Source organism: Triturus cristatus, chromosome 2_1 (genome assembly GCF_964204655.1).
Source record: "Triturus cristatus chromosome 2_1, aTriCri1.1, whole genome shotgun sequence".
Classification (NCBI taxonomy): domain Eukaryota; kingdom Metazoa; phylum Chordata; class Amphibia; order Caudata; family Salamandridae; genus Triturus; species Triturus cristatus.
Window position 1 is genome coordinate 1,165,549,970 of NC_140581.1, and position 144,179 is coordinate 1,165,694,148.

The following is a 144,179-nucleotide window of genomic DNA, read 5'->3' on the forward strand; positions in this document are numbered from 1 at the left end:
AGTAGCCAGAGTGGCACCAATCTCAGTGGAGGGGAAATCTGCCCCAGAACTGGTTTTGTAGAGGGAGCTCCTCATTTCCCTGGACACACCATAGGGGTGTACCCAGAGCTCTGGCCAAGGGAAGAAATATTCTGCCATGTTGGGATCTGACAAAGCAGGGCATATAGGGCCTGATGTAGAAGTGATGTTGAAGTGAATAAGGTTGTCCCGGATAACTTTTTTCCTATTGGTTAGGGAGTCATCCCCACCCACAAACTGGTGCCAGACATTAAAGTGGCCCACTGCATGCCTTCTTCAGGACAATTCCGGACCTGCGGAAAACAGAGGGACAGTACCTGCTGAACCAAAGGACCTGAACTCAGAAGAGCCTGTTGATTTACTTGTAGAGAGAAACCATAAGGGCTGGACATGCTCCCACCTGAACTCAGGACAAAAGATTAGACTTCAAGGGCTAGTTGTCTGGCCTCCTGTTAAATTACAGGAACACAAAAGCTGCAACAAGCCTGCAACAAATAAGCTCCCAGCTGACCAGTTCCAAATAGTTTTGCCCTGGACCCTGTTGGTGGCTTCTGGGAGATTGAGTTCTAACTCACCAAGTGGTGCCCGAAAGGTCCTGTACCCTTGGCTGATGTTAGAGAGTGCTCTCTCCCCATCAAGATCGCAAAAGTGGACACTTAGAAACGCTTACTGAACTTTTTCACGAAAGCACCAGAGGCTACAACGAGACAGCTGAGGAACCGCAACTGCAGCGTCAAACCGCAACTGCAGCGTCACATCTGTCAGACTCAACTTGCTGGATTGCCTTGCAGAAACCAGCTTGAATTCCAATAAAAGTATTAAAGTCCCAACGTGGAGGATTTCACTGGACCAATGCTGAGCAGCAAGACACCGTTGTTGAGTCCCCTGTCGGGTTCAGCGGGCAACCTGCACAAACAACAATATAAATATCTTAGAAACAAGTCTAGGACAGAATGAACACTTTTCATTGGGAATAAACCTGGTCCCTGTATCTGACCCGTGCTCCATCGTAGTTGGCCTTAACTTTTGATTTTGAACTAGTCTAGCGCGATCAGATACCAGCGGTTGGCGCTTTGCGCTTTTTCCTCTAAAAAAACTCTAAAACTCCTAAAGATCCCTGATCTGATTTCTGTCATTTTGCTGTCTATTTGCTCAGTAAAATGTACACGATTTTAAAAACTGGAGTGGGATTTCTATTGTGTTGTGTTTTCGACTTATTAACTGTTTTGGTACTTATAAATGCTTTACACTTGTTCCTTTGAGTTAAGCCTGGCTGCTCTGTACAACAAGTTGCCTTGACTGAGTTGGGGTTTAAAATAAAGTAACCTACATGGACCGGATAAAGAATAGTGACATTATTACTTACTGAGGTCATACAACCACCACAAGTAATAATCCACTTTTTCATACTTGGCACCCTCAACTCCTAAAATACCGGTGCCTGCTGTTGTGTCTGTGAGAGAAGAACAACTGGAGCCAAATTGATGTCTTAAAGTTTACTTCATGAATTTTACATAGGCCAACAAGATGTATAAAATGCAGCCACATTTTCCAACACAAACTCTATGGAAAAACAAAATTCCATGGTCCTCCAAAAATACTTCATCACAACTTTTGACATTCTACCATGACACGTGAAGATTCTAAATTCCACTTACCTCTGAAGTAAATCAGCCATCCACATCTATTATACATCATGCACTATTACTTGGTGAGGTCTAATACCCACCCCAGACAATATTCCACTTTCTCTCCCTTGGCACTCACAACTCCTATAATGCTGAATGCTGATGCCTACATTATGGTGGCAACATTTGTGGTTATGAATGGTATAATAGTGCTCAGTCTACCTTATTGCTGACCCCGGCTTTGTTGTGGTAATTCCTGGCATGACAATTTTGAAAACATTAAGGTTTTAGCTGACTCAGTACAGAGGGAAACCACCGCAAGTGCACATATGTAGCGTGCAGGCGAAGTGTACATGCTAAAGAAAACCATCTCTCTAAAACTTAGGACAGATACGTTTTTTCCAACGCCAAGTTTTCGGGAGAGAGTTGGACAAGGCGAAAGATTAGTAGTGTTTGTCAGTATTGATAGTTTTAGAAACACATGCGCCTCTGCGCTCGTCTGCACTAATCGTTGCGTCATTAAAGTCAATATATTGAAGTATAGGAGCACAGGAGAAAAAAAAATAAAAGAAATTCCATATACTTGTTTAAGATAAACCCGTGGAAAATAATGCAAGCTATTTCTTATCGACGTCTGCAGTGCAGTATTGACAAATGACCACCAGATGGTGGTCTTTACATATGAATTTCTTCGTTTCTAGTGTCGCTATAGCAACTGTAAACACGGGCGTCTGTTGTAATGTGAGTGCTTGCTTCTTTCAAGCTAATTTAGATCATAAACCCTTTTTACCGACGTCCATAACCCACCAAACACTTTTTCTAAAGTGACCAAACAATGACGAACACAATCCAGAATGTGGCTGTAGCCAATCACAGTAGAAGCGCTTACTGAACAGCGTTGTTTCCCCCGAACATTCCATTTACTTTTTCCTTGACTTAATATAACATTGTAAATAGTTTAATCTCGAGTGGAAAGAAATTACCTGTGATTATGGACTTAAAATTAGAAATTGTATTCCTAAAATTTTAAAACTTCCTCTTTGGATTAATATTTCTGTTAATTTTTGTATTTCTTTTTTTTGGCCGATTTCTCTTGCCCGTGTTCTACTGAGAGCACCTGATCTGGATGGTTGTGAAAACAAATACTAGGAGCCTCCGGTTGCTACCTCGCGGGACAACACCCTGCAGCCACCATCACCCTGAAACACATGCCACTCTCGAAGGCTGAAAGCGGAACATTCACCAAAGAAAACTCAACAAGTGGAGTTTGGGAAGATGCCCGTCGTTCTGCCACACATTAGAGAGGCTATCTTCCCTTCGTTTGACCCCAGCTACATCCCCGGGTAAGAGCACTTTTGTAAAATAACTAAAAACGCTCGGTGCCACTGAGGTCAAGTCCTCTATTAATATATAACACGCGTGCGACTCTCTGGAGACCCATATTACTTGTTAGGGCACCGCAGACATGTCCGCCCAAAAGACTGACAGCAGGGTAAGAGCCCCTGTTGCCCTCTGCACGTCCAATTCATAGAGTTAGCTTCCTTAGCGAGCCTGGAAAATGTGTGTCGTAGAAAATGTTTTAGTACAAAGAGACAAACGCGGCCACTGACAGGTGAGGGGGGATTTCGAGAGACGACCACGAGGGAAAATGAATTATTTAATTTTCCCTCGTGGTTGTCTCTCGAAATCCCCCCTCACCTGGCCTCACCGCTTCTTACCTGCAGAGGCCGCGGCTGGAAGTTTACCTGACTTGTTTTATGTGCAGTTATTTATTTTCATTTTTTAATGAACTTGAATACGTGATATTGAGGAAAAAAATACAAACCTGAGTCGCTCTTTACCGTGTAACATAGGAGCATAGGTGTGTAGAGTCCATTTGCTCATTGCCAACGTCTGGGAGGGTCCCTAAGTGGCCATCTTGCCATCGTATTAACAGGACAGGTTACTATTTTTGCTTACTTCTTTCTTTGGCAGACGTGGCAGTAAACTAAAGAATGTTGAAAAACTTGAAAACAACAACGTGACAGGTTTTTTATAATGTGAATTTTATGGCACAGAGTATTTAGCATACTATAGTATGCTAAATACTCTGTGCATCTTGCTTTCCGGGGACTTAGGAACATTTTGACTGTGTACTTCCTACTTGTGGAAGGTGCTTGGGTGGAGGATGGTGGAGCCTGAAGTCTAGTAGAGCTTTCAATGGGGCATATCAACAACAACCGGCGATAATTATCGCTAAGCGCACTTAGCGCTAGGATAATTATCGCTGGCTAGCGCCGATTTTTATCGCTGAGATAGCGTGCTATTAGCAACGCTTATCTCATCGGCGATAAAAATCCTAGCGCTAACTGGCTAACGTGAGATTATCGCTGGAAACCTAGCGATAATCTCACGTTAGCTAGTTGATAGGGACTCACAAATTTAGCCATGATATCCACCTTCCATAGGATATCATGGCTAAGTCAGTCCTGAAGCAGGTGTTAGGAAAGTAGCGATAACAGGTGTTATCGCTACTTTTCCTGATGCTATGCTTCATAGCGTGGGGCTTGATGATAGGAGAAATGTCGCTTAGCCACATTTCTCCTATCATGTCAGGTCAGGAACGCCCACTTTGCATCTCATTAGAGATGCAAAGCTTGGCGTTAGAAATCCCCACGCTAAAGCAAGGTTTCACGCGTTAGCGTGACCTTGCAAATATAGCGATAAAATTATCGCCGCTTTTCGGCCGAAAACGGCCGCTAAAGCGGCGATAATTTTTTATCACCTTGTTGTAAATATGCCCCTAAGTTTCTCACTGTCTCTCACTATGGATTACGTTAACCTGATAGAGAGAAATGTAGTTTAGACTCTCAACTCATTGAAGTCTCAGTTTTTATTTCAGTTCTCTGTTCTACATTTAAACTTTGGAATACGTGTGGGAGCCAAACCCCAATAACCACCTGAACCCTAATATTTGACCACCCAATATTTACCAAAATAATTTCTCTCTACTGTCTCCAGTTGATCTAGTGGTTAGAGACTACACTCCTCATCAGGAAAAACACAATTTAGCAGAGTTAAACTGAATAAAATATTAGAAACATAATGGACTGATCTCTAGATCACAAATAGTGTAAAAAGTGTATTTTTTACAGAAGCACAGATAAATGCAAAATCAAAAACTCTAGTTAGGCAGAATCTTAAGCATACATGTTAAGTGTCAAACTCAGAAAGTGTACTGAAGCAAAAGGGGTTCAGGGCAAGTCACCAGCAAAGAAAATAGTAAAAGAATCCCATGAAGAACAGAATCCTAAATGTTTCATAGGACAAATGAAACAAGTTATTAATAGATTCTGAAAATTCAGCATGGTATAATCCTGGTTAGGGTCACATTTGGCAAATCAGAAATAACGATGTTATAATTAAAAACTATGCAATTATTTAGCACTAACCCATTTCTTAAGGTGATAGAAATCCTCCGCTTGCAAGTGCACTCCTAAAATGTGTAATACAAATAAAACATTTTTTAACTAAAGGCTCATCGAATTAGCACGACTACCCTAACACTCCAGCGGAAGTCCTTGAAAATGACACTTTAGGTAAACGATGGACGCATCATTCACAATACACCTTTTCTAACAAATGTTATATATCGCTATTACATTTAAGTCGTTAATTTGATGCTCTGGCAAACAAGGGGAAAGACGGCTTTGCAGAGGTACACTGACTAGGTGGGGGGGGGGGGGGTGATGAGCAGAAGTTGAATAGGAAACTAGAAATTGCATCCATTTTAAAATAATGGCATATTACATGAAAATGTGGAATAATTATTCATAGCTTTATTTATACTTCTAAATGACCTAGGCAATACGTTTCAGATGCAACATCATTAGTTCATTGGGTACAACTCTATGCATTTTTCAAAAATAATTTTCACAGAATATTTGCACATTTGGCATATTACAAAAATGCTACAGCAGTTCCCCCCTATGATTATTTCAATTGTAACTAAAAGCACTTTTACGATTTTTAGTAATTAAGTATTAATCTTTGAAGTGTTCAGCTTTTTAGTTATCCGAGCATACTCCTCCATTCGTCTCATCTGTTGGAACGTTCGATCCAGATAATTACCCACCTCAAAATAGTCCTCTTCTCCTCCTTTGTCGAGATTTTATATTGCCTTGTTTCTTTTCTTTTTTATTATGATATCTTTCACTGTAAACTTCATTAGTTTTAATAAGAACAAGAAAGTAATGGCACAAATCAACATTATTATTATTGGTGTTAGAACAGCTTGTAGAACCCCATCACCAATACTACTTAGCTACTCACCTATTCTCCAAAAAACACTCTGGGGCCAATTATGAGTTTGGCGGTGTGAGAGCTGGACCTCCACGCTGCTGCCCCGCTGCCACACTGCCAAACCCGTGTGCACACCGCCTGATAGATTATGACTTTTACAGTCAATGGAGGGCGGTTCTTTGGTGGCTCCACAGCGGTGCCTATGAAATATGAAATAGGCACTGCAATGAGAACATCAAAGGCAGTACCTGCATGACATGGACTGATGCAGTCCATGCCGTGCAGGTACTGGGGTACATGCACGGGGGGGCACAACATTGGCCCCCCCTGCATACACCCCTCTGATCCCTGGCGGTTGTGGCGGTGCAATGTCAGTCTGACTTCCCAAGTTATAATAAGGTGATCAGACTGCCGGTGCGGCAGTGTCGGCACGGCCACCGCGGCTACAGCGGTTCATAGGCGTGCCATAATCAGAATTGGGCCCTCGGTATCTTCTTTATCCAGGACCCTCGTTTCCCAGGCAACTAACTCTATGATCTAATTCATGTGTCAGATTAGTTATGTTAGTAATGTATGAGTCAACCACCCCACTATAATCAGGGACACAGGTAGAACACTTCTTTGCCCCAATTACCTTATATACTGCACCCTCTTTCACCAAAATAATATCAAAGGCAAGATGGTTCTGCCTTGCCATTTCTCTAATTGCCAACATTGCTACAGTCACCAGATTAAAACACCCTGATGTATCCATGGCAAGTCTGTAGGAAGCTGGCTCTGTATATACTATACCAAAATGAAGTATCGTGTGCACAGAGTCCAGTGAAACCCCAAAGGTAGGCAGAGGTAAAAGTAGATAGCACCTTATTTTCTATATGTGGTAGTGTGGGTGAGCAGTAAGGCTTTATCAGAGGGTAGTGTTTAGCATTTGTTGCACACAGTCAGGCAAGAAATAATGTCACACATTCAAAGACCAATTTGTTTGTATAAAATATTATTTAGATATGTTTGTTTTCTAAAACCAAGCAAGCCAGGCCCAGGTAAGTGTGAATGGTACTTTTCAAGGCAGGTTGAACAATACAAGGAAGCTGAATGAAAATTACTTTGTTGCAGGTTGGTAAATTCTATTGAATACATTGGAAATTACTGTTAGATTACTTTTGGTTATTTCTAAGATTACTTTATGGATTACCCTTTCTATTCAGTGTGATATGCCTAGATATCTCACTGGGACATTTCCTGGAGAGGATGTAAGTAAAGCAGTTTTTAGATATTTGCAGTGTTTTAAGTTCTCATACAAAACCAACTCCACACAACAATTTTCACAAGAAAGCAGTCAATGCAGTCCTATGGGACGAAATAAGGCTATTAGTTTCAAGGTAAGTACTTGGGTTTGGGAGTTGGTTTTCTGGGGCTAGAACCAGGGTTCCCCCAGGGTCAAGGAGGCACTCTCAAAGCACCCTGCAGAGTGATGAGGCCCAATATTATCCAATGGGGGATAGGGGGGCCTTTGGTTGGTGGCTGCTCATGAGCAGACCACAAGGTTGCGGGAGCAAAGCTCCTGGCGTTAGGCTCAGGGTAAAGGGGGATCCGAGTTAGCACTCAAAGTGCACCCACAGCGGCGCAGCGGTGGCTGGGTGCAGGGTGCAGGGTGCTGTTATGGCATCAGGTGCCCTGTTTTTTTCAATGGGGATTCTCCGGTTGCAACAAAGACTGCAGGCTCGGGGGACGAAGATCTTCTGGAGGTGACCACCGGTTGGAGAGGTAAGTTGGGATGCCTGGGTATGCTGGGACCTTGTCGGATGGGTTAGATATAACTGAAGGGTATGCAGTTCCTAAGTGTAAGTGAGAGGCTTCAGGTCAGTGAAAAAGGGCCCTCACAGACCCGAGGGATGTCATGCTTCATCATATGGGCTTGCTCCGCGTCGAGACTGCACTGCAATACCCGTCGGGCACCCACGAAGGGGCTCTTTGGAGGAGATCTTTTTGTTGAAGCCGTTTGGTGCGTGTGGGTGTGTGGAATAAGTAGTGTAGTGAGTGCAGTGTGGTATTAAAAAAGGTTTAGGTAGACCCTATTGCTTAAATGTTATTCCTAGGGCTCACTAACCTTTCTAAAAAGAAAGACGCCCTAGCCGGGTACAATGATCCTAAAGGGCGTGCGTGGTGTGTAAGGTCGACATGTTTCTTGCCTAAGGTAGCCCCTAACGGGTCTAGTGGCAATTCATCAGGATCAGTGGTTAAAAAGAAATTATCATGAGTCTTACACTACTGCAATGCTGGTGCTCAGAGTACAAGGAATTCAATAGTTACCAGCCTTGTGAGTGAATACCAGGTCCGATTTACCTGATATTGAAAGACCCCCAAATAGTGCAGGTCAGTGCTGATGGGAGTGTTTAAGAACAGCGAGTCGTTACTCACGACAAAAGGCAGTGTGGCAACTAACTGTCATCCTACCACAGGAATCAGAACCGGGGTAGGATGACGGCTATCTCACTTACACTTAGGAACTACATACCCTTCAGTTATATCTAGTCCTCGGTTGCGAGTACGTGTGCAGGACCTGTTTAAAAGCTCCCAGTTCCTCTCATTTGGATAACACGTTCGGATGGGCCATCCAAGGCCGTGGGATGTTGGGTGCAGGGGTGTCTTTAGGCGTCAGGTATTCTTACCAGCTCCGGTCGGGGGGGGATCCTCTAGAATAGGGGCTGCAGGCGTCGATTGGAGATTCAAGGCATGTCAGAGATCACCAGATCTCAGGTCAGGCTCGCCGGTGAGACCTCCTCATGGTGTTGGGACATTCGAATTTAGGCCGTGGGTGTTGGGTGCAGAGTGGTGCAGACTTGCGTATTTGACCGGAGCCAGAGTCTGTTGGTGAGCAAATCTGGTGCTCACTAGAGACAAAGTCTTGGGTTTGGAAGGGCGGGCAGGTCTTTCGGGTTCTTGAGGGCTGCTGGCAGCAGGACCCAACGGGATTTCGCTGGAGCAGGTTCGAGGTGCGGACAGGCGGGTAGGGTTGGGGCCAAGTCAGTGGGCGTCCTCCTCTTCTTAGTTCAGCATGGCTTCTTCGGTCCTTCTTTTTCTCTTCCTCTGGTCGGTTCTTGTCTGAGGAGACAATGTTCAGGGTTGCCCCTAAATATTAGATTGAGGGGCGTTACAGGCAAGAAAAGGTCGGGACCAATGGGTCCCTTCACGGGGTGGGTACACCCCCTATTATGCCATCCTCCAGTGGGAGGGGGGCATACGCCTCTCTCTGGTTGGCTGGGTCCCCCCACCTGCAAGATGGCAGGGACTGAGAGTTGTGCTTCACCTCACTTCCCCCAACTGAGGGGTGGGGCGGCAAAAGTGGGCACACCTCCCTTCCTCACTTGGTTCTCCCACTGATTCTCCCACCCTAAGTGGGGGTCAGAACCAGTGGGGACCAGTTGCTGGAAGCAGCAAATGGCTGGGGTAGCTCACAAAGGCGGCAACCCTTTGAAGCTTCCCCTTCGTGGACCCTGCCCCTCATGGGGGAGGAGGCTTGGCTCGTCCCAGGATGTGCACTGTTTCAGGACCCCGAGAGTGGCAGGTTCTGGACCCAGGTGTCCAGAAACATGTCTGGTGGTGGCAGCTGGTGGCGAGCAGCCACTCAGCCAGGACACTAGATATATGTTGTTTTTCAGGGGGCACCTCTAAGATGCGCTCTGAGAGCATTTTTCATTAAATCCCACACTGGCATCAGTGTGGGTTTAATGTGCTGAGATGTTTGATACCAAACTTCCCAATTTTCAGTTCAGCCATTATAGTGCTGTGGAGTTTGTAATGAAAAACTCCCAGCTTCATATACTCTTAATGGCAGTACTGCACTTTCAATGTCTAAGAATTGGTTTGGACACTGTAGGGGTACAGGGCTCACGCACCTGTACGCTCACCACTGGTATAGTGCACCCAGCTAGAGAGATGGCTGACCTATTCCAGGGCAGTAGGTTGTAGGCATGGCACACAGGGATGTGTGCCATGTTGACTCTTCACTTTGTTCTGCATCAAAACACGCAGCCTGCAATGACAGTGTGTGTGTGTGTGTGTGTGTGTGTGTGTGTGTGTGTAAAGGTACAGGGCCTCTAAGGGTGGCACAACAAGTTTTGCAGCCCTTAGATGCCTTCCCTGGCCACAGTGCCCTGGGTACCTATGGTACCATTTACAAGGGACTGATATGTGGCCAAAGAGCGCAATTGGGTTTTGTCTTAATGCAGTTTTTAGGGAAAGAACATAGGCCCTGGGTACCTGTTTGGCAGGAACCCAGGACACACTCAGTCAAAGTTCATCAGCAGTTTGGCAAAAAGCGGGGCCAACCATGCAAAAAGAGGGCACTTTCTTACAAAGTCTATCCACAATTCTAGACAAACATCTAATCTTTACATGATTCACAGCTATTCCATTAAGAGGAATATTAGTCTTCAATATGACCACTTGCCCAAGCCATCTCTTCATTCACCTCAAACTATGTTCCTTGTCATACTCCTCCACACAATACATTCTAGGAATAAGTAGGCTAAATAACATGAACCCACCCAATTCTTTGGCAAATTAAAATAAGCAGTCTTCCCACACACATAATACATTCCCATTGTTACAGGTTCTCTCCAAGTTAGAAACTCCTCACTAACTTCATAGATTTGATCACATTTGCTTTCACCAACAAATTCTGACTTACCTCCTTCCATATGACTACATCTTATCACACACATTTCACCTCTCCTTTCTCAATCTGGAAACTTGAAAACCTAACTTTTCCATTGTCGCATTAAAATCAGTCGGGTGTGGAGAACGGAACTCCTCATGATTAAAGATAACAATAGTCACATTGCAGTAAAGTGAGTAAGCAAGCTCCAGTTGCTCATATGTTGCTCCTTCACCAGCTGACTTAGGAAGAAAAGTGCACACAAAACCGTCACTAACCATCAAATTCTCAACATTTTTGCTGATCATTCTTGAATACACATTATCTTTAAAACAACTTACTAAATGCTTGTCATGTACTGGTATTTCTTGTCCAATTTCCTTATGGTTATTTCTAATTGCAGTATCACTAACTATATGTTCTGAAACATTTCCCATTGGAGTCAGGAATCACACAAACAGGCCAATTAATATTAAAGTGAGTAATGTCATTCCTAAAAGTGCTGTCACCCATCGTCAGACCAAACCAAAAGCAAAAAACAAAATTCTTGTAGCTCAAATCAAGTTCTTCTTTATCTTATTCTGTTATAGCATTGGCAGGAAAAAGTAACAGCAAAAATATCTAGTTCATTTTCTCCCCCCAAAAAGTTATTTTTCTTTTTTTTTTTAGTTTCTAGTTAATGAGAAAAATGTCAAATCAAAATCAGTTCCACTAAATTGGCTCGGAAGATTTTCACTGGATGTAATCTCTTTTAGTATTGTCAAGCTTTAAACAGCATTTCTCCGTCTTTTCTTGATTTTTGTCAAAATCCAATATTTCAAGGTCTCTAATTTACCCTCAAGATGCTTTTCCCTCTGTAGCAGACTCCAGATCTTGGTCATTCTCATAGTAATCAAGTCACCTGTTTAATGGGAAGTAATCATCTTCATCTGTGCCATCCTTTGATATTGTACCTGCATATACCCACTGTAGAGAAGCATACTACCAATTAGGAACTCCCCTTCTGGCTGACCTTTTACCAGGTGATGTTTCACTCTCATTAGTCTCAGGCTGACTGTTTTTCGATTTTTGTTCTAGCGCTTACAAGTTCTCTTCCTGAGAATTTCTTTAGCTCTTACTTCTTCAATGACAGTCTTCAGTTCTTCATTTCTCTCAGAACTTCAGCTCTCACTTGATCTTGTATATTGTTCAGACTTTCTTTTTAGCTCCTCTTTCCACAGCAAGTTTTCTTCTTCCAAAGGGTTTTTTTTGTAACTCTGATTTTCAACTTGTCAAGCTCATCATTTTGATTGATCAGAGTCTATTTCTTCTTGCTGTCACCCATGCTTTACTCTTTTACATTGCAACAGCCCTTTACTCTAAACATTTGGTAACTGGGATTCTTTTGTTTCAAACTCTTCATCTGAACCCTTACTCACCTGGAACTGTCACTTTAGATCCATAAAATAAGTTTACATTATTTGAACTCTGCGTAACATCTCCATTTCCAATTTTTTCATCTTAATTTTCCTGAATTATGGTCTCTTCCTGCAAAGCACAATGCCTTTCCATTTGGCCAGTATACTTGTTTCCTAATGTAACCAAATCCTTGCCAGCCTTATGGGCTTGACACTTTAAAACTGCCACTTCTTTTGGTTTCTGAATTGCATCCAACAAATCCAATATGTGCACGCTATTCTTTTTTGGAGCACCTGAAGATGTCATTAACCTTCTTTATGACCAGAGTTGACCATAGTCATGCACAACACTAAAATCAATCTGGCTATCTGTATAGATTGTCACATTCACATTTTCTGACATGCAACAAGTTCTTGTTAGAGCAATTAATTCTGCTACTTTTGCTGATTATATTTGGTGAGGAGGATGCCTCGAATGTGTCTGAAAAAGAACACACTGCATATGCAGCTCTCGATCCACCACATGGATCCCCTAAGCAGGAACCATCAACAAATAGTGTCAAATCTGAATCTTCCAATGGGTCTTCTTTAATATTCAATTGTTGGTTTTGTGCATAACTTGGTCCTCTCAATGCAATCGTGCTCCAATTCATCAACAATATTTCCCTGCCTTCCTATTTGTCTGAAATCGGAAGCAGATTTGCTGGGTTCAAAACATTACACCTTCAAATTGAAATGTTCTCTGCTCCAAGTTGTACCTTTTTATTTTGTGCCAACCTGTTGTTTGTAATTAATTGAAATGTTCTCTGCTCCAAGTATTACCTGCTCATTTTGTGCCAACTTGCTGTTTGTAATGCACTGAGGTTTTTGTATTTGTTAAAATGATTTAAACAGTGTGGAACATAGACAATTACTGTATGGCCACCACAATTCTATCACTTTGCTCTATTGCCAAACAAACTGCTGTAACTGATTTTAGACATCCTGAAAGACTTACAACAACTGGATCCAACACTCCTGAAAGATAAGCAACTGGATGCATAAGCCCTCCGTGTTTCTGAGCAAGTATTCAAAATACACATCCATTGTGTCATGATAAAACAAATAGAAAATCATATTGTAGTCCAGCATTCCAAGTGCAGGCACATGACAAAAACTCTCTTTCAGTTTCTCAAATGATTCAAAGCACTTGTCAACAAATGGTACTGTATCTTGGATATCAGTACGTGTCAGCCTTACTAAAAGCTTTGCAATCTGGGAGAAATTTCGAATCCACTGGCGACAATAACAAACAATTCCCAGAAACATCCGAACCTCCATCTGGGTGGTCGGTGGATTCAACTTTAAAACTGCAGAAACGTGTTCTTTTGAGACGTTTCACACACTCTGTTCAATATGGTGTCTAGGATAGATAACTTCCTTCTCACAATGCTGCATTTTTGTTAGGGAGATTTTATGCCCATTTCCCACCAAACGATTCAACAATGTAATGCTATCAAGTTTGCAATCTTCTTTCCTTTTGGATACTAACAAAAGTTCATCTATATACTGGACTACAACTGAATTATATGGCAATGTCAAACTTTCTAAATCCTTCTTAAGAATTTGGGGAAAAAAATCTAAGGGCTCTATGTATACCTTTGTGGGATTCTACACCACACACAAACTTTATTCAAAAATTGAAATGCAAAGAAGAATTATGAATCCTCAAGCAATGGTAATGTAAAGAACGCTTGTCACAAGTCAATGACTATGTACCAATCTGCCTCTGCTGGAATTCGGAACAGTATTACTTCTCAATTCAGTTCCACAGGACAGGAAGGAACCCCAATTTAAATAATATTTTGGAGGTCTTGATCTAGTCTTCATTTACCACTTAGTTTCTTAATTCCCATTACTGGATAATTGCATGGACTTCCAAGAACCTCTTGAAGGATTCCCTCTCAATCATTTTCTCGATCACTGGTTTCATTCCCTCCTCAGCCTAATAACATAATCTGTACTGTCTAGTTCTGGGGAATATTACATCTGGCTTTACCATTATTTTCACTGGTTCTGCTGTTTTAATTATTCCAATTTTCTTTCCTGGAAAATTTGATACCTCGTCTCTGACAGTGTGTCTTAAATCAGGAGGGAGTTCTTCTTTTGTTAAAACTGGGTAAGTCTCAACTCTAGAGTCCTCTGCACTAAGTATAAAAAGTGAATCCTCATCTTATGTTTCTATTGCATCACCATCCGGTGTGCAATAAATATCACAGTGCATCTTGCAAATAAGATCCCTTCAAGGCAAGTTCTCTGGACTTGACTCACATAGAATAAACTGATGTTTATTCTGTATTTGTCCTATTTTAACTGGTGCATCTGCTGAAACTTGTATGACAATTTGGTTAATATTGATCCATACAACCTGGACTTTTCTTCCTGAGAGAGGCATGTTCAGAACATTCACAGCATGAACTGTAGAATGGGTAGGTCCTGCATCAATCAAAAATAAAACAGGATGGCCAATGACTTTTCCTTCAATATGTGGGCCACTTTCATCTACGTTCAGGACTGCCACAAGTAAGCAATCCTCCTCCTTCTAAGGCAACATCATTGCGAACTGGCCCTCTCCATTTCATCAGTGATTACCATGGCATTCTGTTGACAACCTGAATTATATGTCATTTTGTTACTCATGTTTTGCAGCAATACCAGAGCTGAAGGTACTGGCATTCAAAACAATTTTTGACTCTGTATGTTCTGTCCCATATTCTGAATATTAGGCATTACATTATTTCTCTGCACCGTCTGTTGTATATTGTCCTGAATTCTGTCTATATTTACTTTTACCCTGCTTGATCCACCCACATAAATGACAAGCTGCTGTCCTTTTCAACATTTCAGCATTCCCACCCATACCATTTGCTTTGTCACCTTGTGCCATTTGATTCAATCCATTCATCTCATTTCTCACAAAATGTGTATATATATTTTTTTTTAAACTGTCTTTACTTTTAGACAGCAGCCACAACTTCAGCAGGTGAGTCTTATACACATCAGATTTAACATTATTACAATCACTTGTTAAGGGTACAGAGATCACATTATGAAAATTCTCCTTCAAGTACTTCTCCCTCCTCCCTCTCTCTAGGCTAGGTATGGCCCACCCTAGTTGTACATTGTTAGGAAATGAAGTAGTCCACCAACCCTTATGAATTCCACATGTCGGGGTGCACATCATCCATCTCAACCCCCACCATCTCCAGGTTATAATATCGTAGCCATGAGACCAACATTTCTTGAACTTTTTGGTACATCCTCTGGCTGTGTATGTTGTTTTCTCGGCCCCCATGTACAAATCCATATTGGCACGCCATTCCGCCATAGTGGGTAGGTCTTCTCCCCAGCGCTTGGCTATGTCTCTTTTTGCAACGAGTCCCAGGTTACACAAAAAAAGTTTATATCTGGGTACATTGACATCTGTGGGGATACCCAGGATAATATATTTGAGGTCCATAGAGATCTGTATTTCTAGTATGTCATTCAATTCCTTTACTATTCGTGACCAATATCTTTGTACCTGCTGGCATTCCCATAGGGTGTGTATGTATGTGCCTCGATCAGTTTTACAACGCAGGCAGTTAGGCATTTCTGCCCTCCCCCGCCCTGTCATAGTACACCCTGTGTAGGACTTTAAATTGTATTAATCGTAAGCGGAGCTTAATCGCGACCTCCCTTGGGTGCCTCAATGCACCCTTCCAATCAATGTCCTCTAACGGACCCGTAGTTTCCTCCCATTTACCATGAGGGATAACAGTCAGTCGGGGATGTTATTCAGTAGGGTTTTGTATGTCCAGGAGACTGCCTTTGAGGGTATCTCCTTCTGGGGTAGTCTTCCTTCTAGTGGTGCGTAGTCAGGGATATCTGTTAAATCAGGGTTTTGTGCCCTGCAAGCATGTTGTAATTGTAAATATTTGTAGTGTTGCGTGCGCGATAGTTGATATCCAGCTTGGAGATCTGCAAAGGTGATTAAGTCCCCTCCTTTGATTATATACCCTAGTGTTGTGATCCCGATTGTTTCCCAGCCCCTGAAACCCTGTAAATTCCCCTTATTTTTGTCTATTTATAGCATCTTGTGCCTCGGTTAGGGTGATTCCTACCTCTAGGGCTTCCCGATCTTCTCGCTGCAAGGTGAGGGTATCAATACTACTAAGGTCTCTGTTATCTGCAGTTCCTCTGCTAGTGGCCTAACCTCATATAGTTCCATATAGAAACGTATGAAGGCTTCCGCTATGGTGTGTGCCGTTTTTTTTAAAGCGAAATGTAATACTTTTAATTGGAGATTACCGGCACTTCTCAGAAACAAGCAGGTACTCTGGCACAGAGTACCTGCACTTCTATTTTCCCATTTTTCTTTTTTATTTTTTTATTTGTTTTTATTAATTTTACAGAGAAGTGAGCCAGTCATCGTAAAGCAGCATATAAAGACATATAACACATAGCATAATATGACATGGTAACAACCAGTATAGGATAATATACTTTAACAATGTCAGACATCCATAATCGTCCTCGAATGGCAACATACAATGAGCCGGTATCATTATAAAGTCACTAATAGTATATCAAAGCAGGTCATTCTCAGTATTTCCGTGTACACCAAAAAAGTGGCGAAACGGATGGCAAGTTGTTAAATCTATCTGGATGTAATATAGGTAAAAATATCTTAACAAAAAAAAATCACCCCACCTCCCCCCCCCTCCCCGCGTGCCCGGCCCACATTACCCAACAATGGCATTGGCATGTCATCCATATCCACATGTTTGTGCAATTTGGTTTCAAAGTCCGTCAAGATTGAATTATACAGTCCTGTTAACATACCCAGCATAGCGCACAGGCAACATGAGGAGCCCAAGTGTCCCATATCCGCAGACCAGCCCCCCCTGTGACATCCCCAACATATCCTAATAGGACAAAATATCTATTGCAGCGTATTCTTCCAGCATTGCATGCCAGCTCAGCGTAATCGATGTTTTCCTTAAACCTCTATATTCCTCCCTTTGTAATTCAGCCCCCTCTGCCCTGCCCCATTTCAACATTTTGGTGTGCCATTCCTGTAAGGACGGGGCTCTAGTGGCCTTCCATCGTGTGGTTATGGCTCTTTTGGCTAGGAGGAGCGTAAGGTTAGCAAAACGTGAGACAGGGTTGCCTTTCTTTTCAAAGGGTCCCAGGCCCAGTATGCAGTATTCCAAAGTGTCATTCCGGCGCACCGGGAACACTGCCGTCAGTGTTTTGCACACCGTTGCCCAGTAGTGTCCTAGTCTAGGGCAAGCCCATACCATGTGTACCAATCCCGCATTGGGTGCGTGACAGCGTGGGCAGTCAGCATTTGCCCCTGTAAACATAACACTCTGCCTGTGTAACAGCATCAATTGAATTTGGGATTACGGGAGACCTTCATGGGGAACTCCAATATAGTGTCCCACTCTTTGACCGTAAATGCACGGCCCACGTCCCTTTCCCACTTGTCGTGCAGCGGCTGTAATGAGATCGCCCTCTCGACTCGAATCCCGTGAGCTAGCCATTTTGTCAGTCTGGCTCCGTTACCCATCAGGTACTGCATGGTAAGCAGTGTGTTCGTAGGTGGTTCAGCATCTTCAGGCGACCATGTGGTGCGTATATATCTGGCAATATGTGTGTGTAATAGGAACAGTGTATCCGGGGCACCACGGACACGTACAAACGTTTCAAGAGACATTAGCATACCCCCCCGGAAAGAAGTCTCCAAGTGTAGTGATGCCCGACTCCGTCCACGTCCGCAGGGCACAGTTAGAGGTAATTCCAGAGCGTGCGGGAATACCCAGCAGCGGAATAGTGGGGGCGTACGGTGCTTTCCGACCAGTATATCTCACTGCACTCTGCCAATAAGTAACGGCTAATTTCAATAAGTGGGGTACCGACGTCGACCGGGGGCGTTGGGTAGTAAAAGCCTATGGATGACCCCCTTTTCCTATCTCGTGATGACATATCCAGCTCATGCAGATTGCATCCAGCAAGCCAGTATGCCAGCCACTGCAACTGGCTGGCATAACAATATGCACACAGATCCGGCACCCCCATCCCTCCGTGTTTCACGTGAAGTTGCAACTTTGGCAGGCTAATACGTCTACGCCCTGTGCCCCATATTAGATCTGTAACCAGAGAGTTCAACACTTTAAAGGTCCTCGTGGGAACAAGTAGCGGTAGGTTGGTGAAGAAGTAAAGGAGCCGCGGCAATATTACCATTTTTGTGATGGCCACTCTGCCTGCCACCGACAGGGGCAGTGAGACCCAGAGCTGAATTTGGGATTTGAGAGCGGTAATCGCACGCCCCAGGTTGCCATCTAGAAGGTCCAAGTTATTGCGGTAAATTTGTATACCGAGATATTTAAAGGTGTCTGGTGCTATGTGGAAGACCCAGGGACCGAACCAAAGGAATCCGCTCCTCTCATCGCCGTCTAAGAAATACGCGTACAACTTAGCTGCAATGATTGCCAGGCCAGAGAGACCCTGGAACGACTCGAATATGGAGGGCATGGGATGAGGGTCAGCACCCATATCCTTGATTTAAAGAATGAGATCATCCGCATACGCAGAGACAGTGTGGAACGTACGACCACGAGTTATACCCTAACAGCCTGCGAAAGCGCGGAGTCTGTGTAGGAGTGGCTCCAATGCCAGGATGAACAACAACGGTGACAAGGGGCAGCCCTGTCTTGTCCCCCGAGCCACCATATATTGTCCTGCGACGTGCCGACCCGTGTGTGCTCGCACCGTGGGGTTCGTATACAGTAAGCGCACCCATGCTATGCATTCCTCAGGTATGCCAAAGCGTGTGAGGGCATAGAACATATAGTGCCATCGTAGGGAGTCAAATGCCTGTCTCAGGTCAAGGGATATGCAGTCTTCTGTAGTTTCCGTACCGTGTGTGCCCAACATAACTTGGTGTAGCCGCCTAATGTTGAGTGCTGTGCTCCTACCAGGTACAAACCCACACTGATCGGGATGTATCAGCGCAGGAATAAACTGGTTAAGGCGCGTGGCCAATATCTTACTCAGGATTTTATAGCCCGTGTTGAGGAGTGATAATAGTCTATAACTTGAAATATTCAAAGCATCCCTCCCGGGCTTTAATAGCGAAACCACTAACGCCTGCAATGTAGTAGCAGGGAGCCCGGCTCCCTCCAGTGATTCGTGATAAAGACATTGCAAATGAGGAGTTAGCAAGTCGGCATATATTGCGTAGAATTAGGCCGGGATGCCATAATTCCCTGGGGTCTTATTACGTGGTAATGTCTTAATCGGCTGCCGTATTTCCGCCCTTGTTATTGGTCGTAGTAATTCATCGCACTGAGGTTGTGTAAGTTGGGGGATGCATAAACCATCAAAGAACGATTCAAAGTCAGTGTTAGCAGGACCGGGCAATGGGCCGTAAAGATGTTCATAATAATCTTTAAACGCGGTATTAATGTTTAATTGCGTGTTTACCACCACATCCATGTTGTTCCGGATTTCCAATATAGGTGTGGGCAAGGGGGCGTTCCGGACCAACCGTGCCAGCACTGGCCCTGACCTGTCAGCTTGTGTGTGTTGTTTTTGTGTGTATAACCTGTAATCCACAGTGCGTAGCTCTTCAAGTAGCTCAACGTATTGAATGTTAGCCTCTCGCAATTGTGTCAATTGGTCGTTTGTCCCTGCAGCTTCCCCCTCCAGCGCGGCCAACCTGCCCTCTGTCTCTGTAAGTCGCTCTATAAGGACGAGTCGCACTCCTGTCTTAGTGTTAATTGCCACCCCCCTGATGACCGTTTTGAAGGCATCCCATTCTACTTGACGGAAGTTAAGCAGACCCCGTATTCTCCGAGAAATAATTAACTATCGCTTCTGAGAGAGTAGTGCGGAAGACCTGATCTTCCAGCATCTCAGGTTGTAGTTTCCAAGTCGGTATCGGAGTTGGAACCTTACCCCACAGCATAGTTAATTCCACAGGGTTATGATCTGACAGAGTTTTCCCCATATGGAGCACTGAGGTAATGGACCCCAGTAGGGCGCCGGTACATAAGAATCTATCTATCCGAGTGTGTAGTCCGTGTGGTGGCGAATAAAAGGAGTATTCTCTATGCCCTGTGCGTCTTGCTCGCCATGCATCATGTGGTTCTCAGCCTTCTGTCCAGCCCCTAAGCGCCTCCGCTTGTTTTTTGCTTTCAGTAGCATGTAGCGGGGGATGAGACCTGTCTAAGTCAATATCTAACACAGCGTTGAAATCGCCCCCTATCACCCAGGTATATGCAGCCCAGTCCGTCAAGGCTGCACCCAGTGTAGCCAGAAATGTATCCTGATCAATGTCCGGTGCATATATACAGTCCATGACCACATGTGTACCATTCAATAAGCCATGAAGTAGAACATATCTACTGTTATGTTATGTTATGTTATGTTATGTTATATAATTTTTATAAAGCGCACAGATGCCGCAGCCAAGAGGCGTCCCGGCGGTAAAGAGATGGTGACAAACACAACATACATTGAGAAGACCAGATCAGCAGAGAGTTAGACTGTGGAGAATAGGAAGGTTTTCAATGCCTTCCTAAACAGGAGCAGATCGGGAATAGAACGGAGTGAGGTAGGCAGAGTGTTCCAGAGAGAGGCCGCCAACACTGCAAAAGAGCGTCCGCCTATTCTTGTTCTTTTGTAGCGTGGGACAATGGCAAGATTTTGCCCTGATGACCGGAGAGCTCTGAAAGGGATATAGTAAGAGATAGTCTGGGCAAGGATAGGAGGAGAGGCCAATTTAAGGATTTTAAAAGTCAGGCAGAGAGCCTTAAACTTGATCCTTTGCCCTACTGGCAGCCAGTGGAGATCTTGGATAGTGCGTCGCGCTGAGCAAAATTTAGGGAGGCCAACCAACATCCTGGCTGCCGCATTTTGGACACGCTGGAGGCGAGCTAGCTCTGCCTGGTTCACTCCCAGCAGGAGTGAGCTGGCATAGTCCAGTCTGGTGAGGACCATGGCCTGGACTATTATTTGTCTGTTAGCCGCATCGAAAAATTTAAAAATCGGCCGAAGGCACTGCAAAGGGCCGAAACAGACACCAGCCACTCTCTTAGTGTGGGGAGTAAAGGAGAGCTTGTCATCAAGCCACACCCCGAGATTTCTACTGTTGACGTGTATTTTTTGCTCTAAGAGCTTGAAAGGGACAGTGCTCCGCATCCATACCGCCGCTTCCCTGGAGAAAGATGAGTATGTTGTAGCGAACAGTTGCCCCTTCCATTTTCTCTGCAATTTGGCTGCTTCACCAGCATTAAGATGAGTTTCTTGTAAGTAAACTATAGCGACCTTCCTTCTAGTAAGTTGTGCCAGAACCCGGTGCCTTTTCATGAATGGAACCTAACCCCCTCACGTTCCATGTGCAATAGGTGTATGTATTATGTGATGCCATCGCGGTGTCAGAAGTGTAATTGCAGTGTATCCTGTGGAAACCAAAATCCTGTATATAAAAAGTGTTGAAAAGCCGAGCACGCCACTACACAGAAACTCCCCAATACTAGGTTCCCCCATAAAACAACAAGGAACCAAACAGAAAAAAAAGTCCAACATGGACTGCAAACAAGTAATGTGTCATCACAGTCGCCTGGGGGGTGAAGGCCTGAACTGCGGCAGTTCGTAAAAACAAAACGTGCATTCAAGTATATCTTGGTTACAGCGACATACCTCCCTGTAAAGCATATGTAGCCCGAACCCACTAAGCAGACATTAGTAGCAATATACACAGTACACATCCTTCGTATACATTACCACTCCCGGGCATCCCGGATCATATCATCAGATGTCTCTGGCAGCCTGGGCAGTAATCAAAGAAAATAGCGTTATGCTAGTGTCCGATTCAGAGCGCCCCGTGTCGGCATCAGATGAGTGTTCCAGTGACGCTGCAGCCTGGGCATCATGCGCCGCCAGAGCCGCCGCTGTGAGGAGTGCATCTTTCTGGCTAGTCATGATCTGTTCCGAGGTGGGGCCAGAGTCCATAGTAATCATGGAAGTGCCATGTCCCGATCGGGGCAGTCCAGTTGTTCGTATCGGGGAGGCTCGGCGCAGTTGTTCCGAAGGCAGGGAAGTCTGAGAAGTCTCCGGTGTAAAAGTTATTTCAAGCCAGTCCGCCACTTCCTCAGGGTTCTCAAAAAAGTACGACTTCTGACCATAGACAACCTTCAGTCTAGCCGGGAAAAGTAGTGCGTATTTCAAGTTGCGGTGGCACAGGCTCTTCTTCACCCCCACGAATGTAACTCTAGGTTTCTGGACTGCCAGGGTAAAGTCCGGGTAAAGTGAAATTGTCCTGTTCTCGAAGCGCACAGGAGCATTCTCCCTGGCAGGCCGCAAGACAGTGTTGCAGTCCTTGTAGTGTAGAATGCGTGCTATTAGCGGGCGAGGCGGTGCGCCCGGTCGTGGAGGCCTGGAAGGCACCCGGTGTGCTCTCTCCACACTGTACATAGACGTTAGTCCCTCTGTAGCCACATGGTCTCTCAGCCAGTCCTCCACAAACTGTGTTGGGTTGGATCCTTCACTGCGTTCCAGTATGCCAAGTATGCGAACGTTATTGCGGCGGGACCTCCCTTCCGCGTCATCCACCCTGTCCTGCAGTCCTTTCAATTATCGCTGGAATTGTTCGAGTTGAGTGGAGTGTATAGTTTGCTGTGGTATAAGGTCGTCCAGTGCCAGTTTATTCGATTTGACCTTATCGGCCAGCTTTTTATGGTCCGCCCGTAGTAGGTTGAGACTGGTGGACATCGTGTCTATGTGTGTCTCCAGCGCTGTACGTGAGTCACGGATTTCTTTCAGGATCAAGTCCAGCTTAGCATCATGGGGGTCTATACCAGTAGGAGGTATCACGTCATTGTCAGAAGCGTTAGAGGGATCACTGCCAAATGTAAGCTGCGGTGTGCCATCGGCGGTGGCGTCCGCTTGCTTGTTTCTTGTGCGACCCATAGCGTCTCGGCGGTCCCCCCGTCCGTCTCTATTTCAGGATAATCCCTTGGGGAGGTCTTGAGGGCACCTCTCCGCACAGTCCACACACCCAGTGAAGCACAGGTCTCCGGCGTACACCAAACACTCCTAGTGGCGCAAAGTCCTTAGGCCGCAATTATTCAGCCTCTCCTGGTCCGTAGTTGCACACTCCCTGTGGGCCCTGTCAGGGGTGCGAGGCTTCATATCCTCAGTATTTATCCAGACGGTCCCAGTGGTGAAATGTCTACCGCACCACCAATGCAGCCGTGTGCCCCTCCCCACCTCCAGGGCAGGCCGTGGGCGAAGAGCGTACCTTCGCTCAGTTTGTACGTTCACTGAACAGGGAAGGCAGGGGTGCAGGCGCTCGTAGGCCAACTATTCAGCAGCGCTACATCTAGGGGCCGATTCCGATCCTGTATGTTTTTTTTCCCGTACGACTCGTATCGGTAAATTTTTCCATACAAATCGTACAAGTCCCGTCAAACCCGTGAAGTACGATTCGTACGGGAAAAATACAACTTTTCCCGATCCGATTTGTATGGATCAGCCCGATCCGTACCGATTGGGAACAGTTGTACGAGACGGACCCGGACACTTTTCCGTACAAATTGTAAAAATGCAGTCCGACCGTACTAGTACGATCCGGACCGGCTTTCCGATTTACGATTTGTATGGAAAACGTCCTGTACACAGGGATTGCCATTACCCGCTACGAAGCGAACTTTGTACGACTCGTATCCCGGGAAAAGTTGTTCCCGGGGTGCGAGTCGTACAGGGGTACGAGTCGTACAGGCATACACCCCTGTGCGTTGTGTATGTGTGAGAAGTTGGCCTGGCATATGCTGTTCCTAGTTATAGGAACACCTTGCACCAGTCCAATTCGACTCTTATTGATGATAGGTTTAAGACAACCTTTAAAGAAAGCTATCCTAGTGGTAGCTGTGGAGAGCAGCCCTCAGGCTAAGTCTTGAAGGAGTGTTAAGCTTATTGTTTTACCATAATAACCTCTTGAATAACCAAATGAAAGAGTAGTCCACACAGGTATATATATAAAATATATGTATTTATTCTAGGCAGAATCCCACAGACACTTTATGTGACTAGTGGCAAAGTTACACTTCAAACAAGCATTTATAAACACAATAAATAGCACAGAAATCAATGGGCCCCAGGGGGGGGACCAAACCATATACTAAAATAGTGGTATAAGAACCACGACAATTCTACAGGCAATGCCTAGGGCATTCAGGATCGCTTGCTCCTTCAGAATCCACCCACAGTTATGAGGAAGGGGACGCACGGGAGACGCGTGCAGTGCAAAGAGCTGCTATCGGGATCGCAATGTTAGCCTATGGAGAATGTCGCGGTTGAATATTTAAAGATTAAAGACACTTCTAGCAGTAGTACAAAGTTAAGGCTTGAGACTTAAGGCTTTGGAGAGCCCACCACCACGGGAGTACCGAAGTACCACTGTTACCTGCCCCAGGAAAGCCGGGTGCATAGGTCGATTCTGGTGTCGGGTCGCGGGCTGATTTTCAATGGAAAAGTAGTCCAAACTGCTGCTAGCTGAAAGCGTCGATGAAGTCGTGAAGATCTAAGATGTAGAAAATGTAGAGAAGAACCTGAAAGCAGAGGGGACAGAGTCTGGGTCACGGCACAGTGACCAGGGGGCTCAAAGCAAGGAGCCCTTCGATGTCGGGTGCTTCAGGTGAGGAAGATGCAGCTTGGCTCTGCAGTCACGGGCTCCGGGAGGCTTCAAGGAAGGCCAGCTTCTGAAGGGCAACTGTCCCACGTCGGATGAGGGGCGCTGCGGTGTTAGTGTCCCGATTGGATCCACTAAGCCTTGGCAACCGCAACCCACGCAAGATGAACAAAGCAGCTGCTGGTGCAGACCCACGAGGTCTGAGGGGGCTCTCCTTTGGAGGGAGCGCAGAGCAGGCCTGGAGCAACCAGGGGAACTCTTGGATGTGAAGATTGTCCTCCGCCAGGGCCCACAAGTCGAGAGACAAGGGACCGCGGAAGGCAGCAAAATGGAGTGCGTAAAAGGGCTCCCACGGGCCACCGGAGCGGGCTAGGGAGCTGAGATTTAGCACGGATGGTGCTTGAAGGTTGGCTCAGAAATGGGCCAAAGCACAACTTCCCCACTGGTCGGGGTCATGTGCTATGCAAGAGGTGGCCGGTGTCTCGGGGTATGCAGGGATCTCGGCACCCACGTGGTCCACGGTGCTCAGACTTGCTGGGCACGCTCACAGGACTCTGGGATGCTCTAGAGACCCACCTCAAGGTTGCTGGAAGACGTCGAAGTTCGTGAGAGCAGCAAAGTTCCAACCGGGTATCTTGCAGTCTTTCAGGTGCCTGCCAAGCAGGGGGATAACTCCTTTATCCCAAGGGAGATTTCTTCAGTCAGCTGGGCAGCAGCTCGTCGAAGGTCAGTTCTGTAAAGTTCTGGATTAATCTGAGGCTCTGGGGCCACGTTATTCACATATATCCCCAAGATTAGGGGATGGTCCCAACCAGAGCCTACCAATCAGAGTAGAGGCGGGAAAGGGTGGCTACACCCACTCCCCTTTGTGTGTTTCCCGCCTGGGCGAGGGGCAGGATGCCCCTGAACCGGTTCCAGGCGGTGTATGCAGAATTGGGGCTCTGCAGCTGCCTACGTGCAACTCTGAAAGGACATTTGGTGCACCCACCCTGTTCCAATCCACATATCCTGTCTGGGGAGGTGCTGGCACCTCCCTGCCACAGGAGCCCTATTTTCCAGATGGCGAGGCTGGGGTTTTCCCCAGCAACAGCCAGCCAGAGTCGTGTAGGTGGCGGACAGTAGCCATTTTGTGGTACATGTGCACTTTTAAATTGGTGTCTAAATTCTATCGCTTTTCCCATATCGCCCTTCTAGCAAGGGGGAATCGTATCCTCATGCCCATGGCTGGACTGGGGGTATGATTCCTTCATGTTTGACACCAAACACGATATGGTTCTGTGTAGCCATTCTCAAGTTATTGCGATGACGCGATTCACTTATAATGCGGTTAAGAGTATATGGTATGGCTACACTACAAACAACCCAGTAACGATTTTACGAAGGTTGCAGAGAGGCCCTACTCACGTAGGGGTCCCCCCTCACACATACCTCAGCACCCAGCCCTGTAGGATTACCAGGGCCTGCCATAGGGGTGACCTATGAGAGTATATGTGTTGTAATGGTGTGGGATATAGGGTACCTACATCCCTGTAAGGGGTGCTAGCACCACCTTACCCAGACTACAGTAGTGGTCTGGTGGTGTCAGTTTGTGTGGCTGTCCCAGGGTGGCACAATAAGTGCTGCAGCCCTGGTAGGCCTACTGAGGGGCCCATGCCCTGGGTACCTAGGGTACCATCTACAAGGGACTGGCAGGGCACCCTCAGCATCCAATTGGTTGGTACCTAGGGTACTCACAACGTTTAACAGAGGAAGCAGATAGGCTGGGGTCCTGGATAGCAGGGCCACAGCCTGGCTAAAGTCACAAAAACAGTCAAAACATCAGCAAAAAGTTGGGGGCAACTATGCAGTCGATGCCACTCTCCTACATAACCCCCCCCCCCAAACGCAGGGACATTAAACTAACCTTGACCAGTTGAGTCTTCATGTTCTAAGTGGAAATATCTGGAGAGGCCATCTGCATTGGCATGGTTGCTCCCAGGTCTATGTTCCACTGTATAGTCCATCCCCTGTAGGGAAATGGACCACCTGAGTAGTTTGGGGTTTTCACCCTTCATCTGTTTTAGCCATAGGAGGGGCTTATGGTCTGTCTGAACAATGAAGTGAGTGCCAAACAAGTATGGCCTCAGCTTCTTCAGGGCCCAGACCACAGCAAAGGCCTCCCTCTCTATGGCTGACCAACGTTTCTCTCTGGGGGTCAACCTTCTGCTAATAAAAGCTACTGGTTGATCCTGGCCCTCCTTAGTCAGTTGTGATAACACAGCACCTACCCCCACCTCTGAAGCATCAGTTTGAACTATGAATTCTTTGGAGTAGTTTGGGCTTTGGAGCACTGGAGCAGAGCACATTGCCTGTTTAAGGTCATCAAAAGCTTTCTGACAGCTGACAGTCCACTGAACCTTTTTGGGCATCCTCTTGGAGGTGAGATCATTCAAGGGGGTCACTATGGATCCATATCCCTTTACAAATCTCCTATAATAACCAGTCAGGCCCAAGAAAGCTCGAACCTGAGTCTGGGTGGTTGGAGCAACCCAGTCCATGATGGTCTGGATTTTGCTCTGTAATGGCTGAACCTGGCCTCCACCTACAAGGTGTCCCAGGTATACAACCTGACTCTGCCCTATCTGGCACTTAGTAGCCTTGATAGTGAGCCCAGCCTTCTGCAGGGCTTCTAAAACTTTCCTCAGGTGGATCAGGTGATCTTCCCAGGTGGAGCTAAAGACAGCAATATCATCTAGATATGCTGCACTAAAGTCTTCCAGGCCTGAGAGGACTTGGTTCACCAACCTTTGAAAAGTGGCAGGTGCATTTTTCAAACCAAAGGGCATCACAATAAATTGATAATGCCCACTAGGGGTAGAAAATGCTGTTTTGGCTTTTGCAGACTCAGCTAACCTTATCTGCCAGTAGCCAGCTGTCAGATCAAATGTGCTCAGATATTTGGCTGAGGCCAACCTATCTATGAGCTCATCTGCTCTGGGAATTGGATGAGCATCAGTCTTAGTGACTGCATTGAGTCCCCTGTAGTCTACACAGAACCTCATCTCTCTCTTACCACCCTGGGTGTGAGGTTTTGGTACCAGGACTACTGGGCTAGCCCAAGGGCTATCTGAGGGCTCAATCACTCCCAACTCCAACATCTTTTGGACTTCAGTCCTTATGCAGTCCCTGACATGATCAGGTTGCCTGTAGATTTTATTCTTCACAGGCAGACTGTCCCCAGTGTCCACTTCGTGAGTGCACCAGGTGGTCTGACTAGGAGTCAGAGAAAACATATGTCTGTAAGCTTGTAGAACCTGTCTACAGTCTGCTTGCTGCTGGTCAGTGAGGCTGCCTGCCAAGGCTACTCCATCAACTGACCCATCGTCAGGGTTCTGAGAGAGCAGGTCTGGGAGAGGGTAATTCTCCTCCTCCTGTCCCTCATCTGTTGCCATGAGAAAGCCCATGTCAGCCCTGTCCACATATGCTTTCAACCTATTCACATGAAGTACCCTGTGGGGACTTCTGGGAGTGCCAAGGTCTACCAGGAAGGTAACCTCTCCCTTTTTCTCCAAAATGGTATGGGGTCCACTCCACTTATCTTGGAGAGCTGCTGGGGCCACTGGCTCCAACACCCATACCTTCTGTCCTGGCTGGTACACCACCAGGACAGCCTTTTGGTCATGCCAGGCTTTCTGTAATTCCTGACTTGCCTCCAGGTTTTTAGTTGCCTTCTTCATATACTCAGCCATCCGGGAGCGGAGACCAAGTACTTAGTCCACTATATCCTGTTTAGGGGGTTTGAGAGGTTGCTCCCATCCCTCCTTCACTAGACAAAGTGGCCCTCTAACAGGATGGCCAAACAAAAGTTCAAAGGGGCTGTAACCAACCCCCTTTTGTGGCACCTCTCTGAATGCAAAGAGAAGGCAGGGCAGAAGAACATCCCATTTTCGCCTAAGCTTTTCTGGGAGTCCTTTGATCATACCCTTTAAGGCCTTGTTGAACCTTTCAACAAGACCATTGCATTGTGGGTGGTAAGGGGTGGTGAACTTATAGTTAACCCCACACTCCTTCCACATTGCCTTCAGGTAACTACTCATAAAGTTTGTACCTCTGTCAGACAATACCTCCTTAGGAAACCCCACCCTGGAGAAGACTCTAAGGAGGGCCCTTGCCACCACAGGTGCTGTGATGGTCCTAAGGGGAATAGCTTCTGGGTATCTAGTGGCATGATCCACTACCACTAGAATGAACCTGTGCCCAGATGCTGTTGGTGGGTCCAGGGGACCAACAATGTCAATCCCCACCCGCTCAAAGGGCACCCCCACCACAGGCAATGGTATCAGGGGGGCCTTTGTGGATTTACCTGCCTTGCCACTTGCCTGACAGGTAATGCAAGAGCTGCAAAAGCTCTTACAGTCTTCACTCATCTGGGGCTAATGAAAGTGAGGGACAATTCTGTCCCAAGTCTTGTTTTGGCCCAGGTGTCCTGCTAAGGGAATATCATGAGCCAGTGGGAGCAGGAAGCCCCTAAACTTCTGAGGTATGACCAACCTCCTGGTTGCACCAGGCTTGGGGTCTCGACCCTCAGAGTAAAGGAGCCCTTCATCCCAATAAATCTTATGGGTCCCACTGGCATTCCCTGCAGCCTCAGCAGCAGCTTGCTGTCTGAGGGGTTCAAGAGTGGGGCAGCTCTGCTGCTCCAGGCTCAAGTCTGCCCTAGAAGGTCCCCCTGCCCCCAAGAACTCAACCTGATCAGGTTCCAGTTCCTTCTTCAGGAGTAGATCCTCTTCTGCTAAAAGAGTCTCTACAGACTGATCCGGGGGGGAAGGCTCTGCCTTACCCCCGCTACTCCTCCTCTTGGAAGGTCCTTGGTCCATTTTTCCAGGATCCAAGGCCTGTTCAGTTCCTCTCAGCTTTGCTTTTGACCTTGTCAGGGCAAATACTTCTGCTGGTATACCCAACATTGCTGCATGGGTACTTAGCTCCACCTCAGCCCATGCTGAGGTCTCCAAATCATTCCCTAGTAAACATTCAACAGGTAGGTCTGCACTCACCACAACTTTCTTGAGGCCAGTTACCCCTCCCCAGGAGAAGTTCACAACAGCTAGAGCATGGTCTGTACTAACGTTGCTAGCGTTGGTCACTTGGTATATCTCTCCAAGTATGATCTGGCTAGGGTCTACAAGGTCCTTAGTCACCATAGTGACACTAGCCCCTGTATCCCTGTAAGCTAGTGACTCCCTTCCATTTATGGTTGGCTGTTGTCTGTATTTGCCCAGACCACTGGGGCTCACAAACAGGGACAAGTCCCCATCACAAACTAGAACAGCCTGAGTAGGAGTTCTGACTAGGCCAGAGTCCTCTCCAGATCCCAGGGTCAACCCTACTATGCCCTTGTTCTGGGCACCAACACCTATAACTGTACTAGGGGGAACAGGAGCCTTAGGGGCAGGTGTGGGGCTTTTGGAGTCTTTGGCCTTATTATAATCTGAAGTCCAATGGGTTTTCTGTTTACAGTTTTTACACCATGGCTTCCTTGGTTGTTTGGGTTTGTTGTTTTGGGTATTCTCTGATGCTGCTTTTGGGGGCCTGTTGAAGACTGCTGGTCTTTTCCCTTTTCCCCACCCTTGTCAGAGTTCTTGGCATCTTCCTTTTTAGTTGCACCTCCCAAGGGCTGGACCTTCTGCTTAATCCTGGTTCTGACCCATTTGTCTGCCTTCTTTCCCAATTCTTGGGGAGAGGTCAGATCAAAGTCAACCAGGTGCTGATGTAAGAGCTGATTCTGACAATTATTAAGGATCTGCTCCCTCATTATGAGATTGTATAATCCTGTATAATCATTTACTTTACTGCCAGTTAACCAACCTTCCACTGCCTTGGTTGCACAATCCACAAAGTCTACCCAATCTTGATTCTGTGCTTTCTGGGTGTCTCTGAACTTAAGTCTGTATTGATCAGTGGTTAAGCCAAATCCATCTATTAAAGCAGCTTTCAAGATATAGTAATCATCTGCATCCTCTTCTCTTACAGAGAGGAGCTTATCTCTACCTTTATCTGAAAAGGAGAGCCACAGGATTGCTGCCCACTGCTCTACTGGGACCCTCTGTACTCTACAGGCCCTCTCAAGAGCAGATATCCATTTGTGGATGTCATCCCCATTCTGATAGGGGGGCACAATCTTGTGGAGGTTCCTATTGTCAGGGACTTTCTCTCTAACTCTAGGGGTTTCCTTACTGCCACCAGGGGTCTCTAGACCCCACTTCATTGAAGCTTTCTGAAGCTCCAGGGCTTCCCTGTCCAATGCTAACTGTTCTCTTTTAAGCTGAAGCTTAGCCTGCTCAAATTTGATCAGTCTGCATTTCCTCTCATGAGAGGATTCTATTCTCTGAGAAGAGGCAGAGGACCCTTTGGATCTCCCAGAATGGTTGGATCCCACTGAGGGGGACCTGTTCCTTCTTAGATCCACCACTCTCCCTTTAGGGATGGAGGGAGTGCCTCTTGGGCCATCACCTCCATGTTGTGAGTGGTTTGTTTCTTCCAGGTCAGGACTTTCATCCTCTTCCTGGTCCTCATCAGAGTCCCCCACTGGAGGGTCCTCTTCTGATGGACGCCCACCCAACCTGTCTACCCCACCAGACCCTATGGTCTCCATAAAGTCTGCTATGAGCAGGATTTCCCTGAGGCGTTGGGTGTTGGCACCTTTGTTTGTCTTAAGTTTCCTAAGGGTGCACATCTCCCTGAGCTCAGCAAAGGAGAGATGATCATACTTGTCGACTGGGACCCTTTGGGGTCCTTCCAGAGCCTTATGGGCACCTGAACCTAAAGACATTTTCTAGTGTAGTGATAGTGGTGTATCTACCTACACTAAGTGTGGCCTACTGAACCCTCTCTTGAGTTGTAGTCAAGGTGTGCTAAACCCTCTACACACAACTCTAAGTTCAGTAGAACTTATTGTATTCTAGCTTGAATTTATATGTACCTTTGGTACCAAGTGGCTTTCACTTTAGAAATTCAATTTGTCATCTGGTAAAACAATGGCAAGCTTGAATCCCACCGCTGCACACCAATGTGAGAAGTTGGCCTGGCATATGCTGTTCCTAGTTATAGGAACACCTTGCACCAGTCCAATTCGACTCTTATTGATGATAGGTTTAAGAGAACCTTTAAAGAAAGCTATCCTAGTGGTAGCTGTGAAGAGAGCAGCCTTCAGGCTAAGTCTTGAAGGAGTGTTAAGCTTATTGTTTTACCATAATAACCTCTTGAATAACCAAATGAAAGAGTAGTCCACACAGGTATATATATAAAATATATGTATTTATTCTAGGCAGAATCCCACAGACACTTTATGTGACTAGTGGCAAAGTTACACTTCAAACAAGCATTTATAAACACAATAAATAGCACAGAAATCAATGGGCCCCAGGGGGGACCAAACCATATACCAAAATAGTGGTATAAGAACCACGACAATTCTACAGGCAATGCCTAGGGCATTCAGGATCGCTTGCTCCTTCAGAATCCACCCACAGTTATGAGGAAGGGGACCCACGGGAGACGCGTGCAGTGCAAAGAGCTGCTATCGGGATCGCAATGTTTGCCTATGGAGAATGTCGCGGTTGAATATTTAAAGATTAAAGACACTTCTAGCAGTAGTACAAAGTTAAGGCTTGAGACTTAAGGCTTTGGAGAGCCCACCACCACGGGAGTACCGAAGTACCACTGTTACCTGCCCCAGGGAAGCCGGGTGCATAGGTCGATTCTGGTGTCGGGTCGCAGGCTGATTTTCAATGGAAAAGTAGTCCAAACTGCTGCTAGCTGAAAGCGTCGATGAAGTCGTGAAGATCTAAGATGTAGAAAATGTAGAGAAGAACCTGAAAGCAGAGGGGACAGAGTCTGGGTCACGGCACAGTGACCAGGGGGCTCAAAGCAAGGAGCCCTTCGATGTCGGGTGCTTCAGGTGAGGAAGATGCAGCTTGGCTCTGCAGTCACGGGCTCCGGGAGGCTTTAAGGAAGGCCAGCTTCTGGAGGGCAACTGTCCTACGTCGGATGAGGGTCGCTGCGGTGTTAGTGTCCCGATTGGATCCACTAAGCCTTGGCAACCGCAACCCACGCAAGATGAACAAAGCAGCTGCTGGTGCAGACCCACGAGGTCTGAGGGGGCTCTCCTTTGGAGGGAGCACAGAGCAGGCCTGGAGCAACCAGGGGAACTCTTGGATGTGAAGATTGTCCTCCGCCAGGGCCCACAAGTCGAGAGACAAGGGACCGCGGAAGGCAGCAAAATGGAGTGCGTAAAAGGGCTCCCACGGGCCACCGGAGCGGGCTAGGGAGTTGAGATTTGGCACGGATGCTGCTTGAAGGTTGGCTCAGAAATAGACCAAAGCCCAACTTCCCCACTGGTCGGGGTCGTGTGCTATGCAAGAGGTGGCCAGTGTCTCGGGGTATGCAGGGATCTCGGCACCCACGTGGTCCACGGTGCTCAGACTTGCTGGGCACGCTCACAGGACTCTGGGATGCTCTAGAGACCCACCTCAAGGTTGCTGGAAGACGTCGAAGTTCGTGAGAGCAGCGAAGTTCCAACCGGGTATCTTGCAGTCTTTCAGGTGCCTGCCAAGCAGGGGGATAACTCCTTTATCCCAAGGGAGATTTCTTCAGTCAGCTGGGCAGCAGCTCGTCGAAGGTCAGTTCTGTAAAGTTCTGGATTAATCTGAGGCTCTGGGGCCACGTTATTCACATATATCCCCAAGATTAGGGGATGGTCCCAACCAGAGCCTACCAATCAGAGCAGAGGCGGGAAAGGGTGGCTACACCCACTCCCCTTTGTGTGTTTCCCGCCTGGGCGAGGGGCAGGATGCCCCTGAACCGGTTCCAGGCGGTGTATGCAGAATTGGGGCTCTGCAGCTGCCTACGTGCAACTCTGAAAGGACATTTGGTGCACCCACCCTGTTCCAATCCACATATCCTGTCTGGGGAGGTGCTGGCACCTCCCTGCCACAGGAGCCCTATTGTCCAGATGGCGAGGCTGGGGTTTTCCCCAGCAACAGCCAGCCAGAGTCGTGTAGGTGGCGGACAGTAGCTATTTTGTGGTACATGTGCACTTTTAAATTGGTGTCTAAATTCTATCGCTTTTCCCATATCGCCCTTCTAGCAAGGGGGAATCGTATCCTCATGCCCATGGCTGGACTGGGGGTATGATTCCTTCATGTTTGACACCAAACACGATATGGTTCTGTGTAGCCATTCTCAAGTTATTGCGATGACGCGATTCACTTATAATGCGGTTAAGAGTATATGGTATGGCTACACTACAAACAACCCAGTAACGATTTTACGAAGGTTGCAGAGAGGCCCTACTCACGTAGGGGTCCCCTCTCACACATACCTCAGCACCCAGCCCTGTAGGATTACCAGGGCCTGCCATAGGGGTGACCTATGAGAGTATATGTGTTGTAATGGTGTGGGATATAGGGTACCTACATCCCTGTAAGGGGTGCTAGCACCACCTTACCCAGACTACAGTAATGGTCTGGTGGTGTCAGTTTGTGTGGCTGTCCCAGGGTGGCACAATAAGTGCTGCAGCCCTGGTAGGCCTACTGAGGGGCCCATGCCCTGGGTACCTAGGGTACCATCTAAAAGGGACTGGCAGGGCACCCTCAGCATCCAATTGGTTGGTACCTAGGGTACTCACAACGTTTAACAGAGGAAGCAGATAGGCTGGGGTCCTGGATAGCAGGGCCACAGCCTGGCTAAAGTCACAAAAACAGTCAAAACATCAGCCAAAAGTTGGGGGCAACTATGCAGTCGATGCCACTCTCCTACAGTATGTACCCCCAGTGCGCATGTACTGTGCGTACCGCCAGTACGCATGTACTGTGCGTTCTCCCAACATCGCGTATCCCAACATCGCGTACCCCAACATCGCGTATGTACGGTGCGTACATACGTGATGTTGGGGTATGCCATGTTGGGGGTATGCACATTACATACGTGATGTTGGGGGTATGGACAGTACATACACGATGTTGGGGTACGCGATGTTGGGGGTACACACAGTACATACGCGATGTTGGGGTACGTGATGTTGGGGTACGCAATGTTGGGGTACGTGATGTTGGGGTACGCGATGTTGGGGGTACGCACAGTACATACGCGATGTTGGGGTATGCGATGTTGGGGGTACGCACAGTACATACGCGATGGGGGTACACACAGTACATACGCGATGTTGGGGTATGCGATGTTGGGGTACGCGATGTTGGGGGTATGCACAGTACATGCGCACTGGGGGTACGCACAGTACATGCACACTGGGGGTACGCACCGTACATACACAACGCACGGGGGTGTATGCCTGTACGACTCGTACCCCTGGGGACTCTGCTTTTATGGCTGTTTTTGGCTCCCGTAAGAAAAGAGCCGTACGGAGTGCCGTACGGACGAATCGTACTTGCTGGGCCGGTAACCGCTGCTTAAATACGTACAGATGTCAAGTGCAAGCTGTTCCGGATCAGAATCGTTGGTTTATTATAGCCGTATGGTCTTTTGTACGATTTGTATGGAAAGAGGCTTTCTGTACGGATCGTACTTCCTAGGTTGTAAGAAAAGTTTACCGGGTACGAGTCGTACGGGAAAAACGCTCCATACAATGATTTGTACAGCCTTTTTCCAGGATTGGAATCGGGCCCCTAGTGTCATGCGGATGCAGGATACACCTCCAAAGCGAGATGATGTGTGCAGTTACGTGCCGTTCTTCTGACTCCTGGATCTGGGATACCCCAGTCGCCTCCCTTTCCCTCCTGCTCAGCCAAGCCAGGAGTCTCCCTGTTCTATCCCCTGACTTATAGAGTCTATGATGTGTAGCCTGAAGTTGGGTCTGTACCTCCTGTTCTGTTAGGGCGCGAAGTTCCTTGCGTGTGACTGCTAACTGTCGTAATAGGGTGACTTCAGTATCTGGGGTAATGCTGCGCTTAAGTTTCATCTACGTTCAGGACTGCCACAAGTAAGCAATCCTCCTCCTTCTAAGGCAACATCATTGCGAACTGGCCCTCTCCATTTCATCAGTGATTACCATGGCATTCTGTTGACAACCTGAATTATATGTCATTTTGTTACTCATGTTTTGCGGCAATACCAGAGCTGAAGGTACTGGCATTCAAAACAATTTCTGACTCTGTATGTTCTGTCCCATATTCTGAATATTTGGCATTACATTATGTCTCTGCACCGTCTATTGTATATTGTGCTGAATTCTGTCTATATTTCCTTTTACCCTGCTTGATCCACCCACATAAATGACAAGCTGCTGTCCTTTTCAACATTTCAGCATTCCCACCCATACCATTTGCTTTGTCACCTTGTGCCATTTGATTCAATCCATTCATCCCATTTCTCACAAAATGTGTATATATATATTTTTTTAAACAGTTTTTTACTTTTAGACAGCAGCCACAACTTCAGCAGGTGAGTCTTATACACATCAGATTTAACATTATTACAATCTCTTGTTAAGGGTACAGAGATCACATTATGGAAATCCTCCTTCAATTACTTCTCCCTCCTCCCTCTCTCTAGGCTAGGTATGGCCCACCCTAGTTGTACATTGTTAGGAAATGAAGTAGTCCACCAACCCTTATGAATTCCACATGTCGGGGTGCACATCATCCATCTCAACCCCCACCATCTCCAGGTTATAATATCGTAGCCATGATGCCAACATTTCTTGAACTTTTTGGTACACCCTCCGGCAGTGTATGTGGTTTCCTCGGCCCCCATGTACAAATCCATATTGGCACGCCATTCCGCCATAGTGGTTAGGTCTTCTCCCCAGCGCTTGGCTATGTCTCTTTTTGCAACGAGTCCCAGGTTACACAAAAGAAGTTTATATCTGGGTACATTGACATCTGTGGGGATACCCAGGATAATATATTTGAGGTCCATAGAGATCTGTATTTCTAGTATGTCATTCAATTCCTTTACTATTCGTGACCAATATCTTTGTACCTGCTGGCATTCCCATAGGGTGTGTATGTATGTGCCTCGATCAGTTTTACAACGCAGGCAGTTAGGCATTTCTGCCCTCCCCTGCCCTGTCATAGTACACCCTGTGTAGGACTTTAAATTGTATTAATCGTAAGCTTGGGTGCTTTAATGCACCCTTCCAATCAATGTCCTCTAACGGACCCGTAGTTTCCTCCCATTTACCCTGAGGGATAACAGTCAGTCGGGGATGTTATTCAGTAGGGTTTTGTATGTCCAGGAGACTGCCTTTGAGGGTATCTCCTCCTGGAGTAGTCTTCCTTCTAGTGGTGCGTAGTCAGGGATATCTGTAAAATCAGGGTTTTGTGCCCTGCAAGCATGTTGTAATTGTAAATATTTGTAGTGTTGCGTGCGCGATAGTTGATATCCAGCTTGGAGATCTGCAAAGGTGATTAAGTCCCCTCCTTTGATTATATACCCTAGTGTTGTGATCCCGATTGTTTCCCAGCCCCTGAAACCCTGTAAATTCCCCTTATTTTTGTCTATTTATAGCATCTTGTACCTCGGTTAGGGTGATTCCTACCTCTAGGGCTTCCCGATCTTCTCGCTGCAAGGTGAGGGTATCAATATTACTAAGGTGTCTGTTATCTGCAGTTCCTCTGCTAGTGGCCTAACCTCATATAGTTCCATATAGAAACGTATGAAGGCTCCCGCTATGGTGTGTGCAGTTTTTTTTTTTTTTTTTAAAAGCGAAATTTAATACTTTTAATTGGAGATTACCGGCTCTTCTCAGAAACAAGCAGGTACTCTGGCATAGAGTACCTGCACTTCTATTTTCCCATTTTTCTTTTTTTATTTGTTTTTATTAATTTTACAGAGAAGTGAGCCAGTCATCGTAAAGCAGTATATAAAGACATATAACACATAGCATAATATGACATGGTAACAACCAGTATAGGATAATATACTTTAACAATGTCAGACATCCATAATCGTCCTCGAATGGCAACATACAATGAGCCGGTATCATTATAAAGTCACTAACAGTATATCAAAGCAGGTCATTCTCAGTATTTCCGTGTACACCAAAAAAGTGGCGAAACGGATGGCAAGTTGTTTAATCTATCTGGATGTAATATAGGTAAAAACATCTTAACAAAAAATAATCACCCCAACCCCCCACCCTCCCCCCCCCTCCCCGCGTGCCCGGCCCACATTACCCAACAATGGCATTGGCATGTCATCCATATCCACAAGTTTGTGCAATTTGGTTTCAAAGTCCGTCAAGATTGAATTATACAGTCCTGTTAACATACCCAGCATAGCGCACAGGCAACATGAGGAGCCCAAGTGTCCCATATCCGCAGACCAGACCCCCCTGTGACATCCCCAACATATCCTAATAGGACAAAATATCTATTGCAGCGTATTCTTCCAGCATTGCATGCCAGCTCAGCGAAATCGATGTTTTCCTTAAACCTCTATATTCCTCCCTTTGTAATTCAGCCCCCTCTGCCCTGCCCCATTTCAACATTTTGGTGTGCCATTCCTGTAAGGACGGGGCTCTAGTGGCCTTCCATCGTGTGGTTATGGCTCTTTTGGCTAGGAGGAGCGTAAAGTTAGCAAAACGTGAGACAGGGTTGCTTTTCTTTTCACAGGGTCCCAGGCCCAGTATGCAGTATTCCAAAGTGTCATTCCGGCGCACCGGGGGCACTGCCGTCAGTGTTTTGCACACCGTCGCCCAGTAGTGTCCTAGTCTAGGGCAAGCAAATACCATGTGTACCAATCCCGCATTGGGTGCGTGACAGCGTGGGCAGTCAGCATTTGCCCCTGTAAACATAACACTCTGCCTGTGTAACAGCATCAATTGAATTTGGGATTACTGGAGACGTTCATGGGGAACTCCAATATAGTGTCCCACTCTTTGACCGTAAATGCACGGCCCACGTCCCTTTCCCACTTGTCGTGCAGCGGCTGTAATGAGATCGCCCTCTCGACTCGAATCCTGTGAGCTAGCCATTTTGTCAGTCTGGCCCCGTTACCCATCAGGTACTGCATGGTAAGCAGTGTGTTCGTAGGTGGTTCAGCATCTTCAGGCGACCATGTGGTGCGTATATATCTGGCAATATGTGCGTGTAATAGGAACAGTGTATCCGGGGCACCATGGACACGTACAAACGTTTCAAGAGACTTTAGCATACCCCCCCGGAAAGAAGTCTCCAAGTGTAGTGATGCCCGCCTCCGTCCACGTCCGCAGGGCACAGTTAGAGGTAATTCCCGAGCGTGTGGGAATACCCAGCAGCGGAATAGTGGGGGCATACGGTGCTTTCCGACCAGTATATCTCACCGCACTCTGCCAATAAGTAACAGCTAATTTCAATAAGTGGGGTACCGACGTCGACCGGGGGCGTTGGGTAGTAAAAGCCTATGAATGACCCCCTTATTCCTATCTCGTGATGACATATCCAGCTCATGCAGATTGCATCCAGCAAGCCAGTATGCCAGCCACTGCAACTGGCTGGCATAACAATATGCACACAGATCCGGCACCCCCATCCCTCCGTGTTTCGTGTGAAGTTGCAACTTTGGCAGGCTAATACGTCTACGCCCTGTGCCCCATATTAGATCTGTCACCAGAGAGTTCAACACTTTAAAGGTCCTCGTGGGAACAAGTAGCGGTAGGTTGGTGAAGAAGTAAAGGAGCCGCGGCAATATTACCATTTTTTTGATGGCCACTCTGCCTGCCACCGACAGGGGCAGTGAGACCCAGAGCTGAATTTGGGATTTGAGAGCGGTAATCGCACGCCCCAGGTTGCCATCTAGAAGGTCCAAGTTATTGCGGTAAATTTGTATACCAAGATATTTAAAGGTGTCTGGTGCTATGTGGAAGGCCCAGGGACCGAACCGAAGGAATCCGCTCCTCTCATCGCCGTCAAAGAAATACGCGTACGACTTAGCTGCATTGATTGCCAGGCCAGAGAGACCCTGGAACGACTCGAACATGGAGGGCATGGGATGAGGGTCAGCACCCATATCCTTGATGTAAAGAATGAGATCATCCGCATACGCAGAGACAGTGTGGAACGTACGACCACGAGTTATACCCCAACAGCCTGCGAAAGCGCGGAGTCTGTGTAGGAGTGGCTCCAACGCCAGGATGAACAACAACGGTGACAAGGGGCAGCCCTGTCTTGTCCCCCGAGCCACCATATATTGTCCTGCGACGTGCCGACCCGTGTGTGCTCGCACCGTGGGGTTTGTATACAGTAAGCGCACCCATGCTATGTATTCCTCAGGTATGCCAAAGCGTGTGAGGGCATAGAACATATAGTCCCATCGTAGGGAGTCAAATTCCTGTCTCAGGTCAAGGGATATGCAGTCTTCTGTAGTTCCCGTACCGTGTGTGCCCAACATAACTTGGTGTAGCCGCCTAATGTTGAGTGCTGTGCTCCTACCAGGTACAAACCCACACTGATCGGGATGTATCAGCGCAGGAATAAACTGGTTAAGGCGCGTGGCCAATATCTTACTCAGGATTTTATAGCCCGTGTTGAGGAGTGATAATAGTCTATAACTTGAAATATTCAAAGCATCCCTCCCGGGCTTTAATAGCAAAACCACTAACGCCTGCAATGTAGTAGCAGGGAGCCCGCCTCCCTCCAGTGATTCGTGATAAAGACATTGCAAATGAGGAGTTAGCAAGTCGGCATATATTGCGTAGAATTCGGCCGGGATGCCATCATTCCCTGGGGTGTTATTACGTGGTAATGTCTTAATCGCCTGCCGTATTTCCGCCCTTGTTATTGGTCGTAGTAAGTCATTGCGCTGAGGTTGTGTAAGTTGGGGGATGCATAAACCATCAAAGAACGATTCAAAGTCAGTGTTAGCAGGACCGGGCAAGGGGCCGTAAAGATGTTCATAATAATCTTTAAACGCGGTATTAATGTTTAATTGCTTGTTTACCACCACATCCATGTTGTTCTGGATTTCCAATATAGGTGTGGGCAAGGGGGCGTTCCGGACCAACCGTGCCAGCACTGGCCCTGACCTGTCAGCTTGTGTGTGTTGTGTAATCCACAGTGCGTAGCTCTTCAAGTAGCTCCACGTATTGAATTTTAACCTCTCGCAATTGTGTCAATTGGTCGTTTGTCCCTGCAGCTTCCCCCTCCAGCGCGGCCAACCTGCCTCTGTAAGTCGCTCTATAAGGACGAGTCGCACTCCTGTCTTAGTGCTAATTGCCACCCCCCTGATGACCGTTTTGAAGGCATCCCATTCTACTTGACGGAAGTTAAGCAGACCCCGTATTCTCCGAGAAATAATTTACTATCACTTCTGAGAGAGTAGTGCGGAAGACCTGATCTTCCAGCATCTCAGGTTGTAGTTTCCAAGTCGGTATCGGAGTTGGAACCTTACCCCACAGCATAGTTAATTCCACAGGGTTATGATCTGACAGAGTTTTCCCCATATGGAGCACTGAGGTAATGGACCCCAGTAGGGCGCCGGTACATAAGAATCTATCTATCTGAGTGTGTAGTCCGTGTGGTGGCGAATAAAAGGAGTATTCTCTATGCCCTGTGTGTCTTGCTCGCCATGCGTCATGTGGTTCCCAGCCTTCTGTCCAGCCCCTAAGCGCCTCCGCTTGTTTTTTGCTTTCAGTGGCATGTAGCGGGGGATGAGACCTGTCTAAGTCAATATCTAACACAGCGTTGAAATCGCCCCCTATCACCCAGGTATATGCAGCCCAGTCCGTCAAGGCTGCACCCAGTGTAGCCAGAAATGTATCCTGATCAATGTCCGGTGCATATATACAGTCCATGACCACATGTGTCCCATTCAATAAGCCATGAAGTAGCACATATCTACTGTTGACGTGTATTTTTTGCTCTAAGAGCTTGAAAGGGACAGTGCTCCGCATCCATACCGCCGCTCCCCTGGAGAAAGCGGAGTATGTTGTAGCGAACAGTTACCCCTTCCATTTTCTCTGCAATTTGGCTGCTTCACCAGCATTAAGATGAGTTTCTTGTAAGTAAACTATAGCGACCTTCCTTCTAGTAAGTTGTGCCAGAACCCGGTGCCTTTTCATGAATGGAACCTAACCCCCTCACGTTCCATGTGCAATAGGTGTATGTATTATGTGATGCCATTGCGGTGTAAGAAGTGTAATTGCAGTGTATCCTGTGGAAACCAAAATCCTGTATATAAAAACTGTTGAAAAGCCGAGCACGCCACTACACAGAAACTCCCCAATACTAGGTTCCCCCATAAAACAACAAGGAACCATACAGAAAAAAAAAGTCCAACATGGACTGCAAACAAGTAATGTGTCATCACAGTCGCCTGGGGGGTGAAGGCCTGAACTGCGGCAGTTCGTAAAAACAAAACGTGCATTCAAGTATATCTTGGTTACAGCGACATACCTCCCTGTAAAGCATATGTAGCCCGAACCCACTAAGCAGACATTAGTAGCAATATACACAGTACACATCCTTCGTATACATTACCACTCCCGGGCAACCCGGATCATATCATCAGATGTCTCTGGCAGCCTGGGCAGTAATCAAAGGAAATACCGTTATGCTAGTGTCCGATTCAGAGCGCCCCGTTTCGGCATCAGATGAGTGTTCCAGTGACGCTGCAGCCTGGGCATCATGGGCCGCCAGAGCCGCCGCTGTGAGGAGTGCATCTTTCTGGCTAGTCATGATCTGTTCCGAGGTGGGGCCAGAGTCCATAGTAATCATGGAAGTGCCATGTCCCGATCGGGGCAGTCCAGTTGTTCGTATCGGGGAGGCTCGGCGCAGTTGTTCCGAAGGCAGGGAAGTCTGAGAAGTCTCCGGTGTAAAAGTTATTTCAAGCCAGTCCGCCACTTCCTCAGAGTTCTCAGAAAAGTACGACTTCTGACCATAGACAACCTTCAGTCTAGCCGGGAAAAGTAGTGCGTATTTCAAGTTGCGGTCGCACAGGCTCTTCTTCACCCCCAAGAATGTAACTCTAGGTTTCTGGACTGCTGGGGTAAAGTCCGGGTAAAGTGAAATTGTCCTGTTCTCGAAGCGCACAGGAGCGTTCTTTCTGGCAGCCCGCAAGACAGTGTTGCGGTCCTTGTAGTGTAGAATGCGTGCTATTAGCGGGCGAGGCGGTGCGCCCGGTCGTGGAGGCCTGGAAGGCACCCGGTGTGCTCTCTCCACACTGTACATAGACGTTAGTCCCTCTGTAGCCACATGGTCTCTCAGCCAGTCCTCCACAAACTGTGTTGGGTTGGATCCTTCATTGCGTTCCAGTATGCCAAGTATGCGAACGTTATTGCGGCGGGACCTCCCTTCCGCGTCATCCACCCTGTCCTGCAGTCCTTTCAATTGTCGCTGGAATTGTTCGAGTTGAGTGGAGTGTATAGTTTGCTGTGGTATAAGGTCGTCCAGTGCCAGTTTATTCGATTTGACCTTATCGGCCAGCTTTTTATGGTCCGCCCGTAGTAGGTTGAGACTGGTGGACATCGTGTCTATGCGTGTCTCCAGCGCTGTACATGAGTCACGGATTTCTTTCAGGATCAAGTCCAGCTTAGCATCATGGGGGTCTATACCAGTAGGAGGTATCACGTCATTGTTAGAAGCGTTAGAGGGATCACTGCCAAATGTAAGCTGCGGTGTGCCATCGGCGGTGGCGTCCGCTTGCTTGTTTCTTGTGCGACCCATAGCGTCTCGGTGGTCCCCCGTCTGTCTCTATTTCAGGATAATCCCTTGGGGAGGTCTTGAGGGCACCTCTCCGCACAGTCCACACACCCAGTGAAGCACAGGTCTCCGGCGTACACCAAACACTCCTAGTGGCGCAAGGTCCTTAGGCCGCAATTATTCAGCCTCTCCTGGTCCGTGGTTGCACACTCCCTGTGGGCCCTGTCAGGGGTGCGAGGCTTCATATCCTCAGTATTTATCCGGACGGTCCCAGTGGTGAAATGTCTACCGCACCACCAATGCAGCCGTGTGCCCCTCCCCACCTCCAGGGCAGGCCGTGGGCAAAGAGCGTACCTTCGCTCAGTTTGTACGTTCACTGAACAGGGCAGGCAGGGGTGCAGGCGCTCGTAGGCCAACTATTCAGCAGTGCTACATCTAGGGGCCAATTCCGATCCTGTATTTTTTTTCCCGTACGACTTGTATCGGTAAATTTTTCCATACAAATCGTACAAGTCCCGTCCGACCCGTGAAGTACGATTCGTACGGGAAACATACAACTTTTCCCGATCCGATTTGTATGGATCGGCCCGATCCGTACAAATTGGATCGGGAAAAGTTGTACGAGACGGACCCGGACACTTTTCCGTACAAATTGTAAAAATGCAGTCCGACCGTACTAGTACGATCCGGACCGGCTTTCCGATTTACGATTTGTATGGAAAACGTCCCGTACACGGGGATTGCCATTACCCGCTACGAAGCGAACTTTGTACGACTCGTATCCCGGGTAAAGTTGTTCCCGGGGTGCGAGTCGTACAGGGGTACGAGTCGTACAGGTATACACCCCCGTGCGTTGTGTATGTATGGTGCGTACCCCCAGTGCGCATGTACTGTGCGTACCCCCAGTACGCATGTACTGTGCGTACTCCCAACATCGCGTACCCCAACATCACGTACCCCAACATCGCGTATGTACGGTGCGTACATACGTGATGTTGGGGTACGCGATGTTGGGGGCACGCACATTACATACGCGATGTTGGGGGTACGCACAGTACATACACAATGTTGGGGTACGCGATGTTGGGGGTACACACAGTACATACGCGATATTGGGGTATGCGATGTTGGGGTACGCGATGTTGGCGTACGTGATGTTGGGGTACGCGATGTTGGGGGTACGCACAGTACATACGCGATGTTGGGGTATGCGATGTTGGGGGTACACACAGTACATAAGCGATGTTGTGGTACGTGATGTTGGGGTACGCAATGTTGGGGGTACGCACAGTACATACACGATGTTGGGGGTACGCACAGTACATATGCAATGTTGGGGGTACACACAGTACATACGCGATGTTGGGGCATGCGATGTTGGGGTACGTGATGTTGGGGGTACACACAGTACATATGCGATGTTGGGGGTACGCACAGTACATACGCGATGTTGGGGTATGCGATGTTGTGGTACGCGATGTTGGGGGTATGCACAGTACATGCGCACTGAGGGTACGCACAGTACATGCACACTGGGGGTACGCACCGTACATACACAACGCACGGGGGTGTATGCCTGTACGACTCGTATCCCTGGGGACTCTGCTTTTACGGCTGTTTTTGGCTCGCGTAAGAAGAGAGCCGTACGGAGTGCCGTAGGGACGAATCGTACTTGCTGGGCCGGAAACTGCTGCTTAAATACGTACAGACGTCACGTGCAAGCTGTTCCGGATCAGAATCGTTGGTTTATTTTAGTCGTATGGTCTTTTGTACGATTTGTATGGAAAGAGGCTTTCTGTTCGGATCGTACTTCCTAGGTTGTAAGAGAAGTTTACCGGGTACGAGTCGTACAGGAAAAACGCTCCATACAATGATTTGTACAGCCTTTTTCCAGGATTGGAATCGGGCCCCTAGTGTCATGCGGATGCAGGATACACCTCCAAAGCGAGATGGTGTGTCCAGTTAAGTGCCGTTCTTCTGACTCCTGGATCTGGGATACCCAAGTCGCCTCCCTTTCACTCCTGCCCAGCCAAGCCAGGAGTCTCCCTGTTCTATCCCCCGACTTATAGAGTCTATGATGTGTAGCCTGAAGTTGGGTCTGTACCTCCTGTTCTGTTAGGGCGCGAAGTTCCTTGCGTGTGACTGCTAACTGTCGTAATAGGGTGACTTCAGTATCTGGGGTAATGCTGCGCTTAAGTTTCAGGAGTTTATCTTCTAGGGTTTCTATTTGGCTAGCTTCTTCCCAACGTTTTCATGCTATGACATTCTTATCCTACCTCGAATCACTGTCTTATAGGTCTCCCATAGGGTAATATCCGACGCCACTGAGCCCTCATTTACCTGAAAGTATAGCTCAGTCTCTGTTTTTATCACTCCTGATACTGTTTTGTCGCGGAGCTCCCAGGCATTCATTCTCCAGTCTGATCATTGTTGGCTACCTCTACCTCTTACTGCTAGCCACAGTGGTGAGAGGTACGAAATGCCCCTTGCAAGGTGTTGCAGCTTATCCACTGTTCGTATTTCCCCCACAGGGGCAAAGAAATAATCGAGTCTGGAGAAGACCCTATGTGCCCCAGAGAAATAGGAGTAAGTGCAGTCTAATGGGTGTTGTTGCCACCAAAGGTTGGTCAGCCCTAGGGACTTCACAAAGTCTGCTAGTCTGCTAGTCGGGTGGGGATGCGAGTTCCTGCGGCTATGCTTGTGCAGTCAAGGCTTGGGTCGGTCACATCATTAAAGTCTCCTCCAATAATGTGCGTGGAGGGGCCTGATTCTAATAATATTCTAGCGATTGCCTCTAATGTTTGGGGTTGCAATCGTGTTGGGGCATAGACACTGATCAATGTGAGCTCTCGTCATCCCTGGGTCCCCTGGACAGCAACAAAGGTCCCATTGGGATCTGTCCAGGTTTTAGTTATATGGAATGGGGTGGATTTCTTGATTAGTATGGAGACAACTCGCGCCCACTGGGAAAAAAACGTGTGGGCAAGGACTGTGTATGTTCCTCTCCCAATAAAGGCACAATGTGTACCTAACAGGTCGGTCTGCTGTAAAAAGACAATGTCAGGCTTCAGTCTCTTAATATATCTTGTGACTAGTCTCCTCTTATCCTTACTACCTAACCCATTGACATTCCATGTCAATGCTGTGTATATAGTGTCAGTCAGTGTGTGCATTTCTCCTATTTGTCCGTGTGCACTTGGGTAGGCCCGTCTGCTGGCCTCTCTCCCTCTGCCCCTGACTATAAACATCATCTCTCCTGCTTCTGGCTGCATAAAAACTGTACTTAACAACTAAACTATAAGGCTTGTGGACTCTTAACCTACCCCCACCCCACTCCTACGCCTATCCCCTGTACTGTCAACATGACAACCTGCTGCAAGTACAGCATGAGAGGTCTGTAATCCCACCCCTTCCCTAGACCCGCTTAATCTTAGTCAAATTAATAAAGGATATAAACTTCAAGTGAAGTGATCCGCTCAGAAACCCTGATCATAGGAATGTCTGGGGGGGGTGGGCTCTATAGCAGTTCTGCAGTTCATCTGCCATTGGCGTAGCCCTTATTTCAACCTTCCTTGCCACTCATGTCCTGCTGCTGATATGTGTTCTCTACATTTCTCATCTCGGCGCCTTGATCTTCCACACGGTTGATGGTCTTAAGGAAGGGATGATCACTGTCCGGGTCCGCCAGATACTCCTTATCTGAAGGTTCTGTGTGGGTGCTTTTCCATTGGCTAGAGTGTTTTTTGATGGCTTGGGTCGAGTCTTCATTGGATTCTGAGCGCATCTGCATCTCCGGCCTGCACGGGGTTCCTCTCTGTGGGGTCCCTGTCCGTGCTTTGCGTCCTCCCATAAGCAGACACCTCTTTTTGACTCTCTGGGGTTTGGGTTCCGGTCGTGTTATTGCATCTCTGAGTTGTGACCCACCGGTCCTTGTTACTCGTCGCAATGGTGGGCGTTCCTCTAGCCAGGCCCATGCCTCCTTGGGTGTTTGGAGGAAGTGTGAATTGCCCTGGAAAATGACTTTTAGCTTAGCGGGAAGGAGGAGCATGTACTGAACCTGCCTGGCTCTCAGTTTGACCTTCACCGAGTCGAATGTTCGTCTCAGCTTCTGCACTTCCTTTGAGTAGTCAGGGAAGATCATTATCCCGGCATTAGCAAGCTTGAGTTCCCCTGTGCTTCATGACTCTCTGAGAATTGTTTCCTGGTCTTGGAAATATAAGAACCTTGTGATTAGTGTTCACGGAGGGCACCAGGTGGCGGTCTTGCATTGGGCATCCTACGACCCTGTTCGATGAAAAAGCAGGATGAAAACTCTGCCGCTGGGAGGGAGTCACGCAACCACAATATCAGACAAGACGGCAGGTCAGAACCCTCTGATCCCTCCTGGACCCAGATGAAATGAAGGTGGTTTTTGCGTGCTCTATTTTCTGCATCGTCCACCCTCCATGTCACTTCCCTCATAGTTGCCTTCAAATCATTAACATCTGAGTGTAGCTTGTGTGTTGTGTCTTCTACGTCTGAGATGCGGGTTTCAGTTTGAGTCACCCTTTCAGCAATATTACTCATGTCTTGGCGCAGGAGGAACACTTCCGACCTTATTTCTGCCATTTTATCTTCAATGGTGTCTCTAGAGTCGTGGATCACCTGGAGAATGGCTATATTGTCCGGTGGCCCGAGGGTTCTCCCTCTGTTTCTGCTGTTGGGGGAAGCACTTTTGTATATTAATCCATTTTGCCCTGCATTTGAGTTTCTTTATCCCTTGCCATTTTTTGGTTGGAAGGATTGGATCTTCAAGTAGGCTTTTAATCTCTTCTATGTACTCTGTAGGGGGCTCAAAGGGTAGCTGTGGCACGTTCAACTCCCGCGGAGTTTGGGCAATGTGTCCCCGGCGTCACAGGGAGATATTCTTGTGTTTTAGTGAAGGTGAGAGTTGCTGAGCCCAATCCAGGTTTGCAGTGATCACGTTCCACTCTTTTATCCATATCTAAGTAGTTATCCATATCTAAGTAGTTCTTTATCATGTTCCTCGTCTCACCTGGACCTAGTTAACAGGATCACCTCCCTTGCTTCCAGAGCTCAGGCAGATACCTGGGGCCCCCCGTCAAGGCCTTCTATGTGTCTGCGTCGCCTATCCCCGCAACAGGCAAAAGGGTCCCGTCCCTCCCGTGGCGATCCCGCGTCTTCATCAATTCCCAGGAATCCCGGAGTCTTCATCAATTCCCAGGAATCCCGGAGGGAGGGGGGGGGGACCTCGCCCTTTCCTCCCACTTCGGACAACCAGAGGGGGGATGAAGCCCTTGTGTAGCCCCTCTCACCTGCACGCGGACGTGAGTCCAATGCTTCGCTTGCCCGGAGAGCCTTCCCAGGCACCGCCCGGCTATACTCCGGTAGCCGGCAGGGGTCACCTCACCTCCTTCACCGTTACTGTACCTCAGTCCTAGGAGTCTCCCAGCCTGTAATCTCTCTCAGGCTTCTGCCCACCAAGCTTGTTTTTTAAAGAGGAGGCCCGTGCCACGGGCTGGGACTCCGGTCTGTGTTCTGCTGCTCCTCCGGGTCTATGTGACTGCTGGTGTCAGGGTCTGGCTACGGGGGTCACGCATCTCGTACACCGACCCCGGTCCATTGCTGTTTTCAGGTGGAGGCTCTGAGTGGACCCGCACCCTCTGCACTCGATGCTCATTTTGGGATGGGAGGCGGACCAGGTACAACTGCAGTGCCTCAGCCAGGGTTGCGGGCTCCCCACGCTGACCCCGAACTGCCAGACCATCGGTGTCTGGGTCTGCCTCTCATGGTACTCAGCAGGCTGGTGCCCCCACTTGGTCACACTCGTCGGGCTACAGGGGACACCCACACAGCGACCCCGAGCCATTACGGATTTTCCCCCCCGACAGGGGGTCTTCAAGGGTTTCTCCCATCTCAATCCTCACCTTTTGCCGATGCATGGGCGCTCTGCACCTGTCAGAGTGTGAGCCAGTGTCCAAGATGATCCCCGGGGCCCCTGCAAGGCCAGCAGGGCAGTCGCATCTCGCTCGTAGGGCCTCAGGGTCGTGCTTCCCATTCGGTTATCCTGAACAGTTGCAGCCATGAAGGCCGTCCCTGCGTCTTCAGCTAGCGCAGGGATGCTGCCCAACTCACCTGATCTTTGTCTGCGCACAGCCCCTCTCGCCTGTGCATAGATCTGGGCCCAGGGCCGACGCACCAGCGCAACCAACAATAGGGTCATCCCTCGCCTCTAGCTCAGTCCACAATGTGAGCCCCAGGGGCCCCTCCTATCAGCCACTCACTCTGGGGTTTCGTCTCTGCTCCAGTGGGGGATGCGCAGTCCCTCTCACCTGTGCACGGGTTAGGCCCGGCTTCTCCTTTCTCCTCAGATGCATATTAGGTCCTCAATTTCTACTCCTGCCGCCTCTTGGTGGGCTCCGGGTGCTCAGTAAGTCAAGGAGCGTAGCTGGAGGGCTCAGCACTCGCACTCCTGTCTCGCCATGTGGCGGTGCTTCTTGCTTAGCACGTCCTGTCCGCCATTACAGGCGGCCGTGCCCCGCCTCGACTTCTTCCCAATTCTGTGCTGGTATACACCTCTCAACTCGGCAGGGACAGCGTAAATGATACTTGTCTGCTGTGAGAAGCGACCGGCACCTTTAATGAGCAACAGATGGTGGCGTGAAGGGCAGGATTTCAGTCAGGATGCATTTCGGGCTGCCGTAGCTCCGGCAGATGCTGCTAGTCGCCCATGTTCTTGGCCACGCCCCACAAATTTATATTTGAACCCCTCTGACCTCTTTCATAGTGCTTTTTCTGAGCAATCATCAGTTCCTTTTTCAGCTTTTCTGTTTCTTTTCAAGATCATCAATTTTTGAATATCTGCATCATCCTCTCATAATAGGAATGCACTGACTCTTTAGACTCCTGTGTTGTCCTCAAAATCTGTTCCCAATTTAAATCTCTTTATGGAATTTGTTTCTTTAAATTCTCAATCTCTGCCTTATATTTCTCAGCCACGTCTGTTGATGGTGCATTGTTAGGACCCTGTCTAAGTGGTTTCTTCGTCGGCCACCCTCAGCCACCTTACGCTCCAGCCACAAATTTCCTCGAACAACAGTTTCATACACTGAACTTAAATCTGTCCACAACTTTTGAGAAAGGCATGTTAATTTATTGACCTCATCATACCCCTTTGCTGGGTTTCTCTCAACTTTGGAAAGTTATTCATAAAGGCAAACAAATCCGCCCTTGTCCAAGGTACATGCACCAAAGTCCATCAGTGCACTTCTCTTAAAGGAAACTCCTCCACCGTACTTATTCCCATTTCTTAATCACTTGCTATACTTTTTCCCACTTTCCTTTCACTGTTCTTTATTTTTTTCTTATTTACTGTTCCCTTTTCCTTTTTTCTGAATATTTCTTTAAATCACTTCAGTCTTGTGTTTTGACAACCAAATCTTTAATATGGGCTCTCAATGTAAGAAGACCCATCGCCTTATCTCCTCTATTTCATTGTATTCATTGTATGGTAAATCCATTTTGTAGTTTCATTTGACATTCTTCATTTCACTTATGTCAACATCTAATTCATCTGCCAATTCTCCTAATTTATCCTGACATAACATAACGTGTATTTGTAAAGCGCACGTTCACCCATAGGCATCTTGGCCCTGAATAACAGATGTTTATTGTTACCCAACTCAATGGTACTCATTTTATCGACCTCAGATGGATGAAAGGTTGAGTGGATCCACCGGGATTTGAACCTGTGACCATGAGGTCGAATGCAGGCCCCTGCAGTGGCTGCATTAGTCTACTGAGCTACCGGACCCAGCATCTTGTGCTCCATCGGCAAGCCTCGCTGCTTTTTTGATCAAATATCAACATTCATCACCTTATATATCAGTAGTCTGCTCATTACCTTGAAGCCTTTCTCTAAATTCCATGTTAAGGATCCTAATACAGATTTCCTTAGAAGGTGGCTCCATCACCACTGTCTCTGCAGTGTGCTATGTCCCACTTGGATTAGACATTGCCACTGTGACTGAAACTTCTAATAGGGCACTTGGTACAACTCCAGTAGCAGCTTTTACCACTGCTGTGTCTCCCCTTTCACGACTCCCAACAGTAGACAGGGTCAGGTCTACCTGTCTGTCGGCGTACGGAGGAGGTCTCAAAATCAGCACCTCACTGAAGAATTTGTTATCATCATCTGAATCTCCTTCATCTTTCTGCTCTTTTAATGTATCTTTTTTGGCCTGTTCTGTTTCTGTAACGATAGCAGGGAACGTTTAACACTTTCCATTTTGTCCAATCGCCATACCTTCGCCATACTACTGAGGGTGGAGTTCTCTCTCTGACACAGCCTGCGGTCCACTTGGACCCCTTCATCCATGCCATCTCTAAGGCCCTATGCTGCGCTGGACTTGGGGTCATCTTGGATAGTCTGTGGAACCTTGATGTCCCTCTTGGTCTCTATTGAAGCCCTTTCCTTTTCTGGAGGCCTTTGGAGTGGTCTGAGCAGCCAACCGGCAGCTTTTAGTGGTATGCCACTGCGTGTATGGACTATTCCATGAGCACAACCATGGGCACTTCCTCAGGGGCTACTCCACACAACGCTGTGGTATGATGACTCTCTTTACTCCGTTCTGGTAAGTAGATGACAGTTTCTTGTATTTGAATTGCTTTGCATTTAGGCATCTTTTTTAAAACCTGGTATATCCCCCTTTATCTTTATCACTTTGTGTGATGACTAGCTTTAGGTTGTGTAGTAGTGTGGTACCGCTCTATACGGCCTACCCTAGAGATGTTTGTCCACCGATATGTAGACTTCTCACTGAAGCGTTTGTTAGCTTCAAATGCTTCACACTGGCTGGAGTTGCTCTTTGACCCAAACCTATGCCCAACGTTGATTCTGCACTGCAACCGAGGCACACATGACACGCACGAGCAGTTTGCTGGACCATGGCAAATGCTCTAGGAGAGCACTGTCGATCTTCAGGTTACTTTTCCCCTATCTCATTGCCAGTTGTAGCGTTCTCACCAGCCTGAGTACCCGCTAATGACTACGCCACACAAGGAGCTTAGTATTACATGTCTTCATTCGTCTTCATGTAACCGCAAACTCAACATTCTAAACCTGCATTTACTTCAAAAAGCCCATTAGTCATTGCAACAGTTTATAATCAATCAATCAATCAATATAAACTTTATTCGGATAAAAGTACATATCCATAAAAGTACAAAAACATAAAATCAATTACGACATCCATTAGAATTAAAATTCGGCCTCCAGTTATACAGTGCACAGTCTCATAATGAGACAATCAATAAAAGCACATAACAGTTCAAATTTAAAAACATAAAATGAAGTGCTATAGTTCAGCAGGGGTGCATAGAATTACGGGTGCGCACCGCCGCCTTCAAAAAAGAACCAACCCGAAAGGTTAGTTCATCATCATTTAGAGCAATGACCATCCCATAAACTGCCTTATAATCAATCGCAGGTAAAGCTTTAAAATAAGGGATCAAAAACCTTTTGGTGAGAACTAGATAATAAGAACAAAAGAATAAAAAGTGCAGCATTGATTGTTTGTGTTGATTATTGCAAGGACAGGGTAGAAGGTCAAGGTAAGTAATAAAGCCCACAGGGAATGATAACATATATTTCATGGTATCAGTCCTCAGCCGAAAGAGTAAGCCCCTTTCCCAGCGGCCAATTGGTTTTAACAAATAGCTAGAAACCGCGGGAGTGACGTTCTCAATATGCATGTATCTGGCCACTGGCTTTTTTTGCGTTCTGTAACCACTCTGGCACTTTTATACGATGCATAGAGAGTCCTTTGAAGGGATTTACTACTGACAGTGCCAAGGTCTGAGGAGTTAGAAAATACACATTCTAGGTTCACACTAACTAGACTTTTGTAAACCGCATCCAACCATGGTATATCCATCCCCCTGTCACATTTCAAACAATCTGAGATTATCTCTCTAGTTAATTGAGCCGCAGGATTTTTCCAAATTCTCAACCAAAATAGGGTTGGGCGAGCCATAACGTAGTCTTCAATGTATGGAAGGTTGAGTTCACAATGACTAGCGTATTTGGATGATTAGATGGGTGCACCTAGGATTTTGCGGCAGAATCTATTTTCTTCACCCTGGATGCTAACACTGTTAGTATGCCCCCAAACTTCAGCGCCATACGTTGCAACTGGTATGCATTGGAGTCTGTAACTCTTGACAGTTGGGGTCACCACCTCTACATTCCTCGGCTTGGGAAGCCCAAGTATAGTGTTAATAGAATTTGTAAACTTCCTCCTACAGTAGGCCACATGGTCAGTCCACAGCCCATTAGATGCAAATACCAAACCAAGATATGGGAAAGTGCGAGTGCTCAATAAACATTTTAAATTGGTGCATAGATCCAGGGCTGCCATAAACTCTACAAAGCCATGGACCAAACTGCGGAGAGCTTTTTGGGGTGCGCCCCATCAGCACCGCGTCATCAGCATATAACAATGCAGGAATTTTGTTGCCGTTGATAAGTGGACATCCTGAGTTAATGTTGCCAAAGACTTATTTAAATCATTGATGTATAAAATAAATAGTTTATAAACACAATGGTAAAAGATCTAGGAGTACTGTATCTCTCTTCTCTCTAACAATTGGTGGTATCCAACCACCACCTGGCAGCCCTCCCACGCCTCTGACTAAATATCAATATTTTGCTTGTATGTATGTTGACCAAGACTAATAGCTTTGTTTTATCTAATCACGGCACCCTGTGCCATTTATAAGTCCTTTTCTATGTGATCGTTTGTATATCAGAATATCAAGCACAAGAACATCGTGCTGTCAAAATATTTTAGCGTAAACATCGACTTCTAAGGATTGTGAAGGTTAATTTACTCTTCTTACCTTCACAATGAAGTACTCTTAATATACCTATATCGTCAAGTTACATGCAAGTGGAGTTAACTATATATATTTACTTTCACAATATTTTGTTAGTTAGTGTTCTGGCTATAATATTTTTGTAGCACAGTATTTAAAACTTGATATTAAGGATTATGTGATTAAATACAATTCTGTTGTATGCTTAATGGGAAACTGGAAGATGGGGAATAGAGATTGAATAACAAGGCTGACAGCACCCATCCCTGCTCGAGTTCCTGGTTGACATACATAATTTCAGGAATGGTGGAATCAGAACCTGCTGCACCATAACTAATATATTCCTATAAATTAATCAATGATTCTCAAAAGGGTATCCATGATATCCCAAGCTCTGAACTTGCCTGAGACTATGGACTATTCAACCCCATCACAAGGTTCCCCATAAGCCATGAAACAGCAATCAATATGGGTTCCCAAACTTTTGCTGAAACCCTACGCGATAGGCTGGAATGAGGTTTTCCATAGTTGGCCATTCCACAACTAGAGCAATTAGGCAATCAATTCCCAGATCACTTTGCTGTTCTTTCTTGCACATACAATCTAGAGTCTCTACAGGTGTCAAGTGCCGCCTCTGAGTTATATGTCCTTATACTGGAACTCAGACTTGGGCCTCATTCCCTTATATGGTCAAGGGACTCCTTGGTGACTTGCAATATCCTTATAATGTATGACAGAGGGCACTTTATCTCACATACACATTGTCTGGTTATAACTCAGGTGATGAGTAATATATGTATCACAAAGATACTTTGCAAAATAGTCACTTCTTTTTGCCGAGTAAAGACGTATTAATCTTATAGGTTCTTTTAAGAATCCAAGGTCTTACAAATCATTGACCCTGGTTTATGTTGATGCAGATGGTTCCATTTATCAGTGAATCTAAGGTAGGCCTTTCTGGAATCTATTGTTCAAGGTGTAGAGCCTATTTTGTTTTTCAACTCCCTAAACTTAATTACTTAATATATAGAGCTCTTATTTTCCATTAATTAGCTCTTATTTTCCATTAATTTTAGATGTACATTATACTTTTGAAAAGTCATTATACACTATAGAACAATTATCTACACACTATTCACACCTTTCTATGTGTATCTTTTCCGAAAAGTTTCAATTTCTCTAGTTTACTGCAACTAATAAAGGTATGAATGTAATCTGTACTCAATTGTTTCTTTTATATGGCAAATATTTCTTAAATTGTCTTTATGTAATTAGTTTTTGCTGGAAGAACATCCAATCTGCATCCAGCAGTTCCCTGTTCAGGTGCGAATGTTATGCTAGCCTGGTTTCCTCTAGCTTGGGGGAATTATCTGAAATCACATTATATATTTTAATAGTTTACCCACAGTTGCAGCGTCAGCTATAATAAGTGAAGGAATAGTGCACTTATCCGTATAGCCATCAGTTAATTCAGGAAGGTGTTCCGTCACTTAATTAGGATTATTAGGAGGATTCCCCATTTCATCAGATGGTATAAGATATGATTCCTTGACAATGCTGAATGTATGAATTATCATTCCCAAAACCAATTGATTCTTCCACAGTCAGCTAGTCGTCTTAATCCAGACAGGGAGCTGTAATGCTTCTCAGTGATTCTGGTTTAGATTTCTACCAAATAGCTGAATATTTCTGTTGATGACTTTTTTGATGACTTTTCCTTTTTTAAAGGCTAAATTAAGTATTGATCTAGTAACAGATTATGTTTTATAATTTTGCAAAGTAAATTTAATATTTTATGCAATTATATGAAATGATGAAGGTAGATATCCCAGTTTATGTTATTTCATTAGTTCATATGGTTTCTCTATACTAGAAAGGTTCCATTGTCTCACCTATCTTTGAACAAAGACATGGGTGCATTTGTTAGAATGTTGGAAATCAAACTCTCTTTTGCTCATTGTGATCTGAAAAATGTTTGATATAGGTCTACATTGCTAGTTAGAGCTTTGATATCATTATATACTCTGCTTTCTATTGTGAAGTAAACACCAAATTCACTTAGAAAGAATTATTAGCTAAGTATATACATTTTTATAGGACAAATATTCATTGTCACAAAGTTCTCTGTTGTCATGAAATCCAGATTCAATTTCCCCACGCTTAAAAATCTTTTGGCAACATTATATAATACATTATTTAGATTCATTGTCATATGTTTGTTAATATATCCTCGTAATGTTAATACCTTAGTATGTTTTTTTTTTTACTTTCTGCACATATCAAACTTCACTTGTTCAAATTTAAGCATACAACATGAGTAGGAGGCACAGTTTTGATCAGTTACCTAAAACCAAAAGAACAAACTAAAATCTTCAACTCAGTCGTGGAGGGTGAGAATAGAATGTACGTGCTTTAAAATAAGGGGGTGTTTGTTGCAGGCACATGTTTGATCAGTGGCCTTATAACCAGAGAGAGAACTAAAACCTGGAGAGTGTGAATAGAAAATAAATTATTTGTTTAGGTGTGCATCCTGATTATCGACTCTAGAATATCAAAGGGACACACTATTGAGGACAAAATATTGAAAAGAAACTATAAACAAGTAAGTGAGTCTAGATTTTCTATACCTAACTCCACATATATTTGCCTATGTGGTATATATACCTCAAGGTACGTTGCTTTGGAGTTAGAAATAGAAAACGTATACTTGCCTAAATGCACTAACCTTTCGATAATTTGTCTTTCAGTATTTTTGCCACACAATATTCTAGTGGTCAATAGTTAGTACAATAATTTGTTAATAAAGGGAGTATGTCATGGGCACAGGTTTGATCAGTTACCCCATAACCAGAGAAATAAGTAAAATCTTATACTCAATCATGGAATGTGAGAATAGAAGGTAACTGATGTCTTAATAAGGGAAGTATGTTGTCTACATGCAAATGAGTTTCTCATTTACAAATGCTCTTCTCCTCTTACATGCCAATGGCAGATAGTGCTATATTAATGTTAAATAACAAGAAATATGATTCACAAGAAACAGCCTCATTTAGTTTTCTTACTAATCTCATTTTTTTATGAAGGCATCTCAATATTAATGTTCTGCATAGCTGAAAGTTATAGAAGGCTGCAACCCCAGCTGAAGGTGTGCACAGAATTCATTCTTTCTAACACTATTGACTAATAAGTTATGTCACATGGTCAGATGCTTTTTTCACATAAGAAGCAAAACGTCATGGGGATTTTTTATTCACCAAGTGGGAAGTCCGAGCCTAGCATTGGGCTGGCCTCGCAACCCTCGACCACATTTTTACCAATGGGCAACTACTTTTCTTTGAAGAGCTGGTGGAACAATATGGCCTACACCGGGATCAGTTTCTAACATATGACCTCCTCCATAACCTCTTGAGAGAGCGCTGGCATGTCGATAACTCCAAACTATCCTCTAATGCTCTTGTACATAGCTTCCATACTCTGGGAGCCGGAAGGTGACTGGTAACCTCACTTACAAAGGATATAGTTATGCAAACTCATTTCCAATCCCTCCGTGATGCCTGGGAGGAGGAATTCGGTAAGGCTGTGCATGACAAGGAGTAGATGAGGCTATTGGCACATCAAAATAAGATTTCCCGCAACGCAGCGATAGATCTAATTTTATGTGCTTTACTGAGCCTATCTTTCACCACAGCACTTCCATCGCATCTTCCCAACGGCCCCAGATGCATGTGCCCGGTGTCAGGCCCCAGCAGCGTACTTTAAAAACGTCTTGTGGGACTGCCCCAGCCTCTGCCAGTACTGGCATGAAATCCTATACATTGTAGACTAAACCACTGGCCGTCTGCTATTAGACACATGGGAGTCTTTAGCACTGGGAATCTACAAACGCCAGAAGAAATTCAAAACGGCCGTTCCTTGGCAGTGTTGCGGAGGTCAGGCGGTCGCAATATGCGACCACTACTCCCACTACTCTAAATGCAGCCAGGTCTAATCATCCTGGCTATGAGTCACCCAGGAAAGACAGAACAAACCTCAAACTCCCAAACTCCCCTTGTGTCTGTCTAGTGTGAATGCATATCCCCTGCTCCTGTCACTCTCAACCCAGACAGGGAATACACAAAGTGCAGAGGCACACAGGATGGTTAGACAAGAAAATACCCACTTTCAAAAAGTGATAAGAAAAACGAGGAGAAATAAAGATATTTTTTCTTGATATACAAAGCTCAGGTAGGAGCACCATTTTGGCACCAACCCATGTTTAAACTCTTAGTAAATATGGGTTTTTGTTAAAATACATAAGTGGATGCACAGGAACATCCATGCGCCAGCCATGTAACGCCTACCTGATGCATGATAATGCAAGGCAGCGCTGCCTTGCGCTACATTTATTTTTACAAAGCCACACAAAGCAATGCAAATCTAGATTTGTGTGCTCTTGTAAATCACAAATAGGACTTTGCATCATGGCTGTGCCAATAAATGACATGCCCATGACACAAAACCAGAGTATACCTGAGCCTAAGCATTTGACTGTTTTCTCCATAATAACATCGTGTGTGTGCACAGTATTATTCTATTGTTTCATCTTGTTAGGGGCGTTGGTTAAAAAAACACTCTGCAAATATAAATAATACACTGGTTCACCACACAAAGAGAAGCAGTTCTTGTGAAAATTCGGGTGATTCATACAGTTGCTTAGAATGCTGAAATGCCTATATATAGGAAAAATATGTGCCTAGTATGTCAAGCTGTCCCAGAACTGGAACTATATTGACAAGGGTGTCCATCTCCATATATTGAGCAGACAGAGCATAAAATAATAAACCAGTTTTCAAAAATACTTAAAATTGCAACATGTACTTGATTCCAAAAGTGAACTGTTTTGCATTCAAATTGCTTCCTCGACAAACTTATTTGCCGCTCATGAAGCTCTTATTGCAGCGCCCAGATGTCACCAATGGGGAATGGTTTTTCCAATATCAAAGGACTTCCTTTCCATCCTGGCCATGCAGAGGCTTTTAGAAAGGGTATGTAAGGATCCGGATAGAGTTTTGATCCCAAGATTTATGAGTAAGCTCTAGCAATTTTTGGTCATAGACCCTCACTTAGCTAACTTGGTGGGACGACCTTCCCTTTTAGCAGAGGATAATATCTGACCAAATGGATACAAAAGTGGAAGGCGCTTTGAAAAGAGAATATGCTGGGTTAAGCATGTGTATGAGGTCAGAACTGTATGCACTCTATGCTTTCCAATCTTTGGTCAAGGATTTCCAGGCCCTTTCCTCAAGTATTCAGAAGAGAGAAGAATGTTCACAGCTTTTGGGGTATCTGGAAATTAAGGCAAAGTCCCTTTCAGATGTTGCCTTTGACAACCTATGAGCCATCAGCAATGGGTTATGGTGGGGTAGTAGCTGCCAGACCTCATCTAGATTTGAGAAGGTGGAAGGCAGATGTAGCCCAGAAGAAGTTTTTTACAGATGCTTTTTGACTGGGAAAGATTTTGCATAAAAATAACAGAATCATCCACAACCCTTCCATCATAGGCATAAGCATTCTGCGAGAAGCAAGACGTTTTTTAAAAATAGGAACAGGGGTAGTAAGCAGAGCTTTTCCTTTGAGCATAGGAATTCTCAGAACAATGATTCTATTTAGCCTCCTTCTGTTACCTCAATTTTGTTGAAATAATCTTTTTCATGAAGTGATATCGACCTCAGTCTTACCGACTTACAATTTCTTCCCCAGATTCACGGGGTATGTTCCAAAGCTGCGAAGTGTGGTTGGAGATACCTACGGCAATGCCACACACAGGCTCCTCACCCATGAACCAGGACAGCCAAAGCCTCCTCAACTAACTCTGTCCGTGAATGGAGAAGACTGCGCATTCCCGGGCCCCAGACAACGTATCAACAAGACCTTTGGTCATCCGGAAATAAATACCTACGCACGGCAAGTGCCTGATCGAAACATAAACAAAGGTACTCCTTTTGTGCAACCTTATAGAGCTCAGAGAGAGTCTCATGACAGCCACACTGTAACTATCAGCTTGTTCTAGGAAGTTTATAAAATGGCTTTAATATTATACGGAATAGTGTTTACGGACACGCCCACGCACACTTGTCCCAGTACAGTGTTGCAACACTATATTCAGCTATTGTAACCTATATGCTCAACACTTTGCTACACTATACTCTGGAGCATATGTACAAGCCCCTATCGCCACGGAAACGTAATTTTTTGTGATGTTCCCATGGCGATAGGGGCCTTGCCTTATGTACAAGGCAGCATTAAGCCACTTAACGTGGCTTAACGCTGCCTTGTACATAAGGCACCCTTTCACGCGATGTTTAGCGTGAAAGGGGCATGCAGTGGGTGTTGTGGTGGGCGTTCCACCGCAACACCCATTGTATTTGATGCTGCCCCTATGTACAAGGGTGGTGTACATAGGAGGCAGCGCCCAAATTAAGACCAGGAAAATCCTGGTCTTAAATTGGCGAAACGAAGAGAAATGCATTATTTCTCCTCGTTTTTCATTTTTCCATGTGTGCTGCCTTGTGCAGTACACATGGAAAAAGCAAAATGCCATGGTTTGTTTATGTACAGGAAGGCGTCCCTTCCTGTACATATACAAACTTTAAAAAAAAAATCTATTTTGTAACTTTTATGTGTGCTGCATGAATCAGCACACATGAAAGTTACAAAATGGCATTTTAGGACTGTTTATATGCAGGAAAGGACACCTTCCTACACATTACGAATCCTCTCCTGCACGCAGACACCCTTGCACTCTGGTGCAAGGGTGCCTGCGTTGGCGCTAAGTTGTTAAACTTAGCCCCATCGCAGGAGGAAACGCAAGGCTGCACCACATTCTTGTAAATATGGTGCAGCCTTGCGTTTCCGAAGTGGCGGAGCGTGTCGTTAAGCCCGGGAGGCTAACAACACCCTCCGCCACTTCATTGTACATATCCTCCTCTGTTTCTTAGTCTGTGCACAAGTGTACAATATTTTTAGATGCTAGTCGTATGTAGCCCACAGCGACACTTCATGTGCGATGCCTCTGATAAACTGACTGTTCCTTTACCGCCGAAGCACATGGAATAGTTCGGTTTCATAAACAGATGTCAGATGTTTTCTCAGTTGTAAGGTCAGTGATCTCAATGCGTGAATGTGCTAAGAATCTACTGCCCCTTAGGATACTGCCTGAGCCCATCAGTGGTAGGTGATGGAAACATGGAAATACATAAAGGCTGGGCAATACTGATACCGCGGGGCACTCCTAATTCAATTGCGCCCCCCGCTCCTACGAATTTGCAATCCAAGCCCAAATTTTGATGTGACGCTACACGCTTCACATGCACGTGGGCTAGAGCATCGTGACGCGGCTCAAAAATAAATGCCAATTTCATGAACAAGATTTCAACAAGCCCTCAAACAATTTAAATAATAAAATCTCACGAATCCCAAACAGTATAAATAGGCTGTAGCATAGATACATTGCCATATCGGCTCTTATCTTAAATCCCACTCATACATGCCTGATTCATCACAGCAAACAAACTCTAATTAATTTAGAAACGCTTAGTATTCGTGCAAGAGCAACAGCACACAAGACTTATCTGTTTGGACAGCAGCAAAAAAGAAGGAAGATGGCTGGTGGTTCTGGCCCTTTGTTGGATTCTTAGAACTTTGTTAATGTTCGTTGCTCTTTAAAGGAGCTGCTGTGGGTGGCGCAATAAAGAAGATTGCAATAATCTTAGCTACCAGTCTTGTCATAAAATCTACTGCCTCTTAGAATACTGCCTAAGCCCATCAGTGGTAGGCGATGGAAACACGACCAACACAGTGGGTGGTGTTAGGTGTGCATTTACTTTCTCCAACTTTATATCCACTTACAGATACGTTCATTAAATATCTGGGCCGTGGCACTAATTTTCATCTAGAAGTAGAGTCAACAAAACCTTAATTAAAATATTTCCAAAATATGCCTTGGTGTTATGAGGAGATTTGTTTCTGCACATCGACGTGTGTATTCCTCCCTTCAGGCTGGGGGTTGTAGTTCCCATCATTGGAACTTCACACTTAGTATTTTCTTGGTGCTCCCCCATTATCAATATTGTTTTCCCTCGTCTGAAAGTGAAGCCTGGAATGAAAAATCAGATGTCAACCATGTGTAAAATGTACAGCCAGTACCTGTCTGTGAAGGGTCTGTGGTAATCTAGCCTTAGAAAGGGAACCTGCAGTAGGGAGAGGTCACTCTTTCAATGCATTCAGCAGCATCACTTGGCGCCACTTTCCATCTTATAAGTCTCTTCAGCCATCCTCATTAATAACACTAATCATTTGTGTTTGAGTATTCTGGCACAGGAAACCTGCAAAGCAGCACGTTCTGTCCCTCGCCACTTATATTACAAAGAATACAGCCAAATAAAAAAAAAAAAAGTATGTGTGCAATAAGTCTGCCAGCACATTTGGTATGAATTCACCAAAAAGCAAGTTGCAGGTTCTTTTTCAGCAGAGTATTTTGCGGAAAAAAATATGGAACAGTCAATTTGCATCTTGTCATAATTTTATCATGTGTTTGTTGGTTTTTACGGCCCCAATTTTAAAATCAGTTGTGCCACTTTAATTAGATTTAAGCAGTGTGCTATAGAATTTTATGAAGTTTGCAAAAGGCACGTTCTGAAATTTTGCGCATCCCGAGAATAGTGAGACATATTTCCTCTTTGTAGGAAGGCAGATTAGATCACTCTCTAACTTCCTTCAAAACTCTTCCTTCGAAATTATAACCAATAAGGATCCAGAATCAGGTAATGAGAATATTGCTTCGTGTTTGATTTATATTTCCCAATAATAATCCTTCTTTTGCTCCTCTTTCCCCTGTAACACATCCTCCTAACACCTTTGGGTTGCTTCTTGCTCATTACTTACTATAAGCCCCGCTTCTACAAAAGGTAACAAGATGGCTATTCCAGTACAGTTGTACAGCGTTCCTGACTGGTAGACATTTCTCAACATTTGACAGGTGTCGAAGTATCGATATTTTTCGTGAAAAGACATTTTGAGAGAAAGACAACATTTATTCAGGTGGAAGATTATGTTCTTTTGGCATTAGTAACAGCTTAGTCAGGGTGGTAAAGGATTCATACAATTATTCAATTTAGGTGGCAAACCGCGCTGTGGTTGAGATGATGTTGGATTTATCTACAGATAGGGATGCAACCGTACATATATTGTGTCTGAAACACAAATTAGGTCATACAGATTGGTATGGGAGAATCCAACTTGACTGGTTTGGGATACCTACAATTCATACATCAGGGCTGTGTAGCCTCTTTCAATATTCAGCATTATCCTACACAGAAGTAACAATTGGGGCTACATAATAGGAAGATAGACCATCTGTTCAAAACAGAATGCTCCTCTGAAACTCAACACTTCCTTCTTATGGTACAGAATTACAATAACAATAACAGAGTGCAATAACTACTTGTATTTAAAGCACAGTCTAGGTATAACAGGTATGAGTGAAAACACCAGGGTATAGGTATTTATTATGGAAATAATGTTTTAAAACCTTTAGATGTATACATACGACAAGACATGGGGCACTACAGAACTCTCTCATGAATGGTCCTCAGGTCCTGAAGAAATTACTGAAATTACAAGGGCCGTAAAACATGTCAACCCTCACCTGATTAAGGTCTTTACATGTCATATGTTTTTAACATATGCTGGTCGCACGAGCACATTACATTTAAGGAATCCTCCCTAGACACATTTTTAACCCAGAACAAAGTTTTTGTTCCCTGAAAGAATGAAGACACCACACAGCTTGTGTTAGATAGACAGCCCACAGTGCAGTGATTAGGTGGGCAGGGAGTGTCTAGGAGGCCTGCTCCTCATTTTAGCAAACACAAACACTGTTAGTGAATAAAACTACAGACTTACACTAACACAGAACAGGGGCCTCTTCTTTCTCCACAAGAGGGAGCACCAACGAGAAACATGGGACACGAACATTGCTCAAACTGGTGACCTCTTGTTTGAACCCTTAAGGTGCGTCTTCCACTTTTTAGGTAACTGACTCTGTAGCAACCGTTTGGTATAAGTAGACATGTTTATAAACCTAGTTCCAATATCTCTGTAAAATTTCCAGATAACAAACAGACTCACCAAGGTAGAGATTTTACAGTCACATCACGGTACTGAATGTTCACAACTACAGCAACTGAACATGACCGAGGCTTTCCTAATTGCAATGTCTTTGCTGCTGAGAAACCCTCAACGTTTGTGATAGGATCATGATTTTTCAATTATGTTTTTGTACCATGAGACCGAAGTGGTCCCTCGGTGCTAAGACGAAAGCATAACTCTGAACTGAAAGCTGTAGCACGAAGGAGTTGTTCGCTCAGTTATGGCAGCAGAGAGGCTTCTTAAAATACAAGGGGCACATTATCAAGAAACGGCGTTAAAATTATCGCTAAAGCGGCGATAATGGGCTTGATAATATGCCCTTGAGAATTCCAATAGAAGCCCATGTTCTGGTGTCAGCATGGGCTGCTATTGGAATTCTCTGAGGCATATTATCAAGCCCATTATCGCCGCTTTAGCAGCAGTTTTCTGCCGCTAAAGCGGCGATAATTTTAACGCCGTGCTTGATAATATGCCCCCGTCTTTTCAATTTCCCCTGGAGTACCTGATTATGTCACCCTCTTAGTTGTTATGCTATTTGGTGCCATTTACACGTCAACAAATGAATCTGTAAATGTTGGGGTTGTCCTTTTGCTTTTGCTAGTCTTTCAATTTTCAATTTTTAAATTGCGGTGAGATAAAGTGGATGTCTTTTGAGTGGATAAAAAAATGAAAGAGTGAATAAAACAATGAAAAAAATGAAGACATTTTAATGAATCACTCGAGGGCAGAAATCCATTAAAGGAGACAAAAAAGCTAAATTCTTGTAGAACTGTCAATTTATAAATTACTGCAGTGGATTTCGGTTAGGTGTAATGCAAACAATATTTATTTTACATTTATTTATTTATCCAAATCCCAATCACTAGATTACACCACTATCGCAGCATTATGTATTAGCAAGAATGTGAGGCAGGGCTGAATTTGCAGTCCACTTTCAATTTTCAATTAGAGCAATTTATTCAGCCTGTTTAACTTCAGTTTCTTGCTTCTGTTTCGCTCTTTTCCAGGATATTTCTACCCAAAGGATGGCAAATATCAAGACACACTGAGATATTACATTTGCGATGGGGACCCCCGAACAACAGAGGCCATCCAAACCATCGAAGCAGTCAAAGAGGAGATGAAAAAGCCACCATCTTGGGACCCTTGTTTGCCTGACAGAGACACCATGCTGAAGAGCAACCTATGGTGTTTGCCCCACAAATCAGAGAAAACAATAGATTCCATAAAGGTGTTAGATCTTTAAAAGCAATATTTCTAGGTATTAGTGTAAGAACGTGAGACAGATTGCCTTGTGGCACAGCCCTGCAAAGCAAGCACTTTGTTCTATGCCTAAGTTTATAGTTTTTCGTTGCTTCCCCAAAACATTTACTAGAAGATTTGAGTGTTGAGAGCTCCAATGAATACAATGGAGCGGCTCAGAGCTAATAATGCCTGTTTTGAGCCTTCTGCTCAAACATTACAACGTTTGTCTTTCTGTTTTCCCCTTTTTAATTTAGAACATTCTTCCCTGAGTTGCTGCACTGTTCTATAGCACTTCTGCTTTCGGCTAAACCGTTTGTTAAAGGCCCTCTTCCTCATTATAGGCCTTAAACTGCATATGGGGCCTATTACTCGGGTTCAGGGCAGTTAACGAGAAACAGGCGAGAGCCTACAACAAGGGAGCGGGCCTTTAACAATCAGTATAAACAGACAACCACTTCCACTCCAATTAAATGTCTATTCCGCAAAAGGGTTTGAGCATTTGTGCCAAAAACTGTAAAACAAGTTTTAATCAAAATGTTTGGATCAGTTTCTCCAGAGGTCATAATAGTTCAGAATTTGACTTTCACTATCTTATGCTATCCAAAATCCAAGTTTCCAAATATTTTCCCTTACTCTTCTCGCAACCCTCATGTGATTTCCTCTTGGTTAATGGATGCTCCATATTCCTGGATTTTTTCCTTTAGTCTTAATTATTTTTGCTTGCCTTTTAGCCTTTTTTAGCAAATGACATTTTTTTATTGTGCCGCTCTGATTATATGCATACATTAGAGTAAACTTTACTTGATTGATCTATTGAAGCCACACTGTTTGTTAACGATTAGGAGCATGTTTTAATTTTTTACACTTATGGAGAGGTTCCCTCTCCTCTAATGGAACCTAAGTACCCTACCTTGGAGGGGTAGTGTACTGTTGTTACACATAGAAACAGCCTCAAATGTGCTGTCCTGCAGTACCTCCTTCAGGTGTAATCATTGAACATGTTGGCAATCTACAAAGTCTTTCCAAGCTTATTAAGACTTCTGGGGTCACATATGTCGAGCTGGCTTACATGGATAACAGTTTTGATCCAATCTGTGGCTAGCGGTGGATCTATAGAAACTCATTTTGTTTTTACAAATCTCAAATCTGACTAGCAGGACTAGGTAAAATATTAATCTACGCTGGGCAGTGGTCGGAAGTACTGATCCTGATGGATTCACTCCCTAAAAATTAAAGCCTGGTTTACCTTGATCTGTCATTTTAAAACCACACATAGTGTTCGATATACAACTGCCCAGTATGTCTGTAGGCTTGGACATTCCACAAACATGTTGGTTATCATTCTCTAACTGATTGCATTTCTTAAATCTCAGATTATTTGGTGTGAGCTTTGCCAGTCTCTTGGTCTGGAAGTTATCATGTTAATTAAGTCAGGGCATTGTGGTTTGATGCAATGCTTCTTGAAATCATAGCACTGCTTAAAACTTTGCAAATAATGTTCCAACCTTATACTCACATATAAGTTGATGACTGGCTTCATACTCTTAAACCCTACAATGCAACACCATATTTCGCACCTCACAATCATAAAGTCGTGCCACAATATCCATAGTGGCGAGGCAAAGATTTGTATATTGATGTGCATCTCTTTCCATGGCCAAAATGCAGCCAATGGAAGCTAGGAGTTGTGGTGAACTCTAACTAAAATGGCAGATAAGAGTTATCTTATATGTGGTATGTGCACAGTTAAATCTAGTGTGGTCATCATCAAAAACTATTCACTTTTGCCGATTTGTTTTCTTGCAGTGCCCATCAAGTGCTCGTACCTACCCTAGAGCTCCTTCTCCTCAAAGGGCACCCTTAAAAGTCACCCAGCAAGATAAACCTGTAAAAGCACGGACAACAACAACCTGTGGTACAAAGGACAGCAAGAGACAAGGAAAAATTATATATTGGAGCAACTGTGGCCTTCTGCCAAATTATGCTGGTTACGCCCCAGGTATGACTCTTGCGATTAACTTTAATTCTTTAATATCCAAAGTTCTTTTTTTTGCCCAAGAAGGTAGGGAGAAGTGTGGTCTTGTTTTGACAGGTTACCGATGTATCTATCTATCCACTGTGATGAATTCATGTTTGAGTGTTTGGGATATTGAGTCAAGTGGTCTGTGGTGACTAGGTTTTTCATCTCAGTATACACACCTTTGGTGACCTTCTTAGCAATAAAGATAAGGAAGGCTTCACACATGTACATATGACATACACAAAGGGAGACTTACTTAAAAACATGAACTTGAAGCAGTTGGAAGCACCTGGAGTTTATTAGGTTTTTAGAACACTAGCAATCTCACCCTATCCATGAAAAGTACAGACATTGCTATCGTATGTTTACAGAAAAGAGCAGAGAACATTGCCAACACCAATATGTACTGCTTTCCTACCTGCAGAATATCTTGCAACAGATCCCTGACATCTTAGACCATTCCATCCTGCTAGTCATGGTCAAGAGGGGCTTGCAAGGGCAACAAGCACATCCAAGCAATAGCTGAAATCATCCCATGGCCAGCAATACAACTCAGTTAATGAAAGAAAATATACCAAGAGTTGAGGAGGTACTCAAGTATCTGGACCTGCAAGGCTTGACTCTTTGCTGCTGCTCTTAACATTTATCTAAGACATTGTGGCTGATGGCATAGGTTACATGGTAATGTCAGAAATTCACTACAATGGTTCAAAATCTATGTCAACTATATTCCAAATACTTACATACTGAAAAAGGGCAGTGTCTGAGGAGGTAAAGGATACAGACCTGACATGAGGCTCCCCCTGAAGCAGAGGAAGGAGTGCAACAGCATTGCACCTGGGGTCACTGACTACCTCTGTAAGCACTAATGATAAGAGCAAAGGTGTCCCCTCAGCTGAGTAACAGCAGAGGCTTTGAGGAGAGTGAACTGTTGCGACTGGGTAAGGGCACCACTACAGATCTGTTGACTGGGTGTGAGTGTTTGATTGGTTCTGATGCTCCGTCTATCACCACCCCCTTTTGTACCGCTTTGTTCGCCATAAGTTGGCAGGGTATGCTCAGACGTGAGTCCCTTGCTCACTATGCCACTGGATACAAGCAAGCCTGGCTGAAGACGGCGTAAATGCCAGAAACCGGTCCTAGGAAGCTTGTTTCCGGTCCAGGGAAGGCATGGCTTGGCAGTTCGGGCTGTACTGTTCCCATGAGGCACAGGGTCAGACTGATTTGCATATGGCCATGTCTGAACTGGGGTGGCAGAGTGGGCTAAAGAACGGTGATGGATCAAACCCAGATCTGTTGACTGGGTGTGAGTGTTTGATTGGTTCTGATGCTCCGTCCATCACCACCCCCTTTTGTAACCCACATAGGTGGCATGCTTCATCGTTGTGATCTGCTCCTTGCTAGGAGGGTGGTGCAATGCCCAGCGAACCCCTCTTGTCAGGGCAATTTGGTGGAGATCTTTTTTATGCTCAGTTTCAGTGCAGTGAAGGAGATAGTGGGTTGCATAGGAATACATCAAAATTGTCTGTAGAAAACACTAAGCCTAATCTTTAATAAATCATGTAGTTATTCTCCGATCCACACATGGTCTATACGTCCATCTGTCTTTGATGGTCACTTGGCATTTCTTCAGAGCCAGCTCAAAAAAATGCACTGCTATCTAGATGTGAGGAAAGTTCATATTATTTGCCTCAAAAAATGTAATCCTAAATAAGATGTGTGTTTCACCCAAGGCTAGTCTCAGGAGTTTGTGGAACTCATGAGATCTCATTATCTTGTACCTGTGGGAGCAAGAGACAAAACAACATTTATATGTAGGCATAATCATACAAACAGTATTGTGGCACATAAGCTGATTGTCGTTACACCAGGACCAACTGTGCCAAACCCTATAGTGTCAACTAAGTCATAGACTTGTTGCATGCAATTACAGAGTTAGCACTGCATATTGTGTGATGTCTACTTATCTATGAACTGATACCTAATGTGAATCATAGATCTCTAATAGAGCGCTTTTAAATGGGTTTTACCCTTCCTCTGACCCTATATGGCCCCCATGTAATGCAAGAACACTGCAACCGTTCATTGACCTGCAACAGGTATAGTAGCACAATAAAAAGGATAATAGCATATTATTCTGCTTACTTATATACCATGGTTTGCTCGCGGTCAGCGCGTACCCCTGGTTCTCTCTCCCAAAGATAGCGGTGTTGCCAGAGTTCCCGTCTTTTGTAGGGTAAAAGCTTGTTCAATCCCCCTCAGCTGAGGACAATGATGCGCCCATGGGGGCATGTGTGTGCGTCCATTAAAGCAACCTGCTTCCCACGTGGCGGCCATCTTTAAATAAATTCTATTGATAATGAGTTACCAAGTATATGCAATTTAACAAGTCTGATATAAAAATAAGGATGATCTATCTCATGAAAAATAATTTGTTGTTATTTTATGTCATAGGAACGATTAAAAAAGAGGTTTTATATTGGACTGTAGTCCAATAAGGCCACTTCAATCAGGAGAACGTTAGTCTACCATTAACACAAACCTTTGGCTTTGTTACACACAATATTTATGCCCTCACAACTAGCTAACACTGCTTAACTGTCCCTTCCCCCTCCACTCAACAGTTCCATACCCACAGACTTCCCCTTTTTTTTTTACATAATGGTTAACATTCGACAATTCTGCTTTTCCCATATTGTCTTCCAGTGCGTATATCCTCCCTCCTGTCTCAACCCAGTCCGGTCCGGTGACATTATACACACCTTACAATAATTCCGAGCCTAATTCCTCTCCAAATCTAAGTTGTCAAAGTAAGATGCCAGAAGTTGTCTGACTGTTGTGCTCTCAGGCAGATTTATAAGTCTTTCACTTTCAGACCCTCAAGTTTGATGCAGACTACTTCCACTTTGAAGGGGCAGAACTGCAAAATGTTTATCTTCTGACTGGGCACCCGCCCTTCCCAGCCTCTTCCCTCAAGGCAGCCCTGGTCCGTCAAAGCACTGCAGATAGATGTACAATCATATCCACACAGAAAGTGCATGATCAGAGCGCTGGGATGGGAAACTGACCTGGACGCCACTGGTAGCTGCAAAGTACAGGTGTCCTGTACTAAGGGAGAGTTAGAAGCTCTGAACTCTCTCATTATATCAAATGGATGAATCCTTTTTGACATCTTCAGCCAGTGAAGAGCTGCGAGTTTAGCCGACATCACTTTGCATATTAGGCAGTCAAACTTCTATTGGAAAAGCCAAACTACAAGTCCCAGAATGCAATGTGATGTGGATCAAAATGTCAGAAGTGGCAGGAGAAACTGCACATTATGCCTATTGGCAGCTAAACATTCTTATCATGTTCATTCAAAATATGTTCAATTTTAATCATGATTTCAGCAGCAGACAATAAAAGGGAGCCACAGGAAATGTGTTAGCCATTGCATTCCAACCTACTACAGAATGTTTAAAAGTCACAGGATATGGACGGAAAAATACAGCTTGTATTTCCAACTAGCGTGCTTGGATAAATAGACGTTTGCCAGTACGAAAGTGAAAACAATAACATAAAACTTTTGGAATAAAAAGGTGTGCAATGGGCATTTACCGGAAAGAATAGAATTGGCAATTGTGTGTGCAAATAATCAGCGATTATTAATTATCTGAATGAACTTTATAGCTTCAGAAATCGAGTGAAATGAAAAAAGCAATTAGCTGCTCCTTTACACAAAAGCATTAGCAATTTGAATAAGCACACTTATTAAAGTATTTCTTTTGTAAAGATTCCATGTTGTGTCATTTCGTGTGTAAGCCTTTTCCTTTTAAGGGCTGATCTAGAGACAGCTTTGGCTGTCTTGCCAGCCTTATGTAACCGAAACAATTAATAAAAAAAGACTACATATTTCACATACATAGAGAGGCTTAAAGTAAACCCTCTTCACTCATTGGCTTGTTCATGTGTCATTCACATTTTATTTCCAACCACTATAGCATACAGCATGAGGTAATCGGTCATCCCACTTCAACCGTTGACTTTCTGGCTCAGTGAGTGACTGCATTTTGTGTAAAATCATAAGGAGTGGATGAGGTGTGATGAGACAGGGGTGGGGAGGGCAACACCAAATTGTTGTGAGACCCTTAACAGTGTTGTTCCGCCAAAGGCATGTCTCCCCTTGATATACTTAGCCACTGATCGTCACATCATTGGGTCTTTTCCTCCACCAGGGGGGATTGTCTCTTGAATCTGAGTCCATATGGGATCCACCATGTGAGGAAAAAAAGTTAAAAAAGACCTCCTACCTTTAGAAAGGACACATTTTATTAAGAAGATCAACGGTAGTGGTATGATTAAAAAATGTGAGATGTGAAAAAACGGTATTAGGTGTCTCACATCTATCTCTGGAAGAACCAGGTCAACATGTTTCAGCCAACTTTGCGCCCTATGGGTCAATGGCTTTCGTCAGGACCGAAAGGTGGTTTTATAGGATCACTTCATGAAGTCAAATCAAATGAAATGGGACACTTTCCCTACAACTTTTGAAGTTTTTTTCTTTTTTTGGTCATATGGGACTCTTTGACCAGTCCTAGGAGGCAAAAAGACATGTCTTATGTATTAGAATCTAGTACTAATGTTGTTCCACATTTCTAATAATGCATGCACCCATCTTCAAACCTTTTGGGGTTGTTCGTCTATATAAGCAAATGTAATAATTGCTCATGTATTCCATACTAGGATGGATCTTAATTTAGGGGGGCTCTATTATCAAAGCCTCCTCTATGCGAATTTTGGACATCTTATGCTGTGTAGATCTCACTGTATTTCAAAATGATAAGGAGTTTGAGTCTAGGTAGATGTAATCATAGACATTGCTTTGAAAATGAACGGTAAGGGTAAAGGAATCTGTGACCGTAATGATACATACGTTATTTTTTAAGGGAGTGAAGTAGTAAAAATTGCCCAATTAGTGCCCCTTTAGAAACTGGTAGAAAACTGTCTTGTAAGGCTTCTGTAGCATACCCTAGTTTCTGTTTTAGAAGATCTTCATGGGTCTGGCCAGAAGCATGGTATTACTATTCCTTTCATTAGAGAGGAGAAGCAGGAAAAATTGGAGATTGGAGGGTTATAAATACATAAAGGAGTAAAAGGGGTTTCAAAATTACTCCGCCTATTGTGGAGACATTTAGAGAGTCACCCTACAGTTGTAGTTTCCCCTTTATCTTAGTCCTTCAGTGTGCACTCCACGACACGTCCTCTCCAGCCTGCATCTTAACCCCTTCAGCGCGGCGTGGATTACCGCGCTGTGCTGAAGGGTTCTTGCGCTGGCGGGGCCGTGACGGAGCAGTTCCGTCATCCGCACAGCGCGACCGACGCGCATGACGGAACCGCTCCGTCACAAGCATCGAAAGGGTTAAAGCAAGTAGGAGAAGCTGCCAGCTTTGATAGCAGTGTTCCTTGCCAGGTGTTCCCAATCGGTAAAACAGGAAGACCGGAGTGGTTTTTTAATCATGACCAGGGGGACTTAGAGTGGTTATGTCATGCCCTGGGGAACTTAGAATGATGTTATCTGATCTTGAAACGTAGGTTTAGAGGCAGGAACTGAGGAAGGGGACAGGGATGGCAACAACATTGGCAAACACCTTTCCAGCCCAACCCTTTTGTCCAACCTTTTGCCTCTCAATTCGGAAGTTGGATGAATCCCTACTTAGGAAACCCACTACCGAACGTTCCTCACAATTGCCCTCACTTACAAAGACCATGTTTTTGGGAGGGGCCTACAACAGCAGCGAGGAAGAAGAAAATAAGTCAGATTGGAGGAGACAAACACAGGAAAGTCAACAAGGATCAAATCCAGAGAACAGAATCCGAGAACAAGCAACAGCACTCGTTAATATTCAATGTAACTGAGAAGATACTGACAGACACCCAGATTTCTGTCCAAAACAAAGGTTTTGGGTTTGTACCTACTCTGAAATTCAATAAATTTCGCCTGCAAGGCTAAATGGCAGAATGTATACGCAAAATTGGAATAGAGAAGAGGAGAGCGGTGAAGAAGAGTGTTGCCCCTGTTGTTTGGGGACTGCTGAGACTCTTGATCAGGTCTTATTTTTTTGCCCCCTTTACTCTCGATCTCGATTTAAATGGATAGTTCCCCTTTGTAGAAATATGGGAGTAAGGAGACATAAGGAGGCACGCAGAATAATGAAGACTGACACGACACGCATGATTGTTTTTTGTGTAGCAAAGTTTTTAATGGCCCTATGGATAAGGCGTGCCAAGTATTCTTCATCCGAAAGTGACAATGCAATGGTACCAATGATGTAAAATATAATTCACATTTTTTTTTTTTATTCCTTTTAAAACAAAAATTTTAAAATGAGATTGTAACATAGATAACTGTTTTTCTGTTTTCAGGAATATTTAAGAAGTTGGCTTTTATAACCAATGATGCACATTGTATAATTAGGTTGCTACTATGTGGACCAACTACCCTCTAGCATAAATACTATCACACCTTGATTAATTGATAACATTAAGATTGCAGACAGATCGTGACTGTTTATTTAGGGGTGACATATTTTATTTGTACTGTGTGTTTGTCATTGTCTTTTTTATGGTGTACTTTTATGATCCGCAGAGATCGAAATAAAGTCTTTGAACTGAACTGTACACGCAAAATGAAACTAAAAGTTACCTTTTCTAATAGGGAAGGACCCTCAGACGATGGAGACACTAATCTGAGAGTGAAGTCCACTTTTAAGCCCCCAAATTCCACAATACCAGTAGAAATTCAGACTTTTGAGCAAGACCTCTTTAAGGCAATCGAAAACATAGACACCTCCTCAATGACAACATGACTACATCCGAAATACAGGTCCTAACAGTTCTGACCAAGGATGAGAGTATTATAATAAAACCAGCAGACAAAGGCGGTGGAATAGTCTTATTGAAGAAAACAGATTACGACAAACAATGCAGGGACCTTCTCAGTGACACAAGACACTATAGAATCATCACAGAAGACCTGACAGACCAACTTAGGAGAACCATCAGCATCATGGTAGCAGAAGCTGAACTAAGGAGCTGGATATCTAAAAAAGAGGCAGAGTTCTTGTGCATAAAAGAACCGTGCTCACCATACTTTTTACTCCCTCTCGAAAATGCACAAGAACAGAGATCCCCCACCAGGTCGCCCGTTTGTCTCAGGTTTTATCTCCATTTTGGAGCAACTTTCACAGTTCACAGAGCATTTTCTCAGGCCAATAGTCCAAAAGACACCCACATATCTAAAATATACTGCAGATATTCTGAGGGTACTACATGATCTTCCTTTTGCCCCAGAGATGAATTAACTTATCGGACTTGACATTGAAAGCTTGTATACAAGCTTGCCACAAAGTACCACAGTAGAGACCATAGAGCAAATACTCTACAAAACAGAATGGCAATACAGAACTCCAAGACATTTTGTCTTCGAATGCTGTAGACTGGCATTAACTGAAAACTACTTTGAGTACGAAAGCACACTGCACCTCCAGGTCCACGGGACATCGATGGGCAGTACCTTTGCCCCAAGCCTGGCGGGACTGTACGTAAGTGATTTTGAGGCAAAGAATGTCCTAACAAACACCTATCCATACCAGCATAGGATAAAACTAAAGAAACATTATATTGATGATGTTTTAATTATCCGGGAAGGAGATACAACATCTGCACATGATTTTGTAGCCTGGCTGAATACATGCGGCAGGTTTTAAAGTTCACTAACCAGATAAGCAACACCACTCTTCACTTCCTAGACACCACCCTTTTTGAAGAGAATCATCAGATCGGCACCTGGACATATTACAAAACAACAGATAAGTACACCCTGTTACTATACAACAGTTTCCACCCTCGGTCTCTAAAAGGAAACCTGCCTTACAGCCAATACCTCCGCCTTAGACGTAACTGTACTAAGAAGACAGGTTTTCAAAGCCAAGTGGAGGTCTTAACTAAAAAACTAGAATCTAGAAACTATCCTTAACCGATCATAACAAAAAGTTATAAAAGGGCAAAGAAACAACATAGAGAGGGACTCCTGCAAAATAAAGAAAAACCTCAAGAACAGGAAACACTGACGTGTAACAGCCTTTAATGCAGTATCTAATCTTTTTAAAAACCTAGTACGTAAGAACTGGAGAATAGTAAACTCGGGCAGTTTGAATTGGCCTATACCACGCTTTGCCCATCAAAGACAAAAGAACCTTAGGGATCATCTAATTCACACCCAACCAAAGAAGAACGTTGTGAGGCAGGAAACAATTTCAACAATGCTAGGACTTCCTCCCATTCCAGGACACTATCCATGTGGCACCTGCTCAGTGTGCCTTCTAACAACAACTACAAAAGTACTACAGCTCACACCAAATTTCATATGGACTTTGAAGAGACACACACATTGTAAAACATCACACGCTATCTACATGATCACCTGCCCTTGCGGCTTAAGATATATAGGCATGACATGTAGAAAAGTCAAGATACGCATTTGTGAGCACAGAAGCAACATAAGTTGCAACAGAGCGACAACAAAAATGAGCAACCATTTCATCACCACAAAACACTCAACTGAGGATTTGAGGTGGGTGATTTTGGAAACCCTAGATTATATATACACAAATGCTGAAAGAAACTTACTATAAAAAGAACAGCGTAGGGTCTACCGTCTAGGCACTGCCCACAAAGTACTCAATGACAATATTTCTTGGGCATTATTAATTTGAAATGGGCGTCCATCTACATTACATACATTCCCGGGAATTTATAAGTGAATAGACAACAAGAGACTCGAAAAATGTATTTCTCTCCCAAGAAAACACTGTTTTACAACATTAAGAGCACATCGCATATATTAAGATTAGTGACACCTACATTCAACCACCATTTAATTTATGATCACTCTTTAAGATCAAAAGGTTCCATTACACCTTTAGAACCGGATGATTACACAGAAGTACAGTCTTAATGACTTTAAAACAGTACGAGTTAGTCACTAACACTGATATTTCAGGGGTACCAATGAGCATCAACCTCAGTTATTAGATCGGATAGTATCATTTTAAGTCCCCCGGGGGCATGACAAAACTGCTCTTAGTCCCCTAGGGACTGCTTTTTTTGTTTTTGATCTCAATAAATGAAATTTGCATTCAACTACCATTGAATTCATGATTATTCTATAAGATAAAAAGGTTCCATTACATCTGTAGAACCAAATGTTTAGAAAGAAGTGCAATCTTAATGACTTTCGAATAGTACAGGAGATGGTAATTTTCAAAGCAATACCTATGATTACATCTACCTAGACTCAAACTCCATATCATTTTGAAATACAGTGAGATCTACACAGCATAAGGTGTCCAAAATTTGGTTAGAGGAGGCTTTGATAATAGAGTCCCCCTAAATTAAGATCCATCCTAGTATGGAATACATGAGCAATTATTACATTTGCTTACTTAGACGAACAGCCCCAAAAGGTTTGAAGATGTTCGCATTTAATGGAGCAAAATACACATTTAGAGAAATCATTGGGTGCATGCATTGTTAGAAATATGGGACAACATCAGTACTAAATTCTAATACATAAGGCGTTGTTCTCCATGTCTTTTTGCCACTTTCTAGGACTGGACAAAGAGTCCCATATGACCAAAAAAGAAGAAAAAATTCAAAAGTTGGAGGGAAAGTGTTCCATTTGATTTGATTTATTTTGACTTCATGAAGGGATCCTATAAAACAATCTTTCAGTCCTGACGAAAGCCATCGACCCATAGGGCGCAATGTTGGCTGAAACATGTTAACCTGATTCTTCCAGAGATAGATGTGAGAGACACCTAATACCTATTTTTTGACACCTTACATTTTTTAATCACACCATTACCTTTGACCTTAACAAAATGTGTCCTTTCTAAAGGTAGGAGGTATTTTTAAATCTTTTTTCCTCACATGGTAGATACTATATAGTCTGAGATTCAAGAGACAATCTCTCCTGGTAGAGGAAAAGACCCAATGATGTAATGATCAGTGGCTAAGAATGCTAACGGGAGACATGTGTTTGACAGAACAACACTGTTGAGGGTCTTACAACACTTTTGTTGTTGCCCTCCCCACCCCCTGTTTCAACACAACTCTTCCACTCCTCTTGATTTCACATGTTCATTTAAGGGAAGTTGAGTGGAACTGCTCCCTCCCTCTTTTGATTCTTGAGATAAGACTGCATTTTGTCCTATTTCATGTACACGTTTGCCTAAAAAGTAGAGTATTTCAGTGCCACAAATGGACCATTTATTTCTCCTTTGAGACAGTTTTTTCCTTTTATTTTGCCTCACTGGCCACCCTCTTGCATTTCACAGCGGACGGCGGATCCCATCATTGCATGACCTCATAATGCCTGTGCATACTAGGGGCAACATAGATCACTTAAGTTCATTTCACCAAAACAGGACGCTGTATGAAAGTGGGTCACTATTAGACTTGTCAGCCTTAGGGTGGTATTCCCCCAAACCTTTTGCTCACTTAACTCCAATTTTTGCTGGATTTCGTTCTTGTTGGCCTTAGGACTCTCTGCAATTTACCACTGCTAACGAGTGCTGAAGTGTTTGTGCTCACTCCCTTAAACATGGTTGGATTGGCATATACCTATTTGGTATATTTAACTTACTTATAAATTCCCTTGTACCATATGCCCAGGGCCCGTAAATGAAATAAATGCTACGAGCGGGCCTGCAGCACTCATTGTGCCACCCACTTAAGTAGCCATCCAAAACATGTCCCAGGCCTGCCATTGAGCCTAAATACAGTGTTGCACTGCCATGTCACCCCGGCATTTAAGCTCTCTTGCCAAGCCTTAAATTGCCATTTTCTTTTACACATATCACCCCAAAGATAGGCCCTAGATAGCCCATAGTGCAGGGTGCTGTGTAACTAAAAGGGTGAACATGTACTTTTAATTTTAACATGTCCTGGTAATGAAAATCTCCCAAATCGTTTTTCACTACTGTGAGGCGTACCCCTCCCATAGAAAAACATTGGGGAATGCCTTATTACATTTATGAAGCTGTAATTCCTAATTGAGAGGAGTTGCTGTGGGGTCCTGTTTTTAGAGATGCAGTCCACTCCTTCTCACCCAGGCATATTAAAAAGAAGTAGCATTTGTGTAATCAAGGTTCTCCCTCTTGGCATCTCCAGCCTCTCATTCACTGCATCATGACATCTGATAGGCCACGATCGAATCCGGTAGTGGCCGTGATCTGTTGCTATGATGCTGCTAGAGTGAGAGCATTTGGAACTAATCTAAGGTCTTGTGTTACAGTATCGGCCAGGTTCGATGGCAAGTTTGCCAAAACACTGACTGACCAATTGTCAGTCTTGGGAAATGGGGAGCCCGTTTCAGTAACATCTACAGCTTTAGTAATTTCAATGTGGAATTAGCATGGCAGATATTAATATATACAATATTGAATAGCCCTAGAGTCCAGTGTTTCTTGACCAAGGGTTTTTACCACTCAGCTGCTTGTATAAACAAGCTGAGTTATGTGGGAAACAAGTTTTCTCCTCCTCTGTGGACCCCCAATACAATTTCCACAGAACCTTCAAGATACAATATTTTATGTTTCTCATATGGGGCTACGCACCTTGCCAAACGCCTTGCACATTGACCGGTATTACAGTTTTTCTTAAACGTTTGAATGCCTTCGAACCCTGCACCACATGGCCAGTATTTTGGTATCTTTTCTGGCAGCTCTCTGATTTCTCCCCAGCATTTTTTAACCTTGCGCTCACCTTTAAGTCTCTGATTAACCACACTTAACATGGCTGGCTGCTCTCCTTACTTGTTCACTGCTGCATTTTTCTGTCTGTCATCTTGAAGTTAGTATTCCGTTGAAACCTTACCGCTGTTGAGACATGCAGCTCACTGTTGCCCTTCGTTGTTTGGGGTGTCATACACAAAGCGAAATAAATGATTGAATAGGTCATCTGCGGAGTGAGGGAGTTGCTGATAGCCGCCTCCGCAGTTTCCACAACACTTTCTTTCTACTGTCTCATAAAGTAAACTGCGCAGGTTCAGGCAGGTTTTTGACAATTCAGTTTATACAGTGATGCACAAAAACAGTATTGAGTTGAAATTATGTCTTTGAGGATAACCATGTTCTTATCAGCATTAGTAGCAGCAATAATCTGTTCAATGGATAGGGCTGCTGGAACGCTTGACCTCACAATTAAGTTAATGTACTCCTTAGAGGTTTTGGATGTCGGGCTGTGAGAATGTAGCGATACTTGTGAAAAGTAATCAGCAGGGTTCTAATCTTTACCCGGTTTGTGTACAGTTGTATAGTTGCACTCATGCAGTCGTAATCCCCACCTCTCAATGTGAGCGGGCATCTTGGCTTTCGAGTTTCCAAAAATGGTGAGCAGCGCTTGGTGGCCTGTAATAATAGTGAAACGTTTTCTATTTAGAAACACATGAAAGTGTTTGCAGGCCCACACCACAGCAAGACTCTCCTTCTCCGGCAGAGTTTAGGTATGTATTGTGTCAGACAGGCTCTGACTAGCATAGGCCATAATGTGTCTCTGAGCATTCAGATGATCACTGTGAGGAGCTGTCAATCCTATGAGGGTTGTGACGTGCAAAGGACACATGGTGACAGTACATTGTCCCGGAAAGTCCATCTCACTGGATTCATCACACTTTAAGTACCTACCTCGACGTTCGTCAGCTCCTGTAATCATGAATGAGGTGATCCCGCCTAACAGTCCTGATCAAGCACAAGACCCTGTGCCATCGGTGCAAAATGAGAGTGTCTCAACCGTCTCATACCACTTGATCTGGCTAACTAGTGCGAGCGCCTCAACGACTTATTGAGGAAATGTAATGTGACTGTTTGTACTTTTTATTTAAGAAAGGGGGAGATAGTGTTATGCGACTGTCTGCTAGGACCCTTCCGATTCTGGGCAAACTCAACAGAGGAATTCCGTAACATGCTGGGAGGTGTTAAGGTGTGGTTATTAATGGTTATGATGTAAGGAGAGTGTGTGTGATCGTATGCTGAGGAATAAAGACATCTGGTACAGAGCTCTGCTTGTGGCATATTAATTTTGCTTGCTCCCTGGCTGGAGAGGATGCTACAGAGATTTTGTTCTTTATTTGTGTATATATTTCTGCCTCCATCTTATTTATGTTAATTCAGCTGAGTCCTGTCATAGCCCTGTTGCTTGTTGTCATTTGCAAAGCATTTTATTAAGTAAAGTCTGTGGCAACTGATTTGCAGCTTATTCTTTAGTTACAAATTTTTTTGTTTAGTAGAGCTTGTAATGTTTGATGACATCTCACACATGACTCGGCAGAGCAAGTCTCGGTTTAGACAGCTCTTTTTGGACATCAAATGCTCAACTAACACTGCACCTTGACTTATAAAAGATCACATTGCCTTTTCCACAGAACTCCCCCATTTAAAGGAAGCTTGCATTCCCAATATAAGTACTACCAAGCCTTTGACTTTAGTTACAATCCTGTTTGAACAGCCTTTCATCTACTGCATGGACAGCTTTTCTTGTGATATCTTCGTTGAGCCCCTCAACATGTCTAGTAATCTCAGATGTAGCTTACCTACGCTGCAGTCCTGATGATCACATGTAGATTTCTCCAACAGAGTCCAAACGTTGACTGTACACAAGTGACCTAAGCATTTTAGGATCATTTTACAGATCTGTTTGTTACTTATGACAAACATCTGTTGTTTGGACTGTTGGACTGTTGGCCCCAGACCTATCTCACCACTTGCTGTACACATTGGAGATCAATTGTTTGCTTTCTAAATTATTTGTGGTTGAATATTGCACATGCATGTGCTTGCACTGTGCTGTCCGCATCTCGATAGCACCTAATACCATTGTACATTATAAGTCATTGGTTGACAAAGCATATGTAATTCGATACCTGGTCCCCATCGTAATGCCTAATTCTTTTCTGGTTTGTCTCTCAAGTCCTGGTTTGAACTCAAACACACTGAGTGACAGTAGATTTTGTAATCCCAATGGAGCTGGAAACTCCTGTTACAGGCTTAATGGAAATACCAAGTCCCTTGTAATGTGAGCGATCGAACAGTAAATCAGTAGACATCGATATAGGCCTGAATTTAATCCTTGAGATTACTAGTGAGAGGGTAGGTGGCTCAATCTCTTTGTTTTGGTACCACTCCAAAATCCTGCTGAAACCATCTCCTTGTGCTTGATATTTACCTGTCTACATTTCTATATCTTTTCTGACAGATCATATCAACCGGATTTTAAATCTACCCCTAATTTAATATGTCATAGATCATTTTGTCATTGGATTTAGCAAATATGTAAGCAATTGATAGCCATATGGTTAAGTAACTGATATAATTTTCTTCCTCACAGGTCAAAGCTTTGTGTACGGGAAGACGTGGGGCGTGAGTACTGTGAATATTGGACCTGCTCAGCACAGGAAGAAGCCATTTGAATTCACGTCACTCTTCTAAGATTCTAAGAACATTCAGAGGACAGCCTTCACTCTGAAGACATCAGGAGAATGTTATCACAAACATGCCAAAGCAAAGTTTTGATGGCTGACACAAAACATGCAATTTCTGTGTTCCATAATATCATAAAATCATAAGTGTTCTTTTCAGTGAATTTCTATGGTTTTTTAATTCTATTTCCTAACTATAACTTCCTTGTAACCTTAGGTTTATTCAGTGAATTTCTACGTTTTTTAAAAATGTTTCCTCACTATAACGTCTCTGTAACCTTTGGTTTTTGTAAGTAAATTTCTAAGGTTTTTACATTTTATTTCCTGACTGTAACCTTTAAGAGTAAGTGTGTGTGTGAGCGCATGAGTACTCAGGTGGTGTGTGAGAGAGTACGTGAGTATCTCACTGGGTGTGTGAGTGGTTACGTGAGTGAATGTCTTTGTGACTGTGAGTGTCTGAGTGGGTACATGAGTGCCTGAGTGAGTGTCTAAGTGGGCCTTGAGTAGGTGTAAAAGTGTCTAAGTGGTTTAGTGAGTGCTTCCATTAGTGTGTGAGTCACTCTCTGAGGGAGTGCAGGAGTGTCTGAGTGGGTCTGTGAGTGAATGTGCGAGTCTCTGAGTGGGACTGTGAGTGGGTGCAATAGTTGCTGAGTGGATCTGTGAGTATGTGACTGAGTGGGTCTGTGAATGGATGTATGAGTGTCTCAGTGGGTCTGTGAGTGAGTGCATAAGACTCTTAGTGGGTCTGTGAGTGTGTGCGTCAGTGTCTGAGTGGGTCTGTTAGAGGGTGCCTGAGTTGCTCAGTGGGCTGTGCGGTCCCCCCTCCCCGGGCTGATTCTGTCCCCGGGAACCCCATTCCTCGGGGCTCGGCCTTAAACAAAGGGGGCAGGGTTCATCCCCTAGGACCAGGCCATAAAATGTATATTTCCTTAATGAGGGAGGGGAGCCATGCAGCCCCATCCTGGCCGATTTTAGCCCCGGGGACCCCATCCCCTGGGGTGTGGCTACAAACAAATGGGGGAGGGAGGCTGCGCGGCCCCCCTCCATGGGATGATTTCAGCCCCAGGGACCCCATCACTCAGGGCCTGGCCATGCTTCCTGGGTGCCCTGGGCACCCAGTGTGCAGCATGGGAACCGCAGGGGGAGCCACAAGCCCCCGCACTCCAAGCCAGTTCCCAGCCTCTTGCGGGAGTCGGCATTGCTGCTGCATGGAGGGAGCTGCTGTAAAGGCAGCTCCCTCCGTGCAGGAGCAATATTTTAATTTCTGTCCTGTAGTATAGTTCCTATAGTACCCTTCATGCAGGACCTGCACTGTTTACGGATAACATATACTGTGGGTCTGGTGGCAGACTGACTCTGTACACCCCGCCGAATATATTAGCCTATGTCTTGCATTAGCTAGCTCGCAGTGCCACTAGAATCTCCTATTATCAGAGAGATTTGTTTTTAGCAACCTCAGAACACAACAAACCCTGATTCCCCAGACTCGTGGAAACAATATACTACTTTTCACCCAGTTGCTCGTGCTTGCTTGTTTTGCTCTCAGAGGGACACACAGAAGAAACAGTTGAGCGTGTTTACAATAGGAATTTATTGTACCGTTGTTCTTCTCATGTAAAATAAATGCGCTGCTACAACTGTGACAGTTGCAGAGATATAGAACCAGCAGTACAGTGAATAAAAAGGAATAGTATTGTCTACCATTTTGCAATAGTCATGAACACATACAAGAATATAAAATGCATTTATAAAATAAAGTGCATACTCCTAAGATGCCTGTCTAGATGTACCTAAGTTTACCTAGCATGTGAGTAGATGCGAAAGGGCCTAAGCCTAACAGCCTAAATGTCTAAGAGCCAAGAATACCGCTAGGATTTAGTCGAACCCCCATACCTGAATAGTGAGAATGTGTGACTTCGTCCTGGACTTGAGTTGGACACCCCGAATGGGATAGTCAGACCACTGTCAGCTGGAGCGATTGCATGTTGGCGCCATAGCGTCTCTGGCCAGTGTGTCGGCCTTGAAGTCTCGGTTCCCTCCTGCCTACTGATAGCAAGAGGTGCTGTATTTATCCAGTCCATGTGCGTGTGTTATCCATTGTTCAGTTTATAAGGCTCGTTCATATGAAATGACGGGGAGATGATGTAGGGAAAGTGTATGATGTTCCCTGGACCTATATTAGGGTACCAATATGAAATAAAAAAAAGTCCCTGCCCCCAAGTCTGAGGGCAGGGAAAGAGATAAACCTCTAACTTTGACAGTTTTAGCCTGCTGGAACTGGAGTGTTTGCTTATGCATGGTGGGAGCTGTCAAAGCTCACGCCAAGGAAAAGCAAACAGCTTTTGCCCAGGGGTGGGCACCCCAGTATATAGCGAGCCGGCCCTGGGGAAGTGGCGGTCCCCCTTCTTTCTTGTTGATGGGCCACCCTGGGTAGGTGGAGATCCCAGGCATCTGAGGGGGTCCGCCAGGCCCCCCAATGGCGTTTTTGTAAGCCCAGAGAGGTGGTGGTCCCTTGATAAGGGGTATACTTGACCCCTTATCAATGTTTGTTTATCCCCGGGGAGGTAGTGGTCCCCGGGGCTTAGAAAGCCTCAGGAGGGGGCCCTATGAGCCCTCTCCTTTTCTTACAAATAAAGCCCTGGGAAGGTGGTGTTCCCTGGGGCTCCAAGAGCCTAAGGAGGGAGGCCCAGTGCGCCCGCATCCTTTTTGTTAAAAAATGCCCTCCCGGGGGCTCTATTCAAGACAAATGCGGGAACCTGCGCTTGTGTTTTTTAAATTTGTTTAATTTTTTTTGCTGCAAATGCATAGCAATTCTTTTTCTTCATGCGTTTTTGCACTGTCAGGGTCCTTCTGGGACTCCAAGACAAAGGCATGGGGGTCAGGGTATTCCTACCCTTCCCCCTTCTTTTTTTCAGTTTTTTTTGTGGGACTCGGCTGAAGCAGAGTCCCAAAATAGATGCCAATACTTCCTGGTTGAAGTGTTGGCAGCCAATCCGAGCTCCGCATTTCCCTGCATGAGCTTGTTATTATTCTTGAATTGGCTGCGATCGCACATAAACAAATTTGGATTTCCCTACATATGTGAACAACTACTGAACGGATTTTCACCGGATAGCAGAAAACATGATCTGCAAACCAAAATTTACCTTCCTGCCAAATTTTTATGTAATTCCGTCCAGCCATTCGGGCTACAGCCGTGTCTAAAACTCCTATGGGAAATAGCATCGGAAGTCCATTTTTCTTACCCCCCTCCTTTTCGGCTCCCATGTGATGACTCACCCTGATACTTTCCATGCACAAAACTCACTATGACACTTTTTTGTGAAAATTTAGTGAATATTCATCAAACGAGTCAAAAAACACTTTTTCTATGTAAACATAGTCTTCACTATAACTACCTACTGGCGACCACCAATAGGTTATATATATATGTGATCAAGGCCTCTGGAAGGCTGAAACGCGTCATGCAGGCATTGCTGTGAACGAAATAAAATAACTACTCACTTGCAATCTGGGTCGGTTCTCGTCTGTTCCTGTTTTCCTTAAGGATTGTGGGTGTTCAGGAGCTCTTCAGGCGAAATCCCCGTCATATATATATATATATATATATATATATATATATATATATATATATATATATATCAAGTTCCACAATTACCCAAAGGTGCAGGGTGCACTCCCTGTCAGCACGTTCAATTTTAGGCAAGAAGCAGACAACACCCAGCGTCCGCAGAGCCTGACGCGTTTCGGGACTCCTCCCTTCTTCTTGAGGCTACTCTGCAAACTGAACGACTGCCAGCCACAAGACTCCAGTATTTCTCCCAATGATTTTATTCCAACAATCAAACTCAGGTGAGTGAATAAACCAATTGCATTCTGGGACCGGTAGTCTTACATATAGTACCCCAGTGGGTTTGGTAGCAGGCATCCAGTCAATAAAATAAAACAAATCACAGGTGTATCTGCCGAATTCTTTCCTGTTCAAGTTTATGCCGTTTGGTCCGCTTCGCCGATTTCCAGACCAGCAGCGGAACCGCATGTTTTGCGGCGGTGCAACCCCCCGGCCGGGTCGGCCGGAATAAATCAAGTTCCACAATTAGCCAAAGGTGCAGGGTGCACTCCCTGTCAGCACGTTCAATTTTAGGCAAGAAGCAGACAACACCCAGCGTCCGCAGAGCCTGGCGCGTTTCGGGACTCCTCCCTTCTTCTTGAGGCTACTCTGCAAACTGAACGACTGCCAGCCACAAGACTCCAGTATTTCTCCCAATGATTTTATTCCAACAATCAAACTCAGGTGAGTGAATAAACCAATTGCATTCTGGGACCGGTAGTCTTACATATAGTACCCCAGTGGGTTTGGTAGCAGGCATCCAGTCAATAAAATAAAACAAATCACAGGTGTATCTAAAATTACCTAAAATTGAACGTGCTGACAGGGAGTGCACCCTGCACCTTTGGGTAATTGTGGAACTTGATATATATATATATATATATACTTTGACGCATATTGAATATTAGTTGCGACATACCATTGCATATCAGATTTTTGGGTTGAACTGTGCAGTCATAATGATGTGGTTTTAATTTAAAACTTTACCAATCATGTAGGATGGCATTCTGTTGGTTAGATTGAACAAAAATGCATATATCAAATAGACAGTTGAATAACGTTTATCTGAATGTCTATGTATCATATTCATATTTATCATGAGATTGAAATGCACTGTCTCTTGTGCCATTTGAATTTCAAACTTTATTGAATGCAGTCCACTTTGAAAATAGGCGCTACTAATTTCATTCAATGATGAAGTCAAATTGTGATTGTTTTTTGAAAAATATTTATATATATTTACTCACGTTTTGTGAATTTATATTGCTTTATTTACAAATGCAATGGTAACAAAAGTATTTTGTTCATGTCTATGAACATTGATGTCTATTTCTATAGGAATTTGCTGTATAGGAAGTTACTCGAAAAAGGCTACACACCGAAATGTGTCGTCCTTGATCTTGGTGCACAATAAAATATTTGTGCAGCCTCCTGGTGTGCCGCTCCTTGTTATCCACATTTGGAGAATTGCCGAGGATTCCATGTTCATAATTAATGGCTGCTGTCGCTGTTTGTACGCACCGACACCGCAGGCTGGGAACTGCCGAGCAGAGCGACTTGGTGGATATCTATCTATCTATCTATCTATCTATCTATCTATCTATCTATATCTATTCAGTGAAAAAACCATAGGTTTCACACACGTTATAGTTAGGAATTAGCATTTAAAAAACCTTAGAAATTCAGTGAAAAAAACCATAGGTTTCACACATGTTATAGTTAACTGGACATTTTACTCGTAAAAAACCATTGAAATTGCCCCGTTATAGTTAGTTCAGCTAACTATAACTCGCGCGCCCGCAATGCACTGCTGATGACGTCACATATTACATCACTCATGACATGGTCAGTGACATCACTCATGACATCACTGATGACATCTCAAATGACATCACTGATGACATCACTGATGACATCATCCAGTGAATGTGTGTTTTTCTGAAAATTAAATATGTTTTATATATGTATATCTCAAGGTCGATGGAAGAATAAATGGGTATATAAGTGTCTAAATGGATGAATTGTTTTTGAAAAATTGATTGTATTACTGACTGATTAAGTGTATCTTAGTGAATACATGGCTTAGTGAGTAATGTTTAAATATGTAAATATCTGTATCAGTCTCTCACTTTGTGTATAAGTGGCTGCATGGGTTGGTGTGTAGCTACATGAGTGTCTAAATAGGTTATTAGTTGTTTTTTTGAGTATCAGTATGAGTGTGAGTGTCTGGTTCGGTGAGGGGTATTACGTAGTGCATGGGTGCATGAATGAGTGACTCATTGTTTGTATGTGTTGAAGACAGCATGTGTGCAGGACTGTATGGGTGGATGAGTGTATGTATGGGTGTGTTAGTGAGTGAATGACTGTCTCAATAGTGTCTTTATGTGTAACGACATATGTTTTAAACTAGTATATGTGACTATTGGTGTATATATGTGAGTATATGTGAGAGTGAGAGATTGAAAGAGTTCCTGTATGAATAAGTATGTGTTTCTACAAGTGATTGTTTAAAAGACTAAGTATATGTAAGTTTCCGTAGAAGTAAGTGTGGTGGTGTGTGTATAACTGTATATGCAAGTAAATGTATGTTTGATTCTTTATTAGCATGACTAACTATGTGTGTGAGTACCTCTATGGATGAGTGGCATTGTGTAACAGGATGTATACGTGTATGAGTACATATGATGAGTGAGTACATGTATGAGTGACTGTATAGGACTGTTGGTGAATGAGTGGATGTGTATTTGGATCTTAGAATTACTGTATAGGTTGTTGTAACTGGTATTGGTATGTCCATTGTTTTTAAAATTTTAATTTCTATTTTTGATTGTGTGTATCAAAGGTTATATTAGGGGAAGAGGAGGTCTGCCACTCTATCACAAGGATGATGTCATCAGTGATGTCATCAGTGATGTCATTTGAGATGTCATCAGTGATGTCATGAGTGATGTCACTGACCATGTCATGAGTGATGTAATATGTGACGTCATCAGCAGTGCATTGCGGGCGCGCGAGTTATAGTTAGCTGAACTAACTATAACGGGGCAATTTCAATGGTTTTTTACGAGTAAAATGTCCAGTTAACTATAACATGTGTGAAACCTATGGTTTTTTTCACTGAATTTCTAAGGTTTTTTAAATGCTAATTCCTAACTATAACGTGTGTGAAACCTATGGTTTTTTCACTGAATTTCTAAGGTTTTTTAAATGCTAAGTCCTAACTATAACGTGTGTGAAACCCATGGTTTTTTCAGTGAATTTGCAAGGTTTTTTAAATGCTAATTTTGTTTTTTTTCTTCTATTTTTTTAAACATATTTTTATTTTAATTTTCTATCCTTTTTTAAAGACTATGGTTAAATTTTTAAAATTCTATAATATGTTTTTTTTAATATATTTTATAAAATAAACATGTAAAATTTATTAGCAATACATTTTTTCCTTTTTTTAAAAATTTTTTTTAGTACGCGTACCGTAAGCTTACGGTAAGCGTACGGTTTACGCAACGTCCGCAATTTATCTACGCTGTTTGCGTAGAGTTACGCAATTTGCGTAGCCGCGTGTCCTCCGCGTGGGACGCGTACGCGTGTACGCTACACGCGCACGTTACGCGGAAGTGTCGGGTAGTGACTGTTATGCGCATCACTTTTACAGACTGACACATTATGAAACCACTTTTTTCGATTTTCTTAAATGCACATGTCCAAACTTCTTTTTCAGACCACCTCCATGTGTAACCTGGGTGGCTGCCTACACTCCAGCAAGGGCAACCAGCCTTAGTGATGCTGAATGTATTTGCATTACAGACTGAAACCTGAAAACCCCACTCGCTTGTAAATACTGTGCATGATTATACATGGCAAGCACATGGGTGTGTGCTAAGAGTCTGCTTCTTCCCCCAAAAAATCGCTCCCCCTTTCCATCTAATGCAACTGTGAAATCACCAGAGCAATACGCAATAAATCTCTGCCTATAATTCCTCTCTGCACACAGAGTCATGTTTTCACATTAGTCCCAAAACGAAATTTCTTTGCCAATTTGAAAGCACACTTACTGCTCTTTTTTTTGGGGGCAAGTGAAAATCACTTTTACAGACTGTCACATTATGAAACCACTTTTTTCGATTTTCTTAAATGCACATGTCCAAACTTCTTTTTCAGACCACCTCCATGTGTAACCTGGGTGGCTGCCTACACTCCAGCAAGGGCAACCAGCCTTAGTGATGCTGAATGTATTTGCATTACAGACTGAAACCTGAAAACCCCACTCGCTTGTAAATACTGTGCATGATTATACATGGCAAGCACATGGGTGTGTGCTAAGAGTCTGCTTCTTCCCCCAAAAAATCGCTCCCCCTTTCCATCTAATGCAACTGTGAAATCACCAGAGCAATACGCAATAAATCTCTGCCTATAATTCCTCTCTGCACACAGAGTCATGTTTTCACATTAGTCCCAAAACGAAATTTCTTTGCCAATTTGAAAGCACACTTACTGCTCTTTTTTTTTTGGGCAAGTGAAAATCACTTTTACAGACTGACACATTATGAAACCACTTTTTTCGATTTTCTTAAATGCACATGTCCAAACTTCTTTTTCAGACCACCTCCATGTGTAACCTGGGTGGCTGCCTACACTCCAGCAAGGGCAACCAGCCTTAGTGATGCTGAATGTATTTGCATTACTGAGTCCAACCTCAAACCCTTAAACTATTCTTTTTTTTCCAGTACACCTTAATTTATTGTGAAAACATACTCCATATTATTTTACATGTTCCTCACATTTAAATTTCTCCCAAAACAGAAAATGATAAACGCAACTACAACAAAAAGAATTTCCATTTCTATTATTCATTTCTTAAGTTACCACATACATCCCCTCTCAAACTCTAAACTCACCTTTAAAATTAGTTAGTTGTGAAAGAAATGTGACACTCAAACAGCAGATTATCAGAGCCAGGATCTCTGTTGTGTTCACCTCTCTCCTCTCAGCAGAACCAGATAATGGCAAACTTTCCCTCTATTTTTCCACACATATACATGTAAGTTTCAAATCTCAGTGCTTCCCCCTTTTTTTCAAATGTAATCACACATTTCTATTGGTTGAAAACCAACCCTTTTCCAAAAGTACCCTGCCCCCAACTTGACTTCTGCCTAGTACCCTTCCCCCAACTTGACTTCTGCCTGCTACCATAGCAACAGCTCATGGAACACTGCTGTGTGGAGTTAGGTCAGAAGTTCGCCACACAATGTTTCAATTCCACAGAGCAAGAGTGCTTGACTTTTCAAACCTAACAGCAAATCCATAGTACTGTTCTTTAGTAACACATTTTTTTGTACCAATACAAAACATGCTTCTATTAGTTTACACATACAGCCTAGTTTTTATTCTAGAATGGTATGAAACAGCCAATCAGTTCTTTTTGTTTTGAAAAAAATATGTATGCCTCCATTTCCAAACTGTCTTTCTTTTCATATTGCCATTCTACTGAAAGACACCTCCTGAGTGCATCCAGTTCTCCTTTGAAGATGTTCACAGTGTGGATTGTAGGGCACAGCTATGTCTTCTGGAGTGAAAAGTTTGCAGAGAAAACAGATATGGTGAGAGACCTTGCTTTGCCAAATGTAGACATTAAATGGATTGGTCAGAGAGGGTTAAAGTGGCACCAATTGATGCCATTGGTGAAATCCTTCATGCAAATCCAACACCCTGACCTCATAATAGTGCACTGTGGTGGCAATGACCTAGGCACTTTGACTGGGGTAGGTCTGGAAATGCTTATGAAGGACACCTTTGCACAACTGTTTTCACTTTTCCCTAAAACTGCCTTTGTGTTTTCCAACATATGCCAAAGGCAAAAATGGAACTGGTCCAATCATTTCTGTCCGCAGATTGACAAAGCAAGAAAGCACGTCAACAAATCTGTTTCTGCTTTCCTCCGTGACTATGGTATGGGTGCCATTTACCACAACAACTTGCGTTTTGACATGCAAGACATTTATAGAGGAGATGGTGTGCACTTCAATGATAAAGGGAACAGAGTCTTCCTCTTGAACCTTAGACTCTGCATCGGTACTTACTTGTAGGTACCACTAAAAAATCATTTCATAAACACAACGGCTCTTTTTAGAGCCCCCTAATATCTAAACACTTAAATCTGAATTTCATTTATTTTTTTATTTTTTTTCTACCGTACGCTTACCGTAAGCTTACCGTACGCGTACCCCGTGATTTTTTTAAAAAATCAATAAATGTTTTCTTTGTACTTTACAGTCCTTCTTTGACCCCCTCACCAATGTAAGGGGGTCTGTAACTCTCCTCATTGCCCCCTTTTCTTGTTTTCACTTTTTTTTCTGAGTGAAACACACAAAATGGCGGCCGCCGCTTCCTGGTTTCGGCCGATTCGAATGTTTACTAAGATCTAACAGCCAATCAGAATCGCGCTCGCGCACGCCACCGTACGCTTACGGTAAGCGTACGGTAAGCGTACCGTAAGCGGGCTCAGATATATATATTGATTTAAAGGCTATTTTCTCAGAATCTACTGAACAGATTTACACCAAACCTACAAAAGGCACTTCCTTGACATAGGGACTACCTCTCTGCCAAATTTCTAGTAATTCTGTTCAGCCGTTCGGGCTGTAGCTCGTTCTAAAGGTCCTATGGAAAAATGCATGGGAAAAACGCGTTTTGGGACCCCCCTTTTATCTCAGCCCCCGCTTGACGTATCCCCCCGAGACTTTCAGGGTAGGAGCGGAGCGTAGCGCCCCACCTATTTTGAGAAATTCGCGAGGATTCATCGACCGGCGCCAAAGTTATTCAAAATAGAATGTTGCGGATTTCCTATGGAAAAGGGGTCCTAACTATAACTACCTACTGGCGACCGCCAGTAGGTAATATATATATATATATATATATATATATTACCTACTGGCGGTCACAAGTAGGTAGTTATAGTTAGGACCTATTATCCATAGGAAATCCGCAACATTCTATTTAGAATAACTTTGGCGCCGGTTGACGAATATTCGCGAAATTTTCAAAACTCGTGCCCCGCTCCGGTCCACTCCTATCCTGAAAAACGTGTTTTCCCCATGCAATTTTCCATAGGGACCTTTAGTCTCAGCTACAGCCCGAACTGCTGAACGGAATTACACCAAATTTGGCAGAAAGGTAGACCTTGGTTCAGAGTCATGCCTTTTGCTTAAATGGTGTAAATCTGTTCAGTAGTTCCTGAGAAAATCAAAAGTAAAATCACATATATATCTGGGCGGAGCCTAACCACACATCACATCGTGAGATCTGATTAGCTGTCAGCACTTCATCCAAGAAGTGTTGGCAGCCATCTTGGGACCAATGTACATGATAGCACCTCATTAAAAAGCATTGCAGTTAATAGAAGGTTTTAAGCCTTTAGTTACATTATAAATCATTTGTTGATGGTACCACACTCATTTTAGGAATTGTGGTATGTTCCAAGGTGATTTTACCATGTGAAAAAGCCTTCTGCTGGGATATCATGTTTGAGAGAAAACTATTTTCTCATGCTTTTCCCACAGAGGTTTGGAAGGTGATCTATAAGCTAAACTGAGAGCATATTTTCTGTAAATTCACATTATCTTTCTCAGTCATGTGAGAATGAAGTCTGATATTCTCAGTAAAACATGTACATCCAACAAGGGCAGAGACTGTCAGTTGATTCCTTTGTGTTCTACTGCAGCTTCCCAGAGTGTTCCAAAGAACAATTAGAGCGCTAACAGTCCTACTTATGATAAACGTATGGCACACCTGAAGCCATCTTGATTGGAATAAAGTGGTAACTCTTAAAACATTTAATTTAAAAAGGAACACAATGAGGGGGTTCATTTTGCTATAGAAAGTATGATTAGTGCTGCAGAAAGAAAAATTAGGGCACATTTGGAGTGACTTCTCAAATCCTCTTCTATTTCATACAGACCGAAACATGCACTTTGAATAGTAGCAGCAGACCTCCCTGGCTTTACTACAGTGATCTAATGAGCAACTAGAGTGCTAACATTCTGAATTTATGGCAAATGTGTGACACATCTGAATGCCTTCTTGATGGAATCAAAGTAAAAAACTGAAAGTATTCCTACTGAGTAGTAAATGAGGAAATTAGGAAACGTCATACCAAATAAGTCTCCCAAGATGGCCACCAGAGACAAAAGAGCCCAAATGTTGCACAAATATCACCCAGATGTAGCCCAAGTATAGCCCAGTGACAGAATGTCCCAGAGTGTTCTAAAGAACAACTAGAGCGCTAACAGTCTTATTTATGACAAAAGTATGGCACACCTGAAGCCATCTTGATTGGAATAAAGTGGTAACACTTAAAACATTTAATTTGCAAAGGAACAAATGAGGGGGTTCATTTTGCCATAGAAATGATTAGTGCTGCAGAAAGAAAAATTAGGGCACATTTTGACTTTTTCAAATCCTCTTCTATTTCATTAAAATATTCTGACATGCAGACTAAAACATGCACTACAGTGATCTAATGAGCAACTAGAGTGCTACCATTCAGAATTCATGGCAAATGTGTGACACATCTGAATGCCTTCTTGATGGAACCAAAGTAAACAAGCATCAGTGATGTCATTTGAGATGTCATCAGTGATGTCACTGACCATGTTATGAATGATGTAATATGTGACATCATCAGCAGTGGATTCCGGGCGCGCGAGATGTAGTTAGTACAACTAACTATATCGGAGGAATTTCAATTGTTTTGTTCGAGTGAAATGTCCAGCTAACTGTAACACCCCTAAAACCTATTGTTTTTGCAGTGAATTTCTAAGGTTTATTAAATGCTAATTCCTAACTACATCAGGCCTGAAACCTATGGTTTTTTCAGTGAATTTCAAAGGTTTTTTAAATGACAATTTTTAATGTATTAATTGTTATACTGATTTTTTGATACTGTTTTACTACATTTTTTAAACTATTTATTATTAGATATTTTATTTAAATTACATTATAATTACATTATACATTACAATACAAAATATACTTTCTCAGAATGAATTACTTTAGTTTGAATACTTGGCAAATAGGCAACAGACTTTTAAGTACAGTAGTTACAGTTGTTGCAATGGGCAACACAATTTCAAACACAAGGCAACATTGAGCACAATGTGAATTTCTAGTTAAATGCAATTAGTTACTTTATGGATTACTTTTCTAACCACAGGACTGGATCCTAGATTCAGTCCTTGGACATCTCCTGTAAACAGTTGAGTAAAAGTGTTTTGGTTACAGTAGTTATTTTTAAGGAATATTATTGTATTTCAAAAGTTATGTTATGTTATGAGTTTCTTGTAGAGCGCACAACTCACCCTGGGGCATCTAGGCGCTTACTGGGAGAACTAAGCTGAGAGGAAAGAAGAGGCTAGCTCCGAGTGAATGGATTAGAACAGGAAAGCTTTTAGATGTTTCCTAAAGGTAGTAAGTGAGGGGATTTTACGAACCGCTATAGGAAGCTTGTTCCAATAGCTCGGGCTAGATATGAAAAAGCTCTGCCTCCCGTAAGCGTGAGACGAATTCTGGGGACTTGAAGGAGGTCTAAGGTGCTAGATCTGAGTTTTCTGTCTGGAGAATATTTAACTAGTTTCTTTCGAAGGTAGAGTGGACGTCTTCCCCTCAGAGCATTATAGGTAAGACAACAGATCTTGAAAAAGGATCTGTTCCTTATATTTAGCCAGTGCAGCTCCCTCAACAGTGGGGTTGAAGCTGAGCCTGCAGGGCGGTTCAAAATCAGCTGTGCTGCCGTATTCTGAATTATCTGTAGTTTAGCCAGATGGATTTGACCCACTTCAGCCAGCAAAGAATTCCCATAGTCCAGACGGCTAATAACCATTGCCTGGAATAGGGTTCTGCGCTGAGAAATATGTAAATAGGGAAAGATTTTCCTAAGCAACCTTAAGCCATAGTAGCACGAGCTGGTTGTTGCTGCAACCTGACCTTTCATGGTCAGGGCCTGATCTAATTGTAGACCGAGATTCTTTACAGACTGTTTAAGAGTGGGGTGATGACCCAATTGACTAGGCCACCAGTCGTCCGACCAGCTGTTTTTGGCTATGCCTAACAGCATAACCTCAGTTTTTTCTGGATTGAGCTGGAGGCAATTACTTGACATCCAGTTAAAGATGGTAAGCATTCCGGAGGCAAAACGGAGTTTGTCGAGTACTGGGTTTGGTCCGATGGTATACATAAGCTGGGTGTCGTCCGCATAAGAGATAATTTCAAAACCCAGATGCTCGACTATTTGTGCCAGAGGAGCCATATATAGATTGAAAAGAGTGGGGCTCAGGCACGAGCCCTGCGGAACTCCCCTGTCCAGCAACATTTTACCTGAGACAAACGGTCCTAACATGACCGTTTGAGTTCTTCCAGCTAGATACTGTTCTAGCCATTTCAGGGCTGTTCCTTTTATGCCACAATCCTGGAGTCTCCCCAACAGCCTGGAGTGTGAAATAGTATCAAATGCTGCGGAGAGATCAAGGAGGATCAGAATAACAGAGCCTCCCCTATCGACCGTTAGTTCAAGTGTGTCTGTTACCGCCAACACAGCGGTTTCTGTACTAAAGCCTGGTCGAAAACCAGACTGTGAAGGATCTAAAATGTGATTTTCTTCCAGATGCAAACTTAGCTGTCGGTTGATGGAACTTTCCAGGATTTAACCTAGCAGAGGTAACAGGGAGATTGGACAATAGTTACCCAAGACCAGAGGGTCTGCCGATACTTTTTTCAATATGGGGCGAACAACCGCCTCTTTCCAGGCAGCCGGAATGGTACCCGAGAGGATGGAGTGATTGAATATGTCTCGGATTACAGGGGCACAGATCGGTGCCAATGACGCCATGATTTTGGGTGGACAAACATCCAGTGGTGATCCTGATTTGGCCCTCATGAGAGAAGTTGACACTTAGAACATTTTTCACATAGAATCACCAATGTTATCCAATGGCAGAAAATTCACTTAGCAGGTAAGTAATGTCAGCGTTACTTTTTATTACTCAGTGGTGGATCCTGGATCCAGCACTGGCCAACCTCCTGTAAACAGTTGAAAGAATGTGTTTAAGTCATATAGACGATTTTTTAGGAATATTTTTAGTTTGTGAAAATAGACAGAAACTTTTCTGGTGAAAACCACACAATGGATTCCTATGGAAGGAAATACAAGTTACTGGTAAGTACACTTAGAATTACTTTTCAGGGTCAGTGCTGGGCTAAAAGATGCAGCCCTGGGTTCTCTCCTGATAACAGGTGAGTACATCGGAATTCGTAGTTCGGCTGATTTTACAGGAATATTTGTACAATGGTGAAGGAAGGGGGCGGGCCTGAGGTGACGTGTGCAAACACGCTCTGTGGCGCGTTTTAAGTTGGGGAATTAATTCCTCTTCAATCCTGAGGTCCCCTGGGTGCCAACTTGCCCACCAGGTACCTCCAGTATGCGCCAGGGAGCTGCGTTGCAGAGAGGTATTCAGAGGCCACACCGTTCAGCAGTTCGGGTCAGTAGAGCTGATTTAGAGGGAGAGAACCAGGTCAGAAGAGCTGCTTTAGAGCCAGAGAACCAGGTCAGCAGAGCTGCTCTAGAGCCAGAGAACCAGGTCAGCAGAGCTGCTCTAGAGCCTAAGAACCAGGTCAGCAGAGCTGCTGTAGAGCCAGAGAACCAGGTCAGCAGAGCTGCTCTAGAGGCAGAGAACCAGGTCAGCAGAGCTGCTTTAGAGTCAGAGAACCAGGTCAGCAGAGCTGTTGTAGAGCCAGAGAACCAGATCAGCAGAGCTGCTCTGTAGCCTAAGAACTAGGTCAGCAGAGCTGCTCTAGAGCCAGAGAACCAGGTCAGCAGACCTGCTGTAGAGCCAGAGAAACCAGGTCAGCAGAGCTGCTTTAGAGGGAGAGAACCAGGTCAGCAGAGCTGCTTTAGAGCCAGAGAACCAGGTCAGCAGAGCGGCTCTAGCTGACACTGACTGACTGACTGACACTGACTGATTGACACTGACTGATTGACACTGACTGACAATGATTGACTGAAACTGACTGACTGACAATAACTGACTGACTGACACTGATTGACTGACACGGACTGACACTGATTGACTAACACTGATTGACACTGATTGACTGACACTGACTGACTGACTGACTGACACTGACTGACTGACACTGACTGTTTGGCACTGACTGACTGACACTGACTGACTACTCTCTACTACTCACTCTCTACTACTCTCTACTACTCTCTCTCTACTATTCACTCTCTACTACTCACTCTCTACTACTCACTCTACTACTCTCTACTACTCTCTACTACTCACTCTCTAATACTCACTCTCTAATACTCACTCTCTACTACTCACTCTCTACTACTCTCTACTACTCACTCTCTACTACCCCCTCTCTACTACTCACTCTCTACTACTCTCTACTATTCACTCTCTACTGCTCACTCTCTACTACTCTCTACTACTCTCTACCACTCACTCTCTACTACTCTACTACTCACTCTCTACTACTCTCTCTCTACTACCCACTCTCTACTACTCTCTACTACTCACTCTGCTACTCACTCGCTACTACTCTCTACTACTCACTCTCTACTACTCACTCTCTACTACTCTACTACTCACTCTCTACTACTCTCTACTACTCTCTCTCTACTACTCACTCTCTACTACTTACTCTCTACTACCCGCTCTCTACTACTCTCTACTACTCACTCTCTACTACTCACTTGCTACTACTCTCTACTACTCACTCTCTACTACTCTCTACTGCTCTCTCTCTACTACTCCCTACTACTACTCTCTACTATTCACTCTCTACTACTCACTCTCTACTACTCTCTACTACTCACTCTACTACTCTCTACCACTCACTCTCTACTATTCTACTACTCACTCTTTACTACTCTCTACTACTCTCTCTCTACTACTCATTCACTACTACTCACTCTACTATTCTCTACTACTCAGTCTCTACTACTCTCTCTCTACTACTCACTCTCTACTATTCACTCTACTACTCAGTCTCTACTACTCACTCTCTACTACTCGCTCTCTACTACTCTCTACTACTCACTCTCCACTACTCACTCTCTACTACTCGCTCTCTACTACTCTTTACTACTCACTCTCTACTACTCTACTACTTTCTACTGCTCTCTCTACTATGACATCTCAAATGACATCACTGATGACATCATCCATGTGACTATCTGATACACCTCATCATACACTAGTATAACCTTTCATCACTCACTGTAAAATACAGAGTACCATATTTGAAACCATTGACACACCAATACCAGTTACTACATACCCACTCACTGATTCTTAAGTCTACACACACAACTACCCATTCAACAACAGAATCATTTATACATGCAGTCACTAATTAATAGAACACCGTCAAATGCACTTTTACACATATATAGACATTGACACATCAGCAGTCATCTTAGTCGGTTATGCAGTCATCCTACTCACTCATGAAAAAAATTAATCACACTTACATTTACTCACTAACACAATTATCCAACAACACCTCATTTATTCAAACACATAGTAACTCATAGTTAATATGTTAAAAAATCACCATTACAATTATACACTCATTCATATAGTTACTCTCACAAACACTGACTCTTACACATACTTATTTATATACACCAACTCTCACATACAATGCCTTTTATTTTTATACTTTGTTGAAGATGTACAACTAAAACATATATTCGCTCACCAACACACAAATAAATACACTCAGTCACCCAAACAACTGTTTCCACATGCACTCTTAAACCTATACACCTAGTCAATCAACCATTCACACATCTATATATAGAGTTACACACACCTCATACAACCACACACAAACTCAGTGTCCCATAAAAATACTCACCCAACTAATCAATAACTAATATACACACTCATGTAGTTAGTGACCAACTAATGCAGCATGTTATACAACAACAGAGACAGTGCTGCACACATTCACATAGTTTATTTACTAATCCATGTATTAAGTGAGACACTTTTAATTACTCACTTAAACAGACAGTCAGACAGCTACTAAATCCTCCATCCAGACAGTTATATATCCACTCAATCTTCAATACAGATTGGTATATATATAATACATATTTAAATTTCAAAATAAACCACATTCACTGGATGATGTCATCAGTGATGTCATCAGTGATGTCATTTGAGATGTCATCAGTGATGTCATCAGTGATGTCACTGACCATGTCATGAATGATGCAATATGTGACATCATCAGCAGTGCATTGCTGGCGCGTGAGTTATAGTTAGCAGAACTAACTATAACGGAGGAATTTCTGTCCAGCTAACTATAACACCCCTAAAACCTATGTTTTTTTCTGTGAATATATATATATATATATATTTATGAACATACACTGATACACACATATAAAATAGGTGTTACACTTACCTGATATATACTTACCATTTCGTTGTAAAGGCATGCATGGTAAATGCAATGCGTGGTAAAGGTAGCATGTTAAAAGATGCATGGTAAAGGCATGCATGGTAAAGGCATTCATTGTAATGTCATACAACCCTATGGACAATATAATTCCAAGATGGCTGCCCAGTTTAGAAGTAGTAGATGCACCGAATATAAACGAAGCAGCAAGTGAATGACTTAGTACACCACCTTGGGAGCTGCAGTATGCTCTAACAGATTATAATAGTATAAAAAAAAGGAAAAGGAAAGAAATTAAGGGAATCCATAGAAAGAGAAAATGGAATACTGAAGAAGTGGCAGACCAGTTATGCACTGAAGCGTACTCATTTTCAGGCAGAAGAATGATCAAGCAAAATGCCATCACCCATTGGTACAAGAGGCAATAGATAAACTGTATTGAATGGATGAAGAGTGAGAATGAGTAGCAGAAGAGGGCTGATTCAAGGCCCCTCTGTGTAAGTATGTGTGTCTACTTATGCACGCCTCTTTTGACTGATTTATTTTTACTACAAATGTTTATCACAAGAGCCTGGCAGTCAACTAATCTCTAGCAAAGGAGGGGGACTGTTAGGGCTTGTTAACGGGGTCCAGCATACGTGCCCAGTCAATACATTACACGAAGAGTATGCAGTTCCCCAGGGCGGACAACGTGCTACAGAGGCAGGAGGAGGGAAATCCTCCTTGTCGGAACTAGAGTCCTCACACACCCAGCAAGCTAGGTGTCGTGCTTCATCATATGGACTTGCTCCTCGTCGGGTCGGCGCTGCAATACCGGACGGGCACCCATAAAGGGGCTCTTTAGTGGAGATCTTTTGTTCCTTGTCGTATGGTGCTGTGGGTGTGAGGGCCCTAAAAAACAGTGTAGATGTGATGTGGGTGGGTGACGTTAAAAAAGGTTGGATAATCCAAATAAACTTTTTATTACGGTGGTTATCCACCTTCTTAAAAGAAAACAGAGTGGCCGCTCTCTGGGTCTATGGTCCAGTGGAGCTTAGCTCAACTCTCACAGTGTGGTCGACATGTTTCATGCATTGTGGTCAATACTGATCCATTGCATTTCAACAGGACCTAGTGTATATACTATCTACACGTGGTGGTGGGTGAAGAGACTCCTACCTACCACACTTCATGGATGCGAGCGCAAAGTCCCACCAATCCTAGTTGTAACCTATAGGGGGATGACATGAAAGCAGTATGTAGTCACTAGATACTTCGATCTTGCAGACAGATCATATCACCCCGACATCCTCATAACAGTTGTCCATCTAGTGAGTAAACAGGGATTGTGTAGTCTAACCCCTAGTTAAAAAACATAGTATGATTAAAAATGGGGAGAGAAGGGAGACTGGATTACAGAGACGGCTAAAAGAGAGACTAGTGGTAAAACTGAAAGCATTCCCTAGTTAGGGAGTCAAATGTCCAGAAAACAACTCACCTAACTAAAGGGTAAAACTCACTCCATTCGGTATTTGGGCACCAGACACCAGTATCGTGGTGTCCTACAGAATTGGAGGCAAGGTAAATAACAGTAAGTTAACACTGGTTAGCTAGTCCAACAAGGTAATGGATCACGGCTGAAATTGGTGTGCAAATATGGGGGAGAAGGTAGGATTCACACTGACCACCCATCCCCTGTCACAGAAGCTGTATGTCCCGGCTGCCCCCAGTGAAGCAATTACAGTCTGCGGCACCAACGGTGGGTCTACCTGCAGCCTGGGGAAGAGGTAGACTACCCAGCCTCCGTCCGCAAGTGTGCACCTGAAGCCACATAGACCTAGAGCCACACAATTAGTCACAGTATTATCAAGGCATCCAGGTCTCCATCCATATTGGACCCACTCGGTCCGTACGCCAATAAAGTTAGTTGCACGGCCACAAAAGTAGCACCATCACTCACCTGTCCACAGGGGACGTGCGCCAGTAAACCTACCGCGCACCGAGCCGCAAAGCCGGATAATGCAAGTGCTTCCATCAGAGTGGTGCTTTTGAGTATTCCACGCTTCTCGCGGCCCGTTACGTTGTGGGGCGGCGTCACGCCGCGTAGTGCCACGTGGTACAGGAAGCGTCTCAGCTGCCTGGAGTGAACCGGCACTGGAAACAAGGCGGCCATCTTAGAGTGTGTAGGGGGAGTATGTTGTTATAGGTAAATATTCACACCCGTCAACTAAACCTTTCTTGTCCTCCTCAGAGGAATTTGGAAGGACCATCATAGTGTGAGTCTTCTACCACCAGGTTTTCCAAGTTTTGTCAAAGGAGTAAACAACACCAAACCTTTGCCTAATAGGATAATTAGGCCCATATTTACTAACATTTTGGATTGTGGATGTGACACTTAGGGGCGGCTCCTGGCAATGGTGAAGGACCGTCGCCCCACTGGCTCAGAGCCAGCAGGTGAAAAATAAAACAATGTTCTATCATTGTTTTATTTTTCATTTGCCGGCTCTGACCCAGTGTGTGCAGGGAAGGGTGGGCCCAGGGCATGGGAAGGGAAGGAGGAGTGCTATGTGCACTTCTAAGTGTGCAATGTGTGTTGTCAAACACACATGCGCACTAAGGTTTCTGCAACCTGGCTGTATTGTACAGCCGGGCTGGAAAAACTGTACAGAGTCCCTGTTCTGAGAAGAGCGTCTTTTCAGCCCACGCAGGCCAATCCTCATGCTGCTCTCATAGCATAAGAGCAGCACAGGGATTGCACAGGGAGTCTTTCCCAGTGTAGGCTGGGAGTATGGGGCCAGGAAGTGCACACAGAGGGGCGTAGCGACGCGGCAGGCGGCCAGTAGCTTAAGGTAAGTCCCATTTCATTTTTTTTAAATTACTAACCCCCTCCGTCCCCAAGCTCCCTCCAACCGCCTCACCACCCTATGTTTGTGGCGGCTGCCACGGGTGACCCTTTTTGGTGCAGCCAAAATGTGAAATGCTATTTGAGATTTACAAGGGCATGCAAGGGCTGATTTGCGTTACTTTGGGTGGCTCTGAAAAATAAAAAACGCAATACCGCACTTTTTGCTGTGTTTTGCTTTACACTACAGGAGGTAGGCATTATGGGGGTGGAAAATAGCTATTTAATCTTTTTCTAGCTAGTCCCATTCATGGGTTACATTATTAGTGTTTTATATTGCATCCCAGTGTTTTCCTATGGAACAGCCAGCCTTGCTACAGTGAAAACCTGGAACTGCCTTCCCCTCCACCTCCAGACTTTCCCCACACGGCAGGATTTCCAAATGGCCTAAAATCATGGATATTCAACTTCCAAAGCCCAGCAGCAGCTCCCCCCCCCCGCCCCCAGCACCTGGATACCCTTATGGGTGATAGGCGGAGCTTTACAAATCTTCTTTGATTGATTGAAAATAGCTTTGATGTGCTAGTTACTGTAAGGACATGTTTAACATTAAACTTTTACATTCTCTACTTTCAAATGCCATGCACCATGTCTTATGGCCAGACAGACCTAATTAGGGTTGAATTATAAATATTTGAAAGGAAAGTTTAAGCCTGTCTAAAAGGGTTATCTTGACTGGTCAAGTTTGCTGTTAAAACCTGCACAGCCAGGCTACTGGTGGCAGGCCAGCAGTCATGTTTACATCGCTACTGTAGTGAATGGCACAATGATTGCTGTAATCTACTTGTGACAATGAACTTACAACCCAATCATGGTCCCTAGTACCATGTACTAGGGACTTATAGGAAAATAAATATGTCAATCAGGTGTATACCAATTTAACCATGATTAAAAGAGGAGCACAAGCCCTTTACCACTGGTTAGCAGGGGTAAAGTACACAGAATGCTATGGCCAGCAAAAATATGGTTCAGAAAAATGGCCAGCAAATCTGGGGTGACCCGGCAGAAAGGACACATTTCCAGCATTTTTTTTAGTAACCATATAGGTTAGGTTGACCTATACTAGAGAGCACTATACATCTACTGTAATTTCCCAATCTGAATTCTTGGAATAACTATAGAATTTTAATCTAGTGAAATTATCTGATCTTTCAGAAGAAAGGCTCTTGTAAATGTATATGTTCACTTTGCAAAACAGTACAGAATTAATAAAGCCTGTTTTGATTCTTTGCCCTCCTTTGGTGACAATTAGGACTTGTTTGTTAGAGTCAATATTGTTGGATGCTTACGTTCTAAACTTCTCTGATGCCCAATGCCTTTTGTTCAATGGTTTCAAATGATGCTTTGTTAAAAGCTAGCAGTGGGTGATTTCTAAGCACTAGAGGCTAATTAAGTTTGTATCGATGACTTATTATGAGATGAAAATGTTTAATTTACCTTGATTGCAATATATTTAATAAATGCCATAAGATGCATGATTATGATTTATAAAGTTGCTTTTTAAATGACAGTTGGTGATGATTAGCAACAAACTGTTGAAATATTACATACTTGGACATGCTTTATTGATACAAAAACGTATTTATTTCTACTATGTTAAATATAGGTGCTATATTTGAGCCTTTGGTTGCAGTTGGGGGCCTATGGCACTCATTTGTGGGGGTCTGGACTTATTTTTTCTTATCTGTCATTTACCGAGAGTAGGAGATTAAAAACACAAAGTAGAAGGATGAAGGATGAGAAAGTCAGAAAATAAGTCATAAAGGGAGAAAGCATGAAGCTGCAAGAGTGAGATAAAGAGGCAGGGAGTGTCTTGTATTGGCTTAAAGAGACCTTCCTCAGAAATGACTTCAGTCTAACAGTCAGATGAGATCCCCAATGTCCCATATAGAGTAGCCTAATGTTCACCAAACCTTTTTCAAATGGGGGATCCTAAATTAAGGATTTTGGAACCCTCACCCACCTAGGTGGCATGCTTCATCATTAGGTTCAGCTCCATGCCAGGCGGGCAATGCAATGCCTAGCGGGTCCTGCTCCCCAAAGGAGGGGAGTCACTTTTAGAGGGAGGTATTTTCACTTCCCATACTTGTGATTTTTGACTTACAAAATCCACGTACACCTGCTTTATTCTGTGGAGATTCATGCCAAGATAAAAAACAAAATCACAGAGGACCATTAGAACCGAGGTTGTTGGGCGGTCCACCTACTCAAGTTAGTATGTTTCCCACCTTAAAGTGCCCAGGATGGGTCATGTGGTGTTTTACCAGGGCTAAAAATGTAAGCCCACCCTACCCTAAGGGGCTATACGTTATATGCGATCCCCTACTGTGTGTGTAATAACACCAATAATTAATTGTTCAGTAGTGTATAACCCTCCAGTGCCGACTCACATGGATAGGTCTGGAGAACCTAGGAACACAAAAAAGAAATGGAATAGTTTAATGACTGCTATGATTCGCTGACCGATTGCAAACACATAGCCGAATAGATGAATCGTCGTTTAATGGTTTAAACACAGTTAGTGAGAATATTTCAAAAGCTACATCTGTCCCAACAGTAAAGATTATCCACACACACTAAAGTCATGACAACATAAAAATTATGTACTACTGCCATGCATGCCAACATTTTAGATGACGTAAGAGGTAGATTTAAAAAATAACAATCAGAGAATACATTTATATCAAAGCAGAGGCAATTTCAGGCAGGAGACAACTAACATAAAGCCATTTTTTGCTTTAAAAATCAGGAGTTTCCCCCCCGAATTGAGTCCATTGGCATGTATGACTACTGCTGTAAGATATATTTACAAGTCTCCAACGATTACACAGCTCGCATTTATCAATTCTGTGAAGAGCACTTACCCTTCATCAGGGCCGTTTCTACCATTAGGCAAGACTAGGCAGCAGCCTAGAGTGGTAAAAGGGGGATTTTTATTTATTTATAATTTTTGGCCAGTCCCCGAGCGGTGCTTTATGCAGCAGCCAGTGACGTCGGTGACTACTCGCACATCGCACCACCCTCTCTCTCGGCGCGCAAAGGACAAACTGTGTGTGTCGGCTGCTCTGGTGCCTAGGAAATAAAATACCCTGTGTCAGGTAATTGGTTTATAATTCACGAATTTCATTTGTTTTTAAGCAGTGCAAATAGGTGGCTAATAGCATGCCACACATAAAATAATATATGGTGCCAAGAGGTTTATTTTTTCCATCAAGTCAATCTGAAATTCGTTTTTTGTTTTTTCACCCCAAAATACAGGTTCTAGTCTTATTATGGTCTGGAAATAGTGAAAAAAAGACAAATACCCATAATTTGTTTATTAACCTGCAATAAAAACAAGTTCACATTGTGCTCTGCCTCTTGTGCTTTAGCTTTTGAGGTTGTTTGTCACGATTTATGCGGCAATACATATCAGCGGCGGCTAGATATGAAGCATGTGATGCTTGACCTGCGTGAATAAAATCTCCAATCCACCTGGTTCTAGAATCTGTTAGCCAGCTCTATATGATTTACTACTCAAATGTACCCAGGCAACTATTGTGCCGCGCTGTGATGTTCTATGGCTACTTTTGCGCTCTATACGCCCACTTTCAAAACATACATTGCTAATTAAATTGTGCCTCGGGCTTGGATAATAGGTCAATATTACTCAACACAAAAGCACTCCTTTTTTACTTGGAAATATAAAAGGCTGAATAGACTGTGCACATATTTCAATTTGTGACCAGCTAACACTGCAGATCTCTGCAGCAAGCGGTTAACCTACTCAGCTGTTTTGCCATGTGTTCTTTGATTGTTGGTCTTATTTATACTCGGGGACAGGGGGAACCAAATTATGCGGAGAGTTGGCTAAATTATGCGTCAAAAAAAGGCAAATTATGCGGCATAACTAGGAACATTTTATGATCTAATGCATTAATTCTTCTAGCCTGGATGACAGGGGAAGAGAGTGGTGGTAGTAAAAGGGAGGGGGCGGCATTTTTCAATTCTCGCCTAGGGCGGTAAAACACCTAGCAACGGCCCTGCCCTTCATGGAGACTGTAGAAATCCCCAAGGGTAAACCGATGGAGGCTGGTAAACCCTTCAGACAACCTGGGGGAGGAGAGGGATAATGAGCGATAATTCCCTTTGAAGGGAGAGCTACGGGCCCAGAAGGCGGCACTCCACCATACTTGCTGTGTCGCTGGAGCCGCTGATCCTTTAACCTAATTTCCCTAGTCCTGAATTGTGTCATGGTGAAAGCCGAAGTGGATATTTTAACCCAACTCAACGTCCTTCCTGTGTGAGCAGACAGAGCGACGTCCACCAACTAGTAACATGGAATCAGGGCCGGCTTTAGTGCTGGTGGCGCTGGTACGACAATCATTTTTGGCGCCCCCACCCCCATGACCTCCTCCACGGATTCTCTCACTACCACCAGGCAAAAGTGCCCCATATCTCTCCAAATATAAGTTATTGCTAAGCACAGCACACCCCCTGTTGTCAGCACCCCCCTACACAGGACAGCAGCCAGTGCAGCCACACCGGTCGCACTGCCCTAAAGCCGGCCCTGCATGAAATCATCACGTCCTCAATATGTTATACTGATAGTGGTGGCCATTTTATAATGGGAGGGCTGTTCATGTTGTACTAGCTAGCCACAAAATAAACCTTATGCAACCTAGTTATAACTAATGTGAAAACAAAATTACCATATTTATACTGAATTGCCAAAGGACCTGTGAACATGGAGACACTACCCCACGAGGTATAGCCTAGCTGTAAAATTAGTTACAAATTCCACTGCATAGAAGGGATAATACTGGTCAGATAACAATCAGGGAGATGTAAATATGGATACAAAATTATTGTGGGGAGCAGGGCCCGCTAAGCAGTGCAGTACCTGCTTACAGTGGAGCTAAACCCAATGATGAAGCATGCCACCAAGGTCGGCAACAGTTCAAAAATCTTGAATTTGGGATCCCCCATTTGAAATATGTTTGGCACATTTTGCTTATTGTTGCTTAACTACAATATGTGGGATTTGTGACTGACCTACTTCACACCTCGTAGTCACAGTGTATTGCAGAGGCAAGGAGTGGATTCAAGACTATGCAGCCTTGGTATTGGGCCAGCCAATAAAAGCCGTGGGCTTCTGATCAGAGCTTTGGGCACCAACACTTATTCGTTTACAAATTAAGCACGTAGGTATACAATTTTGTAATGTAGGCTTTCATGTAGGTTGTGTCCTGCATTCAAAAACATGGCTCTACAAATGTATGTAGCAGGCTGTTACTTTATTACACATATACAGTGACCTTCGCGCTCCACTGCCAATTCTCCACCCACCATCTCTTTCCAGTCAGTTCCCACACAAGGGAGGTAAAGGTAATATGCTAACTCAAACAGTAATGTCAACACGCGGACCTGTTGTGCTGAACTCTATGTTCTACTCTAATCTACACTATTTATAATAAAATAAGAAAAGTCTACCACTCTCATCCTTTCTCAACCCTTTCCGTGCTCATGACATAGCGGTTCCGTCATGAGCCACGGTTGGCTTGTGATCATGACGGAACCGCTCCGTCATGGCACCCACCCATGGGGGAAGCGCTGGCGCTCCCCCCACGAGCAGCCGATCTAGCCCCCACAGAGGGGGATGGCAGCGGAAGAGTTTCCGCTGCCACCCCTGACCCCCCCATGTAATCCCATGACGTCAGCACGCACAGTGCGCGCCAACGTCATCAGGAAGCGCTGGACGCAGTGGAAACCATTTGTTTCCAGCGCGTCCAGGAGGAGCTGGTGAGTTTGTGTGCTCCGGTGGCATGGGGGGGCGAATGTGTAATGTATTGAGGCATCGGGGGAGAGGAAAGAGTATTTCCTCTCCCCTGATGTCTCAATACAGGGCATTCCTGCATCACGATCGCGCACAGCGTCGCTATCGTGCTGCCGAAATGCCCCCACTAGGCACCAGGGATTCCTAATTTAGTTAAAGGAAGCGACCCATTGGGCAAGGGTTGCTTCCTTAGGGGGGCAAATCTTTTTATTACTTTTTTGCCCCCCCTGGGGCCAGATCGCCTGGGTTTTTTGGCGTTTCTGGCCCCAAGGGGGTAGAAAAGCCCACTAGAGCCAGGGATCTTTATTAGAAAAAAAATGGAAGCAACCCCTTTGGGAAGGGTTGCTTCCAGGGGCCTCATTTTTTTAAAATGTGGGGCTGATCGGCCCGTATATTTGGCCTTTCTTCCCGGGGGGGGGGCAGAATACCCCACTAGACACCAGGGAGTCCTTTAAATATGTAAAGGAAGCGACCCTTTGGGCAAGGGTCGGTTTCTTAGGGGGCACATTTTTTTAAAGACTTTTCTGCCCCCCTCGGGGACTGATTGCCAGGGTTTTTGGTGTTTCTGGGCTCGGGGGGGGGGGGGGGGGGCAGAAAAGCCCACTAGAGCCATGGATACTTAAAAAAAAAAATCTGAAGCGACCCCTTGGGGAAGGGTCGCTTCCAGGGGCCACATTTTTTTAAAATATAAGCCACTAGACACCAGGGAGTTCTTTAGAATGGTAAAGGAAGCGACCCCTTGGGCAAAGGTCACTTCCGGGGGGAGGGGGGGATTTATTTTTAATGTGTGTTCTGCCCCCCCATGGGGGCAGATCGGCCCTTGCTTTGGCCTTTCTGCCCCCAGGGGAGGCAGAAAATCCCACTAGACACCACGGACTTATTTTAAATTAAAATGGTAGCGACCCCTTGGGCTAGGGTCGCTTCCAGGGGGCAGATTTGTTTTATATGTGTATTCTGCCCCCTCTGGAGGCAGATCGGCCTGGTATTTTCGCCTTTCTGCCCACGAGGGAGGGGCAGAAAACCCACTAGGCACCAGGGATTTTGTTTTGTGTGTAATGGAAGCGACATGGTTGCTTCCAAGGGGGTAAAATTTAATGTTTTTTCTGCCACTCCAGGGGACAGATCTGACCCTTTTTTTTGGCTTTTTTGGCCTAGGCGGGAGGGGGAGGCAGAAAACCCTACTAGGCACCAAGGATTTATTTCTTTTGCAAGGGGGGCACAATTCTGTCAGCTGTTTTCTGCCCCACCCTCAGACAAGCTCACCCGATCCCTTGGGCAAGTTCACCCCCCATTTTTCACAGCCCTATTTGAAGGCCCATCTGGCAGATTGACCATATGGGTAGTGACATAGCGTGTTATAATGTTAATTGTTTTATTAACATTAATAACTGCTGGTGGAAGTGTTGTAATGTGCTGGGCCCGCGGCTGGCGGTGTGAATGGTTTTGTGTGTGTCACACGTATGAAAGGTGTATGAATGGCCTGTAATGAGGTCGGTGCCTTGTCGTGGCTTTACAGCTCATGAGCTGTGAGTCAATGGTTCAGTTTCTCGTCCTTTCAATTATTAACAGTGCATTTTATTTTTGTGAAATCTCTGGTTAATACAACTGTATATACTGAACCATCACTCACCCTCTTGCCAAATCCAACCAGTATGTATGTGTGCTTGAGGAATAGGTGGTTGTGCAGAAATATTGGTCTTTTCTGTTTTTGTCAAGCAGGGTGTACCTTGTCCCTTTTTGTGAATGATGTAATGTGTTGGTTTCGTGCCTGGTGGTGTGAATGGCCTTGTGTGTATCATGTATGAAAGGTGTGTGAATGGCCTTTAAAGCAGTTGGTGCCTTGTTGTGGCTTTACAGCTCACGAGCTGCGAGTCAATGGTTCAGTTTTTTGTCCTTTTAATTATTGACAGTGCATTTCATTTTTGTGAAATCTCTTGTTAATAAAATTTTATGTATTAAACCATCACTCGCCCTCGTGCTAAATCCAACCAGTATGTGTGTGTGCTTGAGAAATAGATGGCTTTGCAGTAATCTTTGTCTTTTTTGTCTCTCTGCCAAGGTGTATATTTCATCTAAGAAAAACCTACCAACTGTAGATATTGTTGTAAACAAAACACCCATGGGAGTACGTGGTGATGTCTCTCTTGTGGATCTCAACAAGTTATCTTACCCACAATGTCCTGCAAACATAGAAATGTGACTGTCACATTTTCCTTCCATTATTGTGCTCAAATTTTCACGCTGCAGAAAGTAGCAACAAATTTCAAACCCCCCAGCATTTCTCCAAGTAGCCCAATAGAAATGGTACCTCACTTGTGTGGGTGGGCCAAGTACCCGCGGCAGGGAAGGGCCCAAAACCTATTGAGGCGACATCAAAATTACCTATCACAAACCAACCTGGTTTTGCAAGGGGGTCCCATGAGTTTTTGGCCCGGGGCTCAGCGGCCATCTAGGGAAACCTACCAAACCCACACATTTCTGGAAACTAGACACCCAGGGGAGTCCAGCAAGGTATGGCTTGCGTGGGTCCCCCAACATTCGTCTACCCAGAATCCCCTGGAAACCGAAAATGTTGCTGAAAAAATCACAAACCAACCTGGTTTTGCAAGGGGGGTACCATGAGTTTTTGGCCCGGGGCTTGACGCCCATCTAGAGAAACTACTAAACCCACACATTTCTGGAAACTAGATGCCCCGGGGAGTCCAGCGAGGTATAGCTTGCATGAGTCCTCCAACATTCTCCTACCCAGAATCCCCTGATTACCTCAAATTTCGCAGAAAAAAATCACTTTTTTCTCAAATTCCTGTGTGGGAAAGTTCTGGAATCTGCGTGGATCCACAAATTTCCTCCGACCCAGCGTTCCGCTAGGTCTCCCGATAAAAATGGTACCTCACTCGCGTGGGTGGGTCAAGGACCAGCGACAGGCAAGGTCCCAAAACCTATTGAGGTGACATCAAAATGTCTTATGTCTCCCTCCAGGCTGTGAACAGGATTCACGTATAAAAACGTATTCTGGACATTTAGTGTCAAGCAAACCTGACCCAGGTAACATATAGGATTACGGGCTGTCTTTTCCCGAACCCTATTTTTCATCCATTCTTTGGTCCTGACGAAGCGCTCCTGGATCCAATAGGGACCATCTAAAAGCGCGAAACATGTAGACCTTCTTCACATTCACTTTTGTTAATACACAACACGGGTTGAGAGCAGTGGGACTCTATTTGGTTTTGTTTCCCCTCTCATAGTAGCACTACTGTGCATCTCCATCCCCGTGAACTTTTTAGCTTGAACCAGGGACCTTTTTGATTAAATAGTTTTAGGTCCCTGTCTCATTTTAAACCAGCACTCACTAACACTTCCCTACCCACACACCCTCACTCACAAATGTGGCAACTCCTTAAAAGAACTCCGCCAGAGAGCCCCTAACCAAGGGCCCGTGAGGGACTGCAGCGCCACCCCCACGAGGAGCAACCTTGCCCTATGATGATGCTATACATCCGCAAGGGTGTGTGAGGGCACTAGATACCACATTAAGGAGTACTCTTTCCTTACTCTGCACACTCACTTGACCCTTGGAGACACTCCCCACTATTTACAGCTTATGTGTTGGCTGCAATCTCCCCCTCCACTCTGTAGGAACTGTAACCATCCGTTGGAATTATGTATGACTTGCAGGAGCATTGGTTCAGGACCTCTTTCTAATAGCTCCTAGTCCCTCCCCTCATTGAATTGTTGAATACTTAGTATGGCCACAGACCGTGGGACTTGTGTATCCTTTCTTTCTTTACTTCCCCTTACCCCCATCAGACACACATGACCGGGTAACTTTGGTAGTTCCCGATTGTTACTAAGCATTATCATACATCTAACTGACACAATGGATAACCCGTGTCTCAGTTTTGATGATGATATGGTAGCAGAGATCCTGAGAGCTCCATCATTACTATCAGAAGATGGCAGTGCACCATCAGGAAGCGGCAATGAAGATTGGAGGTCGCTCCAAACTCTACGAAAACTACAGATTAAAACAGCCCTACACGGAACCATTATGACGGAATATTTGAGAGCAAACATCGCTCCCAATGGCCTGCTGATAACTCTGGCACCAAGGATATTCTTGGAAGATCTGACGTTCCGCCGTGAATGGTCAAGAATATCCTGGAAATGTACACGTGATTGGCTGATACTAATCATAAATACAGCAAAACGTTTATCTGATGACTTACTAATCCAAATCAACTTGTCTGAGAATCGACTGAAGACAGGGATTTCCATAACAGCGTTTAAATCTAAACTCTCAGAGATTAATTTAGAGATGAATGAACATAAAGAATATCTAACTAAACAAAAGATCAGTCAACTGCAAAAAGACGTGAAGCGGTTCGACAAAGAAAAAATGTACCCCTATACCAAAGAAGATTATGTGTTCTCCAACATAGACACTTCCTCTGATGACGTAAGTAGCCGCAGCTCCGGAAGATCAGACTCCACCGGGAGTGAATCCAATTACGACACCAGACAACCTAGAACAAGAGGTGGATATAGGCATCAACCACCTCCACCACCTTTGTTCCACGGGTTCCCTTCCCACCCCTTCTCTACAGCTATGTATCAGGGACCATGGATGGGCCCCCAACCCATGTGGAATGGCCCTATGGGACCAAATCCGAAACCGAATTACCATCAGTATCAGACCCCACCTTTTCTCAACAGAGGGAGGGGCAGAGGAAGAGGCAAAAGAAGAGGAACAACCAAGACAGTCCATTGGCAGGACCCGGAACAAATGGTCCTACGCAGCAAGACAACAAGACCTTAGTGGTCAACCTGTCCTCTAGGCCTATCACAGAAGGTGAGAACAGACTGTTGGAAAAAGGCCTAGGATTTGTCCCTACACCGAAGGGAGATGACTTTCTCCTGCATCAAGAACTCCATCAGTTCTTTCGGAAAATACGCTTAAAAGCATTCTTTCAAGATAAACCGCAGGCCCCCCCTAGCGGCTCAGGCCTCAAGAACAAATCTAAATTCACCCCCACCTCAGCTATGACCCTGAATGAGGTATTAACTTTTGAACAAGCCGTCTTGAAGGAGGTCAACACCATCACCACGTACCGTTCATTTGATAATCTTTCCAGAGAAGAAAGGTCACTCCTCAGACACCTAACAGAGGATGGAACGATTATATTAAAACCCGCCGACAAAGGAGGGGCAATTGTCATTCAAGACAAGAATGTCTATGATGAGGAATGTACGCGACAATTATCTAACACCAGGTATTACGAACCCATCAATGAAGACCCCACCACACGCCTCTCGACCACGATACAACACCTGACATCGGAGGCCGAGGCAGAGGGATGGATTACCAAGGAAGAGGCCCTTTTTCTTCTGAACAAGAAACCACGGACACCGTATTTCTACTGCCTCCCCAAAATTCATAAGGGGATCACCCCTCCACCTGGCAGACCCATAGTGTCGGGGATAGATTCTCTTCTGGAACCCTTGAGTAAGTTCTGTGATGTGTTCCTACGCCCCCTGGTAATGCAGACTCCAACGTACCTAAGAGATACTACAGAAGTGCTCAACCTTATAGAACGTTTTGATGCACCAGAATCAATCACCTTGTTGGTCACCCTAGATGTGGAATCACTTTATACGAATATTCCCCAAGATGCCACACTGATGGTCCTTGACAAAGCTCTCCGGAACATCGATCCTTGGCCGTCAACTACACCAATCACCTTCATCTGTGATTGTGCCACTATAGCACTAAAAGAAAATTACTTTACCTTTGAGAACAACCTTTACCATCAAATACAGGGCACCAGTATGGGTAGCACCTTTGCGCCGAGCCTGGCCTGCCTATACATGGCAAACTTTGAAGAAGAGCATATCCTGACTGAGACCAATCCATATACCAACAACATCTTATTATGGCGTAGATATATCGACGACATAATCATCTTTTGGAAAGGGGAGGAAGAAACATGCAGAACATTCTTCACATGGATTAATACCATAAATCCATATCTACGATTTGTGGGCACATTGTCACACAAATCCATACCATTTCTTGACCTCCTGATATCTCTCAAAGAAGGTCGCCTGCTGACTACCAACTACAAAAAGCCCACAGACAGGAATAGTCTTCTTCTATTCCCGAGTCACCATCCAAAGTCCTTAAAAAACAATCTACCAGTAGGACAATTTCTCCGCCTACGCCGGAACTGCAACTCTGTCACGGAATTCGAAAAAGAGGCAGACATACTAACGGAAAATTTGGAATTAAGAGAATATCCCAAAAGAATCGTGAAACAGGCACGCAAAAGAGCCAGAAACACTCCCAGAGAAGCTCTATTAGAAATCAGAGAGAAAACCACCTCAGAAATACTAACATGTGTGACCTCCTTCACACCGAACTCAAACAGAATCCAAAGAATAATCAAAAAACACTAGAAGATACTTGAAACAGGGGAGTTTCTACCAGGACCTAAACCTCTCTTTGCCTTCAAGAGAACACAAAACCTGAGGGACATATTAGTCCATACTCGCCCTAAGAACATGATCAAAACGCAACCAACCCTATGGAATCTACCTCCGGTGGTAGGTCATTACCCATGCGGCTCGTGTATAGCATGCCCACAGACAAGTATCACGAAAGAAATTGATCTAGGACTCTCTAGACCCTGGAAGCAGCTACATCACACTAACTGCAACACAAAAAATTGCGTGTACATGATCACTTGTCCCTGTGGGTCACGATACATCGGCATGACAATGAGACCAGTCAAAACTCTTATTGGGGAACATAAGAGCACAATTCGGTGCAAGCGCACAGCTACAAGACTACAAAGACAGTTCCTGGAAATGAACCATTCCCCCGAAGACCTACGATGGACTATCATCGAATCAAATCCCCACTGGTCAGCATCCACACTGTTCAGGCAGGAACAACGATGGGTGTTCAAATTGCAAAGTAACAAGCGGGGACTTAATGAAGACATCCCCTGGGTGGATCTATCCCGTTAATCGCATAACACTAGGTCACCCTACAACAGCACGTGACACCAAGGGCTATCAGTTTCTTGCACATATTACCACCTCTGAAACTGACATACTAGTTCTAATGAACAGTAAGCACTTGCCAACTAACTGCACCCTTCACCACCATGCTCGAACCGCATTCAGCAAGTAATGACTCTAAAAATCTGTTACAGAGTACAGATCTCTCGTATTAGTACTAGAGCACATGTCAAAGCATGACCATCTCCGCACTCACACGTCTCTATGCCCCTACTGGACAGTGACGTGCATGTGGCACTTTCCCCGTCTTTTCTGAGTTACACACAGCTCATTGATGTAGACCACACACTTTTTTAAGTACCATCATTACTTTTACCCTTAATATACCCCATTTCCATAGTATACCCCTGAGGGACTTTAAAAAAAAAATATGTTACAGAGTACAGATCTCCCGTATTAGTACTTGAGCACATGTCAAAGCATGACCATCTCCGTACTCACACGTCTCCATGCCTCTACTGGACATTGATGTGCATGTGGCACTTTCCCCGACTTTTCTGAGTTACACACAGCTCATTGATGTAGACCACACACTTTTTTAAGTACCTCCATTACTTTCACCCTTCAAACACCCTATCTCCATATTATACCCCTGAGGGATATAACACCGACCCTCATAGCATTCTTCTGTCAAGTCAGTTAGCAAATTAACTCCCCACTACGTTAGTGGATCCGCACACCATTCCATCATGGCTGCGGTAGTAGGGTGTTGCACAGTCCTTTCTCTCACGACCCGGCCCCCGGGCGCGACGAGACCACGTCATCATCCGGGGCCCGGACACATCCCGGCAACAATATTTAACTAGACCGGAGCCTTCCGACCAATGTTACCGGCTGTGCAGCGGCACGGGTAGGTCTCCCCGATGCCGTGTGTTGACTCATCCTCCCACGGCCTTACTCCGCGTCATACGCTGACGGAGCTCATCTTCGACAAGGAGAGGGTAGGCATCCGGTGACGTTTTACATTTCTTTAATATTATTTTTGTGAGTTTATCGAGGCCATCGAATTTACCGACCACCTGATAAGAGCACTAGATTGTCACGTTAGCCGCCCTAACCCTCGCGGTTGCACCGCAGTCCTCACTGTGTGCCAGACTGCAAATCACCGATACGTCCTCTCCACCACAGTAACCACGAGGCCATTTAATCCATCTACGGCCAGCTTCCTTTCCTAGTCACAGCGTGAGAACTACCATAGATCACCGTATTACCACCGCCAGGCACGCCCAGGTGAACCAGAACCAGGGCACCCGTTATGGTGGGCACTTTTGAACCTCCTGTCCATCACTACACCCCTGCCTGCATCTACGAACTACCGGTCTCCAACATGGCATGACCACAAATGCGTATGTCTGATGATGATTTAAAAGATGGAACCTACCACCACCACCGTGGGTTTCACCTGGATGCTGGATACCCCTCTAGCATCACAATTTTGCATGATCACAATGATATTACCTCGGTAGTTGTTCGTTTCATGCACAAGGCACCCGAGCACACCCCGTGCACCAGTGCCACCATTTGAGCTATCAGAATACTATAAAAAACCTTGATATGTTACTTGGTTTTTTTCCCTCTTTACCTCCCCCCCCCCTCCCTTGCTTTTATGTCTCCCTCCAGGCTGTGAACAGGATTCACGTATAAAAACGGATTCTGGACATTTAGTGTCAAGCAAACCTGACCCAGGTAACATATAGGATTACGGGCTGTCTTTTCCCGAACCCTATTTTTCATCCATTCTTTGGTCCTGACGAAGCGCTCCTGGATCCAATAGGGACCATCTAAAAGCGCGAAAGATGTAGACCTTCTTCACATTCACTTTTGTTAATACACAACACGGGTTGAGAGCAGTGGGACTCTATTTGGTTTTGTTTCCCCTCTCATAGTAGCACTACTGTGCATCTCCATCCCCGTGAACTTTTTAGCTTGAACCAGGGACCTTTTTGATTAAATAGTTTTAGGTCCCTGTCTCATTTTAAACCAGCACTCACTAACACTTCTCTACCCACACACCCTCACTCACAAATGTGGCAACTCCTTAAAAGAACTCCGCCAGAGAGCCCCTAACCAAGGGCCCGTGAGGGACTGCAGCGCCACCCCCACGAGGAGCAACCTTGCCCTATGATGATGCTATACATCCGCAAGGGTGTGTGAGGGCACTAGATACCACATTAAGGAGTACTCTTTCCTTACTCTGCACACTCACTTGACCCTTGGAGACACTCCCCACTATTTACAGCTTATCTGTTGGCTGCAATCTCCCCCTCCACTCTGTAGGAACTGTAACCATCCGTTGGAATTGTGACATCAAAATGACCTATCACAAACCAACCTGGTTTTGCAAGGGGGGTCCCATGTGTTTTTGGCCCCGGAACATGAGTTCTAAATAGTCTCCCGACATAATCTTTGAAACTCTTCATTTCGGCAGTAAAACACAGCCACAAAAGGAAAATACAAGTATACAAGGCATCCTTAAAACAAATCCATATCAAAATCACTGATTAAAAAGATAAATACATAATAAAACACTCGGAGTAAAAACATGTGGAAAGTGCTAGCGATAATCAGTTACAATCTATTAACAAATCATTGGTTTTCTCCTGCCAAGGGTACATTTAAAAAAAGAACAGACAGAGATTCTGCACATCTTCTAATGCTTTGGGCTCTGATTAATGGAACTCAAAATCTTTTGGAATAGGCCCCATAATTTTTACAGAAGAAAGTGAAGTGAAGCAAACTCTGGGGAGAGGACTCGTCACAGGGACAGATTAACACATTGGTAGGAACAGTGTAAAGCTTAAATGCCACCTCACTATACGCAGCCTGAGTCTGGTTAACAGGACTCTGTTCCAAGTGATATCCATTAAAAACAAATATGGTTCCATATTGGAGGTTGATATCAGCAGAGATTTTAGTGATTTCAGATTCGTCTCTACGCAGTCTGTTCCTAGTTAGGATTGCTTTCTCGACCCAAGTGAGGTCGGCCTTGGATATACAGGAATGGGAGGAAAAGAGCTCAGGTTTCCCCAGGTCAAACATTTCCTGTTTAATGTAAGACAACCAGGGGATGGATAGGCTTCTTTCACAAGTGAAGCAGTTTGAAATCACTTTCCTGTTCAGGCCTGTGTTTTGGGCCAATTTAATGAGGTCTTCAGCTAACTCAATGCCAAGCTCCTGATGGACAATATAGGAGGCAAATGTTGGGGGTACACCTAGGAGCTGGAACAGTACCCTGTTCTCTTTAATCTGAAGGGCAGAGATGTTAGAATAGCCCCAAATACCAGCCACATAAGTAAGGATGGGGAGACATTTACTCTTGAAGACATTCAGCAAGGGGGCCATGGGCTGTCTACTGATGCCGGAGGCTAAGCTGTAAATAAAGCCAGCAGCGCTACCAAACCTTTGAGATGCTTTGTTCTTGCAGGGACCTTAATTTTCCTTGGCATTGAGAACCACCCCAGATGAGAAAACTCCTGGGTAGAGGCAAACTGATGACCTTGGAGATAAACACTTGTTTGTTTCATGGATTTGGGCCTTCAAAATATGGTGTAAGTTTTCAAATGAATAGTAGTTGAGCCCAAAGACCCCATAAAGCCAACACATTTCTGGAAGAGGATGTTTAAGCACATCTGTGTTCTCCCCATTGAGACAGCATCATCTGCGTAAAGTAACGTAGGAACTTTTTTCCTGCCCACCAATGGTAAGTCCGCCGCGCAGGCGGACAGAGTCTCCTTGAGGCAGTTGATGTACAATTGGAAGAGAATTGGAGACAACGCGCCCCCCCCCCCCGGTGAATGGCCTCCCCCAGGGGGAAGCTCTTCCACAGTGCCGTACATAACAGATGCTGATCGATCGAAGTGTAGAGCTCGTAGGAATTTGACGAGCCCTGGATCCACCCCCACGTCACTCAGCATGTCCCACAGCCTGGACCTGACCATGCTGTGGAAGGCACTAGACAGGTCCATGAAGGTAAGGCAGATGGAGCCCTGCTTAGCAATTTTAGCATTCGGCAAAGTCCAAAGAGTGTATCATATAGTGTTTCATGTCATTCTCTTCCACGCTATTTGACAACTCAGTTTTAGCAATCCTAGGGTCTTAATTCCAATGATTATGATTTTTGTTGTTCAGTGTACTTGAGCTGAGAGCATTGCTGTCAACTAATAAGGACAGAGAGGGGTCATGCCACCTCCGTGGGAAAGGTAATACAACTATTGCTCATCATTTGTCCATTGCTGCTTTTGAAGGGAAGGAAATGGCTAAGACCACTATTTGTAGAAAAAGGTAATTGCTCTTTTTTTTTTTTTTAAATCCTCATCTCACCACTGACGAATGCAACTTTTCTCCTGTGGCCCAATCTTATCCTGGGTGGCCCGGGCCGGAGTTCTTGCTATCGCCTGGGGCCAACCTGGCCTGCCTTTTTATACCAAGGCATGGTGTTAATCATTGGACCATATATTATTACAACCTCATTGCAGTTCGCCATTCCAAAAAAGGTTCCCAGATAGTGCTATTCCTTCTGTGAATTAAAAGTGTTTCTAAGCGTGCAATTCTCAGTGTAGCTCTCAACCAGTTATCATATAACGGGGGGTTAGGATCCTTCCACATCTTACAGACTTCTCTGCGAGCGATCAAAATGAAACAAAAAAATAATGCAACGTGTGATTCTCCAAATTCAGCAATAAGTTCTACTTCCAGCCCAAACATGACTCTAGCTAGGTTCAAACAGAGTTTTGATTTGAAAATACTCTCTATAGCCCGTTCCACTCTACTCCAAAAGGGGCCTATTATCAAGCATTCATAAAATATATGGATATCATCCGCTTCTATCAGCCCACATCTTGGGCAGGAGGGAGGTGGATTTATAAACCTCGCAAGTTTTTTGGGTGTGTAATATAATCTATTTAAAGTAAAAAAATGATTCTTTTTTAGAGATACAGTTCTCACATATTTATATAGTATTTTTAAAGAATAATCATATAGAGTGGCTGAGTCTACCTCAAGTCTTGTTGAGTTCCATATCCTATTTGGTGCAGGAGAGTGCGCTTCCTCTACTTCCAGCATCTTCCTATACCAGAACCCAACTTCTCTCTTCCTGGGCCCTGGAGATAAAAGAGTACTCTCAATTTCCCAGTTTCCTCTGATGTTCTCGGCCTTAAACCAGGAGCAAAGTTGAATGTATTTAAACCTAGAGAGGGAGTCCCCAATCCTGGACTTCAGTACCTCCCACGGGAGAACACCATCCGAAGTTATCAGATCTGACCAAATATTTATTCCTGCTCTCCTAATAGGGAGGGACAAACTGTCCCTTAAACATAGAGGTTGGCCTGGGGATTCGCAGATTGGGGCGAACTCAGAGTAATACTTAATCCCCCATCTCTCTTTAGCTTTGATCCAGACTCTAAGGGCCGATTTTAATACCTTTAAACGTACTTTTTTGTAGAATTTGACCGCTCCAAATTTGTACAGGAACCCAAACTCTCCCCCCTCTAGATCTACCATTAAATTCAAGATTCTCCCCCAATTGGAATCATCAGGGCATGACAGTAAGCACCTGAAATTTTTTAGCTGGAAAGATAGAGCGTACCAATTTATATCTGGGAGTGCTAGCCCGCCTTTTAATAATCTTCTTTTTAAACTCTTGAGTGCCCATGACGAGATGGCCTCGTCATGGGCCGCGGTTGCGCTGTGCCCATGACGAGACTATCTCGTCATGAACCCCGCCCGCTAATGAAACGCCCGGCACAGGGCGTGGAAAGGGCGGGGCACTCAAGGGGTTAACTTTTTCCATGATAACCTGGATTTTTTTTTTGCCCACATAAAGCTACCAATCTTCCCCTGAATGTTTGCTAGAGTTTTATCAGAAAATGAAAGGGGGATTGAATTAAACAAATAGGTCAACTTAGGCAAAATAACCATTTTGACCAAATTAACTCTACCATAAACTGTGAGGGGAAGGTTCTGCCATCTAGAGAAAAGCTGATCAATATCCTTACTTAATTTCTTAATATTAACTTGAACTAAATTGTTGATATCTGGTGTAATGATGATTCCTAGATATCTAAACTGACTACTGCAAGGACCTACCCAGTTATCAATCCCCCAACACATGATTTCTGTTTTTGAATTATTTATTTGATAGCCCGAGTAGTGGCCAAAATCCACCATTATCGCCTCTACCCTAGGGAGTACTTCCGCCGGATTTCTTGTATAGATCAATAGATCGTCGGCATATAAGGCAAGCTTACAGCTGTAGTCCTTATAATTGAAGGGTGTAATTGTCTCATCGATCCTGAGTGCTTGTGCCAACGGCTCAATATAAATATCAAAAAGGAGAGGGGAAATAGGGCACCCCTGCCTAGTGCCCCTCCCTATCTTGAAGCTAGATGTTAATCGGCCGTTCAGAAGGATTTCCGCCGAGGCTCCTTCATAGCACCCTCTCATGGTTTGAACAAAAGTCTCACCAAAACCCATTACCCCAAGTGTATTCCACAGAAATCCCCAGTTGACACGATCGAAGGTCTTTGCCGCATCATATGCAGCCACTGCCAGGGGCTCCGACCGTGTCACTGCTAAATCTATTCTACCAATCAACTGTAGGTTCAGCTCATGGATATATCTACCAGGCACAAAACCTTTCTGATCAACATTGATTAGTTGTGGGACTAACTTGGCCAATCTCCCTGCCAAAACACTAGTAAAGATTTTATAGTCAGCATTTAGCAGGGAGATTGGTCTGTATGAATCTGCACTAAGGGGGTCTTTTCCTGGCTTTAAAATGAGCACAATAATAGACCTCCTCCATGATGCTGGTATCCTACCCTTTCTGCAATATATATAGTTAAATAATTCACACAGTCTGGGGGCCAGATTCTCCTCAAAAATTTTATATATTTCGCCCGGGAGGGCATCAGGCCCCGCTGCTTTATTATTTTTCAATTTTTTGATATGCTCCCTAACCTCTTCCTCAGTGAAAGGACTATTAAGAATGGTTCTACCATCATCAGTCAATGTAGGGAGGGCCTTACTCGTCAACCATCTCATGGAGTTCTCCCGTGTTGTTTCTTCCTCATACAGTTTAGAGAACATAGAAAGCAAATTATCTTCCATATCCTTCTGTTTACAGGATATGTTCCCCTGGTCGTCGAGCCTTAACCTATCTATATTATTCCGAACCCTATCCGTTCTGATCTTCCTTGCCAAAACTGCACCAGCTCTCTCACCATATTCATAGTTATCCATAGCATGAGCATCCCATTGCGCCTTAATTTTTTGATCTAGTAGACCTCTATAGTCTAATCTAAGGAGTTCCAGCTCTTCAAATACTTGAGTTAAATTTGATTGTTGCTTTCCCAATAGAACATTCTCTAACGAGATTATTTTATTCTCTAAAGTTTTAAACTTCCTAGCCTCCTCCTGATTCAACAGACCTTATAAATCCGCTACCCCATCCTACATCCTCCCCTATACAGGATATAGTCCATCCAACAGTAGTGCTGTCTAACAGCTTTTCAGCATTGGCCATTCAAGATGAGGATCAGAATGAGGAGGCTGAGCAGGACTGCCGAGTAAGTGGGGAGGATATTGCAGGTAAAGGGGAGCTAAGCACGGCTATTGCAATGTCTAAAGAGTCACGTCTGTACTGTCTCATATAGACAATACCTTTATAACCTCAGATGTAATGCACGCCCCTGGTACATTGGCGGATTTACTCTTAGGGCTAAAAGAAGATATTGCTAAGAGATTCTCTATTTCGGAGGCAAATCAAAATGCGATTCAGGCTTCATGTGAGACGCTCACCCGGAAGGTGGAGGAGGTTGCATCAAGGACGGATGCATTAGAATTGGAGTTGCCAAGAATCAGGGAGGCACTAGGAACCACTACAGCGGCCTATGATAAACTCTCTCAGCAGAATCGGGAGATGCGAGATGATATTGAGAGATTAGAAAATTATACGAGAAGGAATAACTTAAAAATTATGAATGTACCTGAGGATATTGAAGGTAGCGATATCAAGACATTTATAATAACCCTTCTCAAAACAACGGTGCTAAATGAATCTTCGGAAGCAGATTTGGATCTATCAGCAGACATTCAGCGGGTCCATCGTGATCCTTATAGGAGGAGACCGGGCAAAGATCATCCAAGAAAGATATTGGTTAACTTTTTAACATATGCCGTCAAAGAAAAGATACTAACACTGGCTCTTAAAGCAGGCCACTTAAAATCATCTTCTTTCGCTAGTCCATTCTCATTTACGATACGCTCAGATGTATCATCTATAACAGCTGTTAGACAATGGGAATTGGGCAAGCGAGTGGCAATATTCAACTCATTGGGGGCCCGCGCTCAGCTGAAGTTTCCTGCTTCACTCCGTGTGATGTGGAGTAACCACATGCATATTATACGCCAGGTGGAGGATGCAGATATCCTGATTGATAGCATAAGGGCTGGCAGCGAGGGAAGAAAGTAGAGGAAATTCAGAGTATCGGAAGTATCGGAAGTAGTCGGGAAGTATGCTAAGGCTGTTATCGACATATGGTTGGAAAATATATATTAGCATATCTCTCTACATAATTAATAGTATTTAGTTTAGAGCACATTTACTAGTGAGGAATTAACTCAGTTTCTTTTTTTTTTTAGTATTTTTTCATCACCTTGCACGAGTGGGGGGGGAGGGGCCGTCTAAGGGCTTATGCCCAGGAAGATTGGGAGGGTCCTCCAGGGAAGGAAGTGGAGTATGTGGGGTAAGGGGGGGTGTAGGTTGACGGGGGTGGGGTGGGGCGGGGCGGGGGAGGTTTGGGAGGGGTAAAAAATAAAAGCTTGAATCCTCATCATATTTACCATGTTCTCCTATGGCGGAATTATTTAACAGTTATAAGGGGGTATGGATACTGGGTAAGGGGCCTATTTAATGACTAGTTGTAAGGCTCTATTTATCTCCTGGAACGTCAACGGGCTACGCGGCCCGCGAAGAAGAAGGCTAGTGTTGAAGTATATAGAGCAGTCTCAAGCTAAAATATTTCTTCTTCAAGAAACCCATCTAAGTTACAGTGAGGGCAATGAGTTATTTCGCAAACTTGGATGGGTTGAGGCGTTTTGTTGTTCTGGGCAGTCAGTTGCAAGTAAGGGGGTAGCAATTTTGATAAAGTTCGGTGTAGGTGGTATTATTAGATCGACAACAACAGATCATACGGGAAGATGGATTATGGCTGAGGTAGACCTTAATGGGGAAATGCATACTATTGTCTCATATTATGGGCCTAATACAGATGACCCTACCCACCTACTCAAAGTGCAACTTAATTTGGTTGAGGTCAGTTCACCTATTATCATGGGGGGGATTTTAATATCCTTCTGGATCCAAGAAAGGATCGCTCTAATCACTCTCAGCATGTCACTGCAATTCGGTCCAGGCGTGTCATGGTCAATATGATAAATGAGATTGGGCTTATCGATGTGTGGAAGGTTAAAGGGGGGGTAGCTCCTGGATACACCTATTTCAGTAAAAAACATGGCCATGCATCGAGACTGGACTATATCTTAGTAGACAGGCAGTGTCTAGAGATTCTGGAAGATGTGAGAGTTTTACCTATTATTGTATCAGATCATGCTCCTATTATGTTTTCGATAGCCGTAAATGGGAATTCAAAAATGGCACGTCCTAGATGGACGTTAAAAAGGTCTGCATTATCCAATCAAAATATAGTCACCTCTATTAGAGTATCCATAGACAATTATTTCACTGACAATGATGGTTCAACTTTTCCTGATTACGTATGGGATGCTTGGAAAGCAAATATCAGGGGTTATCTCCATAGTCTAATATGCTCTGAAAATAAGGAGGAAGGTAATTGCTCTTACCAAGAGTGTGTAGTATGTTTGCTTTGTGGTGAAGATCAGGAGTGTAGTATGAATTCTAAAGTATGTTGATTTATGTCGAAACAATTATCCAAAATGATCTGATTTTTAAATATGTGTAAGCTTTTAGTCCTTTACTTACTAATTAGTTTATATGCTGTTCATTGAAAAAATGTATGATAAAATTAAAACACTTGAACTGACCTGAATTAGAGCACTTTACATACAAACAATATAACATGGATTCTCTCATAGGTGCAGTTTCATTTTTACATAGTAGCAAATTACTTAGCAGCACATCAGAATTTCCTCAGGACAAACAGGTCAGAAATTCCCTCTGAGCAAACAGTTCCACCAGGGGCCATATTATAGAAAGTGCCCCGGGGGCACAACAGGCCTGTGCACCTGCTTCGTGCCCCGTGGTATTATAGAAAGGGCCATAGAAATAGCCGCAGACGTTTGTGTGGCTCTTTCTGTATTACAGATAGTGTTGGTGCACATATAGAGCCAGTGCTATCACCAGAGGGTGTTCCCTCATTGCATTGGGGCGTGGCCCCAAGCAAATGAGGAAATCTCCTTGCCTCTGTGCAAGTGCCTTATTATAGATGCAGGCGCAGAAGCAAAGAAGCTGAAAGTAGCCCTCTGGAAGGAGGAAAGGGGGTCCTATGGATCCCCCAGACATGCCCTTCCAGGCGGGTTGCACTTGCTCACTGTACCCGCCTGCAAGAGGATCTCTAATCCCCCTTAAATGTGCCGGCGGGTTGCTGCCTATACAGTGAAACACGGAGCGACTTTAAAGTAGCCGCTCTGTATTTCACTTGAATGCACCGGGGGCAGCGCATCCACTGTAATACGGCACACTCTCTTGTTAGCGGGTGCTGATAAGGAAAATGCGCTGCATTGCATAATATGGACCCTGGTGTTTCTTTAGTTCTTCGTTAATAGGTAACTGAAGTCTTCCTCACCAACAATAGCCAATCTAACAAGCTTTGGCGCATACCAGAGGAGCTGTGCGCTAAGGCCATCTCTGTTTACAATATGGTCTTCCCGTATGAGGGGACAAAACACGTCTTCGGGTGCCTTTGAGAGACCTTGTGGGGTTTGACTGCTCTGCAGGGATAAACAAACACCCCACTGGTCCAGATTTTGAGCCATGCAGGGCACATGGAAGGAAGTGCAGCCCAGGAGCGTGAGCTGATCAAAGAGAGAGCTACCGAAAAGATAATCACAGGCCTAGGATTCCCCACAGGACAGATGATAGGCACTCAGATGGCAATCAAACCCCTACTGACCACCCAACTTTCTTCTTCTTTTATGAAGTGAGAAACAGGCTAGGAGCACCACAAAAATCAAGCAGCGATATTAGGTGTTTGGGCTACCCACAGTCTGCTGAGAGGCGAGGACCAAGCAAAGCTCTACGGATGTAAAAAATAAACTGGAACTAGTTGGGTCTTGGTCATGGGTTGGCATCAGAGGTGTAGTTGTCTGGAGGAGCACTGTGGAGGTGGAACTTTCCCAACGACATCTAGTTTCTAGATAAAAATCCTTCTTATTTTTTTTGTGGTCATTTTTAGGTCGAGCCTAGCAGCAGCACGCATGTGCTGCTCACTCTGGGAGACTGCTGTAGTAGACTATGGGAGAGAAGCCAGCGCCCACTCTTGTGTTATTTTCTTTCGTAAATGCTGCCTTCGTATTCGTTAATAGGCTTGTTAGTCCCCCCCTTAGTACGGCCTTGTCTTCATTTGTAACCTTCCATGGCTACTGGCCCCTTTACTTCGGTTCATACACAGGCCTGATATTTAGTCTGCAAGCACTATTTACTTTATTGAGTTTCTCTGACCGCAGGCCGGACATGCACTGCTTCAGCTGAGACCGCTTGTTTTTTTTAAGCAGCACGGCCGCCCCGTAACACGAGCACCTGATTTCAATCACATTAACCCGGCATTATCTTGTGTCTGTTTCATCCCCCTCCCAAGTAAAATTGATTTAGAAATGATTAGCAAATTAGGTCTTGTGAATTCCAGGTAGCACATAATCCTGTGCTAATGGGCTGAAGCTGACAACAGAACATTTGTGTTACATGTCATCTGCACTAAAGCCACCTGTGTTTGTTTTCAAAAGCCTGTTTTATTTCCAAACAACAACACCACTACCACCAATACCACCGCCACCAAAACTACCAATACTGCCAATACCACCAACAACACCACCACCACCACCAATACTAGCGCCTCCACCACCACCAATACCACCATCAATACAACAACCAATACCACCACCACCAATTCTACCACCAACAATGCCACCAACACCACCACCACCAACATCACCACCACCAATGCCATCACCACCAATACCACCACCAATACCCCACCACCACCAATACCACCACCACCAACACAAATACCATCACCACCAATACCATCATGGACAATACAACCACCAACACCAATACCACCACCACCACCAATGCCGCCACCACCACCAATACCACTACCAATACCACCGCCACCTATAGCACCACCACCAATAGCACCACCACCACCAATACAATACCACCACTACCACCACTACTACCACCACTACCAACACCACCACGAATACCAACACCACCAGGAATACCAACACCACCGCCACCAACACCACTACCACCAATACCACCACCACCAATACCAATACCACCACCAATCCCGCCACCACAAATACTACCACCACCACCAATACCACCACCAATACCCCCACCACCAATACCACCACCACCACCAATAACATCACCACCACCAATTCCACCACCACCATCACCACCACCACCAATACCACCAACACCACCACCAATACCACCACCAAGACCACCACCACCAATACCACCACCAGCACCAATACCACCAGCACCAATACCACCACCAATACCACCACCAATACCACCACCAATACCATCACCAATACCATCACCACCAATACCACCATCAATACATCACCACCAATACCACCACCACCGATACCACTGCCAATACCAATACCACCATCACTAATACCACCAATACCACCACCACCATTACAACCACCAACAATAGCACCACCAATACCACCAACAATACCACCAACAACAATACCAGAGCCTCCACCACCACCAATACCACCATCAATACAACAACCAATACCACCACCACCAACAATACCACCAACACCAGCACCACCTACATCACCACCACCAATGCCATCACCACCAATACCCCCACCACCAATATCACCAGCACCAATACCAATACCATCACCACCAATACCATCATAGACAATACCACCACCACCACCAATAGCATCACCACCACCAATGCTGCCACCACCGACAATAGCACTACCAATACCACTGCCACCAATAGCACCACCACCAATACCACCACCACCAATCCAATACCACCACTACCACCACTACTACCACCACCAATACTAATACCACCGCCACATACCAACACCACCACTACCAATACCACCACCAATACCACCACCTAAAATACCACCAATACCACCAGCACCACCACCAATACACCACCAACACCACCACCACCAATACCACCACCACCACCACCAATACCACCACCACCAATACCACCACCACCAATACCCCCACCACCAATACCACCATCACCAATAACATCACCACCACCAATTCCACCACCACCAATACCACCATCACCACCAACACCATCACCACCACCAATACCACCACCGCCAACAGCACCACCAATACCACCAAGACCACCACCACCTCTACCACCACCAGTACCAATACCACCAGCACCATTACCACCACCAATACCATCACCACCAATACCACCACCAATACCACCACCACCAATGCCACCGCCAATACCAATACCACCACCACTAATACCACCAATACCACCACCACCATTACAACCACCAACAATAGCACCACCACCAATACCACCAACAATACCACCACCAACAATACCACCACCACCAATACCACCACCACCACCGCCACTGATAACACCACCACCAACACCAATACCATCACCACCAATACAATCACCACCAATACCACCACCACCACCAATACCACCACCATCGCCAATATCACCACCAATACCACCACCACCAATACCACCACCACCAATACCACAACCCCCACCAATACCACCACCACCAATACCACCACCAACAATATATCAACACCAATACCACCACCACCACCAATTCCACCACCACCAATACCACCACCACCTCCAATACCACCACCACCAATACCACCACCACCAATACCACCACCACCACCACCAATACCACCACCACCAATACCACCACCAATACCACCTCCAATACCAATACCACCACCAATACCATCACCACCAATACCACCACCAATACCATCAGCACCAACACTACCACCACCAATACCACCACCACCAATCCAATACCATCACCACCACCAATACCACCTCCATCACCAATTCCACCATCACCAATACCACCGCCACCAATACCACCAATACCACTATCACCAGTACCACCACCAACACCAATACCACCACCAACACCACCACCACTAATACCACCACCAATACCACCAAAACCACCACCACCACCAACACCACCATCACCAACACCACCAATATCATCACCACCAATACCACCACCACCAATACCACCATCACCACCAATACCACCACCACCAATTTCACCACCACCAATACCATCACCATCAATACCAGTAAAACCACCACAACCAATACCACCAGCACCACCACCAATACCCCCACCACCAATACCACCACCAACACCACCACCACCAATACCACCACTACCAATACCAATACCAATACCACCACCACCAATACCACCACCACCAATACCACTACCACCAATACCCCCACCACCAATACCACCACCAACACCACCACCACCAATACCACCACTACCAATACCAATACCACCACCACCACCACCAATACCACCACCACCAATACCACCACCACCAATACCCCCACCACCAATACCACCACCACCAATAACATCACCACCACCAATTCCACCACCACCAATACCACCATCACCACCACCACCATCATCACCACCAATACCACCATCACCAACACCACCACCAATACCACCACCAAGACCACCACCACCACTACCATCACCAGCACCAATACCACCAGCACCAATACCACCACCAATACCATCACCACCAATACCACCACCAATACCACCACCACCAATGCCACTGCCAATACCAATACCACTACCACTAATACCACCAATACCATCACCACCATTACAATCACCAACAATAGCACCACCACCAATACCACCAACAATACCACCACCAACAATACCAGCACCACCAATACCACCACCACCAATACCACCACCACCACCGCCACTGACAACACCACCACCAACACCAATACCATCACCACCAATACAATCACCACCAATACCACCACCACCACCAATACCACCACCATCGCCAATATCACCACCAATACCACCACCACCAATACCATCAATACCACCACCACCAATACCACAACCCCCACCAATACCACCACCACCAATACCACCACCAACAATATATCAACACCAATACCACCACCACCACCAATTCCACCACCACCAATACCACCACCACCTCCAATACCACCACCACCAATACCACCACCACTAAAACCACCACCACCACCACCAATACCACTACCAACAATACCACCACCAATACCAATACCACCACCATTACCATCACCACCAATACCACCGGCACCACCAATACCACCACCAATACCCCCACCACCAATATCACCAGCACCAATACCAATACCATCACCACCAATACCATCATGGAAAATACCACCACCACCACCAATAGCATCACCACCACCAATGCTGCCACCACCGACAATAGCACTACCAATACCACTGCCACCAATAGCACCACCACCAATACCACCACCACCAATCCAATACCACCACTACCACCACTACTACCACCACCAATACTAATACCACCGCCACCAATACCAACACCACCACTACCAATACCACCACCAATACCACCACCTAAAAACCACCAATACCACCAGCACCACCACCAATACCCCCACCACCAATACCACCACCAACACCACCACCACCAATACCACCACCACCACCACCAATACCACCACCACCAATACCACCACCACCAATACCACCACCACCAATAACATCACCACCACCAATTCCACCACCACCAATACCACCATCACCACCAACACCATCACCACCACCAATACCACCACCGCCAACAGCACCACCAATACCACCAAGACCACCACCACCTCTACCACCACTAGTACCAATACCACCAGCACCATTACCACCACCAATACCATCACCACCAATACCACCACCAATACCACCACCACCAATGCCACCGCCAATACCAATACCACCACCACTAATACCACCAATACCACCACCACCATTACAACCACCAACAATAGCACCACCACCAATACCACCACCAATACCACCACCAACAATACCACCACCACCAATACCACCACCACCAATACCACCACCACCACCGCTACTGATAACACCACCACCAACACCAATACCATCACCACCAATACAATCACCACCAATACCACCACCAATACCACCACCATCGCCACTATCACCACCAATACCACCACCACCAATACCACAACCCCCACCAATACCACCACCACCAATACCACCACCAACAATATATCAACACCAATTCCACCACCACCAATACCACCACCACCTCCAATACCACCACCACCAATACCACCACCACCACCACCAATACCACCACCACCAATACCACCACCAATACCACCTCCAATACCAATACTACCACCAATACCATCACCACCAATACCACCACCAATACCATCAGCACCAACACTATCACCACCACCAATCCAATACCATCACCACCACCAATACCACCTCCATCACCAATTCCACCATCACCAATACCACCACCACCAATACCACCAATACCACTATCACCAGTACCACCACCAACACCAATACCACCACCAACACCACCACCACTAATACCACCACCAATACCACCAAAACCACCACCACCAACACCACCATCACCAACACCACCAATATCATCACCACCAATACCACCACCACCAATACCACCATCACCACCAATACCACCACCACCAATTTCACCACCACCAATACCATCACCATCAATACCAGTAAAACCACCACAACCAATACCACCAGAACCACCACCAATACCCCCACCACCAATACCACCACCAACACCACCACCACCAATACCACCACTACCAATACCAATACCAATACCACCACCACCAATACCACCACCACCAATACCACTACCACCAATACCCCACCACCAATACCACCACCACCACCAACACCACCACTACCAATACCACCACTACCAATACCAATACCACCACCACCAATACCACCACCACCAATACCACCACCACCAATACCCCCACCACCAATACCACCACCACCAATAACATCACCACCACCAATTCCACCACCACCAATACCACCATCACCACCACCACCATCATCCCCACCACTACCACCATCACCAACACCACCACCAATACCACCACCAAGACCACCACCACCACTACCATCACCAGCACCAATACCACCACCAATACCATCACCACCAATACCACCACCACCAATGCCACTGCCAATACCAATACCACTACCACTAATACCACCAATACCATCACCACCATTACAATCACCAACAATAGCACCGCCACCAATACCACCAACAATACCACCACCAACAATACCAGCACCACCAATACCACCACCACCAATACCACCACCACCACCGCCACTGATAACACCACCACCAACACCAATACCATCACCACCAATACAATCACCACCAATACCACCACCACCACCAATACCACCACCATCGCCAATATCACCACCAATACCACCACCACCAATACCATCAATACCACCACCACCAATACCACAACCTCCACCAATACCACCATCACCAATACCACCACCAACAATATATCAACACCAATACCACCACCACCACCAATTCCACCACCACCAATACCACCACCACCTCCAATACCACCACCACCAATACCACCACCACCAATACCACCACCACCACCACCAATACCACCACCACCAATACCACCACCAATACCACCTCCAATACCAATACCACCACCATTACCATCACCACCAATACCACCGGCACCAACACTACCACCACCAATACCACCACCACCAATCCAATACCATCACCACCACCACCAATACCACCTCCATCACCAATTCCACCATCACCAATACCACCACCAACAATATCACCAATACCACTATCACCAGTACCACCACCAACACCAATACCACCACCAATACCACCACCACTAATACCACCACCAATACCACCAAAACCACCACCACCACTAACACCACCATCACCAACACCACCAATACCATCACCACCAATACCACCACCACCAATACCACCACCACCAATTTCACCACCACCAATACCATCACCATCAATACCAGTAAAACCACCACCACCAATACCACCACCAGCAGTCCAATACCATCACCACCACCAATACCACAACCACCAATACCACAACCACCAATACCACCACCACCAATACCACCACCACCATTACCCCATCACCACCACCACCAATCCCACCAATACCACCACCACCAGCAATACCACCACCAATACCACCACCAATACCACCACCACCAATACCATCACCTCCAATAGCATCACCAATACCACCAAAACCAATACCACCACCACCAATACCACCACCACCATCAAAACCACCACCACCAATACCAATACCACCACCACCAATACCACCACCACCACCACCAATACCACAACCAATACCACCACTAATACCACCACCAATAGCACCACCACCACCACCAATAACACCAGCACTACCAATATCACCACCAACAATACACACACCACCAATACCACCACTAACACCACCACCAATACCATCACCACCAATACCACCACTATCACCACCACTAATACCACCAATACCAATACCACAATCAATACCAATACCACCACCAATACCACCACCACCACCAATACCACCACTAGCACCACCACTAATACCACCAATACCAATACCACAATCAATACCAATACCACCACCAATACCACCACCAACACCAATACCATCACCACCACTATGAACAATACCACTATCAATACCACCAATACCACCACCAATACCATCACCAATACCACCACCACCAATACCACTACCAATACCACTAATACCACCACCACCAATACCATCACCAATACCACCACCACCACCACCAATACCACCACCACCACCAATACAAATACCACCACCACCAATACCAATACCACCACCAATTCCAATACCACCAGCACCAATACCATGAATACCACCACCAATACCATGAAAACCACCACCAACACCAGTATCACCACCACCAATACCACTATCAATACCAATACCACCATCACCAATACCAATACTGCCACCAATACAATTACCACCACCACTAATGTCACCACCAATACCACCAATACCAGCACCACCAATAACACGAATACCACCACTCCCAATATCACCAATACCAATTCCACCACCAATACCACCACAACCACCACCACCACCACCACCACCAATACCAATACCACTACCACCACCTCAGAGCCTCTCGCTCACTAGTAATAGCAGGAGCACTGTACGAGGCTGGAGCTGCAGCCGAGACCATCTCTCCCTCTCTCCATGCCTGCTATAAAGCACAGCCCGCCCTGCACCAGGAGGTGAAGACAGGGCCCTACTACAGCTGGAGTGTTTTTTATTAGGCCAAAGATAGCAATGACATTATTCAATGCCACACTGCACACTCAAATCACGGAGAGGGCAGGAAATAGCCCCTTTCTCCCGCTCTTCCTCCTGAGCAACGACATTGTTATCACAGAGCGAAAGGTGTTGAATCGCTTTGTTAGTATGTATAGCTCAGATCATATGTAACTCTCACTTCACACTTTGTGTCTGTGTAATTTACAACACTTACACGTCTTCTTCACTGCACTATTTATCACTACTTTGAAGACATCGCAGGCCGGTCTGTTCCTCTGATATTTACAATCTAACAAGTGGGCGAAAAGGCGCTTAATTTCAATGCAATAGGTATCGCATTTGCAAGAGTTTAAACTATTAGTATTGTAAATAACAATGCCTTTTAGTTATGTTTTAAAACCCAAAACATAAATAAAAGGCATTGTCAAGTCAAGTCAAGTCAAAGTTTGCTTTATTCGGTTAAAATTTTAAAACCATCAAAGCACAGAACAATAATTCATGGTACAGGTAAATGCAGTGAAAAAATAAATTTAACACAAAAATAAATACTATACATTTTGGCACTAAATACAATAAAAGTATGTCGTTCAGTTAATTCAACCATATTACGAATCTCTAAAATCATTTCTCCATCAACATTCCAACTTCAACGGTTTATTAAAAACAAAACTCATTAAGAAATGAGGGGAATTACTAAGTGGGCTACACCCTATTTCTACCCCTAATGGCACCTACGATGAAGCTTGCAACCCCAAAACAGATCAGAGGAGACTCCAGCATTTGTAAATAGGCCAACGCAGGCCTCACTTGCTCAAATTGGCGCTTCTTAAAAATCGGGAGAATATATTTTTTACGCTGAGAAGAGTAAAATTTACAAAAAAATACCATGTGCAACGTATTTTATTCAGAAGTGTTGTCACAAGGACAAGGCCCCAAAGTTCCCTCTTTGAAAAAGCCTTTGGGGTAGGCCAAGAGCCAGGGAAGCATGCCATATTTAAACCTTATTAGCAAAAACAGATGGAATGGTTTGTTAATATAGGTTAGGTAAGGCTGGATCTCAGAACCTAAACTTAACATGATGAATCTCCTAACTGCCGGCTTCCCCAATTCGTCTCCTTCCCTTAGCAGCATCGCTCTATTTAAAAATTGGGTCTTAAAGGCCTTAATTTTCATTTTACTCAGCGCACAAGGACTGTCAAACAATTCAAGACAGCCAAGTGACTCCAGGTTGTTTTTAATATAACAGATCCATGGGATAGACATAGCTTTATCTAAAGACAAACAGTCTTGAATAATTTGTTGGTTTAGGTTCGGTGGCTGCTGCGCCCAAACTCTAAGCCAACCTACTAACGGGGCCACAGATATTTGATCAGTGAGGTATCCCAACCCCAAATCCTCGTGAATATTAAAAGTTGGAGCAGATGGAGGAAGAGACAACAATTTCCGAAGGAAAATATTTTCTACTGTTTGTATGTCCGGTGCGGCCTTATAACCCCATACCTCACTACCATAAAGGGCCATGGGAATACACTTAGCTCTATAAATCTTCATAAGAGCAGGAAGCGGTTTGCACCCCAGACGTTTTGCAAAATCCAACAGCGCTCCTGTTCCTCTGGCAAGGTTATTCTTTTTCTGGGCACGTTGCATGACCCAAGATCTTCTATCGTCAAATAAAATCCCTAGGTAAGGGAAGGTCTGCACTTTTGTTAACTCCTGCCCATTACAGAAAAATTTAACACTTTTCGCCCTCCCTGTGCCTATTGACATGGAATGTGATTTTTTGAAATTTATTAATAAGTCTAAAGAGACCATAAAATCATAAAATCCATTTAAAAGAGCTTGTAAACCTCTCGCGGTTCTTGCCAACAAAACAGTGTCATCAGCATATAGTAATGCGGGGATCATTTTTGAGCCGGCTTTGGGAATATCTTTACTGACCGAGGTTAGAACCATACCCAAATTATTAATGTAGAGCGAGAAAAGCAGGGGGGCAAGAATGCACCCCTGTCTTACCCCGCGCTTTACTTGCCAAGCTTCTGACAAGCTCCCATCTTCACTATAGCGGACAACTGCGGTGGTGTCCTCGTGAATGACAGCCAAAAAAGAAATCAATACTGGGTCAAGCCCCAACACGGCTAGTAAGGCCCATAATTTTTGCCGATTTACAAGGTCGAAAGCAGTGGATAGATCCATAAAAGCTAAATGAAGGTCCCCCTGCTTAGCGACCGTGTATTTCCCAATGATGAGATGTAAATTAAGGCATTGACCTACAGTGCCCTTTCCTTGCCTAAACCCGTATTGTAGGTCAGAGATTATGGATTTCTCCTCCAACCAAACTGTTAAACGGGCAAGGACAACTTTGCCCATTACTTTCATGGCAGAATCCAAGAGAGAAATTGGCCGGTAACAAGTCGGATCTTCTCTTGAGCCTTTTTTAAATAATGGAACAATAACAGCTTTGCCCCAGGACTTAGGAGCACCGGCCTCGGATGCAGCATTAAAAACACTGGTTAAAAGTTTTGCCCAAAACCTTGGATCAGCCCTATAAAGATCTGCGGGAACTCCATCTGGTCCTGGCGCTTTACCTTTTGCCATTGACTCAATGGACTCCAGGACTTCTTCCTCTTTAAAAAGGATTCTTGAGGCTAATATACTATCTGCATAGTTTACTGGGTTAGGTTCTTGCATCTCCGAGTAAAGACCACTATTTTTTAAGGAAGACCAATGCTCTTCCTTGCCATCACAAATTTTCGGGACATTGGCCAGAATAACTGTGTATGGGCAGGCCTCTGGAGGCAAATTTAAAGGGCGATCCTTGCGTGTAAACTCCCCCTGAGAAGGTAATCTTTCAGTATGTCCCCTCAACCCGGGGCCAACAGCACAGTTTGATCCCCGAGCAGGTGGTAAGGGATTTGTGGGGCCAACAACAGGAATCGTCATAGACTCAATCAATTCAGACACTCTAGATGTAACAGCACTTAGGGGGTGAAGATCAGATGGGTAAGGCCTTGACACCGGCGCCCTCTGACCCCCTATATGACGTTCAATGAGAATGAGTCTATCGTCAATTTTGCTAAGTCTGTCCATGACTGGCGATATAAATGAGCCACCCATCTGTCAGGCGGGATGAGACACTCTTTGTTGGTTATCTCCAGTTCATCAAAAAGAGGACTATTAATCACCTTCCAGAACTGGCTACTATTTTTCTGAACACTAGCATCTGACAAATGACTGGCGATATACTGGCTATTACTTAATAGCAATGATTTACTTACAGGGACGTGCTGAAAAGTAAGCTCTCTCATTCTGGCTGGTCCCAAAAAATGAGGTGGGTAGAAAAAGCCCAATGGAAGAACATTAACATTGTCCTGTTGGATTCTAAAAGACCCAGCTTGTCTCAAAATGTGATGTACTATATCGGGGGAACTAAAATTCACAACTACGCAATCACCCTTCAGTGTCTTATTGGTCTTCCCCACCCATGGAACCCTTCTCACCATTTTAAAACAATCAAAGAGGTGACTCCCCAAAACTGTCTTATCCGCCAAATAATGAAGTGCTTTATTTTTTAAGGAAGACCAATGCTCTTCCTTGCCATCACAAATTTTCGGGACATTGGCCAGAATAACTGTGTATGGGCAGGCCTCTGGAGGCAAATTTAAAGGGCGATCCTTGCGTGTAAACTCCCCCTGAGAAGGTAATCTTTCAGTATGTCCCCTCAACCCGGGGCCAACAGCACAGTTTGATCCCCGAGCAGGTGGTAAGGGATTTGTGGGGCCAACAACAGGAATCGTCATAGACTCAATCAATTCAGACACTCTAGGTGTAACAGCACTTAGGGGGTGAAGATCAGATGGGTAAGGCCTTGACACCGGCGCCCTCTGACCCCCTATATGACGTTCAATGAGAATGAGTCTATCGTCAATTTTGCTAAGTCTGTCCATGACTGGCGATATAAATGAGCCACCCATCTGTCAGGCGGGATGAGACACTCTTTGTTGGTTATCTCCAGTTCATCAAAAAGAGGACTATTAATCACCTTCCAGAACTGGCTACTATTTTTCTGAACACTAGCATCTGACAAATGACTGGCGATATAATCGCTCTCAATCGTTCGTCCATCAGCTTAATCAAATTAGTCGACATGTCCCCCGTAATAGCTACATCCCATTGAGCCATATGCTCAGTAAGGCCATTGCCTTTGTCAGGAGTAGCCTGAATCACTAAACTACCTTCCTGTTGAACCAACCCTTGAACAGGATCTTTATTCCTAGGTTGTTTAGCCTGTTGGCGGCTTCCTTTAGGGGCTTGGTTAGCTTTTCTCTTACCCTTAGATGCTTTAGCAGGGGCAACCAAAGGGATCTTTAACTGCCTATTGCGTAAGGCTGGGGGGGAAAGAGAGGGACTAGAGACGTTCATCAAAAGTGGGACACTAGCAAGACTGGACTCTAATACATAACTAGAAGGAATAGAATGGGAAGCCTGTGTAGAAACAAAATCCACAGTACTATCGACAGGTTGTAACACAGAGTTAAGGTTAGTAAAAGGCTCCAGTGACAGCCTTCTTTCCACCAATTCAATTTCTTTGGACACAGCATTTTCGGCTTTTTTTAAATAAGCGTCAAGTGTCCCTGACCCCCCCGCTATTGAACCCTTATTGTGAAATTTCGCCATTACGTATGCCAAACAGAGACCTCAATACGTTTATAACAACTACTGCCTAACCAAGAAAGTCCTTGACAGTACAGACCTTGAGATCCAGTCGAGTGTTGGGACACACAGTCTCGATGTGCGTCTAGCACACGTTAGAGGGTTGGCCCAGCCCAGCCTTGTACAGCCCCGGACGGCCACAGACGGCCACAGACGGCCCGCCCTTTGCCCGGGCTTAGCCCGGCGCCGCCCACGCGCGTCCCGCGACGCGGAGGGAGCCTCTGTGTTTTCAGCGCCTCCGGGCGCGATGATGGTCCTCAGGTGTGGAAAAAAGTTGCAGGGCAGGCTGGGAGCTGTAGTCTCCCCCTGCGCTGACCGCACAATGGAAGGTGGCGGCAGCTAGGGGAGACACACAGCGTGCAGGAAACAGCAAGACTGGAGACACGGGCAAAGCCAGCAAGCCCCCAGCACAAACGAGCCCCAGCGCTAGCAAAGACAACCAGGAATGCGAGACCCGCTCCACTGAGGGAGCCTCTGTGTTTTCAGCGCCTCCGGGCGCGATGATGGTCCTCAGGTGTGGAAAAAAGTCGCAGGGCAGGCTGGGAGCTGTAGTCTCCCCCTGCGCTGACCGCACGATGGAAGGTGGCGGCAGCTAGGGGAGACACACAGCGTGCAGGAAACAGCAAGACTGGAGACACGGGCAAAGCCAGCAAGCCCCCAGCACAAACGAGCCCCAGCGCTAGCAAAGACAACCAGGAATGCCAATAGCTCAAACTCGCTTGAATGCGATACCTATTGCATTGCAAATGCTTGTTTCATTGGCATTTTATTCAACAAAACACTACACAAAACAAAGCCCGTCATGCTCAGAGGTAGATTTCTAGCACAATCCCTATAGCCACTCTTGGCATATGCAGCAGAAGTTTGGGCCACAAAAATAGGTAATTTATGGTATCCCAACTGTAGAACTCAGGGGCAGCAGTCCGAACTAATAAGATTGTGTTGTATGTACCACATTGGTCCCTACCTAACCACACACAAAATGTATCAGGGAAAGCATTGTAACCATATGACTGCATTAGTTTCATAGTACTCAATAAACTGACTACGCTTTGCTGCTTTCAAGTTTTTATAGAGTCTATGTAAATCATAGGTCAAGGAGCTCAGTTTTAGTTCAAGAATATAATCTATGGCCACATCATTCCCCAAATTGAGTTCAGTTTTAGGTTAAGAATCTAGGCCAATCTTTATCGTTTGTTCATGCAGAGCAATCCACCTTGGTGTGTTGAGCTGAGTAAAAGGGCAGGAATGTGCTGTATTTAAAATTATACATATATATAGCGCTGGCACACTTTTGGCAGCTTAGCTCCAATGTTGACACCCTTGCATAGTAATGCAAAGGTGCCTGCATTGTAGAGAGGATTGTTTTTGTGCAAGAAGGGACACTTTCCTGCACAAAAGCAATCCTGAGAGGCATTTTCCTCTTTCTATGTGTGCTGCAGAATGCAGCACACGTAGAAAGAGGAAATTAGGAGGAGAATAAAGATATTTCTCATTGTTACGCCTCACCTGGGGAGGTGACGCATTTTGACACATTCCCAGGTTTACCATTAATGATAAATCTGGGAATGCGCCAAAATCCACGAGTGGATGTATGGGAACACCTCTCTGGGACAGAGTAACGCAAGGCAGCAATTTGTGCTCTAGATTTATCAAGTCAAGCAGGGCAATGCAAGATGGCCTTGCATGGCTTGATAAATCTTACTTAGGTTCTGCATCACCCTTGCGTGTCTCAAGGGCCATGTAAATCCTTGATAAATCTGCCCCATAATCTACAGTCGCATCATTCACCAAACCACACGCCTAAGTAATTATACTTCACAGCTCTATGTAACCCCAATTCTCCCCATAAATATTTTGTAATTGCCATGAACAAAAAACAACCACAGCTTTTAGAGTTCACTGCCAGATTAGTCTTTATGCTCTATTTAGGCAATGCAGAGAGGGTGTGCTGTGAGCCCTTACCAGTGTTGCCCAAAGGACAGTAGGACAGTATCATCAGCATACTGAATACTGGTAGCCAAACAGTGCCTAGTTTGGGGGAAATAGATGAGCTTCTGTAATATGTTTTCCCAAATCAGTAAAGATAAAACAATACGGATGGTATGCACCTTGCCTGATTAAGGTCTTTATTTATATTTTTTATGAAAGGTGGGAATTTTGTCCCCCCCTGTAATCCTCACTCGTGTATCCTAGTTTAATATCTGGACAGCTCTCCAGACTACTGTAGAGATTCCCCAGTTTAGTTATTTAGATACTTCTGTCAACTCCATCAAAACCCATGTGGTAATCGAACAGTTGAAGATCTTCATATTCTTCTGATAAATTGAATGAATAATAACGCCAAGATGTTATCAGAGGGGATGCTTTGGGTCCTAAATCCTGTTTGATATTGTGGGATCTTTTCGCTGTTGTCCATTTCTGGAGTTTACCTAACAAACCTGCAGTGTGCGCCTGTCTTGAGTATAGCAATTACCCTACATTTTGACAGAACCTTAGGATCACCATTTTTTAAAATTGGGAGTAAGACTGAACATTTCCATAGAGCTGGATTCATAATGAACTTTCCCATAGAGCTGGATTCATAATGAACTCTCTCAAGTAAATTGTTTTTTTGCAGGATGAAACTGTTCTTAAATAAAGCTCTCCGTTACCAACTGTGTATTGCTTGTGCTATGTAAACCAGGGAATGAATAAATGCATGAATGAACACATCTAGGGCATGACATTTAATTGTCTAAATATAATTTTAAACATATAAACTTTTCTATTGCAGGTCAGTTTGGATTGGGAATACTACATTTGGCTTTTAAAGTCCAACACTTTCAATACAGTTGTTTTGCTTGGAGCAGGAATATTAATTAGAAGCCCTGCAAAGCCCAACACTTCCAGTAATGTTGATCTGTTTGAAGTGGGAATAGAAAATCATAGTTCTCGAGCTTTCAACATTTTCCTTACTGTTGCTCAGTTTGGAGAGAGAATAGTAAATCTGACCCCTAAACCATAAAAAATGTCCCCACTCTGCTTACGATGTAGTGGGAAAAGTAAATCTGACTTGCAAGTAAGTGGGTTATCAGTTACAAAGGTTGCGAGTCCCTTTTAACGTAATATGTCAACAACCTTCTCTTTACCTGGAACCAAGTGCCCCATTCTAACACGTGACTCTCTTTCTGGGTAGCGAAACAGAGCAGTCCAAGGCCTACTCAGGGGAGGTGCTGTGGGCTAGTAACCTCAGAGTGCATTTACACTACAACAACACTCAATTCACTTTGTCCAGTCAGTGTTTGTTGTTATTAAACAAAAAAGTACTTTAATACACACTAATAGATAATACGTATTAAATTACAAATATGTAAAATTGTTGTGTTGTTTTCACAAATCAGTAGGAACTGCGTGTTTTGGGACAACATAAACTTAGGATGGAGTCAGACTGATTCCATGCACCCCCACAGAATGCTCTGTCACTTGGACCAGCTAGTTCCCAGTGCCACTGTTAACTCCCCATACCTAGACAGGGAGTGAACAGTTCTGGCAACTACTGAACATGACAACTCTGTTCCCTCAGGAACCATGGTGCTAGATCTAGAACTTTTCGCTCAGTCACTCGTGCTCTCTTCTGCTCAGAGAAATATACAAATAATACACAAAGGGACATTTTTCAATATTTATTG

The 144,179-nt window shown here is 44.6% G+C and overlaps 1 protein-coding gene across 1 annotated transcript; it reads left to right on the forward strand.

Annotated features, from left to right (window-relative positions):
• The first annotated feature begins 2,522 nt into the window (after positions 1-2,522).
• Positions 2,523-82,315, forward strand: LOC146866521 (CIMIP2 protein GA14893-like). The gene is made up of 5 exons (XM_085640865.1): positions 2,523-2,989; positions 59,928-60,160; positions 65,384-65,607; positions 67,428-67,620; positions 82,066-82,315. The coding sequence occupies exons 1-5, from the start codon at positions 2,922-2,924 to the stop codon at positions 82,164-82,166; spliced, it is 819 nt and encodes a 272-aa protein (XP_085496991.1). The 5' UTR covers positions 2,523-2,921; the 3' UTR covers positions 82,167-82,315.
• The last annotated feature ends 61,864 nt before the right edge of the window (positions 82,316-144,179 follow it).

Coding starts and splice junctions, on each gene's coding strand:
- LOC146866521 (XM_085640865.1), top strand. CDS start 2,922: ATGCCCGTCGTTCTGCCACACATTAGAGAGGCTATCTTCCCTTCGTTT. Junction 2,990..59,927: donor GACCCCAGCTACATCCCCGG/GTAAGAGCACTT, acceptor TTTCTTCCCCAG/ATTCACGGGGTATGTTCCAA. Junction 67,621..82,065: donor TTATGCTGGTTACGCCCCAG/GTATGACTCTTG, acceptor TCTTCCTCACAG/GTCAAAGCTTTGTGTACGGG.